At 46.1% G+C, this 138,792-nt stretch overlaps 1 protein-coding gene across 1 annotated transcript; it reads right to left on the bottom strand.

Moving 5' to 3' along the window:
* Positions 1–28,214: 28,214 nt before the first annotated feature.
* AMOTL1 (angiomotin like 1) lies at positions 28,215–97,028 on the bottom strand. Its single transcript, XM_054383584.1, has 14 exons — positions 96,944–97,028; positions 94,170–94,220; positions 73,999–74,145; positions 70,876–71,755; positions 58,962–59,250; positions 53,206–53,350; positions 52,070–52,159; positions 44,612–44,757; positions 36,754–36,903; positions 33,065–33,255; positions 32,480–32,605; positions 30,421–30,647; positions 29,461–29,730; positions 28,215–28,318 (listed from the first exon to the last, which is right to left on the bottom strand). Exons 1-14 carry the CDS (start codon positions 97,026–97,028, stop codon positions 28,215–28,217), a joined length of 2,901 nt encoding a protein of 966 aa, XP_054239559.1.
* Between the last annotated feature and the right edge of the window lie 41,764 nt (positions 97,029–138,792).

Here is a 138,792-nt window from a genome sequence, read left to right as displayed (position 1 = left end):
TCATTCTTACAGGCACTGTTTCACACTAATATTATTTTCAAGTCCTTTATTTGAAAATAGATCTGATTTTAACAGAGGGAATACAGAGCACAATGTTTCATATTTTTGTTAGGCAAGACTGGTATCCTGAGAGAGTTGGGACTGTCCAGTCTGGAGAAGAGAAGGCTCTGAGGAGATCTTATTGTGGCCTTCCAGTATCTGAAGAGGGCCTACAAGAAAACTGGTGAGGGACTTTGTAGGGTGTCAGGTAGTGATAGGACCTAGGGGGAATAGAAAAAAAATAGAAATGGGTAGATTCAGATTAGATGTTAGGAAGAAGTTCTTCACCGTGAGGGTGGTGAGACACTGGAATAGGTTGCCCAGGGAGGTGGTAGAAGCCCCATCCCTGGAAATTTTTAAGGCCAGGCTGGATGTGGCTCTGAGCAACCTGATCTAGTGTGAGGTGTCCCTGCCCATGGCAGAGGGGGCTGGAACTACATGGTCTTTGAGGTCCCTTCCAACCCTAACTGTATTTTCCACCCGCTTGCTAAGCTCTGCATAGTGTATTAATACCAGCAGCTAATGCCTGTATTTACTTGGAAGCAAGATTTTCTGCATGCTTATGGTCATGTGAACTACAGCTACTGGAGGAATATATATTTATGCTACTTCTGCCTCATGACAGTAATGATTCTTGGGAAGCAGACAAGGGAGTGTTGTTTTTAATTCTCTCTCTTTAGATTAAAGCTACTAAAATCTTGGTGTGTATAGGCAAAGTATGTAGACAGAAAAAAATGTTAAGAGCTGTACTTGTCAGAGTCTGGCAGTGGAGAAGCCAGCTGCTGCTTTAGGTCTGACCTAACAGCATAGTTGTCATGGCAACAGAAAAAAATACATTGGTATTACAAGATACAATCACTGTGCCAAAGGAGCAAGTGAGCCTACGGTTTTATTGGAGGGAGGCATAGCTGAAACGCCAGGTCAGTGCCTTCATGGAAATCAGAAGTGCATAATGCCATAATTTGTGTGCCTGAAGTAATTTAACTCTCTTCTGGCAGAAAATAATACTTCTAGGAAGTCAGGTGGCCTGGGTCAGATGGGTTGGATGAACTCTTCTTCAGTGCTGCAGGCAGCTGTTCTCCACACCTGCAGGGCCATCCCTTCCTTAAGCTTTTGCATAGCACATAGGTGTACTCAGTTTTTTTCCAGTTGCATTCTGCTTCCCTGGCTCTGGAGGAAGAGCTGGAGGGGCTGTGTAGCTCCAGGCTGCAGCTTTGTTTGTTGGCATTGTTCAGCTCTGCCACAGAATTTGCAGATCCTATCTCTAACCTCCCCCCCTCAGAGCTTTTGTATTTTAGCCTCCTGCAGTGTAAGCTGACCCACAGACTCAGCAATGCACAAACACAGTATGAGAAGGAATCTCAAGCCATATCTCTTGGTGGGTTTGACATCATTAACTACTGACTTTTCTTCATCAGTACTGGAAAACTGAAGCTGTACTTTTTCTTGGGGAAGAGCACTGTGCTTCCAGCATTGATGTATTGATGTTTACTGTTCTACAGTGCTGCTTGTACTCATCGAGGAAAAGACAAGCAGGTCATTTGTTTTTGTAAAACTGCAGCAGACTGTGATGTTCTACTCCTCTGCTCCCAGCATAGCTTTTTTCCAGGAACCTTTGTTCATCATGACAAATAATTTTCAACAGAGGCAGTGGAGCTGGCAAGGCAGCTGTTGCAGGAGGCGAAGTGGCAGAAAGCTAGCATCCGGCACTTCAAGGAATGCAATATTTTACAGTTCCTGGCAATCAGGATTGTTTAATCCTGTGCTTTTGTAAGCAACACCTGAACCCACTGTAACTTGGAACAAAGCCACTTGCTTTATTAGCAGTTTTCCCCATTTATGGTTATCTTTAATGTAGCATTGGAACTAAAAACTAGGATCTCTTTTCCTTGAGGGCTAACAGTTAAATCTGCAAAGGGATTTTTTTTTTAAAGCCTTGTCTTCCAAATTTTTGATAGGTTTATAATTCTAAAGGGATTAAAAGAACAACAGATAAAAATCATAATCCCACAACTGGAAACAATTGTGCTATGTGTAGACAAGGTTCTAAATGTTTGCCAGCTATTTGTCTGCCTTGAGTAGATGGCTGACTGCTAAAGGCTTCATACTGAAACCCACAAAATTACTGTCTGCATTTTTCAGGAGTTCAGGTAGTCATAGCTACCACGTAGGCATCCTATCAATGCCTGGAGGGAGAATTTTTGATTATTTTTTTAGTTACAAAAGAAAAGCCATTTTAGTGAGTTCCAGTTCCTCTCAACTTGGATTTTGTTTGAAACAAAACCCAAGGGCAGAGGTGATGTGGTACTTGCTCTGTTCACCTTTGAGTGCCTCATGGGTAGCCCGCCTGGCGTGGTGACAGCCTGGTGTCTTCTTTCTTTCAGCCATATACAGATCCATTCCTGAGCTGCTGACACTTCTCTCTGCTTTTTTTTTTTTCCCTTGGAACTCCAAATACCTTTAAGTCTCTTGCTGGAGACAAGATCTGAGCAGCAGGGTCAAACCATCGAATGGAGGGTGATGTTGCCTTGAAGTGCTTCACTTCAAAGGAAGATCTGTAGGATTCAAGCCTTGGAGGGATGTGCTGATGCTCAGAGATTTCTTCAGGCTTAAGTGTTTATTCATATCTGCAGTCATGGGTAGTTGGAGCCTGAAGCCTTAATTCTCTTCTAAGGAGAGTCAGAATCATATAGTGGCTTCTCTGATTTATTATTTCCTCAGTGCCTAGTGCTCTGCAGTACGGATTCAGGAGGAAGGAAAGAAAATACCCCTCTGTGGAATTTCCTCCTTCCATCTCCTGTAGACTTTCAGGATGAAATTTAGGTTACTTGGTGGTCAAGAATGAAACTTTCTGCCAAGTTTTTTTCTTTCTTACTTGGGAGAAAACTTTTGGAATGCTTTTTCCAAAGAAATAAATTCTGTATTTTGTTTAAGTTCAGCTGCTTTTTCCTTAGGCAGTCTGATAGATTGTCATGTTTAGTGATAAAAGCTAATAGAATCTCATTGCCATACTTCCTGTCCCCCAGGATATGGTTCAAGCAAAGCATAAACAGGCATGTTTGGAAAAGTCACATTGCCTAAGAAGAGCTCCTCTGAGCACTCCTTTTGAATTGGGGATAAGCAGAAAGTAGAATAGTGTTTTCAGAGGTGTCTAAATCCCTCATTTGAAATAAATTACCACTGAATTTTTATGTTGTTTAATCATGGCTACAGTTTAACATTGTGCTGCTTTCCTCCTTTGAGATCATACAGGTTGGCTTTTATGAGTCAGACTTGACTCTTGTCATAGGTGGGTATATTATGGGATATAAGTGAGGGAGAATGACCATGATACTGTGTCTGGCAGGGAAATAAGATTGAAAATGAAATAATGCCTATGTCTAGTTTTTAAATTGCTTTAGTTCAGAGAGTTGTAATATACCTAAGGGGTGAGAGATGAAAGTGTCTGTGTAGTGTGGGATTTCCCTGCTCTTTGTAGCATCTGAGCAGCAGTTCAGGAACCAGAAGCTTAATGCCACCCTGATCTTAGCAAAATGTGTTACTCCAAGGGGGAAACTGCTGCTTGGTGATCAAAAAAAACCCCAAACCAACCAAACAAAAAAACCCCACAACAACAACTAAAACCAACCAACCAAAAAAGAAACCAAAACAAAGAAACAAAACCCAACCAATCAAACTCCCCAAAATCCCCTACAACACAAAACTGGGATTCTGTTGTGCCTAGTGGAGCTCTAATGAGAAGGAAGGATCATCTAGCTCTAAACAAATTGTCTTCTAATCCTCATCCCAATTTGCCACCAAGGAGGTAGAAAAATTTAACAGAAAATTTGTAAGTTTGCTTCAGTTTTCAACAGAGAGCATCTGGATAGAAAAAGAGGATTTCTAAATTGTGCTATAATCAAACTTCACAGATTATCATGGGGATCTGTTAGGTAGGCTTTACGGAAAGAGGTTGTAAAGCAGGATGTCTTCCGAGGAGCCTGAAGTTTGGGTGAAGGGCCAGATGGAGACAGACTGTGTTGTGTTTGGGAGCTGAGTTGTGAGCCCTTCTCCCCTCCCTTCTGCCGTACCTACAGATCTGCTCCTCCTCCCAGCTCTTAGAAAGTCACGTTAAGAAGTTGGGCTGTTTCTTGATTTATTTTTTTTTTTTTTTTTTTAACCAAAATGTTTCCAGTGCATGGGATTTCAAGCATCTGGTCTTCCTTCAGTGGAGAAGGTTTATTTTTACTGGACTGTGAGAACAAGCTGGATGAGGGTGTAGGATAGATCTGCCAGTCGGTCTGCTTGCTTTCAAATGGGGTCCCCTAAGGCCGAGCTCTGTCCTCTGAGGTGGCATGGTTGGGCTCAGTGGCACACGAGTTGTTGGGATTGGTGGGGTGTGTGGATGGTGCACCTTGCTGAAGCATGACATCCTGAACCACCACCTGGGTGGATGATTGGAGTATAGGAGTGAACGTTCAGGTGTTGTCATTGCAGGATAAATGAACCCTCTGAAAGAAAAGTCTGTTCTGACTGAAATGCCTATGAATCCTTCCTCTGGTGTGCACGCATCCTAGATGTCCTCTGTGTGTGTGCCCCAGTCAGCAGTCCCAGATGTGCCATTGTGGTGCAGCCACCATGATTCAGAGTTCTGTGAGCGTTCTGGATGAATTTGTCATTCTGCCTCAGACTAACATCACAAAAATGTCATGATCCCTTTGAGGACAGGATGGCAATGGGCTTGAACAAAATCAGTCAAGTAGCCTAACTGATGACTGATGGAAAGGCAAAGGCTGATGCTCCTGTGTGCTGTTTACCAGCCCTCAGTATTGCTGTGTAAGTCTTGGTCTCCCTTGCTGTGAAGACTGCTCTGAAGCCAGTTAGCGACAGAGGTTGTCAATACCAGGCAGAGGAATGGAAGAAGTTGGGGTCCTGTTTCTCCTGATGAAGTGCACTGTCACTTGGCACTTAAGGAATCTATTGAACCAACTCTGCTCAGTACAACCTCCTCCTGCTGGCAATATCTGGATTCATCACATTTCTTACTGCAAGATTTATTTTGGGCAGTGCAACAGAGATGCTGAAAGTTGTGATTTATTTTAGATGATGATACTTCACTGGAGCATCTTTCCAGTTTAAAACTTTTAGGGCTAAATTCGTTTCAGTTGGAGGCACAGGTAAGTTGATGGTAACAGCAGTGAATCATCTAATGGAGGATGCCCCTGTTCACTGCAGAGAGGTTGCACTAGATGACCTTTGAAGGTCCCTTCCAACCTAAACCATTCTATGTTTTCTGAGACCTTTAAAAACTACTTCTAGATGTTGAAACCTACGGTCCAGGCTGGAAGGGAACTCCAATGGTCATCTAGTCTGACCTCCCTGCAGCCAGGAGGGATGCCCCCAGCTAGATCAGGTTGCCCAGGGCCTTGTTGAGCCTCACCTTGACTATCTCCAGGGAAGGGACCTCAACCACCTCCCTAGGCAACCTGTTCCAGCGTTCCACCACCCTCATAGTAAATAACTTGTTCCTAACATCCAATCCAAAACTGCTCTTCTCTAGTTTGAAGCCATTGCCCCTTGTCCTGTCACTACATGCCTTTGTAAACAGTCTCTCTCCAGCCTTCTTGTAGGCCCCCTTCAGGTCCTGGAAGGCTGCTATTAGGTCTTCCCAGAGCCTCCTCTTCTCCAGCTTGTCCTTGGAGCAGAGGTGCTCCAACCCCCTGATCATTTTTGTGGCCCTCCTCTGGACTCACTCCATGCGGTCCATGTCCTTCCTGTATTGAAGGCTCCAGACCTGTACCTAGTACTCCAGGTGAGGTCTCACCAGACCAGAGTAAAGTTCACCTCCTCTTTTGTGCTCTCTTTTCAAACAGCAGCATTTTTTTAAATCTCTGTGACCTCTTTCAATGCAGACAGTGAGAGAAGGAAAAATTCTGGAAAGTTCCATAGCTGAAGAATAAAAAAGACAAAGTCCTTCTTTATGTAATATCCCTTTCTGCTGATTGTTCCAATAAAGAACAGAAGCGAGGTGGTGTTACGGAGGCGTTAGAGCTGGGGATGGTAATCAGGACTCCAGAGGATTTCCAGCCACAACCTCAGGATGGTGGCCTGGTTTTCATTGCCCTTGATGGACTTACACTGCAGAACTTGTTGCATTTGTAGAGTGAAGCATGAAGCTATGGGGTGAAGCAATGATTTCAGCCCTGCGCTGAGTTGTGAGGAGAGCAGTGTTTGGGGTTTGGCTCTGCTTCAGTTCGTGTGAATTTGCAGGAGTGACTGATGTGTGTAAAATCCTGCAGTCCAAACCTTGGATCCAAGTGGAGAGCAGGGTCCTGGCATCCAAAGGGGATGTACCCTTACCCCTGCAGTGCTGAACAAGGCAAGGACCTGCCTTAATGCATCTAATAGCCTCCCACAGAGATGCAGGAGGTCTGAATTAATGTTGCTCAAAATAGATGATAGAGGGAGGAGTGTTCACCACTGGTCCCTTTGGTAAATTCATAGGTTATGCACCTGTGGGTACCTCAGGCTAGAGGCCATCCCTGGTCCTGAAGCAAGACCTGGGCAGTGATGTCTTCTGCCAGTCTGGGTGGAGCACTGAAGTGAGATGGCACAAATATAGTCCCTGGTGCAGAAAGGTGCATGTTGGCACTGACAGTGGCTGAACCACACTTCTGTGGTGGGCAGTGGTTGTGTTAGGGGGACACAGTTACCCACTAGGACATGTCTGGGGTAGCACTAGCCCATCAACTAGTGATTGGAGATGAGAAGCTTTATGGATAAAGCCTTTCCTTTTCATGCTACTGCAGCCTGCCTGCCTGGCTGCTCTTCAGCATGTATTGGTTTGGAGTGGGTTTGTTATTTAATTTAATCCATTTTTCTCAAAAAACCTCCTTACCAAGAATATCAAATCTGAGAACTGGGGTGAGCGCATAGCAAGAAAATGGACAGATGGCGTGAGGCACCTTGGTACAAGGGAATGCAAGGAGGGGCTTGACAGGAGACCTGGAGGCCATTTGGACCACTCAAGTGGAGACAGACACAGTGCAGAATTAGCAGATGCTGGAAGAGAAAGAAGAAAAAACAACAAAATTGTGAAGTGCAGTGAAGGGAAAAAACCAAGGGACAGGAAGGAGTGTGATGGATGAGCAGGAAAGATGAGCAGAGTAATGTAGGCAGAGAGAAGCTCTTCCCACTCCTGTGCCTTCACTGAAGAGGTGATAACTCACTAACTAGGACCAGATGGACTCATTTGTCTGCTCTCACAGCTCAGCAGAACTTGTTTCAGCTGCCACCAAGGATGAGTTTCAGACTCTCAACACAGATCATTGCTGTTTTGACAATCAGTTCAGGGACCTGTCAACAGGTTTTCCAAAGCACTCAACATCTGGGAGAAAATGCTGGGCAATGTCTGAAATTGCAGTCAGTTAAGAAGCATCTGAAAGGGAGCTGGAAGCTTTTGAAGATCTAATTTCTGTCCCAGGATGTTTGAAAACCAGTGCTCTGAGCCATTAATTCTGTGACTGGCATGGCTCTGGTTTTATCCCAGCATTACACTGGGATAAATGCCGTGGAGTCATTCTTGCTCTTTGCTGTTGTAAATGGGAGAGCAAGACCAATATGTTTCTGAATACTTGGAATTCTTTTTTTAGTGAAATGTGTTTTCTAAATGGAAATGAGAATAAACCAAAGACTATTTTGGAATATCCTGAACATCCTAAAAGTCGGCTGTGTCTTTTCCTGTGGAGTGCAGAGATGAGCTGTCCCTGCCAGCCACAGGGACAGTAAATTGCTGAGTGTCTGAGAGCACCAGCTGCAAATCAAAGGTGGCAAGCTGGGCTCTGGAGGGATGGGTTGATGCTGAATGGCATCCTTATAGGACTAATCTAGCAACTGCTCTGCCAGAGGAAAGAGATTTGTCAGCAAGTTGAAATCTTCCCTCAAGTTTTGCTTGCTGATGCCTTAAAGAGTGGACATGGGGACAGCAGGGTAGGGGTGTGAAAGGTGTGGTGGGACCAGTACTGGCTCTTCAGCTAAGCCCACTTTTGCAAACAGAGAAGTGAGTACAGGGCTTATTTCCTACTCCTGCCTTTTAATTCTCTTCTTTCCTCTGTAATGTCTAAGTTTTAAAGACAAAGCAGTGGAGAGGAAAGGGTTTGTTGACTGGTTGGCTGATTGGTTTGCTTGCCTTTTTTTTTTTTTTTTTCCCAACCCATGTGCAGTAGGAGAGAATATAGCTGGTAATTTTAAAGCAATATCCAGGGGGCTCAGAAAGTTTGAAGATGCTCCCAAGCTTTCTTTTCATTTTTATTGTGAACTGGGAAAGGCTTGGTGTCTCCAGGTGCTGCCTTGTGCAGGACAACATCAATTGGCATTGGACACTAAAGCTACAAAGAGAGTTGCTGTACCCATTGATGCCCACAAACCAAACGTGGCAGATGCAGCAGGAATGGTGCCTCCAGCTCATACCTGTCAGCTCCTATAGCTGTATCCCATAGATGTATCCTGGCAACTGGTGCTTTCATGCTGCTATCATAGGCTTAAGCCTTAGAGGGAGGAGTGTCTGTATGATATGGGCCTGGTCCTAGCAGAGTCTTTGAGAATTGCTGGGCTGCTTAGTGGCTTTGGTAGGGCAGCACCATTGGCTTCACATCTCCTTGATGGTTTATGCTAATGCAGCACTAAAAAGCAGTTCCAAGAGCTAGCTTTTCCTGAAGGGTAAATGGCCAGAGAAGCTACAACTGGCTCCTTCTGTCTCTGAGAAAGGGTTAAGGCTAATTATAAAACTTGGGGCAGGGTGGCTGGAAAGCTGCCCAGCAGCAGAAGATCTGGGGGTGCTGGTCAACAGCCACCTGAACAGGGGCCAGCAGTGTGCTCAAATGGCCAAGAAGGCCAGCAGCACCCTGGCCTGTGTTAGGAATAGGGTGGCCAGCAGGAGTAAGGAAGTGATCTGACATCTGTACTCAGCACAGATGAGGCTGCAGCTCAAATACTGTGTTCAGTTTGGGGCCCCTCACTACAGAAAGGACATTGAGTTGCTGGAGCAGAGAAGGGCAACTAAGCTGGTGAAGAGTCTGGAGAACAACTCTTATGAGGAGCATCTGAAGGAACTGGAGTTGCTCAGCCTCGAGAAGAGAAGACTGAGGGGAGACCTCATTGCTCTCTACAACTACCTGAAACAAGGTTGCAATGAGGTAGAGGTCAGTCTCCCTAGTATCAAGTGATAAGACAAGAGGAAGTGGCCTCGAGTTGCACCAGGGGACACTTAGATTGGATAATGGAAAATTTCTTTCCTGAAAGGGTGGTCAGGCATTGGAACAGGCTGCCCAGGGAGGTGGTAAAGTCACTGTTCCTGTAAGAGTTCAAAAAATGTGTAGACACCCCACTTTGGGACACAGTGTAATGATCATGGTGGTGGTGTTAGGTTGGACCTGATGATCTTAGAGGTCTTTTCCAACCAAAACAATTCTATGGTTCGCTGTTTCTTTTAAGAGAGCTAAGCAGCTCTCAGGACTGGAGAGTTGAAGGCAATATCCAAAAAGGGAGTTGTGGAAGGAGAAAACAAAGTGCAGTTGTGCTCCTCTGCCCCAAGACCTTTAGCTAACTTCAGCTTCAAAAGGAGAGGCCAGCCAGGCCACTTTCCAGGACACCCTGTATTACAGGGGACAGTATTCCTGGGGTGCATGTGTTTTAAGCCCTTTAGCATGGGTATGGTGGTGGTGAAACCCAGCACACTGTAAACAGCCTTGCAGACCCTGCCTCTACATCCATCGGGAAAGGTAATTTTCAAGAAGCTGCCTTGAAGCCTTCTCATTTATTTTTTCCTGGCTGCTTGTTTATGACATTTTAACAAGTTTCAAGCTGCAGTGTTTGAATTCCCCCAAAGCCATGTAGTCATCATTATGACAATACCTTGTTTCTTCTCCAAGCGTTTTCACCCAGGGTGAAAGCCCAGCTGAAAGCACAGGGTCACCCCTTCTCCTCAATGCCAGGCGTATGGAAGGAGCCCAATGGTCATGAAAACACAAATTTTTTTCCCCTTGCTTTGAAGCATTCAGATCCCAAATCCAAGCCTCAGGCTTGCTCAGTGCATCTTTCCAATCCTTTAATGCTACCCCTGCAGGACGCAGAGATCACAGAGAAGACAAAACAGCCTCACTTGCCCATCAGGGATCTCTCTTGCAATGGCCTCTTTGTTGTTTGAGCCCCGGGGGCTCTTCCACCTTAGAGGCTGTAAGACACAGCATGATGGGTCAAGGCAAGGCCAGAGATCCCAAGAGAAAGAAAAGAAAACAAGCTCCTTTCACACAAACTATATGTTTTCTTGTCCCCACTCCATTTACAAGCTGCATTTTTGACTCCTGTCTGATGAACAGTGTTTATCTGGCAAGGGACAGATCTGGTTAGCAATCAGGGGCAGCATCAGATTTTTCTGTGCCTTGTCTAAACACTGTCTTCTGCTTGTGTTTTCCTTTTAAAATGATTGAGCAAACGGCTCAAATGAGGCAAGGCTACAGCACCCTGCTTCCCTTTCCTTGTGCCTCCAACTATTTTGAAAGTTTGAGGGAAAATAAAATATTGAGTCAAGTAAAACATTTCAGCTCACTGATTCAGAAGAGTCAAAGCAAAACTATCTCCAGGAGACAAAAAATGAAGCAAGCTTTCAGATTCTATTGAGCCCCTGGGCTGGTTATTATGAAAAATGTTGGGTTCTGGAAATGCAGCCTACTATTTGAATAATATTTAGAATAATTTCTGTTTACACAGAAGTGGTGTTTAATGTGAAGGTCACTTTTATTAACTCAGTGTCTTTTCCAAGAATAGAACTCTCTTTGTCTGGAAAACCAGAAGAAAAGCTTATTTATATAAGGCTGAGCACTTGGGTTACTCTTCTCAGCTCTGGGGTGGCTGAGGGCTGGAGGGGCAGCCAGCAGGACAACCATTGCCCCGCTGCACTAGCCCACCCAGTGCTAAACCTTCCCATCATGTCCTCATGACAAAAAAATCCTCTTTTCCCAACTCCCGTTCGGTCATGCTCTGGAGACAAGCATCCCACCCTGGGCCAGCCAGGCTGTAGGGAAGATTTGCTTTGTTGGCTTTCAGAAGCAATGAGTTTGTTTGGGAGCTGAAGGGCCTCTTGGCAGCCCTGGCATCTCACTCAGGAATCACTACAGTTCTGCTAGAGGCAGATCTCTCCCTGCTCACACCCCATCCCATGCCAAAGTGCTTCCCTGCCCCTAGGCTATGTCTCTATGCCAGCTTATGTCTCTATGCCAGCTCTGAAGCTTCTGTCCCCCCATGCTGTGATGCTCTGGCTCAGTATCACCAGCAGGAAGGCACAGCCTTCCTCCCATGCAGCACTGGCCATACTGTCTGTCTGGGTCCAACCTTGAGGACCTTGACTCAGTCTTTACTGACTTCTGGGGCGTCTCCCACTCCTATTTTTGGCACTGCACTCCTAGAATCACTTTGTGCCTTCAGAGCATTGAAAAACTCATCAAAAGTCATGGTGGGCAGGAGCAGGAGACTGCTCTTGCACATACGTGGTGATAAACTAAGGGCTTATCTCCATTAAACCGAAGGCTCCACAGTGCTGCTCCTCCTGCATCTTTCTCTTCCTCATCCCTCAGTGCCCCTGTGTGGGCTATGGTCTTGACTCCTCCCAAACCCCCAGCCTCCTTCATCTCCTGCAGCTCCTGTGGTCAATGATTTTGCCCTGGCACCTCTGCCATTCCCACCTCCAGCTCCTCCAAAGGAGGATCAGGAGCCGTTTTCAAGCCAATTTCATAGCTTTGGCAGGCACCATCATGTGATGGTGCCCCTGGACCTGGGGACATGTCTTGGCAGTGCACCATCCAGGTAACATTCAGCACCTGCTTTCCACTGTATTTCCTGACCAAGATTAGAAGGCTGGACCAGTGCTAGGGGATGAATGGATCCTGCCAGGTCAGCTTAGCAGGGCACAACTCATCCCCAGTGTCTGGATGGATCCTGCCAGATCAGCTTAGCAGTGTCACAATCCATCCCACTGTGCTGAGTGCAGATGTGTGTCTGGGCCACAGAAGGATAGCCATGTGCCCCAGCAGAAGGGGGACAGGTGCTCTGAATGTCCCCCCCCCCCCCTGCCCCAGGCTGGTTCTCTTCCACACAGCCACATGTCTGCCACCTAGACCTTCAGCAAACTGTCCTCCACAGCACTCCTGGAACTCACAGGCATTGTTTTGACCACTGTGATTTTGTGGGTTTTGTTTGGTTGGGGGTTTTGTGGGGTTTTTAATTATTTTATTTTATTTTATTGAAGTTTCTATCATAAAGTGAGTGATGTGCCTTAACCTGCACTGGATGTCTGGGTGGTGGGCCACAAGCACATGTGGGTGTTTGAGAGCATGAAGTCTGCTGGGATAGCAAGGTAGATAGCCAGACAGATGGCCCTATGCCTTTTGTATGTGGCCTCTGCAATGTGCCCAGAGCTGGGCTGTGGTTTCACCCTGGGCAGAGCTTGCCAAGGTTGAAGCTTGCCACAGTGGAGAGGGCCAGCGGGCAAATAATATTGCACTGTGGGCAACGAGGGGTCCAAGGTTTGACCTTGGTTACCCCCCTGCCTGCGTTTTTTTGGGGTGTAACATCCCAGGTGGGGCTGTTCTAGTGTTTACACCCAGCTGGCAGTTAGGTACCTACCTGCCTGCTCCTTAGGTGCTCCTTCTACTTCCTACATCTGTCTCCACGGGACAAGGTTCCCCAGGCTGCACCTGACACGTGGGCACAGGAGACACACCAAGGAGTGACATCGCTGCGGGTGAAAAGGAGGATCTTACACTCAGGACCTCTCAGGAGCCCTCCAACTCCTCTTCAAGGGCTGCTTTTACAGGTCTGTGGATGAAAAATAAAAGGTTTGTAATTTATCCACAGTCTCAGGCAAGCTGAAGAGCTGATCCCCATGCAGCTCCCAGGTGAGCTGGGAAGGTTCTTTGGGCCAGTCTCCAGGACAGCAAGTAAATCCACTTGAGTGGATTGCTTCCAGCCTTGCTGGCTGCCCTGAGGTGTGTAGGTGTGCCAGCAGGAGCCAGGACCAATTTTGCACCTTCCAAAGTACAAAGGGCCTGGATCTCAGCATCTTTCTCTAGGGGATGACAAGCAGCTGCCTCTTTAGGGTGCCACGGATGTAGGTCCCTTTGCCCTGGGGAAGTGCTCAGTGATCCTGGGGTGGATTTTTGCTGTGGAAATGTTACATATCACAATGCATTTGCAACTCCCTTCTCAATTCTGCTCTGACAGACAGCAAATCACATTGCCACGTTGCCTATAGCAACATCTCCAGGTTGAAAGTAAGCGAGCTGTGACAAATGGATGGATTTGCTGGTGGGTATGTAAGGATGGTTGATATTATTACTGTTATTATTGCTGTAACTATTATTGCTACCACTGTTACTTACAGCTCTGGGGACCTCCCAGCAACTGATATTATTTAGGGATGCAGCAGTGTGCAATTTAAAGGCAGCATCACTCACATCACACCTCCACAAGCCTCAGGGTGTACCAGCCTGGGGCAAAGAGACCGAGGTCACAGCAGACTTGATTCTCTTCTCTTGCTTTACCAGCTGCTTTGCTTGGCAGGATGCTGGTGGAAGGAGGCCTATAGCATTAGCAGGAAATCTTTTTTTCCCTGGAGAAAATGTTTATGTGTCAGTGTATCCAGGGCAGCTGGACGCTGCAGCATGTCATGGATGCTCAGGCTGTGTGATGTGCTGCTGATCTCAAGGGATGGTGCTGCTGATCTCCAGGGATGGTGCTGCTCAGCAAGGTTCCCACTCATCAGCTCAGGACCATCACTGCACAGCATAACAAGTCAGAGGTTTTTGGCAGAAGGTATCTTTGGATAGGCTGAAGTGACTCATAGCTTAGGATGCCTTAGTGTCTGGGTGGCCTGTTTGGGATATTTCACTGTACTCTTGATTTTCATCACTAATTCATGTCTCAGGGAGCTCATCAAAGCCTGTGGCTCAGTGCTCCAAGAGGGAGAAGTACCTTCTTGTGGGCTCTGCAGCCAGGCCACAGTGAGCTGGCAAATAATTGTTTCACAAGAAGCTATTTTTTGAGGAAGAGTCCCCAGACATTGGGGGGTAGGAGGGGGTAGACTTTGACCTCATAAACTTTTATTTTTGATAATTTTCCTGCTGACTGTTGACCTTTAAGCAATTTGCTTTCCTCTTTGAGGCTGAGGTTACTCATGATTAAAAGAAGGATATGGCTCACATGTGGCTCTTGCTTTCTCCTCCCAAATGCTCAGCACACTCAAGCTTCCTAGGTGGGGGGGGTCAGAAGTCATTGCACCAATCTGCAGTTTTCCTGGGATATCTTCTTCGCAGCATGTTTTTCCCAAATGGCCACAAAGCCTTCTGGAAGGAGACTGGGAAAGCATCCAAATCCTCAGGTCACCATCTGCTCCACCACCCTTGGACATACTGACCTCTGCAGTGGTGTTCACATATGAAAGACAGAAACAAGCACCCTGATCCCTGAGGTGCAGCTGTCCAAAACATTCTCACTTCAAGGTAGGAAAGAAAAAACAATGGCATTTTAAAAGCTTTTTGTGTGTGTGTGTGTGTGTGGTTTCCATCCATTTGGGGCTGGTTTCCATCATGCTGGATCCCTGCTGTGAATTGGTGCTCAGCCTTTCACTGCCAGGTTCCCTCCTGAGCCCAAGGACATCCAAGCCAGGATGGTCCCAGGAAGGACCCAGAACATTCACAATCAGAAACACTGGAAGAAAATGTGCTCCCATAATGTTTTCTGTCAGAGCAGCAAAGAAAAGTGGTTCCTTCTGGCCCTTCCTCCTAGTGACAAGATGAAGAGACTCTCAGATGAAATCCCAGTTGCGATGACAAACAATGCTCTTGACAACTTCCCCAAGGGCCTCACACTGAGCAGCAATATCAGGGAGGCAGCTCTTGTTACCAGAATTCCCTGGGCTGAGCTGAGCACTGTATGGTCCCAGCATGGTGCAGCCCCTGGTTTTGGCAACTCAGCCACTGAAGAAACAGAAAAAACAGAAAAAAAATCGTGGGTTCTGGTGCAGTATGAGGTGGTAGCTGAGGGTGTGCCTCAAGCCCTTGTGATCTCAGACTTCATGGACAACTTGGAGGAAGTTAGGCAGCATCTCTGGGCTTTGGTTCCTGCTATGTAACATACAGATGGCAAAATAAACTGTGGGACAGGTAGATTCTCTGCTGATGGGGGCAGATCTGTCCTGGGAGGTGAATAGTTCTAAGCCTCCTGGAGCAGGCTGGAGTGCAAAATGAAATGCTGGTGAAAATGAAACCACAGCTGGAGGGCCCCATCCCAAGGGCAATCTGGTAATTCAACATCTCTATGTCCTTTCCATCATGGCTCAGCATTATCATCTCTTTCCAGCCTTTGAAACTAGTATGTATGTGTGTGTCTGTCTGTCTATCTATCTGCCTATCTATATGCTTGTCTGCTAGGGGCCATTATCCATGAATCCAGGCTTTTTGCCTTATTTAACTTAATCACATTTCTATTATTCCACTCTATGAGGTCATTTAGTTCCTCCAAAAGGATATGCATTTTCCATTTTCTTTTTTTTTTTTTTTTTTTAAGAGGAGGGGGTGGACTATGACATGTTTGTGTCACCATGTATTATTTCTTGTGCTGCTGGCATTGTTGGAACTGTTGAATGAGCCCCAGGACTGGAACTTGGGTAGCTCCTGGAGTTACATCCCTTGTAGCCTGAGAAAACCTTTGCTGAGACAGAGCACTGGGATCTCTTATTCCATTTGCATCTCAGTTTCCTCCCACCAGGTATTGCCTTCTCTATTTTAACTAACAATTTCATGCCATAAAAAGGAGTGCTGAAGTCTGGCAAGATATGATTGAATGCCTCTTTTTTTTACCTTGAAAATCAGTTATTCAGAAAAGCTTGCAGAATTCTCTGGCAATAATTTGTTTGGCAGCTGTACTGTAGACAAGTGAAGCTGTAGTAGCCCAAGGCATCTTTCTTGCCTCTCTTAAATTACTATTTTCCAACACTGCTTCTAAACCACCAGAGATTCATTTCAGATACTTGTTGCTGAAGATGTGATTTCATGGCCATTTCTTCTCTGACTCTGCAATGGAGCTGGCCCAGTCCCTCCAATTTTCATGCTCTTTGAGATCTCCTTCCCCTTTAGATGTAGTTGTTTCCATACCCTAGTGTCCACCATCCATCCTGAGTTTGGCTGGAGATTCAGCATCCACTTTCTTCCCAAAGCCTGACAACAAAGAGTTACATCATTTGAGGGATGTAATCTGCAATTGGTTCAACAAGGCCAAGTGCCAGGTCCTGCACTTGGGTCACAATAACCCCATGGTAAGCTCCAGACTTGAAGATGTGTGGTTGGAAGCTGGGGGTACCAGCTGACAGTCAACTGACCATGAGTCAGCAGTGTGCCCAGGTGGCCAGGAGAGCAAATGGCATCCTGGCTTGTTTTAGAAACACTGTGGCCACCAGGAACAGGAGGTGATCATCCCCCTGTACTCAGCACTGGGGAGGCCATACCTTGAGTACTGTGTTCAGTTCTGGGCCCCTCAGTACTGGAAGGACATTGAGGTGCTGAAGTGTGTCCAGAGAAGGGCACTGAGGCTGGTGAAGGGCCTGTGAGGAATGTTTGAGGGAGCTGGGGTTGTTCAGTCTGGAGAAGAGGAGGCTGAAGGGAGACCTCATCACTCTCTACAACTACCTGAAATGGAGTTGGAGTGAGGAGGGGGCCAGCCTCTTCTCCTGGATGACAAATGGCAGGACTAGAGGAAACGGTTTCAAGATGTGCCAGGGAAGGTTCAGGCTGGATGTTAGGAAACATTTCTTCACTTGAAAGGGTTATCAAACATTGGAATGGTCTGCCCAGGGCAGTGGTGGAGTCACCATCCCTGGAAGTGTTTAAATAGGATGCAGATAGAATCATAGAATCAGCCAGGGTTGGAAGGGACCACAAGGATCATCTAGTTCCAACCCCCCTGCCATGGGCAGGGACACCTCACACTACATCAGGCTGGCCAGAGCCTCATCCAGCCTGGCCTTAAACACCTCCAGGGATGGGGCCTCAACCACCTCCCTGGACAACCCATTCCAGGCTCTCACCACTCTCATGGGGAAGAACTTCTTCCTCACATCCAGTCTGATTCTCCCCACTTCCAGCTTTATTCCATTTCCCTTAGTCCTGTCACTACCTGATAGCCCAAAAAGTCCCTCCCCAGCTTTCTTGTAGGCCCCCTTCAGACACTGGAAGGCCACAAGAAGGTCATCTCAGAGCCTTCTTTCCTCCAGACTGAACAGCCCCAACTCTTTCAGCCTGTCCTCATAGGAGAGGTGCTCCAGCCCTCTGATCTGGCACTTAGGGACACGGGTTTGTGTCGACCCTGCTGTGCTGGGTCAAAGTTTGGACCGGATGATCTTGAAGGTCTCTTCCAACCAAATATATTCTGTGATTCTGTATCTGTAAACTCTGTCACAGAATCCACATTTCTTTCTTCTCCTCTCATTTATGTCTCATGAATATTTTGCTAGCTCTTATAGTTTCCTTTTTAAGTTCTAACAGAGCTTCATTTTTGGCAATTCTCACTTTACCCCTGCACTGCCTGACCTTTAGCATAAAACTCTCTTTGCTGATTAATCTCTTTTCCCATCCATTGCAGGCTTGTGGTTATTCCTAATATTCTTTTTGTGGTAATTCTTCATCCAGTTAAGGCTTTGGCCTTTCCCCTGAGAGGATTCCTCTTTTGCCTGGGATTGCATTCCGGATTGTTGCAAATTCAATTGATTTCCCTGATTAATTCACTTAATTTCTCAAAACTCCCTCTCTGAAAAAAATCAGCCACAAGCTAACTTATTTTAATTTAAATTGAAATAGCACAAGGGCATTCAATCCAAAATATTTTCTAAGACAGATTCCTTTAGGATGTCCTTACTTCTTTTCAAAGCCAAGCAAGAAACTCTTTCCACATATTGGATTCATGACACTTCAGTGAAGAAACCAGGCTGTTGCATCCAGGAGTAGCTGCATCTCATCATCACTAGGAGTGTGGTGGGAAGTTAAGGTCTTCACTAAAGACATTACTCCATACATGACAGTATCAGCCCTACGACAGTGGTACAGAAATCCCTACCCATATCCTCATCTGACCCTAATGATCTAGAGGAAAGTGCCAGCACTACCTTTGTATGGCCTTTTGATGCTCTTGACTCCTTCCAGTCACTGCTGACCCCTCCTAGGTACCTCCTAGCCAAAGCACCAAAGGAGGTGATTCCTCTCTCCCTAGCTAGTGTTCTCATTAGACCATGTTTCTGCAGAACACTATGAGATCTGCTTACTCCTCTCCAACCCTGCTGCTGAGTCTGGGTCTCAGTCATCCGTTCCCACATGCTTCACCAGCCTGACTCAACTAATTGCCTGATCTGCTGCAGACTCACCCTGGGAGCTGCCATGAGAAACAGCTGGTTTGCTTGATATGAAGTCACCCTCTTTGAAAACTGTTCTCCTGACTTTCCTTTTCCTTCACCCGGTCTCAGTCAAGTCTAAGATAATCAGATCCTCCTTTACTTTAGTAAGGTGTCACTTACAAGTGCCTGTAGATACCTGGTTAGAAAGTAGGCCTCAAGTTCAAGGCAAAGGGTGACTCCAATTTAGCCTCCGTCCACTCATCTTCTAGCCTTCTTTTCCTCTTCATTGCTGTTGTCTTGTGAAGCTGTGCAATCCTAATCCACGGGAATCCATGTCTGAGGAACTTTGAAGCTTATGGGTCTTGGAAGGCTGAATTCTTTGGGACCTAGGTACAAGTGGGATGTCGAACAGCTATTCCATTGCAGGCACAAGTTAGTATCTCCTTGTAATTTAGGAGGAATTCTGCATACTAACAGCCTTTCTCCAGTGGTTTACAGCACTGTGACTACAAAAATCAATAAATGGCAGAATTGTCCTAAACCATTTTGTCCTCTTATCCTTATGTTGCTTTATTACCTTCCAAGGACCTAGCTCTGTGCCTTTTCTTCTATTGCCTTTCTGGAGATAAGATCAAGACCTTAGACCATTTTTGCCCTGTCTCTTGAAGCCTGCAGGAATGTGCTCTGCCTCCCATGCACCAGGACTGACTCCTCTGACCTTTTTCCCCAAACACAAGAGCTAAGAGGCACATCACTCACTTGGAGCCCAAACAGTTACATGACTGAGATTGGTTTGCTTCATCAGTCTGGAAAGGTTTAGAAGAGAGTGGAGAGGTTGGACAGAGATGTTTCACCAGCACAAGGGGGAATAGCTGCAATGCTCACCCCAGTATTGCTCACTCCAGCAGTGCTCCATACTACCCAGCAAAAAACGTATGGTCCTATATACCCCTTTCAATTCACCCTCTTTCTGTGAAAATCTGTTAAAGGAATCTTTGATGCATGCTGCATCCAAGAGGATAGTCAACATGACTGCATCTGGTGATGGGTGGACACTCCGTGGTGCTTCCCTGATGGTTCCACTGGCTGGTATAGGGGACACATGGGGCTGGTGGGGTGAGGAGGAGATTGCTAAGTGTCATTCCGAGCTGCTGGTTAGTATCTAAGCAACCCTGGACGGCTGTTCCCTTCCATACCACCTCTCCTGGATCAGGAGGGACTAGCCAAGGGTCACAACTTTTGCACATGACGATAATGGCAGTGCCAAGAGGCTCTTAGGACTCCAGAGTGGGTCCCATCCATGGATGTTGAGTGAAAGGTGAAAATGGAGCTGCTCCCAGGGCAGGCCCTGAAATGGCATTCACCTCCCTAGTGAGCTGGGGGTGAGTCTGTGTGTCCAGAAACATCTCTTCTCCTACTTAGCATTTCAAGTGCATTTTTCACATGGGAAAAATCTTGCTGGTGAAGGATCCAAAGAGAAAGCCGATGTGTGTTGTTGGATGAAGGCTGCCAAGTGCTGGGAAATGTTTGCTATAAAGAGGTGTGTGAAATTCTTCTCTAAAACTGAAACGAACTTGGTCTGTTTTGCATCTGACCAGGTGGATGATGGGGCAATAAGACTGAACACACCCAGAGGCTATGTAATAAACCTAAACGTTTTTAAAAGCAGCCCAGTTCTATTGAGTGTGTCATCCTGCTTTCTCCAGGCACACTCAAACCTGTGCTCAGGTTGAGACTTACCTGAAAAGACCTAAGTCTGAGCTGGTCTGGCCACAGTCTGTGGTCACAGACACTTCTCTTGCATGGACGTGCAGCACACTCTGGAATCAAATTCTTCACCTTCAAATCCAGTTTTGCCACTTGTGGCAAACTGAATTTCATTCTTGATCTTACCCTTTCTTACTCATTTTCTTTTATTCTTATTCCTCAATCTCTTCCCCTTACTATTGCTATTACTATTATTACTAGCATTACCATATTACTACTACATCATCACCACCATTACAGAGTGGAGCCACCCTCTGCAGCAAAAATACACCCATGCTGTGTGCTGCACAAACATTAAATGCCCATAGCTCCCATCCCAGAGCCTTCCCAGTTTAAGTGCAGGCAGGTTGGGACAGAAGGGATAGGTGACTCCCATGCTGCTCTGGCACTCAGGCAGACCCCTTGCTGCTATCTGGCTTTGCTTAGGCATTGGCATGTGGCTGCTGGAAACTGGCACTGAGGACCTGTTAACAGTAGATGGGGAAAGAGACAAGGGATGCTGGTGGTGCAGCCCCAGCTGGGGTTGGGTACAAGCAGGAACAGAGCCAGCACATACACACAGAGCCATCTGGGTAACTCGATAAGGAGGTCACAGCATCTGAAAATAAAGGCTTCTCCATCTAAAAAAAGCCCTGTGCTGGGAGTGGGGTGGGGGGCATTACTGAACATCTCAGTGAAAGGGCTCTTACTTCTGTGCCAGATTTGGGCTCAGGGTACAACAATTCGATTTTAAAAGCAGAAATGCACTGAGCTGGTGCACAGATAACAACAACAGTTATTAAAGATACTATTCACAGCCTGAGATGGTGCCCTTGAGCCATCACATACGGCCTCACTCTGCATGGCACTGTACCAAAATGAGGACAACCCCTTCCTCCCAGTTGTTTAGTCATAAAACTAAATGGGGAAATGTAGAGGCACGGTGGCACATGGAGACCCTAACACCTGGGCTTTCCCTGCCTGTTTCTGGCAGAGTTGAGTCTGAAAAAGACAGATGAGAGGCAGCAGGGTGAGAGGGATGGAGCATGGAGATAGGGTGGGATGAGTGCTGCAAGGATGAGCCTGCCAGTCCACAGCAACAGTGCAGATGAGAGAGCTGCAGGATAAGGATGTGGATGAACAGGGAATGGATAGGGATACATCGCTGCAGGAAAACAGGACATGGGTGGGGATGTCTGTGAGCAGAAGAGCAATACATGGATGGAGAGGTGTCTGTGCAGAGGAGCATGGGATGGATGAAGATGTGTCCCTGTGAAGGAGCCCCCTCACAGGGGATAGATAGGGACAGCCCACCACAGCCCCCTCTGCCCACCCCATTCCCCAGCAAGTGAGCAGTCAGGTTACTGCTGCCCCTGCTGTCATGTCCACTCCAGACCTAAGTTTGTGCAGGTGGTATCTTCAGGTCTCGAACGCCCAAGCTTGACTGTGGCACACAACGCAGGCTCTCTGCAGGTGTGAGGTGAGTGTGTCCTGCCTGTAGGCTCTTCTCCAACCTCCGTGAGAGGTGGCTGGACCCACAGACCCTAGAGGTTTCCCACCCCTGCATCCTGCTTCTCTTAGCCACAAATAGGGGAGAGGCCTCCTGAGGCTAGAGTCTGCACCTGGATGATGCTGCTCCTTCAGCAGTCCCAGGGCAGCTGGTTTGGTTGCTCCACGTTCCCCAATAATAGGCTTGGAGCACAGAGCGTAAGAGCAAAACATGGTGGCTACCACTCCGCCAACAAGAGCAGGATAGCATTGGATTAGGTGCTTAGCCTGGTGGTTTCTGTGTGCTATGAATTCAGGTGGAGTTCATCCCCAGATTACCTTTTTTTTTTTTTTTTTTCCCCAATTTAGTGTGAATTTAAGAGTGAACCTACCGGAAAGGCTGAGAGGCTTGTCTTAAAAATACACTGAATAACCAGGTCAAGGGAAGAGACCTCCATCTCCTCCTGTCCTGTGACACTCCTTTTCCTACTGGTGCTTCCTCCCAGTGGGATTTCTTCTGCCTGTGCTGACAAAGTCCCAGTCCAGGAACTGGTGTGGCAATGTTGGCTGCTGCCACAGTCCCCCACCCTCATCCTGAGGCCAGTTGCTCTGTGGGAAGCTTTGCATGCCTGCAGGGTCACTGTCTGCCCACCCTGCTTCTGCAAGGGGGGAGACTGGGAATGAGGAGTCAGAGGCCACCAAGCACCCAGGGAGACCACCACAATGGCCAGCCATGGGTATGACCTTGCTTATAGTTCCCTTTCTGCCTCTCCCAGTAGTACCTGAGAAAACACAAATCTACCATCCAGCACTGAACTTTACTGTTGGTCTTCAGCTCCCCTCAAGCAGGGCCATTAGGACCTGGATCATATCTCTCATCACTGCCCTGCTTTGAGTCAAAGTGGAGGGTGCTGGCCAAGGGTCGAAGTCTGGACTGCGGCAGGGCCATGCACAGTGACTCTGGAAAATATGCGCTCTGATATTTTATTCATCAGAGCTGGAGTGGTTGGTATGAAAGAAAATATCTTGTGGTCTTTCATACCTTGAGTCAATGAATTCCTGGGCCTTTTATAGCTCAGGAATGCTGGGCACTCTGGGTTGGTTTTTACAAGGCTAAGAAGCTGCAGCTTAAGGCCTGGATGAACATTAATCACAGCAGGGACAAGGACAGCTGCTCGTGCTTTACCCGGCTTTCAGGCAGGGATTGCACTTCTGCACAGGGTGCCCTCTTCTCCTCATTTGCTTTGGTCTGCAGAGAGGGAGGGTTACTACCTTTAGGCTTGTGGGACCACTGGGTCCATCAGTTTTAGTACTGGGATTCAAGGGCTGAGTTCCATGCCTTGCACCTCGGTACAGCACCAGCACGGGAGGCAGCTCAGCACTGGCCTGTACATCCCTGCTTTCACCCCAAGGCTGCTGTTTGAACAGCACTCTTGCAATCATGGGGGTAGCGAGGCTGGATGTGGCTCTGGGCAACCCGATCCAGTGGAAAGGGTCCCTGCCCATGGCAGGGGGGTTGGAACTAGATGATCCTTAAGGTTCTTTCCAACCCTGACAATTCTGTGATTTTGTGTGACTGATCTTAAATTTCCATGGTCTCTGTAACAAAAGCTACAGTCATAGAAGATGGAGTTTAAGGTTCACATGCAGTTTGTCTCTCAAGCCCCATGTGCAGGCTATGTCCAGGAAGAGGGCAGCCTTAGCACAAACCCCAACGGGTACCAGAGAGCTGCTGGGTCTCTTTCCCACCCCCCTGCTGTACACTTTTTGGGTGAGCAGAAGACTTAGCAGACACTAAGGGTGGTCTGGGAACACAGTGGGATATTCAGACCCAGTTTGTTGGGTTGCATCCAAACCCAAGAAGGGGAAACCCAGCAGCAAGCAAACACCCATCAACATCCATCCCATGGGCATGTTTCACTGCAGGTGCCTTCTGTCCAGCCCTGAGAAACCTCTAGTGTGAGGTGTCCCTGCCCACAGCAGGGGGTTGGAACTAGATGACCTTTGAGGTCCCTTCCAACCCTAACAATTCTATGATTCTATGTGAGGAATCACAGCTTTTCCCTGAGAATGCACGTTTGCTCCCCTACTGCTTGAACGATTGCTCCCCTACAATGCAGGGAGAGAGCCCTGAAGATGGTAACAAAACAGAGCAGAAGAGATGTTGTAGCTGTACAGTGCACAGAATCCAAGTGAAAGCTGTCATTATTTTGGCTGGGACTTGACTCATGATTTTTCAATGCTTCTACATGGCAATTTTGTTAACATTTTTAGCTCTTCTGAGCTTTCTCATGCAGGTGACCAATAAGGAGACCACTGCCCAGTACTTTTGGGAACATGCAGTAATTGAGGATTTTATAACATAGACAAATTTGCTTTTTTGCATGTTTTGTTTGCCTCAGGCTGATGCACAAAATGTACTTAACCTGGAGACAGTGTTGGAGCAATATTCTCATTTTTTTGGCTGGGGCATCTACGGTGAAGAGAAAATCCAAAAATGGGATAAAACACCCCCTCGTTATACATGAACACAGCTTGCCACGAGGCTTTTCCCGCCCTACTCCATTGGCTTCTTTTCTCCCACGGCCTTGAAAAAGCTAGGTAAGCCCCAAATTTTACTGTCAGACCCTGACTTGAAGAAAATTGAGAAGCCACAATCTCAGCAACCACCAGATTTTTGTTCTCAGTGGTAAAGAGCCAGGACATGAAAAATACTGCTATATCTTGGAGTATTCAGATGGGTCAGGCTGACCTGTGCTCGCACGAGTTGCTGCGATGTGTGTAAAGCAAACTGCTGCTCAAGTTCCTGCAAACCCCCACGATCTTTGCTGACACACTCCTGTCCAGGGCAGATTGGCTTTTTGAATGTGTGCAAGGATTTGGGGAGAGGAGGTTGGAACAGGCAAAGGACAACATGTAGGAGAGAGATGCCCTTAGTGGCTTTCATGCCTTTCATGCTTGCAGCTCCCTGGGACCCAATTCAGGAATTTTCTAACAGACACTTTCAAGAGCATGTGAGAGACTGCTAAGCAAATGTCCTCTACTCAAAGACAGACACTTCTGTTCCACTCCCCCCATTTATTTCAGCTGCATGAGCACACATATGAGCAATATTTCCACTGGGCTGGAGCATTCCCCTTGCCCTTACAACAGCTTGAAATAGGATCTGATCCTTATTCCTCACGGAGGACATGACAGTAATTGAAGAATACCTACTTCTCCAAGGTATTTCGGCATCTCACTCACTGATTCAGTATCTGTAAGATAAAGAAGCCCCAGACCCTCAAGAACAACCACAAAATCAATGGGAGTGCTAAGCTTAGCAGGAACGTAGGGCTAAAGGATCTTCTGATCTTTGCCGAAGTGTCTCATTAAGTTTCCACCCTCATTTCCCTCAGGTGAAGATGATCTCACTAAAATACTGCTGCTCTTGCTTTGCAAAGCTCTCAGTTTGATCCTCTGCAGATTTTGTGTCCACATGTACCTACAGGTGGTACCCGCTGTGGGATCTTTCCATTAAGAGCTATGGAAAAGAGAGAAGATGCAACCTTGAAGGCCTTGAGGTGTGACTTGTTAGTCTCAGCACGTAGTGTACAAAGCTTAGAGAACTGTGTAAAAAGTCCTTTCTTCTTGGGAACTGAATATATTCACACTGGAGAAGTGGGAAAATAAACATGTTTATACATTTATTATATACAATATTAAGGCACAAGTTTAAACAGCAAAGAATAAGAAATCTTTGGCTGACCAACAATATCACTATTTGCTGTGGGTGACACATAACGTTCTCCATTCCCCCTATGTACAAATAACCCTCCAGCTGTACACTGCTGTACACCAACTTCTCTATACAACCAAGGACAACAACGAAGGACAATATTTTACAACTAGTTACCAACTTCACCTGGAATGGCTACAGCACAGTTTCCCAAAACACAACAAAGTTCCAAGAGCTGCAAAAATCAGCACAGATGGAGTTGCTCCGCTCTGTTGAGAGGGGCTGATATATGGCAGTAGTACTCCACAGAAGTCTTGCTAGCGCTTAGGCTGGAGGGTAACCCTTTGGTCCTCCAGACCTTTCCTCCCGGAAAACTAACATCCCTTGAGCTCAGCACAGTTGAGGAGAGTGAACCTTTGGGTTTATTCAAGTTGTTGCTTACAACAAGAGTTACCTACACCATAGTATCTAACGAAGTTTCCTCTATGTGACCATGAATCTGGGGCAGCATCAGTTGTAAACATACCTTTAGATACCAGAAACTGGATGGACCATGGTCTCCATGAGAAGGAGGAGTGCTATACTCTGGCTTGGAGAAGCTGAGCCGAACCACTACCAAACACAACTGACAGCCACAACACGCACACATATCCAACACTGTTTCTGCTGGATGCCCAGATGTCTGCCTGTACAGTTTCATCAAACAAAACAAGACAGCTGGTAATAAAATGCTTAGGGACTTCCAAGCACCTGGGTATCCTTATTTCTTGGATAAAAACGATGATATAAATATTCACCATAGTTTTACTTGTATTCCCTTGCTTTGTCTTCCTCCTGCCCCGTTCCCAGCACCAACACCTGAGGAAGGGCCATGGAGGTGGGGTGGCGCTGATGCCATGCACAGGCCCAGCTTTTATACGAACACCATATTTAAATTAGCTTTAGAGAAAAAAAAATTAAATTATTTTACAAGGCATATATTAAGCTGCTTAACATTTTCCAAGGATTTTACACATTTGGTTCCACAATGCAAAGCTGCTAATACTCGAAACACAGGGGTGCTTGCCTGCACGACCTACCTACCACTACTTTAACAAGTGCAAACATCAGAAAAGAGGACGACACTGACATAGGTCTAATTCTATGTACACACAAAAATAAGTGCATAGATTGAACACAGCCATTTTGTTTTTAAAAAGAAAACAAAAAAAATAGGTATCAGCCAGGCAGTACTGAGTGCCAGGCTCTGGCCTCTGAAGGCTTTGAGGTTGCAGGGACTTCAGTTTTCAGCGAAAGTGGAGTTTAAAGTGCCTGTTTTTTCACAATCAATGGCTCCAATTTGATACTTACAGGAAGAGGCAGCCCTGAGCAGACAATTACTTCCAGCACCCATTACTTTTCCACCCTAGGTAGCTTCACATAAAATCCCATCACCCTTTGTCCCAGAGCCAAGTTCTTAACATCATTATGTGCACCACAAGGTTCAGGAACTGCAAGTCAACACAAAAATACCTCACAGAGGAAAATTTCCCTATAAGCATGTGCAATGCACAAAGCAAATGGTATTGCCACACATTACACAGCTGGTGGGTTGGCTGTCTTACAGACAGTTGCCACCCCTTAAAGAACTCAGAACTAAGCTGAAAATGAGAAATGTCCCACCCTGGGTAGACCAAGGTGAAAAGGAACTTCAGCACAGAAAACAGATGATGCTCACGTACTGCTTTGCAACTAAAGCCTTCCCGGCCTGATCCTACACCCCTTAATGCCCAGTCCCACATCAACTTGAACAGCAGATTTGTATGCTCAAGGAAGGCAGGATTTGGCTGTAGGCATTGAAAATAAGGAAAAATCCTGCTCTCACCACAGACACACTGGTTCTTCCACTGCTACGAACCAGTGTATGGTAAGAGGCATCTTCTGACCTCAAATACAAACCCAGCTTAACTTCTCTGAAAAAGCACCTATGCAACCCCCACCTGAACGAGCTCAGTGGTGCACAGCTCTTGGAGGAGCCACTGGGATCCTTCCCCAACTTTTCCTCCTGAAACCTTCTCATCGTTACAAAAGGGTTTGCATCAACAGGGTCCTCCTCCCCCACTTCTACTTTCATTCTCCATGGGAATTCCAGCCCACAACTGCTCCTACCAAAAAAAGAAGTCTCAGCAAGCTCTGAGATTGCAAGATGAATATTTGCACTGTAAATCCAGCTCCAAGAGCAACACTTGTCCAGCCAGAAAAGAGGCACCTGACCTGCCTGCCCAGGAAAACCACACCACACCACTTCAAACAAATACTTGTATACAAATGCTGTGTATACATACAGACCAATTATTAAGCAGTGAATACTTCTGAGAAATGAACTGATATTGAGGAAGATGCAAGTTTCTCCTGGATTATTCAGAACTCCCTCTGGCCTCAGAAGAACTGGGATTTTGCTCCCTATCCCAGCTGCAGAGGCAGGAAAACAGAGAAGCAGTGTGCACTCAGTCTATAATTTCACTGCCTTCTCTTTACACCAGAAAATGCAGTTTCCTTTTCTGTCAAAGATCCCCTTCTCACACCACTTTCCATTTTAAAAGCCCCCTTCTGCTAAGAAAATCCCAGACGCTCATTTCTTCGCTCCTCTTCAGCATTCTTGATTTCTTGCCTGGTCCAAAGTCTCAACATATCAGACCCAAGCTCCATTTCAGGCACAAACTTTCTCTATCTTTCTTTGAACTCTCAGGGTTATTTTTTAAGGTTGGCACACCAAGGACCATGTTGGATCCCACTGTACACACAAAAAACCCCAGAGATGTTGTCCTCTACTCAGATGAGGACTTCCATCATGTCTGTATCTGGAAACTCAGGCTTGTGGAGCAAACTGCTCACTCTGCCTTTGCTGTCGGGCAGCTTCCCATGGCTGGAGTTCTCTGGAAAGGAAAGACGGGAAAGTTGATCTTCAGCTCAAATTCAACAGCAAATGGTTCAAAGCAAATATAAACCTATTCTTTGGGGCTGGGGGGGAGGTGATAGTGGGGCACACCTTAACTGCATGTCCTACATACTGAAAGACAACTTTGATCAGGAGATGGAGAACCTGTAATGCTGAATTCCCTGCACAATGGCAGCAAGTGTGTGTTGGTGTGCGCAGTAGCTCTCCACACATATCCTCCTGCTCTGCACCAGGTACAAAACTTAGGAGTTTAAAACATGACTAGAACAGTACACAAATATTGCTTTGCCAGTGGGATGATTTAAGAGACGTACATGGCCAATTATCACAACACCAGACAGATGTTGTTAGGTGTTTTACCTTTGCTACTATAATTCTTGACAGCAAAATTCAGGGAGAAAAAAGAGGAAAAGCTTGAAAGGCTGTTTTAAGCGTACCTGGAAATAAATTCCAATCTGGCTTGCCCAAAACACAGTAAGCTGGAGTTTCAAGGAATATTCAAGCTGTACTAATGACACTTGGCATCTTTTTAGAGGGAAGTCTTGCTTTTGAGATGAGATGAATGTGTAGGAAAAGGACTTTTTCAGAATAATGTGTGTAAAATAAATGTCTCACTTGCCAGGGGGCTGCAAACCAGCAGTTTCCACCTTTCAAAAAGAATTACAATTGTATTTCTTTATCCTACCCCCTAGAAAAATTGTAGTTTCTTCTCCCAGGTTGCCTTTAAAAATTAGGGTGAAAATGGTGCTTTCACTAACAATGGTTTAAGTAAAAAAAAAAAGAGAAGGGTCTGAGTAGGTAAGCAGGTGTGGAGTGTTTTCAAAGTGTGAAATTTTATCTTTGGCAGCATGAATAACGGCATTTGTGGAAACTCTGCCTGCCACAGTCAAACAGAGCTTTACAGAAGCTGCTGACCATGTAGCTCTGCAACGCCAGGCTAGACAGAGCCTTGAAAGTTCTCTCCCTAGAGTTCTAGAGTCTCTGACGAAACCTCCCCATCACCTCCCAAATTGTGAGGGCATCACCCTGCTCCATCAATACTGGGGTGTCCCTGGGGATGTGCTGACAGCTCTGGGGTGCCTGCATTTCACACCACAGCAGGGATTCGGTAGAGCTCACCCAGTTTCTCGCTGGCCGCTCGCGTGGCCGGGGGCCGTGGGGCCGGGCTGTGTGCCGGGGTGGTGCCCAGCCGTCCCCGGCCAGGGAAGGAGGCGGTAGCAGGCCAGAAGAGCTCAGTGCTTTTGTCCGTCTGCGTGCTGCTGTCTTTGCTGCCTGTCTTCGTGTGGGAGGCTGCCGGCACTGGGACAGGCACGCAGGACAAGGAGGGCAGCGGAGGAGGCAGTGAGTGGCCTGATGGGTGGTCTTGGTGCTCCTTCCCCAAAAGCAGCCCTGAAAACATATGGAGGTCAGCCACATCCTAGCCTGAACATAAGTGCTGTTCCCCCCAGAGCTACAAGATGCTGGCCTTTTGGCTTAGCTTTTCCCCTTGGCTTTCCTCAGATGGTATTCTGACATCCATATGGTGCTTTCCCACAACACAGCCTTTTGAAAGCAGCAGCCCCTTTCTGCATTTCCTTCTGCACACCCATTCCAGGAGTACTATCCTTGGCACAGCCTTGCATGCCTCCACATTCCTGTCCTGTGCAGCCCCAAACCACAGGCAGCCCTGCACTCATTTTCCCATTTAGCTGCTACATCACAATGTGCATCCCCCAAGTGAATGTTCACTTGATAAACTTCAATGAGGCTTTTTTTCGATCCCAAATTTGTTATTTACTCACACAAACTTGCAAACATCTTCTGCTTGTGCCTGGGAGGACTTCTCCCAGCTATAGCTTTCTATAATCAGTGCAGAATGATTTCATATGATTAAAAATATAATTAAGATAGAAGGCAAGGTTAAAAAATGACTAAATTTTTACTTCAGCACAAGGACACATGTCCTGTCCATGGAAAGCACTCTGGAAATGAGCTGTGATGGCAATATGTGCCATGGCTGAGGTACTTTTGCTAAGCTTAAGCAGAAAGATTAGTAGAAAGTAATGGATGAGGCAAAACTTAACCAAAACCTGAGCTCACCTATGCTTCCCTTCCAGATCTTCTCTTCCTTCTTCTCCTCAGCTATCTGGTTGCTGGTGAGCGAGGTCTGGCGCGAATGCACGCCTGTAGCAGCAGCAATGGAGGGAACAGACCGTGCTGGTCGCAGGCTGGTGCTGTCAGCTTTCCCAGGGTCCTTCCGTGACCGCTGCTGAAGGACCTTGATCATGGCATCCTTCTCAATTATTTTGGCATGCAGATTCTTTATTCTGCCAAAATATGAATGTTTTGCTTAATGGAATGGAAACAGTGTTTATATGGGAAGGTCTCCCCACGCTGGGGCAGCAGGATGGGTACCCCACTATGAGCCCTGCTGCTCTGTTCCTTTTGCTTTTGAGCAACTTGGACAAGGTGTCTCCCGCCAGTTCCTCTGAGAATAACAATGCATTTTGAACCAGGCAGTATTTCTGGCTGTTAAGCCAAAAGTGAGAACTCCAGATTAACTGAACCCATCTATTGCTTCAGGAGCAAAGAGGGCAGTTTCCTGACTGGGCCACAGATTGCTACCTTCATCAGAATGCAAACACACTGGCAGTTTCTAACCCTGTAACACACTGACACCAAACCTGGAAACCCTCCTTTGGCAGGCTGAATTAGCGCCACAGTTCAGGCCTGTTGTCAGCTGGAGCCATGACCTGCTGAAGTGAGTGGAAAGGTTCCCTTCAGTTTCTCTAACAGCTGGGCTGGGCTCTTGATTCTCTCTCACCACTGCAGAAATGATCAGCGCCCGGTGTGCAGAGCCAAGCAAAGCTCACTACTTCTCTCATACAGACCCCAAGGACTCTCAAATCACACAAAAAAATAGGATTATCTGAGACTTTTCTCCAGGAATGATTAACACCAAATCATACTGAAAAAAAAAAAAATAGTACATGTACAATATGACAGCCGGGTGACTACAGCTTGACTGTGATGTACAAGATATAGTCCAACGCAGCTGCATTTTGTGAAGCAGGGAAAGCTAAAATGCTGCGTCTGGCAAACCTATATGTACAAGGGAAATGGTAACTTCATGTTGCTGTTAGTTTTCATAATCAGATGCCTAACTTGCAATAAGAACACAAGATCTTAATCTATCCTTAATGAAGCTGATGGCAAGGCTCCATCACTTCACTGGAAGCAGGAGTACCTTGCAGCCGTAAGTGGAAAATGAGAACCAAACCCAGTAAAAACATTTTTTTTTATATTTTCCACAAGAAACAAATACACCTTTTTAAGTGTCTGCAGACCAGTGGTTTTGTGGTGAAGCAACACCAAAGAACAGATTTTTAAATAGTTTTTCATTAAAAACTCAGAGGAGGTTTCTCAAGGGATTTTTACTCATTGAAAGGCCACTTTTCACCAGGAAAAATAACTGAATTAAAAATATTGCTCGGTTCTAACACTCACTGAACCACACAGCCACATGTCCACTTGTGTGTGAAAAATGGAGAAGTATCTGCCACAACAGGCGTTACTCTTGCTGACTGCCTGTATCTATTTTGTTATTTTGTATCTTCTACTACTTGTAAATGCATCTTTTTTAGTGGTTTGCAGGTTTGTTCCTAAATGCCAGCATGATCATCACACAACTTGGATCTTGGAAACAGCAGTTATTAGACACTTAGTGTTTCTAATATGTTAGGAACTTAGTGTTCTTGATCTCAGAAAGAGCAATGAGCAGGCAAGGAGTGAAGAGCGAGTCACGGGCAAGACCTCCTGCGGCTGATTACGTAGCAGTGAGATAACAACTTCAGCTTTTGCAACCAGAGGCTCTTGTTTCCAGAGCAGGGTTTTCACCTAGACAAGCATTCAGCTTCCCTGTCTGCCAACCTAGTTCTAAGAGCTGAACAGCCTCTGATTTGTAAGAAGGCTGGTTTTGGCACAGAGAAGGTTTAACAGGAAGGTAGGGACAATGACTCCTTAATCCCTGTTTTAATGCTAAAGAGCAAAACTAAGTCCATCCTTTCCAGGCATGCATGAAGGACCAGAAGGGCATGCTGGTTTATCTGAATCCAGTCCAAACAGCAGGACAAGTAGGTTCGGCACGCCAGCCCCTTACGTGTACTCCATGTCCTGGCAGCGCCTGTTGGCTTGCACAATCTCCTCCTCCTCTTGCCAGCTCCGCACCTCCAGTGCGCTCTCACCGTAGCTGCCATTGCGCGAGTGGCTCGGGGCCGAGGTGTCCCTGGCAAAGCAGTTCAACACGTAAGTCAGGCACCTGAGACCACCAGGATGGCTTTTGTAAGTGAGATTGGCCCTTGCAAATAAAACCCCAAACCCATGTCAGAAGAGCAGGCTAGTAGTGACTGCCTGTCAAATGGAAGGTAGTGGGTGATTTTGCTATGGAGTGTTCCTTACTCTGCGTAGGAAGTTGCCTTACCTATGCTGTGTAATGGCTGTGGAGGTCATTGCTTGAGTGCCTAGGTTATCTGATCAACTTTTGAACTTGGTCAGAAGGGCAAATCCCATCTTAACCATCTATCGTATCGCACTGCCATGACACAGGGAGAGGTGCGTTAAACCTGGCAGTGCAACTCCGTGGGAAAAGGCAAGCACAAGCCAGCCTCTGGAAAATATCCGTTCCCTATTATTTCCCCACGTTTTACGCAGTGAAGAGCTGCCTGCTTGAGCAAGGCCACCTCACCTTTCTGTTGCAGCGCTGGCTGCGGCATTCATGGCGAAGTGCCTGATCGTACTCTCCTCCAGGTACTTCTGCTCCCACTTGGTCATGTCAGCTTCCAGAGCCAGGATCCTTTCTTCCTTCTCCCGCACCAGCTCCATCAGGGCTGGAGCATTATGCTCTGGGAGGCTGCTCACCTGGTAGCTGCCCTGCCTCTGACGGTGGAAGCAGAGACAGATATTCACCCTTTGCCAAGTACAGGAGCCGATGACCCTTTTTCCCCCTACTTCTCTGGAACATGCAAAGACATCTCCATGTCTTTTGACAGGGGCATGTGGAAACCCCAGGCTAAACCCTTTAGGCTGCGGGACGACAGACAAGCTGACCACGTGTGCAAATCCAGCACCTGTTTTTCTGGACCGTGCTGACAGAAGCAAGGATCAGGCTGCTTCCCAGTTGTGCAGGGATTTCATGGGATATCCCAAGCCAATGGAAAAGGTAGGAAAAGAAGGTGTTTGGAAAAAGAAGCAATGAAGCTTTAAAAGATACTCTTCTTGTTGGGACTTCAGCACACAGCTGGGCACTGATTGGTATGGACAGGCAGTTATTACCAGAGGGTTTACACAGAAGAGCAGAAAAAGAAGTGACACATAACCTACTACACGTAATCTGTCTAAAACAGCAGCTGAGAAAATACCCTGGACATGGGTTTATGGCTGTCTCTTCTGGTTCTCATGCACCCTCAGGAGATGCTTTCTGTGATGCAGCAGGTATCTTTCTGACTGGAGGGGCTGAAGATCCCCAGGCAGTGCAGCATTGGTTCTCATGGGATGATGACAAGCAGCAAAAGGTGCATAATCCTTTGCATCCTACATCAGCCAGGTAGGACTTATCTCACACAGTCACAGGCACTTAATTAAAGCACCTAAGCAGCACGGGTAGCTGTCCCAGGCTCCTTTCACTGCTGGTGGAAAGCAGAGGAGGATGGAGATCCAGTCCTCATCTCAGCAGAGCTTGGGTGGTGTGAGCACACACTAAGAGAGGCACAAAGCTCTGGGCAAGCTCAGTAAAAACAAATGTTGTTTTCAATAAAAATGCAGGAGATTTGTTACACTCTACGATGCACAATTTGCCTTAAAGGGGACACCATGCCTTAAAGGGGAGCATCAGCTGTGCTGCACCATGAACTTCTATCAGCCAAGCTGTAGCTCAAACAGCAGCAAGGGCTGCAGCAACTGCTTGCATTTTCCAAACCACATTTCCTTTTCCTAGACACTCATCTCCTGCTTATGGAGCACTAGAGATACCAGTGGAGGGCTGCAGCCTTTGCCTTTGGTACAGTAACAACATTTTTGGAAGCTGCTTTCTGGAAATGCAATATGGAGCAGCCCTTAGGAGCAACAGCTGTGGCTCTGCTCCTGCAAAAAACCAACACTCACACTTCAAATATTGGCAAATCTGTGGCAGGAATGCAGTATTTTAGAAGCATGGTCCTGATATGGAAATGGCATCTTAAATGGCATCTTGGGACATCATGGGTGCCTGTTGTCCTAAGAGTCAAAAGTTCTGCCAGCCCTGCATGCTCAGCCTGCAATGCTAAGCAAAAGTGACTATTTTTTTTATCCTAGCTCATGCATTGTTGATCAGGAGGATTTGCTGTTTGGACTCAGTTAGCAACAGCCAGGAACAGAAAGAGTTTGGCTCACTGTCTCCTTGTGTGCTGTGTCTCTTTTGCTGACTCTAGGTTAAAAGGATAAAAAAAGTTCTTTTTTTTTCCCTTGTGATGAGAAACTGTTTCAGTCGATTCAACTTTGCTAACTCAGAGAGGACATCTCTGAAGTAAAAAGTTGGGTCATTTTGATGTAACATCATTCACTGCAACATGGTAGCTCGTAAAACAAAAAGTATAAATGATAACAGTAAAAAATACCCTAAAGTCTCCTCTCAAAGCTGACAGACTAGACATGAAGTCTGAGTATCTTCTTAAAACTTAGTAGACAGAACTGGGGTGCAGGCATTTGAGAACTACAGCAACCCAAAATCCAATTGCTATTTACAGTGACAAAAAACCCTCTGTAAATTACAGAGAAATTTTCTGTCAAAATGAGCAGATGTAGTCTGAATTCCCAAGACAAGAACTTCAGTGACAGTCTATTTCAGTTACTTAATATATCCACTTGTCCCTACATTCCAGACTAAAAAGCCTTTCCTACTTCTATCTTCACTTGAATTTTAATTGTATTTTTCCTCAAATTAACATGTCATATCCCATGTAATTTCTTTGTTAAACTAGAGTAGTGCAAACTAAGGGGCAACTGGGAAGAACTACTAGAAGAAGACAACAACAGCAAGCCCAGGGTGGATAAAGCAAGAAAGGCTTAATGCCTTTTCACAGCAGCAAGGAGGTGCCAAGATGGATGGTAGGAGTTTCCAGGAAGCAGCAGTGAGAGGATGCCTTGTAGATGAGCTGGGGGACCTGCCCTGCTCTGAGGCTGCCAGTGAGAAGGGGATCCTCTCCAGTCTGGCCACCTCATGACTCTGCAAGCCACTGACATTGACTGTAGAGCTATTTCCCAACTGAATCTTGCCAGCAGGATCAGCTGCCCTGCCTTCTGGCAGTGCAAGCTCTAAGAGCTGCTTTGGCCTCCACTAAAGGCTCATAAATAAAGAAGGGTCATTGTACCAGATGCATGCATTGACAGAGAGATGAAAGAGCCCTTCAAGAATTACAAGAGCATCATCCTTTGCTAAAGGTGCTGGTTTTTCCCCAAGTAGAGGTTTGATACACTTAGTACATCTGCTCCCTCTCCTCTGGAGCCAGTGCCCTGCAACCTCCTCATGCCTTTTTTTTTAACAGATGACTGAACTTTGGGACTTGGGGATGGAGAAGGAATAACAAAGGACTAACTGTGCATAAAATACAAGCATAACACTAGCCCTCTAAGGACACAGGGCTGCCAAAAAACAAGAGAACATACACAGAAATGCAAACCTACACTTCTGGCCCATTCTGGACTGGATTGATATTTAAATGGTTTATTGTCTGAAGACTACACCATCTGTCTTTGGATCTGTCATGGTTTCTGTGAACCACATATGTCACCTTTGCCTCTATCACTCCACCTTACTTTTTCAATCAAGAACAGCCCAAATCTGCAGGCTGTGTCTCACACTCCCATGTACTGCACCTTTCTACTCCTCCTTCAGTGTGGAGCTGAACATGCACAACATATGATTGCTGGAGAGAAATCTGGAAGGAAGGATGTTTTCACCCAAGAGGTGTGGGGGCATGTGTGGAGGCAGAGTCCTGCCTACCCTTGGGCAGGAGCCAGGACCTCACAGCTCCAAAGCAGGCAGGGTTTGGCTGTGTCCATCTGCCCTGCTGCAAAGTTCCTCCAGCCTTCAATGAGGATCAGGACTTAGAAACTTGAGTGGTTTGGGTTGGAAGGGATCATCAAAGATCATCTAAGTCCAACCCCTTTGTCATGGGCAGGGACAAGTTTCACTAGATCAGGTGGCTCAAACTTGACCTCGAACGCCTCCAATGATGAGGCGTCCACAACTTCATCTACAGGAAAGGCTTAGGTGGACAGCCCAGTGACCTGAATCCAAAAGCAAAGTGGCACCTGGCAGGGCTGCAGACAACCACCCCTCTTTAAAAGCAAGGCTGAAGGCCCCATGCTGGGGTCCTGCACAGATCACCCCATCCTCACCTGCTGCATGCGCAGTGAGTCCAGCTCTCGCTCCAGGCGCGTGCGCAGCCGCCGCTCCATCTGCTCCCTCTTCTCGCAGGCTGCCTGCAGCTGTGTCAGGGCCTGCTGCAGCTTCTCCACCTTCTCCACATAGGCCTGCTTCCTGCGCAGCTGTGGGGGACAGGGATGGCAGCAGTGCTGGGTGGCTAACACAGTCCCTACCCTGGGCTGCCAGGACCCCTGCACACTTGCAGGCATGCACTGGTCGCCAGCATGACTTTGGACATTTGTTTCAGAGAGTTTCTCCAGGAGAACTATGGTGGCCCTCTGATGGGCAAGGAAAGGGCACAGCAGGCATTTCTTTCAAAGGGAATGCTGCCCAGATCTTCCATCTATTGGGGATCCACTAGCCATGAAATCTCTGGCCACTTCTAAGAGACCTCAAGTGGAGCACGCTCTTTGGGCAAGTAGACAGGCTGGCCTCAGTTAAGAGGAATCCTTGGGTTCGCCAGCTGGTGGCACTTGGCACATTGTCTGCACACAGAGTCATTTGTGGTTTTCAACCCTACAGATCTGTGCAATGCAGGTGGGACAAGCAGAGTGCCAGCAGCCAGAAACGCTCCACCTGCTCATGGACTTGCCCAGGCTGATGTATAGATGTGCTGGCAGCTAAAGCCTGTCCCTCCTTATGCATATAATGCATTTGCTGAAAGGCTAAACATGACACAAGGATTTTGCAATACAGCAAAAGGAATTTGCAATACAGCAAAAGGAATTTGCAAGCGGACTGTGGATATTCAGGGTGCTTACCAACTGTCCCCACTTCTTCTGGCCTCTTACTACGCCACCAAGCACTCAGTGACACCAGAGTGTCATGACAAGGCCTCACAGTGGGAGCTGGCATGCTTAAGAGCCCTTGGGGAGAAAAGGCTGCAGACACCAGACACACTGGGCAGCAAAGCCTGTGCTGAAACCTGACCCCCAGCCAAAATGTGGCACCAAGAAGGGGTGAGCTCACAGGGGTCAGGCACACCTTGGTGCCCATGAGGTGTCTTCATCCCCAGGGATTGTGGACAAGCACCTGAGAACTCATTAATGGGGCTGCATCAGTGGGGTCTGCCTCTTCTCCCCACGGGCTATAGTCCCATACTGTTTCCCTCTTCTCCCCCAACCTTTTGTCGTTGGCTTTGCCTCCATAAGCATGAATAAATTTACCTTTCTAAAGATATGTGCCTTGTAGTCAGCAGTAGCTGTAAAAATACCAGTCCTTGTAGTAGAGAAAGCAACAGTGCACACAAACCAAAGCTGCAAACCCCAAGAGACCTCGATGAACCCCAAAAGACCCCAAAACACTCTGCACTTAACCGCTTGACTTGGAAGGAAGAGTGAATTGGTTTGAACACTGGATCCCACAAACTATGCCAAGTCCCAGTTGTAGCCTGGGGGTTAATGGGGAATGCTTGATCTCCTTTAGGATTTGCCATCTCTCTCATTTATTTGTACCGTTGCTTGTGACAAAACTTTGCAGAAGCAAAACAGCAGAAAAATGCCATCAGCCCCAGTCAACACTAGGCAACAAGACAAACACAAGAGGCTGGAGAGATGATGTTAGTTGGTGAGACCAGGGCCAAAATTATACCTCTTTTTTTACTTAAATCACTAATAAAATTAACTGCAAAGCAGGTTAATTTATATAGGAGATATAGCCACAAAATATCTGTGTCTAAATATCTAGGCAATGCTACCTTCCTCTTGGGCATGTGGAACAAATAAATACCAGCTCTGGGTGCCCCCACCTCTCTGTGGGGCTGCCCTTCACCCAGAATCTTCTGCTTAGCCCAAGACTCTATGTGGCAAAGAAGGTTTCCACACATGTGATGCTGCATTCACCTAGGTCCTCTTCCACTGATAACTCTAATAATAAAACCCTTTTTCTTGAAACTCCTCTTCTGCCAGGCCACAGGTGAGGTGAAATACAGCAAAAGCAGAGCTTGGCCTAAACAAACCTCCCCAGGCAGAGCTAACAGCTGGCAGCATGACCTCCCTAGCCCTGCTGTAATTCAGGCTAACACTTGCAGCTCCTGAGGCTTTCCATGAAAATTAATGAGATTATAATCCCCACAAGTCTCTGGCAGCAGCATGAAGACTGCATTCCTTGGGAGCTCACCACCTGGCAAGAGACACAGCAGTGGCTTCCTTCTGAATGTGTTATTTTGGTGGTAGGAAGGCACCTTCCTACCGTGTGCCACCTTCCAGCTGTACCAGTGTGGATCAGAGAGCAGAAAAGGCGTCCCCTGGGGTCTCATCCTGCTGGATGCTGGAGGGCCATCTGTACCACAGCAGCCAGGTTTTGGCTTTGCAGCTGCCCTCTAAGCCCCAGGGTTCACACACTTGTGCTTGAGTGCACCTCTGCCTGTGTGGGTAAGGCAATGCAGACACATCCGTGACCTTGCAAAACAGCTTTGTTGGAGCAATGCAACAAGAGAGTTCCCACGTTCAGAAATTTCTAGAGAGGTTCTGGAGCCAATTCTGACTGTTCTATCCTGCCTGTAGATTCATATACACAAAAAATGCACCCATTCATTTAAAAAAACAAAGTTCAAAATGTTGCCATTTAAATCAGTGGCCTTGTCAGTGCAGTATGCATTCATAAGCAAGGAGAACCAAACACATAATACTAAGCTCTACTACCTCACGGGCACATAGACTCAATTAACTGGGTGCAGGCAAACCTCATGAACTGCAATAAGGACAAGTGCAAGGTCCTACATCTGGGGTGGAATAACAACAGGAACCAGTACAGGTTAGGGGCTGCCCTGCTGGGAAGCAGCTCCACAGAGAAAGACCTTGGAGTGCTGGTGGACAGCAAGTTCTCCATGGAACAGCAATGTGCTCTTGTGGCCAAGAGAGCCAATGGGATCCTGGGATGTATCAAGAAAGGTGTGTCCAGCAGGTCCAGGGAAGTTCTTCTACCTCTCTGCTCCGCCCTGGTGAGACCACACCTGGAATACTGTGTCCAGTTTTGGGCTCCCCAGGTCAAGACGGACAGAAAACTGCTGGAGAGAATCCAATGGAGAGCCACGAGGATGATTAGGGGACTTGAGCATCTCCCCTATGAAGAGAGACTGAGACCCCTGGGGCTGTTTAGTCTGGAGAAGAGAAGACTGAGAGGGGATCTCATAAATGTGTATAAATATCTGACGGGTGGGTGTCAAGTGGAGGGGACCAGGCTCTTTTTGGTGGTTCACAGTGATAAGACAAGGAACAATGGGTTCAAACTTGAACACAGAAGATTTCGCCTCAATATGAGGAGAAACTTCTTTACAGTGAGGGTGATGGAGCACTGGAACAGGCTGCCCAGGGAGGTTGTGGAGCCTCCTTCTCTGGAGACTTTCAAAACCCACCTGGATGCATTCCTGTGAGGACTACCCTAAGTGATCCTGCTCTGGCAGGGGGATTGGACCTGATGATCTCTTGAGGTCCCTTTCAACCTCTGATATACTCTGATACTGTGATACTGCGAAAAAAAGCTGGATGGCACCTTGAGAGGTACCAGATCACCCTCCCACTGGAAGGCAGTATCAACTCTACCAAAACCTGGCACACGTCTGTATAACCTGTTTACAATACCATCCAGAATTAGGGAATCCACAACCTCCCCCAGTAAGCTACTTCATGCCTTATTTTCCTTTACTGCTAGAAAACTTTTACCTTAATGCTTAATCCGTCTTTCTCTTATGCAATTTAAGCAAATTACTTCTTGTTCTGTTTCCAAATTGTGATCTACTACAGCAAGATTTATTTAATGAAATAATTCACAAAACTTCCCTGAACACTGCCCTTGTCCCAGGGATGAGGTAAAAAAAGAGATGAAGAAGAGCTAAAGCTCAAAGGGGATGACCCAAGCAAATAAATCTGAGTAAAGAAAAGTGAGTGTTGGAAAAATATCTGCACTAGGAACATAACTCCTTGTTTTGAGCTATGGAACATCTATTCAATAGATGTTCAATAGAATAGTTAAAGACTTAAGAGATGGAGAATCTGCTATCACCATAAGTAGGTTGTTTTAGTGTTAATTAGTCTAGCTCTTTCTGGCCTAATGTGCCCAGCTTCACCTCCCAAACATTCCATCTTATTATTTCTTCTTACATTAAAGCGCAACGTTTAATCTGGTTGACAGCAAGCCCTTCTTCACGCCCATGCATACAGGCTGGAGCTCAGCCACCTCTTCACCTAAATTGTTCACAGCAAAGAACAGCTTCTGGGCCCCGAACAAATTCTACAGCTGCTTCCTGAGCCCTCTCCAATGATTCAGTTTTCTCTCCGAAGTGTGGAGCAGACACAGGATTCCAGCAGCAGTCTCCTGAATGACATGTGGTGATAATACCACCTGCGTATTTTTGAATTAAATCCTTCTACCAGCAGGCACTCAGGATAATGTAGATTTACATAGTGCACTATCTTATGTTAATTCAACTTAGTAGCTACTGCTTATTTCTCAGACCTTGATTTAAAAAGCTTTTAAACTTAATTACATTCTGATGCTAGAAGAAATCTGGCTGGGTTTACAAAGCAGTGCACGAGGTAGAGCTCTCTTAATAATAACAACAACAATATTAATATTAGCAATTGTCATTTGAGTGATTTTGTGTTTCCTTTAATATATTCCAAATTACAGTAAAAATCCCTGGTTCAAAACTTCAACAATACCTGCTTCCTGTGTGTCAAATTGAGTTCCAGGAACACTGCAGACTGATGAAAAGTGCTCTGGTTTATTACAACAGGCAAGAAGCAAGGGAGAGGGAACACAGGAGCTTGGGCACACACCAGAAGCCACTCATAGCATCACAGAATTTTTTCAGTTGGAAAAGACCTTTAAGATCATCGAGTCCAACCACTGACCTAACACCACCATGGCCATTAAACCATGTCCCAAAGTGCCATGTCCACACATTTCTTGAACCCCTCCAGGGACAGTGACTCCACTACCTCCCTGGGCAGCCTGTTCTAATGCCTGATCACTCTTTCAGAAAGAAATTTTTCCTAATAACCAACCTAAATCTCCCCTAGCACAGTTTCAGGCCATTTGCTCTCATTCTGTCACCCAATACTAGAGAGAAGAGACTGACCCCCACCTGGTTGCAACCTGGCTTCCTTCAGGGAGCTGTAGAGAATGGGAAGCTGCATGACACTGCCTTGAACAATTACAACACAGCAAATGGAATAAAATTCATTTGAACTCCCCTAGAATGAAAAAATCAGTTAAACACTGCCAGGTCCATGTGGGCTTGCTCAAGATGGAGGCTCTGACAGACAAACTGGCAAAAATTGTTTTATCACCTTCATATGTGGTCACCCCAAGATCTACCATGCCCTGAGCAGGAGCTTAGTAGCTCTTAAGAGGAAAACATTCACCCTCTCCTCAGCTCCACCAGCCCACAATCCAGGATCCTAGCTCCAATCCCCAGCACAGAACCACAGAATGGCTTAGGTTGGAATAGACCTTAGAGATCATCTACTCCAACCTCCTCGCCATGGGCAGGGAAGCCTGAGGCACATTTCTGTTGGATGACAACTAAAAAGTGGAAACTGCAAAGCCACAGATCCCTAAGGCTGAAATGTATTTGCTGTAACCCAGCAAGCACGTGCACTACCTGCCTGAAAATCCGCATTTATGCTCCTGCTGCCTTCAGCCGTGTGTGCTCAGCAAGCCAGCACTACCTGCCAACACCATACCAACAGCCTGTGGAGCAGCCAGAAGCTAAACATGTTTCTTTCCATCCCGTGTGGTGCCACAACTGCAGGAGCCAGCATTACCTGCAAACAGCACACCAACAGCCTGTGGAGCAGCCAGAAGCTAAATGTATTTCTCTCCATCCCCTGTGTGGTGCCACAACTGCAGGAGCCAGCATTACCTGCAAACACCACACCAACAGCCTGTGGAGCAGCCAGAAGCTAAACATGTTTCTTTCCATCCCCTTTGTGGTGCCACAACTGCAGGAGCAGATGTTACCACCTGAAAATTGGTCTTCACTCAGCCCCTTTGTAATGAAATGCAAATAGAAAGCTTCTGGTTGCCTTTAAGACAAAGAGTGTCAAGTGAATTATGTACAGATTAAAGGCACACTAGCTCCTGTAGCTATCCCAAAGGGATTGCCCTAAATACACTGGGAAGGTGAGCAGACATTTTTCTAACTAATACAGGAGCAGTTAAACTTAATGTGGTCCTTTTCTTGCTGCTGAGTGCATCCACCACAGAGTTTTGGAAATGCTTCTGAACAGGAAGTCAGGGTGGTTTAGGTGAGAAACAGAACAGCAATGCCTTCAGCACTTACACAGAGTACCTTAATATCTTCCAGACTCTAAGTCATCCTAGCAGGGAGTCTGTCATTCTGGATACCATGATAAAAACCAGGTCAGGTTGCACAGGAGCACATCCAGGCAGGTTTTGAAAGCCTCCAGAGAAGGAGACTCCATAACCTCTCTGGGCAGCCTGGTCCAGTGCTCCATCACCCTCACCATAAATAATTTTTCCTTAAGTTCAAGTGAAACCTCCTGTGCTCTGGTTTGTATCCACTGCCCCTTGTCTTATTACTGGCCACCACTGAGAAGAGCCCAGCCCCATCCTCATGACCTCCACCTGTTAGATACTTATGTGCATTTGTAAGATCTCCTTTCAGTCTTCTCTTTTCCAGACTGAAGAGCCTCACATCTCTCAGCCTCTCCTCATAAGACAGATCTTTCACTTTCATTTGCAAAGCCAACAAACTGCACTTAAGTCACTTGCAGGTGTTTGCAAAAAGACTTCCCTGCTCCTCACAAGACTCCTTGCATCCATGCACCCTGCATACTCCTGTGGATTCACCCCCAAGCCAGCCCTAGAGAGGGTGGAAAACAAGGCATGGAAGGGGAACAGACCTGAACAAGATCATATCAGCAGTCTCTGCCAGAGCCTGAGCCTCTACCAAGCCTGCTAGGACAAATGTTCAACAATGGTTTTCCAGTCAAATTAAGTTTTCTTTTGTTCCCCATAAAACTTTGTCCCTCTTTGCTGGTCCGATGGACAGAGATTTTGGGGCCGAAAAGGCCTGTTTTGACAGTCTTGCCTGATCTGTCAGAATAGACAAACACAGTTTTTAAATCTACACTTCCCAGTTGAAGGTCTTTAAGGAACACAATAAATTGAGACCTAGAGACCTCCAACAATAGAGAACTGGCAGCATCTTTCTTAGTTATAGTTAAAACTGAGCATTACTTTCACTTTTGTCTAGTTTCAGCTTCTACCTACTGAATACTGTTCTGTATTTGTCAGTTTGAAGAGCCTTGTTCCTGGGATTTCTCTTCCTCTCTAAATACTTATTTCTATTATCAGGCTTATAAGATCATTGCTTAAAGACCTCTTGGGAATTTTGCACAGACGGCACTTCTTGGGTCTCATGGTACATGAGGTTTTTTTTCACCTCTCAAATAAAACCTGTGACTCTTTATACCTCTAAATCCTGGATGCTCTGCTTCCAGACAGATCTTCCAGACTACTCTTTAGATGTGAAGTTACTTGAAAAGTCACTTGACATTCCATGGGGAGAAAAGGCACACACCAACATCACAAGTCCTACCATTACATCAGCCATCAGCTACCTGAATTTGGTCTTGCTCCTGATTACATGTTGAAGGCTTTACTCTAAAAACATCAATGGTTGTGGTCTCCTTTGCTTCCTTGTTTGGCTCAGTATTGCATAAATACACATTTTCTCTGTAAGAGGGCCAGCACAAGGGGAGCAGGATGACCTGTGACTCAGGATTCAGGACTTGGATGGAGAAAGCCCTCACCAGGAGCCACTGCAATCATCAAAGCACAGAAGTGTTGCCCATGTCTCACCTCCTCTTCCAGTTTGATGACCTTGGCTTGTGCATTGTTCAGGGCCTGGTCGAGAATTTCGATGTGCCTCCGCTGGTCCTCATTAGCAGAGCGCACTGCTGCCAACTCCATCTCCAACTTCTCCTTCTCCTTCAAGTGCTCTTTGTCTGGAAGAAAGACAAGAATAAGAGCCACTCCAGGAGGACAACTCACAAGCCCTGGACCATGTACCAGAGGTAAGCTGACACCTCCCTAGAAAAGCCAAAGTAACCTGAAGCAGCAGCAAGTTAGACCATTATGATACAGTGCTGAGACAATAGTGGGCACGTTTTTACTGTCAAGGCTCAGCCCCCCAGTGTCCAACCTTATGTAGGCACCAGCAGCAGCATTGAGTGGCACCTTGGGCTGCAACTGCACTAGCAGAGCTTGTGGACCTGAGTACAGCCTCATAATTGTCCATTCTGCTGAATTACTAGCATGTTCCTCAGCAAACTTTTGGCTTGCACCAGCTACTCCTTTCCCATCAATGCCCAGGCCCTGCCTGAGAACAACCTACATAAAGGACATAGGTTCCAGCTTAGGTGCTGCTGCCCCTCTCTAATGATCAAGAAACCTCAGTCCCATGAATATGGGCTATGCTGTGCATGGATCATGTTATTTGCAAGGAGGGAGATCATGAGATGCAGAACATGTGAAGAAGTCAAATAATAAACACAGATCTGTGCTGAAAGGAGAGAAAGCAGTAAGGAAGAGCAAGATAGGAGGCATCTGAATGAGCTTTCTCTGGCTATGCAGAGATAAGACTTAAAATTAAATTTAAAAAAACCCAGGATGGCTAAATTCAGCCAGCTTTGCTCACATCTTTTTCTTCAGCAACAAACTGCAGGCCCATCATTGACTTCACTGGCAAGCTGTCTTGTAGGGAAAAGCTTGGCTCCATCTAACTCTGTCCTGACAGTGCTGAGAAGCAGTTTCAGAGGACACAAACACCGTGGGCCAATTGCTGGATCACCAATGTTGGACAGCAAACAGTTAATGACTGGAGGGAGCAGGGATGGAGGTTTCATTCAGTGAAATCTGAGATTTCAAAATCTGGCCTTCATTCTGAATGACAACAAAAATAGAGTACTTGGAATGCCTCCAGGAAGGAAAATTTCCTCCAAAAAATGAATTTGGCATCAATTAAACATTGTTTTGATTTTGCACTTTTAAAACAGCATTACAGAATTCATTGTATTATAACTGAAGTGAAAAGTTGCTTCAAAAACATTGAAATGTGGAAAATCCACCTCCCCCTTATATCCAGCTTATCTCACCCAACCATGACCACTCAAGTTAGAAGCCCCACCATTCACTTTCCCCCAGGGAGAGTCAGGAAACTTCACATGGTCAAAGCCAGCCAATTTCAGACCTGAACCACCTCCAGAAGGGCCTTATGCTTCCTTATTTACTGGTTTGATGAGAACAGGTTTAATTTACACACTATTGGTAGGTGCCTACAGCAAGGTGAGATGATGAGCTGAGCCATGTGGAACAAGGCACAAGTGGACGAAGTGAGCCCAAACCCAGACGTCTGTCTTTCTATTTATCTCTAGAGGAAGAACTCAGCGCCTCACAAAAAGAAACCCTAGCAGCAACACCAGCACATTGGCCTCTGCAAAGCTCAGTGATTGCTGTGCACAATACAGCTGCTACCACAAGCCATTTTGGTGTGAGGTGGCCTAAATCTAGCCATCTCGGCAACGAATTTTATATTGGACATGCAGACCTCTTCATTCAATGCAAATACATATGCTTCAGTCAGATTGACCACAAGAATATTAATATTTATTGCACAAAAGTGTAAAGCTGGGCAAATCACCAGGCAACTAATTCCACTAGAGGAACCTGGAAGATGAATGCTCTTTCAGCCCTATGGTGCTCCACCATCTCATGTTGGGACCATGCTTGCTCTGCTCCAGGTCTGAAACCCATGTTTCATGAGAACAGCACAAGATAAACAGGACTTGGGACCTTCACTTTGAACTTCCGTTCACGGAACTTAAAGCACTCACATTGTCCTTTTGCAGTACATTTTCCACTCCCCTCAAAAGAGGAAAATATTATGCTGTACACAAAAGAACCACTAAGCCCACTAGAAAGCTGGCAAGAAATATTTACTTAACAGCTCTCCAACACTTCTCCACATCAGCTTCTCCTTGAAAAATGCTGGAGGCACATTTTGTATGTACTTTCCTATATTGCATTAATTTTTAGTAAAGGACTTTGTTGAACATACCTTAAATTCTCTTCAAGTACATACAAGGTATCTTTGAAGTCTAAAAATACTGGTTTACTGTGCTGCCCTTGCATACACCTTCTGCCAAGGCATGTACTTCTTACCTAATAGACTCCAACTAGTAACTATTTCTATTTTCTGGTGGCTGACTGCCATATCCCATAACTGAACAACAGTTGATACAGTTTACAGTTGTAATCTCATAGTCATTTCCACTCACTGCCTCCAACTGTGGTACCTCAACACTGAGGACATTACCTCCACAGCTGGGTCAAAGAAAGAGAAGATAAAGCAAAGAGCCTGCTTCAGTACCTCACAAACAGGCTTTCTCAGTTGTCAAGATGGCTAGGTACACCAAGAGTAGACCAGCCTTGATCCTGCTTTGAAGCAGAAACATTACACAGAAAGATACTCAACCTGTGTCGCCTTTTCCCTGCACTCAGATGTGATGCCCAGTTTTTCACACATTATATCTAAGAATCAACCTATTTGGTCAATTTAATGACCATCTAAATACATTCCAAGCTGCTTTTCTCCCTGTGATATTGCAGAGAAGTAGCATGGGACACACTCCCATGTCTCCTTGTCTGTGCAGAATGATCACTTTCAGCAGAAGAAAATATACCAAATGATGGCAGCAAGAGCCTAATTTGGCTGCAAGAGATACACTGAAAACAAGACTGGCTCCCACACTGTCCCTTTTGGTGTTTCAAATAATTCTTCTTACACAGATTTGCATTTTCCAGTGGTGGCTCTTTGCTGACAGCTGCTAATTCAACAGATGCCCTCTGGTGACTGTCTCTCCTGAGTGAAACTTGCAGGACTTATTTGGCCTCTCCTCAGTCTTCATCTTCTGACATGGCAAGCCTGTGGAGGAGCTCTGCCATCCCTAGGACGGGGTGTATGTCATGGCTGCTGCTGCTGCTGGTCACCCTTGGACCAGCTGATTCACCAATATGGGGCATCTGAGTTAACCTCTTTTGTTCATCCAACTCAAGCTTGGACTTGGCCAGCTCCAGTCGCTAGACCTTCCCAAAAGTGTGCCAGGGCGCAGGGGTCTGAAGAGCAGGACAGGTCCCTTGTGCCCTGCCACTCTGCCTAGTGTTCGGCAGAAGGAGTCTGAAATGAGGACAGGACCTTGTTGCCTTTTCCAAAGACCTTTCAACAACTGGTTCCCACCCCATAATAATAAGCAGAATAAGTGAATAGTCAGAGCCAGTTCATTCCATGCAGCGAGCCAGGAGAGGTTTTCCACATCTTTACTAAATTCTTTGCACATTAACCGGGGCCAGGCTGCCAGAGCCAGACATCAATGTTTCCTTCCAGAGAAGCAAAGCCACTCTACATCCATCTGACCATCTAATCCCTTGCCCAAGCCTCTCTACAGCCCCCTGCAGCTGTTGTTTGTAGCTGACTAGGCCGGGCCAAGGCAGGATTGAAGCAGCAACACAGAACTGGAAAATCAAGCATTTATTTCCATCCCCAGTGGCAGGTCTCCAAGAGATTTATAAAAAAAACAAAACCCAAACACACCAAGAGAGCTCCTACAATTTCACACAAACCCAGCACACTCCTGATAGCTCTTTGAGCCAGACCAGTACCAAGAAAAGGCTGAGAAGCTGTAGAAGATTGAGCTTGAGTCCCTCAGTTCACTTTCTCACATGGTGATTAATGGGCATTCTGCACTGGAATAATTATGATCAATTGTAGTGTACTTAAATAGTTCAGGGTACGGAGTTACTTGCAGTCACTGACCTAAGCAGAGATGCAGAAAGGTTTGGTGCTCCATATCTTCACTGAAACTTGTGATGGTTTTCCTTAACCTATGAAGTATTGCAGGCAGCTTAAACATAGTTTGATTTTCATCTTGGGCATTTCTATTTTCATGTGGTGAAGCACAAGCCAGAAAAATGGAATTGGATTTCTCACTCTCTTTCCCTTTGGAGGGCAAGAGGAAGTCATGCAAAACTACATGTTTTTCTACATGACACTGTGTCTTCAGGATGCTGCTCCCTGCACAGCTGCCTTTGACATGGGGCCAGCAGCTTCCAGTTTCCCCACCTGCCCGGTGTACAGCTCATGGCTGTGAAACGAGAGGGCAAGGAGCCCTCTTTCACTCACCCTTGAAACTTCTGCCTCTGCCCTGATTATTTCCTGTCTTAATATCAAACGGCCCTTAGTCTGATCAAACCCCCACTCTCAAAAATACCTATTGTGTGCATTTTCTTTAGCTGGAGTATTTCTTTGCTTGAGATATTTGAGGTAGAGATATATCCACAAGTTGTATGCATCACATTGACTGAACACTCCCATGAAGCATGAGGCCCTAGCAATACACTGCCAAAAGTGTCTGTGCATCCACAAACAGGTTCAGAACCATAAGGATGGGTGCAGACATTGATTTGCCTCACACACCTGAAAAACAGCCCCTTGGAGGAACCCTTGCTCTGACAGAGTGTTTCTAAGTCCAGAAAACCCAGTAAACCACAAAGTTCTCAGACTCCACCAAAACAGCGTATCATGGGAAACATTAGCATCATAAGCTTTCTCTCTGCCCTTGAAACCATCCTTAGTCTTCGTGCTTCTCCCTTGCCATAGCATCTCTCAGCCTCTTCCTGCCTGGCTTTTCACCTGTCTGTATGGGCCCATATGCCTTCATCAGTAACTGCTTCATGTCTTTCCTTAAACGAACTTTTTTCACTGACAAAACATCATATAAGTATCATGAAACTAGTGGGCTGTGAGCTCTCTCCTATCCCAAATACAACAGAAGCATTTTTCTTAGCCACAAATGCCTAGCATTTAATACTTTGAGGCATGCAGCCTGGCTTTGCCTACTGTGATTACAAAGAATAAGAGTTTTTGTCACCTCTGGCCTCCAGCTCAGAGCACACAACTGCTCTGCACTGTCACACTGCTAACAGAGAGCTCTGTGAGGAAGTGAGAAATGATCCCTCTATATTCTGCCTTGCCATACATCTTTTTCAGGTAGTTTTTTCTATTACTGGTGTTTACTACAGCATTAATTCTGTGTTTGCAGTATTAACAAGAATAAGCATTAAAAAAAAGCAAGAGTTTTATCTTCCCATCTTCATTTCATCATGAGACAGGCTTAAAAATGTTAACTTTTAGGAACCTGCTGATGTTGGAAGTCTTTTTATATAACTTGGGATGTTAAGGGTCATGATTTCAAGCTGTTTTCCATAAATGTAGGAACTAGAAATCTGCTTTTTGTTTCCTAATGAAAAGTAAGATTTGCATTTACTAATCTGACTTAATAAGCTACTATCCTTCAGGAAAAAACAAACATGAGTTTCATGACAAAACTGCAACAGCTGATGGGAGCACATGTAGGCCCCATTTTTACTCTTCTTCTAAAACTATTTCAGTCTCAGTAGACAACTGTACACACAGCAGCTAAAACAAGCTGCATCCCTTCTTCTTTCAGTTTTCTGTCATTAAAAGATGTGAGGAGGTTACAGACCATGCTTGTAAAACTTCCCGGGTGGCTGTGGGGTGTAACTCTCAGTCATGCTCTCCCCCTGGGGAAGATTCACAAATGTCAGCATACAAATGCAGTTGACAACACAGGATTTTCAAGGAAAACCTTTTATGGGCTCTCAGAGGGGTGTTTTTGGCTGATACTCTGATATTGAGGTCATTAATGTGAGTGCCTCAGCGGCCCAAAGAACATGACTAAAGAGGACCTGCTTTACATGTGCCCATTTTTCTATTCTTGGAAGCACTCTGCATTGCATTAGTAACATTTAGCTCTCTAGTCCAGCCAGGAGACACTCCAAGCATCCAGCCTGTCTTATGTGATAGGATCTGAAAAGCTATATTTGTTCATAAGCTCTGAATTGATAGCAGTAATATGCTCCATGCACAGTGCAAAGTTTTATTGCTAGGTATTTATCAGTAGAAGCACAAAGCATGTTTATGTGCTGAAAAATGACTCAAATTGAGCCCATCCTGGGGATTTAACTCCCTCTTGTAGCTATCAGTACATGGGAACCCTGCCAGGCTGTCTCTATAGGAAGACAGCAGATTTATCTGCAGTTTGCACTCTGCAACTTACCCCATTTGAACTCTTCCCAAGGATGACAAGACTTACATTTCAATGCTATTTTTTTAACAGATCATCCCCCAGGACTTGCCACAGTATCTACACGCCCTTGTGGCATCTGCCAATATGGCAAAGATAATACAGTCTTGGAAAAGATCCTTAGATTCCCTTCTGGTTTGTGCACACATATACAATTATCAGTGAAGTTGCTGTGCTGGCATCACTGCTGCTGCTGGAATCTAGAAGAAGGCTCCCCTGCATTTGCAGCAACTGGTGGACATTGCAGGGCTAGCAGTGAGGCATGCCAAGTGGTTTCAATGCTGCACTGCTAATGGAGGGGGCTAGTCTTCCACCCCAGGGTTTGCAGCCACAGCTCATCCTCCAAGGAAACTCTTGGTGCAATAAATAAAATAGAAAGATCAGTTGTACACAGCATTTATCTTCAATGGGATTTAAGCCCACAAGGTACTACACAGCTCCCAGGTGGTCAAGTTGTTCTGGAAGCATGCTGAAGATGTCCCAGATACACAAAAAGCCACACACTGTCATCTAGCACCCAGCTGCTCGGGTTTGGTTTGGTTGGTCACATGAAACCATCAGCACATGGCAGGGAAATGCTGCAGCACAGTGCTCCGTCATTACAGGAGCCTCAACCTTGACAGGAATGGCTGTTTATCACAGCAGCGGAAGTTCTCATCTTTGTCTCTTCCATGCTTTGTGAAAAAGAGGGTCCAGCTCTGCTCTGCTTTCTGTTAAGTTAACCCTGGACACTGACAGCAAGTCTGCAGAGGTTTGTCCAGGCTTATCCCAGCCAAGAGAAGAACCTGGTTTCTCTAAAAAGCATGGATCTCCAGAGGTGGTCCCCACAAGCAACACTCCACAATATCAGATAAATATTAATCAAAAATAAGCCAAGCTTCACTGCCTGCTTCTGGTGCTCAGAGAGAAAAAAAACAACAGCCAAACCAATCCAGGTCACCGTTTAAATAAGAGTGTGTGACAAATTAGCTGAGTAAAACCAAGCCATAAGGACAGTAACAAGGAACAGGGAGGTACTCCCTTGCAGCACAGCACATACATGTTTGCATAGATACATATGCACCTTCATAACAGATTAGTTATGAACAGTACTCACTCTGAGTGACATAAAGGCCCTCTGTTGACTTCTCCTCATGCCCGTCGAAGTCTCTGCTGGCTAGCTGCCTATTGGCTGTCTCCAATCGTTCTGCAAAAAACAGGAAATACTTTCAGTATAAATATATGTATATAAAATTGTAGGCCAACCAAGAAAGTAAGATGCATGCCAGCAGAGCAGTATAAATAGACTCTCTGAAGGAGGACATTAAAATCTAGGCTGACACATACATAAAAGATGAGGCCTTTGACCTCTTCCGTGAAGCTGCGTTGTTCAGATTTACAGAAACTGGGGGAAAAGCCTCTGCCATTCATGGCTAATGTGCCCAGGCAGTTCATTTCTCACACTCTCCAAAATGCACCAGGCTTCTGCAATCTGCATTATTCAGTTTTGCAAGGGGATGGCTGTCTTCCCACAGCAGAGTGCTGTCCCTAGGGCAGCAAGGCATCCTCGGGGAAGGCAGCCCCCAGCCCGGTAACACCAGTCCTTGGGGATGCCCTGGGAAAGAAGCAAGCAGTTTTCTGCCGGCAGGGACAGCTTCCCCTGGTAAGGTCCTGCCTTCCCTCCTCTGAAAAGATGATGCAAACCTCCTTGCACCCTTGCAAAAAGTGCGAGCCTGCAGAAGGCATTTCACTGCATGAGGAGGTACCAAAGTACTGCCATCCAACCTGGACAGGCTATAGCTCCCTAATATATCCTCCCTTTGATTTCTCAGATGGGCACATCCTCAATTTTATATCTTTAAAATAAAAAATAATACTTGCTACTGGTTGCTGGAGGCACTGAACTTGGGGATTTATGGGTTGCACAGCATAGCTCTCTGTATTGCAACTTGCTCTTCAGCTTGTTAAGAGCTGGACAAGATTTTAGGACCAGTGGCCTTACTGTCAAATAAATATTTGCAAGTGCTAAATGCAAAGGCACCATGTGAAGCTGACGGGTATTTTGCTAGAAGTTTCCTTGCCACCAGGGAGGTGACAGCAGTTTAGTCTTATGCCAGTGAGACGGCCCTGATTTCTCAAGACAATCTAAAATATGTGGAAGCTACTCCTCTAAAGCCTGCTGCTCTGGGGCTTGTGAGAAGAGGAGCACCAACTGGGGTTAAAAACAACAACACATAAGCAAGTGTAACATACCACGAAGATCCCTGTTGAAGTCATGAAGTCTCCTAATTTCTCCTTCGAGTTTGTTTCTCATTGCCTTGTCCAGAGACTCCCTCTTAGTGGTGGTTTTGACCAATCCCTCATAAGCTTCTGAAATCCTCTGAATCTCGATTTCAAACTGAAAGGAGGAGAGAGCCCCTGTTAAAGCCCACCAAGAACGCATCCCATCCACGTTTCTTCAGCATGTTTTGATAGGGCACTAGGGTGATGCTCATGCTGAGTCACACCAGCCACCAGCTCTACAATGACCCACCTCCCCAGCACAGCATGGCACAAAGTTCCATGATGAAGGTTACTGCAGAGGGGGACCCCTCCAGATGCCATATGGGGCAGTTCACCATGCCACACCTCTTCATGACATCCCACTGTGGTACTTGTGTGGGCTTTACTCTTCCCCAGAAAGGATTATAGGAGGCAAGACTTATTATTCCGTCAGATCTCTGATCCAAAACTTAGCTCTGAGCTCCCTATGCCATGAGAAGTTCAGCCCAAACTGGATGTCAAACTACTGTGGTCCATGCCTTTCTGTCCTTCTCTGAAGAAGAAACTCTCTGTACAAGAAGAAACTCTCTATAAACAGCCCAAACCAACTGTTTTGAGTTTTCAACCTTCTTAACTTCACGTCCTAGAAATCTGGCAAATCTCAGGCAGAGCATGCAGAAGCAGCCCTCAGCAGTGAACTTGCATCTTAAGACCTGAGCCCAAAAGACTGACCAGAGGATAGTCCCAGGCACAGTTCTGCTGTTCAGGTCTATCCATCCAACTCTTTATTAATAAATTAATGTCCTGTTAAGTATTACAGCTTTGCCAAAATCATTGCTGCAGGAATGATCAACACCAACGTGGGAATCTGTTTGTGCATGCCTGGCCCTTGTGTTTGTGGAAAAAAGCTTGATAATATTCACAGGCTGGAAAACCCTGAGAGATAAATATAGCCTCCCACATGCCTTTCTAAATCGGGTGCTTTTTTAGCCTCTTGAATCATTGGTAGGATGGATTTGCCATTTGTGAAGCCAGGGTGCAAACCTAAGGTTCCTTTCCAGGGCTCGTTAAGTTTTAGGTACAATTTGCCAGCTGTCATACTTGCAGAGCAGAACCTCCAGGGGTGTTGGAGCTGTCACTTTACTGTCTAGGAACCTGCGGTCACGCTCCAGCAGCCTAGACTGGCACTTCCCATGACACCAGGGCCACTGTCTGGATACAGCCCATGGGCACACAGCACCTCTGAACCACACACTGAGGAAAGCTGACAAGAGCCATGATGTCTCAGTAGTGCCTCCAGAGGATCTGCTCCATGATCTTACCAGGCACGGAGGTGAGACTGACTGGCCTGTAGTACCCTGGGTCATCCTTCTTTCCCTTGTTGAAAATGGGAGTTATGTTTCCCCTTTTCCAGTCAGTGGGAACTGGACTGAACTGCCATGACTTTTGGAATACAATAGAGAGTGGTTTAGCAACCTCATCCACCAGTTCCCTCAGCACCCATGGGTGCATCTCATCAGGTCCCATGGACTTGGACACTTTCAGGTTCTTCAGATGGTCACAAACCTGATCTTCACTCACAATGGGCAGTTCCTTCTTCCAGTCCCTGCCATTATCTTCTGTAACTTTGGGTGTGTGAATGAAGCCCTTGCCAGTGAAGACTGAGGTAAAGAAGTCACTGAGAACCTCAGCCTTCTCCATGTCACTTGTCACCAGTTCACCTGTTTCCTCTCCGAGGGTGCCCACACCTTCCCTAGTCTTGCTTTTGCCATTAATGTACCTATAGAAATTTCTTCTATTCCCCTTGTTCTCCCTGGCTAGATTTAATTCCAACTGAGCTTTAGCTTTTCTAACCAGGTCTCTTGCTGCTCAGACAACTTCCTTATATGCCCCCCATTCTAGCTGTCCTTTCCTCCACTCCTTGTATAATTTCTTTTTGTGTGACAGCGTGCCTAGCTGCTCCTTGATCATCCAGGCAGGTCTCCTAATATTCTTTCCTGCCTTCCTCTTTGTTGGTATACTTTGCTTCTGGACACAGAGAAGGTGATCCTTGAACACTGACCAGCTTCTTGTAGGACCTCTACCTTCTAGGGCTTTGTCCCATGATACTTTGCCAGCAGTTCCCTGAAGTGATCGAAGTCTGTATGCCTAAAGTCCAGGGTCGTAAGCTTGGAGTACATCCTCCCTGAGGATCTTAAATTCTAGCACAGTGTGGTCACTGAAGCCAAGGCTGTCTCTGAGCTTCATACTGATCACCAGCCCTTCCCTGTTGGTGAGAAGAAGGTCCAGCATAGCACCCTCTCTTATTGGTTTCTCCACCATTTGGAGGAGCAAGTTGTCATCCATGCATTCCAGCAACATCCTGGATTGCTGCTGCCTTGCTGTGTTGTCCCTCCAGCCAGTGTCAGGGTGATTGAAATCCCCCATGGGGACCAGGGCCTGTCAATGCAAAGCCACTTCTATCTGCCTATGGAGGGTTTCATCTGCTTGGTTCTGCTGGCCAGGTGGCCTGTAACAGACCCCTACTGTAACACCACCTTCCCCTGTCTTCCCTTTAACCTTCACCCATATGCTCTCAACCAGCTCATCATCCTTCCTCAGGCTGAGCTCCACCGATTCCAGCTGGTCACTGATGTAGAGGGCAACACCTCCTTCCCTCCCTATCCTTCCTAAAGAGCTTGTACCCATCTATCCCTGCATTCCAGTCATGGGAATCATCCCACCAAGTTGCAGTAATAGCCACTATGTCATGACTTTTCAGCAGCACAGTGGCCCTTAATTCCTCCTGTTTATTGCCCAAGCTGCGTGCATTTGTATAGAGGCACTTCAGCTGGGCTGGCTGGGTCACCCTCTTGGGTGAATCCCCTTTGATTCCCTTGGGGTGTCTTGATGCACTGTCCCTGGCTTGCCTCAGGGCAACAAGTTGAGAGCCCTTACTAGTACTCCATCCCTCTGCCCCTGCTGTGCTGCCCCACTGTGTGTCACAGGCAGGCATGAGATTATTCACTCTTCCCCCTTCACATCTTCAACCTACCTCAAATTACTCTCAAATCAAATATTCAACCCACCTCACATTGCTCTCCTTGACCATTTAAGCAGACTGAGCTTCTCTCTCCTTGACAGGAATGTTTGGCTTAGAATGAGTAATTTTTAAAGCACTTTTCTGAATCCTTAACTACATGATCCCAATCAGACACCATCCTCAGTTGGATACCCAACACCAACCAGTTCCTGCACTTCCCCTCTCACAGGTGTACCTGCTATCTTCAGAAGATGCCTGCCCAGAGAGCTCCTATTACAGTGAAGCAGATTTGCCAGCACAGCCCAACAGCCCTGCCCAATGCTGCTGGTTACCACAAGAGCTCTGCTCTGCCTATTATCTGCTATGACCATGCAAGTCTCCTATTGCCCTGGAGGCAAAGACTTGCTGCAAAAAAAAGCAAGGGAACTCCACCAGCATTGAACAAAATTAAAGGAGAGAAGAACAGTCATAAATTGTGTTGGTGTTTCTCAGCAGCCCTGGGATTTCCTTTGTCTTCTTCAACGGAGGGGAAAAAGCAGTTCAGCCCTTTCTTGCCTGGTAGCTCTTAGAGCCAACCCACTCAAACAACCCACACACAACTGGATGGGGAAGAGCCAGACCAGCCAGACAATTACACTTCAGCAAGGTAACATCACTAAAAAAACCCAACAAAACAAAGATAAATTAATGCTTTGGTTTTCCTAAAACAGCTCAAAATTAAATGTGTGCAACCCCTCTTTCCCCCAACACTTTTTAGATAATAAAACCTGACAACTCATCAAACAGGACAGGGATTAATCACCACCTTGTACCACTCTGCAGAAGGTTTGTTCAGACATGACTGAGAATTTGACAACCCTCAGGGCTGATCTGTTCATATAAACACCCAGGAAGCGTTCCACTTTAAGCTAATTTTCTCTAATTTCTTCTATTCTAAAATCAATAAAAGTGACAGGAGGGTGGCCCTACATAGAATAAAATTGTTATGCACAGACAAACAATAAACTACTCCTTATGATCCTTCCACTTCCAACAGGAGTCGGAGTACGCAATTTAACTCACTGTCGTGTTTCCAGAGGTGACGTTCACCTGAAATTGTGGGAACAGAGGTAGGACCCACCCTATCCTTGTGTTCACACAGGAAAAAACAGCATGGGAGGGATACTGTGCATTAAGGACATTTTCCTGAAGCAAGAATGCACTTCAGCAAGTGTTTCGCTTTAATGCTCCGCTTACATTCCCCCAGAGTCAATGGGACTCGAGTCCATGCTCTGTTGACTGAAGCAAGACTTCAGACCGTGCTTGAATACCTTTCTGTTAGTGTCTGATGCAATCGACTCGTGGGGCATCCAAGATAAAGAGAGAGCCGTTTCCAAGAGTGTAGAAGGAAATTGGAATATTTTTAGGGCATTGCACTCAAATACCTTTTACTGAACAACGCAGCTTTTGTAAAATTAATAGCCGGAATATTTCTTTTTGCCTGTGAAGGCTACAGGGAAGTCAGCCTTAAAATCTTTGCAGATATCTTCACAAACAGTTAACACTGCTGCAAAAATTTCTCAACTAAGCTTAAGAAATTCTGTGAGTAAACTCGACACATCTGGTTACAGAAGAGGAGGCTGAAAAGGCAACAGCAACTACAAAACAACTGGTCTTTTTTCTAACCTGTTTGAACAAACTGTCAGCGATTTTTCCCAAAGCTGAGGCTGGGACATGGTCTCTCAGAGCTGCCTCTTCTCCTCTGAAGGGTGTCTCCAAGAACACCCTGATCCCATACAGCACAAGAAAAAACTGAGCGTCTGTTTAGACTCCTAAAACCAGCTAAAAAAACCTGCAACAAAAGCCCATTTATGTATACCTGGTGGGAAGACATAAATGAAATAGCAGTGCAGGAACTCATTTGGTTTGGGCCCTTGGAACCCAAAGATGGCAGATCTCTGCTTTGCCTTCAGTAAGCTCTCATTTTTAAGGAACTCCTTATTGATTTGACTTTTCATCTTGTCACCCCAGGCAGTACACAAGACATCATCCTTCTCCACTGAAAATATCAGCTTGCACACATAAGAGAGGGGGCAGGATCATTCTGCAAAAAGGGGTTTTGAGCAAAATCTATCAAATGGTTCCTTCAGATAAGGAGGCAGTGCTTTTTGAACCAACAGGTTCAAAGGTGGGCATCTAATAAGAGATTTTGGAAACCCACAGAGAGGTCACAAAAAGCCTCTGAGACAATGAACACATTTCCAAATAATGGGCAACCTCACTGACAGCTGCTACACTTCCAATGAGTGCAGAGCGCCATGTAAGTGTATTGTAGGAGGCAAGACCACTCAGGACAGATGTGGCCATGGCCATCCTCTTCAAAAGCTGCAGTTATACTGACTGTACAGATGGTGCAGAATCCAGCTGCACCAGGAGCGACTGCCCACAAGAGATTTTCAGGCAGGAGTCCAGTGAGGCCAGCAACAAAGGATGGAAGGGGAAAGTCCCCAACGGAGAGATGTGTGATGGGCTGCCCCATTTCATCCTAAAGGCTGGAGCCCACAGACTATTGGGCACAGGATTACACTTCCGGGAGACCACCACGAAAGGCAATGGCTAGACATGGCCATCTAATAATGCATCCCTATTGCGGTGACATGACTTACAAAAAAAGCTTGGAGGACCCAAATGCAGAAACAACAAGATGGTTGACCTGCCCAGGCCCCATCCCCAACTTTCCACTTACCTTCTGCAGTTTGTCTGCCTTCTCATAATACCCCTCCAGCTCCTGCCGCAGCATGTGGTTCTCCTCGGAGAGCATCTCCACCATCTGCTGTGCCCGCTCCACGATGGCGAAGGCGTCGGGGGTCAGCTGCTGGCCTGGCAAGGTTGGTGTCAATGGCTGGGCAGCAGCAGGGCCTGGCAGTGGGGACATGGTGCCAGGGAGAAGAGGGCCAGTGGCAGCGGTGGCCTGTGAGGACATTGGGCTGTGCTGCTGGACTGGTGGTGGTGGGAAGGGTGGCTGGCATTGTTGGCTGCAGGGAAGCACACACAGGGGAGGTGTTAGAGCCATGTGCCCTTGAAACGCACACAGGAGCTTTCACCTAATGACTGCACGGCTTATTAATAGGGTTATAACTGCACAGTGGTGATTCTGCTCCTTAGTCACTCCTAAAGACCAACAATCGTAACAAGGACTAGGGAAAGCATCTCCTTGCCCACTCTTGACAGTGATGTATATATCTGGCACGAACGGATAAAGGAAGCATTGACTCGAAAACGGCATTTTTGCCTAGGTGCACAGCTAATATTTCAGCAGCCAGCTAGCTTCTAATGGTCCCCCCTTGCCACAAACCCCACCGCTGGGAAGTGTAAGCCGGCAAGCTCAGGGGAAACACAAGGGATGCATTACTCACCCTTCAAACACCACTCCCTGCCTGGAGCGGGACTGGCTGAGCGGCAGAACGGGGAGGCAAAAGGAAGTGATGTGAGCGAAGCAGCGTCCCCGAGCGGCTGCAGTGAGCGGCAAGGGAAGGGCTGCTGCAGAGCTGCTGGAGGCACAGCCCTGGTCAGTCACGGCGACTCACAAAAGCCATCTTCCAGCGTGAGACCTCATTGTGTCACTCCCTGACTAACAGCATCCATCACCCACCAGCTCGTGTCGGGGAAGGGTAAGAAGTGAGCTGCCTGTGGGTTAGGCTTTCAGAGGGCGGGTGGCTCCTTAATCCACCTGAGTCACAATTTGCAATGGCTGAAGGATAACCTGGGGGGAGGATCTTTTAGCAGTGAGGGGAACCCTGCAGCTGGTGGCCAGATGGGACTGGAGTCCCTCACTTCGGTCCCGCATTTCAGCTCTGCAAACTGGAAAAGAGAGACTGCCCCTGTTTCAAAAGGGGAAAATTCAGGCAGGGAGCAGGTCAAAGCCTGTCTGCACCAGACCCTTCTTCATCCTTCCACCCACTGCACAGGCAGCCTTGGCCAGGGTGAGCAACCCCACGCAGAGCCTTGCTGTGCATAGGTTGAGTCACTCCTCAGCCCAGATGCCAAAGTTGTGAAATTTCTACACCACACTTGTCTAAGAGACTCAGCCCAGACCACGCGGGACCTCTGTGTCAGCGCCCAGTTTGGCTGGAAAATAAGCTGGCTGCAGGACTCCATCTGAAGTCTGCAATCAAGCACCTTCTGGAAGCTGTATTTTATTTTAACCACAAGCTATTGGGCTTGCTGTAGCTACCGTTGCCTTTATTTCTGTACCCTATGTGAGGCAGGAGACATAACAAGCAGAGGTATTTACCCCATTTGGCCTCAAAGATCCACAAATACTACCTTTTAGACATGATTTTGTGCTATATAAACACATCATAAATACGATTACTATTGTCTTCAGCACCTATACAGCTTCTTAAACCAGGGTTTTAAAAAGCTCTTAGCACTGGCCTAATTCTACTGACAACAACTCATCACTGCCTTCAACTGCAGCAGAATAAGATGAAAAGTGAAGGTAATTTTAAAGCCCTACCCCAAAAGTGAACAGTGCTGCCCTAACAAGCTTGTTACTACCAAGCCACACAACAGCATGGACAGTCAGCAATCCAGCCTTATCTTCTGTTCAAACTGGAGGGAAAGCAAGCAAGTCTCTGCAGCCCCCAAGATACAGCACACACAGCCCCCTGTTTCCATCCTGGCTCTTGTGCTTTGCCCAGTGCATCCACCCAGGGCACAGAAAAGTGCTGAAATGGAGCAAAGACCAGCAGTGAGCCCATTCCTGAACACAAGCACACTGCTAACCTCCCCAGCAGCACAGACCTTGGTCCTGACTCAGTGTCCTTGGGAGAAAGATCCCAGCCAAGCCTTGTGCACTCAGCATTGGGAAAACCTGTGCTGAGCTCACCCTGGCCTCAAGATGGCTTATACCTGCACAGTGTAGACATACCCTAAGGCTGTCTCTCCCCTGGATAATTAAATATCCATGGAGGCAGCTCAGGAGCACAGGAGAAGGGCCATGCCCACTGGGCAGCTCCCAGGGCCAGGAGGTTTTTTTCTCAGCTCCCTACTATGGGTAGAGACATATTTCAGTAGATTAGGTTGTTCAAAGCCCCATCCAACCTGACCTTGAACACTTCCAATGATGGGGCATTCACAGCTTCTCTGGGAAGCTTGTTACACTGTCTCATCACCCTCATCATAGAAGAATTTATTCCATATATCCAATCTAACTCTACCCTCTTCCACCTTGTCTTATCACCACAGACCCTGGTAAAAAGCCTGTCTGTCTTTCTTACAAATCCCTTTTAAGTACTGAAAGGCTGCAACAAGGTTTTCCTGTTGGGTCATGTCCAGATTCTTGTCCATCATTAAGTCCTTCTTTACCAGGTTGCTCTCAATCCATTTATCCCCCAGCCTGTACTGATAGTGAAGATTGCCCTCACCCAGGTGCAGGACCCTATAACTTGGCCTTGTTGAACTTCACAAGGTTTGCATGGACCCACATTTCTATCCCCCCCTCCCTCAAGTGTATCAAATGAGCTTGGTGTTGTCTGCAAACTTGCTGAGGGTGCACTTGATCCCACTGTCTGTCACTAATAAAGAATTAAATAGTATTGGTCCCAGCAAGGATCCTTGAGAGACATCATTCATTACTGCTTTTCACTTGGACATTGAGCCATTGACTGTTAACTCTTTGGACACAGCCATGCAGCAAAGTCCTTATCCATCTAACAGTCCCTTCATAAACCCTATATTTTTCCAATTTAGAGACAAGGATTTTGTGGGGGGACCATATCAAAAGTCCTTAAAGAAGTCTAGCCAGATGACATATGTAGCCATTTCCTTACCCACTGACACAGCCACTCCATCATGGAAAGCCACTAGGCTTGATTTCACAGAACCATAAAACTGTTTCAGTTAGAAAAGACTTCTAAGACCAAGTTCAACCATCAACCTAACACAACTATGATTATTAAACCATGCCCTGAAATGCCACATCTACACATTGTTCGAACACTCCAGGGACAGTGACTTCACCACTTCCCTGAGCAGCCTGTTCCAATGTCTGACCACTCTTTCAGTAAAGAAATCTTTCCTAATATCCAATCAAAACCTCCCCTGGTGCCACTGACCTTGTTGGAGCTATGCTGGTTGTCTCAAATGATGTCACTGTCTTCCATATGTTTTGACACAGCTCCCAAGGGGAACTTTGCAAAGTTTTATCTGTCATGGCTGGTGAAGGCTCTGCCCATGCTGGCCCTACTCGCCCGCCTCTGTGCCTGCACAGCTCACACCACAGCAGAAACAAGACAGCATAGAGAAACGGGAAAAAGAAAACCACAGCAGCTACACAAAATCACTCCTCACCCATTGCCACAACAGCTGCAGACAAACCCACCCCACTTCACAGCTCTTTCCCCCATGCTGACTGCATTGATTTTCTGTGGTGCTCAACACTGCCTTCACAGGATGCAGGGGCAGGAATTCCATTAGGGAGTGTAGCATTTTAACTCAGGATGTTAGGCTACCTTGCTTTCTTGCATGTGTGATTAGGAAGGAAAGAAGCCTGTACTCCCAACCCCAAGCTGACTTTCTGACTGCCATATTTGCTTTGTGGCCTTTAGAAGCCCAGGAATGAAAAAAAAAAACAGTCATAACTTCCCCTGAAATCCCCTTAAAGTGGTGATACCAAGGTAGCTCCTGGTGACTGCCACTGGATTAAAGATGCTGTTCCCTGCCCACCTACCTTTGGAGTTTACTGCCTCTCCAGCCTTGCCACTTCTGCTTGCTGCTGGGACATTATAGCAGCATGCCCTGAGTGGTCACATTGATCTGGGAGAATTATTTCACCTTCCTGAGACTAAAATCACATCTCCTAGCAGCACCTGGCAACCTGAGGCCATGTGAGCCAGTGAGTTCTGAGCCAAGTTGCACAGAACACACAAAGACAGCCTTCCATGGGCACAGGTCTCAACAAGGGACTCTATGTCCATCCTGAGACTGGAATTTTATTTTTCCCTCAAAAAAAGAACAATAAAAAAACGTCACGAGGGGCAAAGCAATGGCTGTCACACACAATGTAGAAGATGCTCCACAACTGTGTGTAAATGTGGCACCTCAGAGCAGCTGACAGCCAATCTACTTGTGCATTTTATCACAGCAATTAATTGAGCTAAGTGTTTTTCTTTAGATAAACAGAGTCCACAGCTGACTTTATGCAAGCTCAGCTCCCCGGACACAGCTATACCTACAAAGACACAGATTTGCTACAGGTACAGATTTTCTCACTTGCTCATGGGAATAGCTTAGAATGACATAAATTAAACTGATTTCTGAATGTAAACCAGTGGAGACATAGCAATTTACTTTTTCCATAATAAAGTGTAACATTCTTTGGTCATAGATACACCCTTCAAACACTCACAGGCATTCCTGACACTACTTTTAGGAAATCTCAGCTTCCCATCAACTTAAGCTTTTCATATGCACTTCAGTCCATCTACATTTACACTACAGAGGGAGAAGAGCTCCTCAGGATCTCCATTTTCTTGAACTACAAACCACTTGTGGAGCTACTAAAGATTTATGCCCTGTAGCAGCAGCCACACACCAGAGTCTCAATAGCTCAGGCCACAGGAGAGATTCTCTAAAGAGCTTTCCAGCTTGGAAACCCAACATTACATCTCTCAAAGCGCATCTGTTCAACATAATGAACACATTTCTGACTTTTCCTTTTACTTGCTTAATCTGTCCCAATTTAATTCTGATTAAGCCTACTGCAGTATCTCCAAGTGTGTATGCAATAAAATCATCAGGGCGATTCATAGTAACAAATCAGCGTTTGTCAAAATAGGAGAGCTACAACATCAGCTTAGCTCACATCCAACTGTTCACATAAAGCTCCACAGAAACAGAGCAATCAGGATTATCCTGAGCTCCTTCAGACTTAGTAGAGAATGACATTCTCAAAATGCTTCTAGTGTATTTTAAATGTATTTTAAATTTTAAATGTTGATCGTACTCTGCATTAAAGCAGGCTAAAAATCTTCCAGTCAAACACGTTTTCATCAAAAACCATCCTTCTTAAAAGCTTGCAGCTGTGGAACATTAAGAGTTTTGGACATCTCTGCAACCTTGCAGCTACATTTCTATTGATGATGTTATTTTTTTGCTGCCATTATTGTAGAAGTAGGGCTCCTATATACTACTGCAATGCACTTTGAAAAAAAAAGGCAGTGAGCCTTTCAAGACCTACCATGCTAGGGTCACCAGACTCCACTAAGTGATGTATAGCCTGTGATACATGTAATAATTTGCTATGGAAGAATTAGAGGGGGGGGAATCTGTAGCTGTATGTAGGAATAAGGAATTCTGAAAGGACAATTAATGACAAAGTTGACCATCAGGGAAATACTGAATACAGAAGAGCTATTGCTCAATAAAGCAGGGCAGTATTAGGAAGTAATGAAATGAAAATGTCTGTAAGTATTCTGGAAAGTTCACCACTGCCCTGATAGAGGTATGATGCATCTCTCCTCTACGTAGGAAAACAGAGTAGCCAGTGGAGGAAGGACTTTGCTTCCAAAATACCATGGTATTTACATTCATAATTAAAATGCCCTCCTCTAATCTATTTAGCTCATCCTTCCCTTGCCTCTAGGGCAGACTGGCCTAGTTCATCTCTTGAAGACTCTTCAGGGGGACTTCATCTCACAACTTCACAAATCTACTGTGGATACTCCAGCTGAGTCAGTAGAGAAAGAGGCATTTCTGGGGTGTGGATCTTTTAGGTCTTTACCTTACAATGAGAGTAAAGTGTATGTGAAAGGTGCTTATTCCTGCCTACTGACCAGGAGCCTTGAGTCTGGATACTAACCTCAAGACTTGGGCATCTGTCTGATTTCAGATATGATTTCTTGCAGTCATGAAGCAGATTTCACACTTTGTAGCTGCGAATAACATAGAGGAACCAGTGTTGTCACCATGTAGGAAAAAGACATAACTGGGAAAGTCAGTAATCCCAGCCTGATGGCCATGGTGCAAGGAAATACAGTTATAGACACATCACTAAATGATGACATGGCCACTGATGGGAGAAGACTTTTCAGAGTCAAGACATAGTCCTTATGACATCCTCTGGCTTACAGGATAAGCAACAGTTGCAGCATCTTGAAAACACAAAAGCTTATTTCAAAAGCCATTTTGCAGGCAGAATTCACCTGTTTTGCAGAATTCACTATTTTCTTAGTGATACTCAATAGTGCTGCCCAGTTTCTTTGGGGGTGATTACATCAAGATTTGCAGAGCAAAATTACCATCTGAAAAGACCCATACCATATTAAAGGGGTCCTCTGTAGTTAAGTAAGGGACAGGGTATTCTATCTCTTCACAGGGATATGCACTCAAAATAAGTACTCTCTCTAAAGCCCAGCTGGTTTTCAGCAAAGGAAAAGGTGCCTTCCTCAACCTCTGCACTTCTAGAGGAACCAGTTGGGATAACACCACGGAAGGGTAAGGAGAAATGACATGGGCTTCACTCAGACTGTGGGAGTGGCTTCATGTCTCTTTCATTGATTTTCATGAAAGGCAGACTAGACCAGAAGGAAAGGATCAAAGCTCTTCTGCAGAGCTGCCAGCATCCACATCAGCTGGAGGCACAGCCTGCAACCCATGCTCATGCTTGGGGCTATCATCCTCACAGAGAAATGCCAGAAGTCAGCTTGGGTGTGACATCCTTTGGCTTGGCTTGGCCACTGTTGCCAGTGTGCCTGCCTGATTGCCTGGGGCATCTCAGGGAGGAAAAGGAGCTCCTTGTAGTCCCCTCAGCAGCCACAGACATGCGGTCGAATGAGTAAATATCAACAGGTTCTCTCAAAACAGCAGTAGTGGTGGGGGCAGTTAATAAACAAATAACCAGAGAAGCCACAGACTATTCCAGCAGTTAAAAATAGGCTTCTACATCCACACAGGGTGGAATTTTATGAGGCACGTGAAAAAAATGGGATATAGAACCATAGATTCAATCAGGGTTGGAAGGGACCACAAGGATCATCCAGTTCCAACCCCCCTGCCATGGGCAGGGACACCTCACACTACATCAGGCTGGCCAGAGCCTCATCCAGCCTGGCCTTAAACACCTCCAGGGACGGGGCCCCAACCACCTCCCTGGGCAACCCATTCCAGGCTCTCACCACTCTCACGGTGAAGAACTTCTTCCTTACGTCCAGTCTGAATCTACCCACTTCCAGCTTTGTTCCATCTTTAAAAACAGTCCAGATTAATTCTTCATTTGCATGCCATCTTTCAAAATACATGGATTAAATGAGAATCAAAAGGTGCCTGCATGATTGACTGTAGCCATGAATTAATTCCCTTCAATGAGCAGTGCTGTTTCCAGTTCAAGGCTTCATTTGCATTATGTGTATTTTTTATTAATGTGCAGAGAAAGAAATCATTCTGGATAAAAGACACCAGGATCTGACAAGGGCTGTTGGGAGCAAAGAGGATTCATTACGGTGAGTGATCTGGATCACTGCTTAAGCAGGGCACAGAGAAACGATACGGACTTGAGCAGGTCCAAGTTCATCCACCCAGGAATAAATACAGTAAGCTACAGTAAAAGGGTGGGAAATCCTACCCTGGGCTGATGACTACCCTCACATGCCTGACTGGGTAATGAGCTGGGTGGTGAGCTCCTGGGGTGCCAATACCTGAAACACCAAGCGTTAATAAGCTACATAAACGAGGAATATTGAGTCGCATTGCAGAGGTGATATCTGATTATCCTGCGTTCAGCTGGTGTTCAGGTCAGCTTTCCACAGTGAAAAAGTGGAGGGTTCACAACAGTGAAATAATTACAGGGCTTCAGGCTCCATCTGTTAAATGCATTAAAGGACCAACAGCACAGGGCTCCTCACTGTATCTGACAGAAGTATTTTAAAATCCCAATTGGTAACTAGAAAATACCGGCTAAACTCGAGATGCCGATCTGTGCCAGAAAATGGCAATTAGCTAGTGGAACAAGTCTGTAAAGGCCATGATGGATTCTCCAGACAGAGAATGTTATAATCACCAGGACTGAATGTTTCACAAACTGGAATTAATACACAGCACTGTGTAAAAGACTAAATTAGATTATTTCCAAGCTGCTTTACCTGATGAGTTGCAATTTTGAGTATTTATCTAAGGAAAGTTAGCAAAGACAACATTCAGGAATAGCTGCACATCTAGGAAAGGAAAGATTTTCTAGAGGTTATTACACTTGGCCAACTTAAAGCACTCAGAAGTTGTGAGTCAGGACCCCAGGCATCAGGCAATTGACTTAAAACTACTGATATTTTAAAACAGGAACAAATATCGGTTCCTTTTCATTAGCCTTCTAGTTTTTTTGCCTTTCAAGCATCAGAGTTCAAGCTGTCCATAAAGCAGAGGTCATTAAGGCCAATTTACATCATATGACTCTAGGATATCTTCAGGACAGTATCAAATATCTTGGATTTACAGTGAAGTTGTGAGATTTCACCACAGCGACTGTAAAGGCAACACTCCCTTTAAAACCAGCCACATGCCAAAGAAAATTTGAACCAAAAAAGCAAGTTAAGCAGCAGCTGTAGCTATCCCACCTCTTTCAACAGCTCCCTGTCAGCATTTTTGGGTTTCCAGCCATATTACCCTCATCACAGAAGGACTAAGTGTAGGGACTGGTAATCCTACAGGTCTTTTCCATCCCTGGTATGTGTGGGTGTTTTCTCTGGACCAACGCAGCCTTGTGCTTCTCTCTTTTCTAGAAGGGAGAAGCCTTTGCATAGTCCCTGTCAAAAGCACACCAGAATGAAAGAGCTGAGGAACAAATACAGCCAAGACAGAGGGAAGGAGATGCTAGCATATACAAGATTCCCTTCTGACCATGGGCAAAGCTCTCTTTCCATTGGTTTCTTTTTCAAACCAAACCCTCAAAAAGAGATGAAAGATGGAATTTCCACCTCACTTGCTCCTCTAACAGAAAAAAAAGACTCTCCAAATCCTACTCTTCCATTAACATTACGAAACTAGGTAATCCTCTACCTCAACCTCTTTTATCAAGTTCCTCCATGCCAGACAGATGGCTGGCTGTGAGCTCCCACCGAGGGAGAGGAAAAGCAGAGAACAAGAGCAAATGCACAGGAAGGATTGTGCTTGAGAGAAACCCACCAGAGTAAGTGAGCAGTGCCCAGGGGCTGCTGCCCAGTCAAGTCCTCTAGCAGAGATCAAGCTGGTGTCCCCAGACAGGCAACCTGCCTTAACCCCTTCCACAGAGAGCAATGTTTGGGGCAGAAGCCATGTATTTTGTGGCATTTTAACCGTGTTCATTCCAAATCTGGGTGAGCCCATCTTGAGACGCAGTCCAAGATGTGCACAGAGATGTACCATAGTACGGCTACTGCAGACAGAAATAGCAAATGATGAGCAAAGTGGGATTACTTCCACTTCCTACAGTTTTTGTCACCCAGATCTTCCCAGGCAACAGGGCTGTGAAGGTATCTTGCAGCCCATGGGATCAGCTACAAGCTGGGGTATGTCACAAGAGAAGACACCAAACAGTTCATACCAATTTAGACCAAGTCTTGGTAATGCCAGCAGTGAATATTTCACTGCACCCAAGCAAAGTGAGTAGCTGACATTCCTGTACAGAAAACTACCACAGAAAAAAGCCTGAGATGAGGATGAAGACCACTGCTTGCTGACATCTCCTGTGCAGCCCCTCATGCTGTGCAAAGCAAGGTCACAAAGCACTCTCTGCAAGTGGACAACTATCCTGGTAGTGCTAATTACCACCTGAAACAAAGCCAGCAGGAAACACCTTCAAAAATTTGTGCACTGTGTGAAAGGAGTAAGAAGGAGCTGAAAATCCCCGTCTGCTCACCAGGACTCAAAGCTGCTGCTTTAGAGAAAGGACAAGAGAGACCATATGCCTTAGACCAAACCTAGTTTTGGTGAAACACCCCCCCAGCTATGCCAACCTCCTAACCTACCCCTGGTAACACATGCTGGAGCAGCCATCAGGAATATATGCAGACTCAGGCCCTTGCTCCACCCAAGACACCACCCAAGATTTTTCAGTAAGTCTGCAAACCACAATGACTCTGCTTTGCCATGCTGCCAGAACTCTGCTGCACAGCACATCCTCTTGGGTGTCTCTGAACCTGCCAGGAGAGACATTTCTCCATTATCATGCAAAGAAAACAGCACACAGGGGTTGCAGGCATGCCCTCTGCAGTGCGGTTTCCAGGGTTAAACCACTTTACCAGGAACCAGCAGTAACCACCATTACAAGCTGGGGTGTTTCTCCCCATGGCTTTGGAATAAGATTGGGTTTGGCCCATGCTGCCAGTGTGCAAAGCTGCACTAAAATCAGACAGTTTCTCAGCATTAACCTTGCTGACCAGGCACCTGGACTAGGTTTTAAAATTGGTCCCAAAGGGCTTCCCACTCAACATCAGCGCCATTCCTCATTAGCTGAAGCAGTGCCGCAGTGCCCAGGTCCACTCACTTAGGTAGACTCAGCAGAACAGAATCTGTGGGTATTGAATCAGCATTTTCCAAGAGTAATACAAAACCCTACAACCAGCTCCTTTTCTGTGGGGGTGAATCTGCTTGGTGCCAGAGATGTTTGTCAGCATCACAAATGGCTGTGGTAGAGCACGGACCCTGCTCGATCCCACTGCCCTTGAGTTCCCACATCTGTTTCTTAGCATAAACAGATTCTTGCTGAGCTCTTAAAAATATCATCTTGCTCTGAAAAAATTGCACAAACTCCACACAGTGGTAGACTGGCAATCAAAACACGCATGTAGTTGGAGGAAGGCCAGCAGCATTCAGAGCAGGTCCCTCTGCCTGTCACAACTGTCTTGCAAATTCGTCAGAGCCATGCTTGGAGTTGTCCCTGTCTTGGCATGAAACCTATCACTTTCACAAAAACAGAAAGGCAAAGCATTCACCCCCTGATTTCATGCCTTACAAATTTCAGAAAGGAAGAGCCAGGTGAGCTGCACCATCTTTTTTCTATGCAAGTGCTGTGGCAAAGTAAGTGCATGCAACTTAAGACAACATTTTGGGATCAGGAAAGACCTGATGAGGCAGCCTGCAGCATGAAAACAACCCACAATCACAACAGACAACACTAGCCTTCCAAATCCAGCAAAACACTGTGCAGGCAGTCAAAGAGACAGGGATAAGACTGAGAAACACTTGTATTTAGGTACAGCAAGGAAAAGGGAGCACTCAACACATGGGCTCACCTCCGAAGGGAGCAAACCTGCCCACTCTCGGGGATCAGCTCTCATGAGTAAACGCTCTGGATTACTGATAATGCGCTTGGAATAAGCCTGTGCTCGCAGAGAGGCCCAGCATGAGGGGCCCGGTGCTGTGAAAACCCCATGTGAGCTCTGCTGGGAAGATTTAAGTAGAGCATAAGGGGCATATATGCTTCACACAGCCCTCCTGGAGACAAGTGTCTCCATCAGCTGGCCCATGTGAGCCCAGCCACGGGGGCCTGATGTCCCCACCACACACCTGAGGCTGAAGCTCACAGGGGCCACATCTACATGAGGCCCAAGGCCTGCAGAAGCCAACTCCTCCAGTGAGGGCAGGATCAGGACCCTGTGGCAGACCCACTCCCTCCTGACAGCCATTACCTGCTGACCCCATACTCGGGGGGTGGCTGGTAGCGGACCAGGGCTGCCTCTGCCCGGGCAGGCTGCGGGGTGGCATAGGAGGCCTTGAGGACATCCTGCACTGGCTGCTCGCCATAGAAGAGCCCATGGTCCTGTGCCTTGCTGCCAGGTGCTGCCGTCTTGCCTTTGTAGGGGTACTCAGGTGGTGGGCCCCGTGGGTCTGCGGCCTTGCTGGGTGCTGGGGTTGCCTTGAAGACCTTCCCGACCCCTGGGGCTGGGGGGTGCTGCTTGGCCCCATTCCTCTCTAGTGAGAGCTGCATGATCCTCTCGCTTAGCGAGCGGACATGGCCCTGCTTCAGCTCCTTCAGTGCCTCGTCCTTATGCGCCTGCCCACTGTTGACCCGGTTCACTGTCGGCCTCCCCTCCGTCCTGGACTTCTGGCCGGACGTGCCATAGAAACCTGGTGCAGCAGCAGCAGCTGGCGGCTGGCCTCGGAAAAACTGAGACTGGGCCTTGGCCTCCTCATAGGTGGGGAGCTCCTCGGAGCCATGTGGGGCCTGTGGGGCCCGGGGCTGCTTCTCCATCGCAGCACCGTCCCCCTGGTGCTCCTGCCCCTGTGGTTCCTGCCGCCCGGATGGCTGGACCATTGGAGGGTCTTCGGGCACAAGGTTTTCTGCGGAAGAGAGAGTGCTGGCAGTGCTGTTGGAGGGGCCGGCGCTGCCCGTCGCCTGGTGCTGTATGGCCAGTAGGTTCATGTTCTCGCTGGGGTTGCCATACCTCAGCCGTTCCTGGATCAGGCGCTGCAGGACGGTGCCGGCTGCCACCTCCTCTGCACCTCGCATCTCCGCCTCTGGGACCCTGCGGAAGCTGGGTGGGTGCAAGGTGCAGAGGGTCTCCTCAGCTGGGCAGGGAGAGAGAGAGGTGGTCATTAGCTCTGCTGCCCCGGGAGGTCTGATTCCTTCGTCCCCCAATATCACACAGCTGTGACATTGTGCCCATGATGTACGTCAAGGGCAGTGTCCTGCCAGGGTCCCCCTGGGAGCAGAAGGCATATGGCTGGAAGTCACCAAAGGCAACAGGGCACTGCTCCCTGCTCATCCACCCCACCCTAGATAACCCCTAATTCTGTTTGCAGTGACTCCTAAAAGCATAGTACCACTATGAACCCTCTCCAAGTTCATGGAGTGACAGGAGATGTCATAGGGAATTTTGGTCTTTTCTAAGATTAGGATAGAATATTTCATTTCAAAGGGACCTAAACCAATCATCTAGTCCAACTGCTGAACTACTTCAGGGCTGACCAAGTTCAAGCAGTAATTAAGGGTATTGTTCAAATGCCTCTTAAACACAGACAGTCTTGGGGCATCAAGCACCTCTCTAGGAAGCACGTTCCAGTGTTTGACCTCCCCCCAGAGATGTCTTGCATGGCTTACAGAGCTTGTATGGCAATACTAAATGAGATGTTGCATTTTTGATGGCCAAAGTCAGATGTGTCACATCCCCTCCTAAGTGCACTGTCTGCCACAACAAAATAAAATGCAGAATGTATCGTAGAAAAACTGGGAACTGATACTGAAAATAAAAGGGTCCTAAAAGCACAATTAAAGAATAATCTGTGCTCTGGCATCTTCCTGTACAACTGCAATTTCTTTTCTGGTCAATAACGCTACTCCTAAGGGAGTCAATAATAACTGTAATTTTGCTGGGTGAGTGCAAGGAAGGTGTTAATGCTCACAGATGGATTAGCTACACAGCCCTAACACAGGCTACTGAAGTCAGTCAGAGGCAGTGGCACCATTTTTGCACTGTACATGCAGTGGAGCTTGCCTGGAGCTAAGCAAATAACCATGTCTGGGAGGCTGGAATCCCTCCCTCCTGGAGAGCTCCTCCAGTGGCATAATATGTCTATCTGAACCATGTCCGAGCCCAGAGGGTTGCTCCTGAAAGACCCCAGTGTGGATAAAAACGAGAATAGGGCCACAGCTCTGGACAGAATCCTCCCATGTCCCTAGGCAAGGAGGAGGTGCTGTCTTCAGTCCAGGTTTTTTTGGGTCATTCTTGGCAACTTTCTCTCCTTCTGCTTCAAATTCTCAGAGGAGTTCATCAGATGGACTTATGTTTGGTTTTTTGGCATTTGAAAGTAGTTAAAAAGAAAACTTTCTCTTGAGGTCTGGTGTTTCCCTGAGGTTTCATCAGTTACTGCACATGCTGTGGGATAAACTTATACACAACCCAGATGCCAGAGGGGAAGAAAAGCCTTTGACTCTTAAAAATGAGGATATGTCATTTCCACTAACATTTCTGCAGCACAGCCTTAAAGAAGATTGTGGGGCTCGAGGGAGAGAGAACATTCCCAGGCTGTTTCATGCCACACCTGCCCTACAAGATTCACCTGTCCTGCTTTCCCTGAGATAATGTTATCTGCTTGCCAGCCTGATTCACTGGGGTTGCAGCCTCACCACCAGGTTTCAGAGGGTCTGCCAGCTCTCCTGGCTGCTGTTTGAGCCAGCAGGATACACAGACACACACCCCTCAACCTACCTGGTTACACAACATCCAAGTATCCAACTACTATGTCCCTGCAATCAGAGCAAACCTAGTGCTTTATTCATGTTATCACTGCAAACAGAAGACTCACCACACCTGACACTTTTGCAGATATGCAATAAAATTCTTCCCAATATACCAGAAAGCTCACAGTGTAAGCTGCTAGACTACGTACACCTCAGTCAGGCTTGAGGAAAATGGACAAAGCACAAGGCAGATTTCCACCCTCTGCTACTCATATTTGGGAGATGTACATTAGCTGCCTATTACTGAGGTCCAAAAGGACTGACCACAACGAGCCTTCCACAAAATGCCTGCAGTCCAACTCCATCAGCAAAAAGCTATGGACCTCAGTTCAGCTGTGCAGGGACAACAGCCACGTCCCAAAGGACAAGCAGAAATAGTGCATTCTCCACAAACACAGGGCATAACACTCATGTCAAAGGTAACTCACTTTGACTCTACTGAAGATGAAAATTTGGCCTTCAGCTCCATAAATATGACTTGTAAATAGCCTATACTGTTCAATTTATGCTTTGAGAAAAGAATAAAGTAAATATATGGTGAGGTTGTATAGAAGATTAGCCACACACTTACCAGTTTTTTCTTTGGCACTGATCACTTCTGCTGTTAAGGGAGAAACTTCATGCCTGCCAGCAAACAACTGGTGATCCTGGTAGAGAAAGCCAGTGTCTTCCAGTACTTGCACTGGGCTGGTAGGCTTGTAACAAACAGATGTGGAGCCTGTAAGAAAGAAGAATGGGGTGTCAGTAAAGAGAAAATTCTTGAATGACAAAATATAAATTTAAGACTTACGACAAAAGTCCAAACCAAGTTTTTTGAGTATAGCTAAGTGCCTGAGAAGCCTTACTGAGGCCACTAAGAAAAACAGCTCTCCCACCCTCACCATTCAAATAACATACTAGATCTGATGAACAAGAGGCGGTCACCGAGTCATTAGTGTTGTTTCATGCACTGACCCAGCCTGGCCTTCAAGGTCCCCAGTACAGTACAGTACAGTACAAAGCAAGACTTATAAGAACTAACAGTGACATGCTCACAAATCAGTGAACAGCCTCAGGACATGAAGCCAACAGAACCAGCACAAAACTGAGAGAGTGGGTATAAAGAAGGGAAGGAAGACAGGTGAAGAGCCAGTCACGCATTCACTAGAGCTGAAGTCTGGGAAAGGCTTTACAACAAAAATCTGCTCATGAGTAACAGCTCAGCAATACAGAAAATTGCCGAGACGTCAAATACAGCCTATCTAGGGAAAGAGTTTATAAATCACTTTGTCCAGATGTTCTTAATATGCTAAGGAGAGGATGTAGCTGGAGGGCCATGGGAATGCGTCTGGCAGACCGACTGCACAGGAACCACACGCCCCAGCTACAGCACCCCACAGACATCAACAGCTGGACCAGTCCCCCAATCCCTTTCACAATCAGTAAGCTAGAACAAGCTCCCCTGGCAAGCAACAAGGCTCATCCTAAATCTGCTCTCAGGGGTGGCTTTCTCAGGCACTGCTTCATTTAACAAGCTCATACAAAATGCACCACAGCAGTGTTAAACCAGGAGTAGCATTGGCTTGACCCCACAGTTCAAGAAAGACATAGACAGACTTGAGAGGGTCCAAACAAGGACCACGAAGATTGGACTCTGGGAAGAAGTTCTTTACTATGAGGGTGGTAGAACACTGGAACAGGTTGCCCAGAGAAGTGACGAAGCCCCCATTCTTGGAGACATTCAGGTTCAGACTTGATCTAGTTCTGAGGAGACATCCCTTGCTAGGGATGTCTTACTGCAGAGGTGGTGAATTAGATGACCTTTAGATAGTCCTTCGAACCCAGTGCATTCCATGATTTTGTGAAGACTATCAAATGTCTGTCCAACCTGTCCTTTGAGGAAAGGCTGAAGGAGTTAGGTCTTTTTACCCTGAGGAGGCTGGGGGTGGACCTCATCACAGTGTTCAGTAGTTAAAGGGCAGCTACAAAAAGGACAGAAGCTCTCTCTGCAGAGGGAAGACAAATGGCAATAGGTACAAGTTGCCAAAAGAGAACTTCTGTTTTGGCATAAGAAAAAATTTTTTACAGCAAAAACAATCATTCATGGGAACAATCTCCTCCAGGACGAGGCAGAGTCCCTATCAACCAAGGTTTTCCAGATGAAATTGGACAGGGTGTTAGATAATCTCATCTATGCTCCCCTTCCCATACAATGTCATACCACGTATCTTCTGAAGTCACTTCCAACCTCGGCTGATTCTCCACTTATTTTTCTGAGCACCTCATTTTTGTGACAAGAAGGTTCTTTCAGGTCCAAACCCTGGAAGTGAGCCAGCTCCTAGCCCCAAGCACCTTGGTGCAGCAGGGACACAGCAGAATCACTCTTCCCTTACACCACCAGTTGCCACAGGTTTTAGACTGAGGGAACGGCCATCAACTTCCAGAACTGGCTACTTCCAAGAGACTTGCTTAAGCAGCAAGGCGGACAGCTTGAAGTGACACCAGTGGGACATCCATTCATCCCAGGGCAGGATCTGTCCCTCCCGGTGAGGCAGGAAGCCCACGAATGCAAGGAACTGTAGCACTCTGCTCCATGGGACAAACCATCAGGCACGGATGACCTGAACTTATCAATCCTGACTGCTTGGTTTGCACTTGGCTGTGTGCTCAGTGGCACATGTAACACATGGGAAGCTGCTTTGCTCTCCTCCTTACGTAGAGGTCATCACTAACCCCGCACCCCTGCTTGGATCAGGGCAGCAAGGGGGTAGCGAGGGGCAAGATCCAGCCTGTTGTGGTAGTTTCAGGCTGTGCTCTACAGCCATGAAGATACTATTTTCTTCTGCACCCAGAGAAAGGAAATTGGCATTTCTGCAAAATGTTAATGAATTCATCGCTTTACCATTCATATTATGCATGAATGTCTATGACAGTGATCTATAATTAGAAAGCAAGAGGGAAAGATTGCTCACTTGAGTAGATTAAAGCCAAATATGTTTGTGAAAATGAGCATGGTAGACTGGGCTGGAATTTTTGCTGATGCTGATACAGACTTAAGAAAAATCTCAAGAACCTTTATTCTGGTACAGGAGAGCATTAAAGGCATCCTTCACTGCTCCTCCATACACACAGTCCTGCCTTGGAATCAGGAATCCTCTATGAAACAAGAAGTTTTGAGCCTGGGCTTGCTTTATGAAGAAAAAGTGAACTGAGGTGAAACAATTAAAATCTGCAGACTGAGGAACATGAGGGGCTCCAAGCACTACAGGCAACGTGAACAGCCAGCAACTACCAGCTTGACCTCACCACTCAGAGTCAAAACCAAGTAGCACCAACTCAGGCAGAAAACACTGCACTTTGCTGTACCCATGGTGATGTTTTATCACAAAAATGATGGTTTATGATGTTCAAAATGATGCAATGATATTTTACATTCATTCACAGTAGGTTTTAGTAAAATGTCAGCGGTATCTGGCACAGAAAGCCAGTTCATGTGTACAAGAGAGAACAGTTGCCAAAAGATCAGTGCTTGGCTTGTAGCCATGATCCAGAACATGGGCAGTAACACACCACTTGAAAAGCTTAGTGAAGCCTCATGAGTCTTATGGTGCAAGGCATGAGCCTCTTTTCTTTCCCCTCATGCTGTCATTGGAGCCTCCCAAAATCCCCTGTCTGGAGGGAAAGGGTTTGCTACACCCAGCTCTGCTGAGGTGCAAGGTGCCGACCCAATGTTCAGGCACGTGTTCCTTCCCCAAACCACCCTATTCTTCTATGAGACTCAGTAAAACCCCAATTTTCGTCCTTATAACTGAATCCTCGTGCCAGAGCAGCAGTGCCCAGGGAGGGACCACAGGTAAACAATCAGTTGAAGATAACCTAGGATGGGATCATCATGCCTCCAAGGACATGTATCCAGGAAAGGGTTTTCTCCCCACATCTAGCCCAAACATCCTAAGCCACAAACTGTGGCTGCTCCCCCATGTTTTGTCACTAATGCTGGCAAGAAGAGCCAACTCTATCACCTCTGTAGGTGCCCACAGGCATCTGCCAGCGGTGCTGTGCCCTCTCTTCCTCCCCTCCCAAAAGCCAGCTCAGCCCCTTTAACCCAGCATGCCAGGATACAGCCCAGTTCTCTTCCACTGCCATATATACAGTGTCTCTCACAGTCAACCCTGTAAGAAATTATCATATTTCTGTCCCAGTTCTGTCCTTGTTGAATTGGGCAGCTGCTCCAGCCTTCACTTCTGCATCTCTACCCACTCTCCCAACTGAAGTGACTGTCTGACACCAATTCATTTGTTTTCCTCTTTTTTTTTTTACTTTTTCTTTTTTTAGATAAACATGCATTATGTCTTACAGAAGTAGATGTATTCTCTTGGAGGGTTGTTACTACACAGCAGTGTGATGCATTTGAAGATTCAGAGCTATTTCAATGAATCATAGAATCAACCAGGTTGGAAGAGACCTCCAAGATAATCCAGTCCAACCCATCACCCAGCCCTAAGCAATCAACTAGACCATGGCACTAAGTGCCTCATCCAGTCTCCTCTTGAACATCTCCAGTGATGGTGACTCTACCACCTCCCTGGGCAGCCCATTCCAATGGGCAATCACCCTCTCTGTGAAGAACTTCCTCCTAATATCCAGCCTATACCTCCCCTGGCACAACTTGAGACTGTCCCCCCCTGTGGACACATCATCTGTGGAGATTAACATCAGACCGTCAGCAAGGATCCAGAGACAGAAGAAGCAATGCTTAAATCCTTCTTGTTTATGATGTGGTTTTATTCTGGTTTTGAACAGGATCTAAAGCAAAATCTCCTAGGAAGCTCACTGCTGTGACATTACAGGAAAGCCATGTTTTTAGAGCATTAACAGCATCCTCAAGAAGCAAATTTCCTCCAAGTATTTTTATGAGAGGATGGTTTTCTTACAGCCAAACTGCACTACTACTCTCATCTTCAGTAAAACAAAAAATGCCTATTATACAGAGACACTTACTGCTATTTAGAGGCAACACCTGGGTGATGAGTTTCTGCATCCACCCACTGCCCACCCAGGTAATGCTCTGCAGCTGCTTGCAGCACTGCCAGTACATACAGCTCCTCCTCTGCCATACAAAAGCCACCCAGCCAAACAAAAACACAGCACTGTCCTCCAAAAAAATCCTCTTCCAATTTGTACCCTACTGACTGAGAGGCTCCAAAGAGACGGAGGCATTTCAAAAACCATCCAAAGCAATCATCTGAAATTAAAAAGTAAGTAAGGCGGCTTTACACTTTCCTATGAACTCTACCGTGGTTTGTAAGGTCCAAAAATGACAGGATAAAAATGACATTGTTTCCAAGCACACATCTGTCCTTCTACCTCACAGCCAAGCCAGAAATAAGTATAAATAGCTTACTCCACATTTAAAACACTTTTCCTGTCCTGTCACTGCATAAATAAAACTCATGTCAACATGTAAGCAAAATAATTAAGGGAAAAAAACAAAAGGGCAGTTAAAGCACTCCAGGGCCTCAGGGGCTGCCTAAAGTCTGCACCATAAATTCCCCAGGGTGGACTAATCAGTCCCTCTATAACAGGTTGCAGGGATCCTCCTTCATGTGCACCCAAGCCTGTGAACCTCACTTCCTCTCCTAAGCATCAGTCTAATTTTGAAAGGGGGAATCACTGTACCAAAAGTTGGGAGGCAAATCAGAGTTTCCTTCAACTTAGAAAAAAATTAACTCACATGTTCTGTTTCTTGGTTAACCTACAAAAAGGAGACACCCCTTCCAACAGCATTGCAAGGGATGCTCTTGGTATCACTGACATCTCTTCTCCAGTAGCACTGGGACTCCTGTGCAGCCCCAAGTCCAAAGAGCAGGGGCTCAGACATGGACTGATGATTGTTTCCCATTAGCAGCTCCCATGTTGATACGCAGGTTTTCTAGATCACTTCTAGGGTGGCTGACTAACTCCCACACCCTGGAATTCTGCTTGGGAACCTCACATCTGCTGCCACAGCTCCTGAGCCCCTTGATGACTGAATGAGCACCACCAATATTTTTTTCATGGGAGAAGAGCAACATCTTGCAGGACAAAAATCCAACCCACTTAATGCACACCAGATGTGAGCAAGTAACACCTCTTGTTTCCCACATGAAAGTCGAGGATCTACCACATCTGAGCCAGGAGAAGCCTCACCCCACTGCCTGGCAGCATTCACCAGGCTGAGCCCCACCTCCGCAGCTCCCTGCTCTGAGGAAAGAAATCCTCATCCCAGTATTCACTCCAGGATCCACGCTGTGTTATTCTCTTGCTTGAGAAGAGTTCCTGCAGTCTCCCAACTCAGGCACCGTCCTGTCACTCTCCAAAAAGTGCCTCATCCAAGGAAGCACTAGCAAGACTGAAGAGAAAAGGCAATGGAGGCTGCCAAATCACATATCTCCCAAGGAATCATGCTAACACATCCAAATTTAACTGCCTACAAGGACAAACACTTTCTGTGAAACTTCTGCCTCATGCTTATTTTCATACTTGCTTCCCCTCAGCAAAAAACAAAGCGGATGAGCAAAAAAGCTACGAGCAAAGCAAAGTCATCTTGAAAGCGGCTCTTGAACTTGGCATGAGATCAGATGGATACTGGAAAGAGCAGTGCCAAGTCTGCCTGCCTGGGAGATCCCCCACGGATGCCCGTGCCTCCCTGCCTTCCTGATGGAAATCAGGTGCGCGGGCGTGTGGGGGCAAATGGTGCCCATCACAGCTCTTTCATCTCAGATGGTTACAAGTTTTATAACATTAGAATAATCCACTGGGTTTTTTCCCCTGTCCCAGGCTCACCCCCAGAGGAAAGGCAAGATGCAGGCAGAGCATTTTCATTGCAGCTCCAGCTGCCGAGCAGTTACCTGGACATCAGCCTGATGGAGGAAAGGATGCATGTTCCTTAGGCAGCTGTGCTCAGCTTTGCACAAATACGTGCACTTCGAAGGTATTACAAGCTCTGAATTTGCCTCTGCTGCTGTAAAATTGAGTCTACGATATGCAGCCAGCCTAAATTTATTCAAAGAAGTGAATCAATAATTGAAATTTCTATTTTGATCAAAGTGCCAGTGGCACAATGACGACTCATGTCAGCATTGCTGCTCTGAGATAAAAGGGTAAGTATTATTCAGAGCTGAAAGTAAAGGAAGAAAGTCTAGGTAAAAGAGTGAAATACAAAGGCTGACTTTGAGCTCCTGAGACAACGCTTCTGCTACAGCCATGCCGCTCGTCAGTACAGCAAAGAGTCTTCAGACATTTTCACTATACAATAAATTCTGATTTCCAAGCCGTAAAAAAACTTCCAAGATAAATATTCATCATGAAAATTCTTAGGGAAGGAACTTTTTTTTTTTCCAGTGGGGAAAAAAAGATAATCATAATCAGCCAGCTACAACATACAGACAAGATACTTGCAAAGCAGGAGTTTAAGCTATGATTAACTGTACTTACTGCCTTTAAAAATTATTATGTTACAGGAAAGCACTGGCATCATCTGTGTCACTTGGATATTTAAGCCCTCCATTAATTAACCAGAAGTGAAATAGGACCTAGGACTGTGGATCATTCAGTCTAGTTCCTCGTTACTTTGAGCAACCATATTATAAAACTCCCTTCTTGAACCAAATAAACAGCATCTGAAGAAGAGGAATTTTTTTCTCATCCCATTTGGAGGAGGTTTCAGGATCCTCTTCCCCAGATACACATAAATATTCTCCTCGGTTCCCACTCGCAGCCACTGACATCACTCTTTATCATTCTATGTTTTTTTGCCAGTGGTGTCCTTTAGGTTAAATAGCTTTCTCTCTGAGTCATTCCCACAAACTTGCAGCATACAAAGGAGCCTGGGATAAGGACAGAACAAAAATAGTACAAAGACTGTACAGTACTCTCTAACTGAAAATGCAGGCATTGAACTCTATCATATGGATCTCCAGATTTCTAGAGCTTTTCCATTTTTAACCCAGGAAACAAACTGTAGGCTAAGGATCTGCAGTTCTTTGTTTGATCCATGTGAAGAACTGCTTGCGATAACCCTACACTGAGAGGAGCCTTTGTATTATTAAGTCTAAAGGAAAAAGAAATGAAACCTTCCCACCAGAATATATATTAAAATTACGTGCTTTCCGTTATTAAATCATTATACGCAATTTATATTCAGCCACTTTTAAAATGCAGAAATGTAAAAAAAGGTATTACACACGGAAGTGCTAACAAGATAATTGTTTTTAGCTCCTGCTCCCAGACGGCTGAGCACAGATGTAGAACAGGGAAAATCATGGTAACGGCTGTGAAGCCATCACCTCAAAAACAATGCACATCACAGGCAGGGGGACCTGTCCCAGGGGATGGGACATGTTACCACCCTGCCCAACCCAGGTAGCCATCCCAGGTAGCCATCCCAGGCAGAATTCCCCTGAGAAGTGCATCCCCATCTCTGCATGATGCAAAAGCCTAGGCTAGATCCCTGGGGTGACCTGGGTGCCTCATACCCTCCAGGTACCTCGAGGGGACCTGTGTGTTGTTCCCTGACCTGATCTGCTCACAATACACACATTGAGAAGGAAGGACTAAGGAATAAGTTTTTTGTCAGTTGGTTTAGGTCTTAAATATACACTGAATTTCACTTAAAGAATTTTAATTGTTATTCATTAAATTAATAAAATAATGTCACTATTTTTCAGCCTGAGCCTTGATCACTGGAGTTACTGTTGTCTAAAGCACATTTATAGTTGTGCTAACAAACATGGTCACCAAGGAGAAGTTCAGTTATTTAACCCTACGTTGTTTTCCTGAGATGTGGCACCCCACTATAGATCATCCTACTTCTTGAGAGGTGATGCCTCGACACGTGCTAGCCATCATAGCCTGGCTTGTGCAAGAAGGACCCGATGCAGTTTCAAAATGTGGTAAAGACATATGGGAAAAGGCATGGCCAAGCACTGCAGTGGGACACACTGGGGCTAGGCAAGGCCACTGAGAGCCAGAAAATGCTGCAGGACCTGCTGCCACACATGGGATACACCTTACTGTGAGACTCTCACATGCTCTGGTCCTAATTGGGAGCAATTTCACCAGCTTTTACAGATCTCCCCCAGATTTACACCCATAGCAGTACCCCACCTACTGAAAAAGCCACTTAAATGATCAAAACCAAAAAAGAACAGATACACTTCCTAAATGCAACATTTCAATACAAAAGTTGCCATAACATTTTTTTTTATATATAGAGGTGATGTTATTCTTCGTGTTATAATTACTATTCCTTATCTCCTTCCATCTATTTCTACTTCTGCCATGGGTCAAAAGCAGGCTGTTCCATGTAAAAATTCAGAACATAAATGGGAACCAGATTACATCTATCCCAAAGCTGCCAAAAAGCAATTGCTACATGAAACCAAAAATCCTCCTGGGATTTTTCCCAAATCCGCAAAATATTCCTGTGCACTAAAGTTTCCACTGGGACTATTACATTAGCAGATAGTCTCTGTGTGAAAACCAGAGTATGCAGCCATCCTCCTAATGGTTTCCAGGACTAGGAGGCTGCACAAGTCACGTACTCCCACCTTAGTACCAAACAACATTTGTACCAGATCTGACCTTTAACGCAAGTTATAAACCCAGCAGTGTTAAAAAAGAATGGCACTGGGGGGCATCAAGCTTTCATTTCCCCAAAAGGAAAGCTGCAGTGGTCAGTAATAACATCTCCACATTGTCCTGAAACCTCCACGTGCATCCCCAAAGCACAGCTGAGCCTGACCCCCCTGGGCAGCCTCAAGTGTATCCCTCCTTTGGCTTCTGTTGGGATCCCTACAAACCCCACTTTGGTATCTCTTCACTGGAGAAATGCAATGCCGTTAGCTCTGGGCAGCATTTCCTCACGCAGGAGCCCCTCCAAGGAGCACCAGAGCTGTCTCCATTCAGGATGCTGATGTGTGGAGAGTTTGGCTCAGATCACTAGGCAGGACCAGGACTCTGGGAACTGCCACTGCTCTTGTGGCCAGTGTCACAGGCACATGGAATGAAAAGTCAGAGCTGCCACTGATTCTGAGAGTGGCAACCAATCCTGCAGGCAGTGAGGCTTTGGAGCAGCAGTATGTGCTTGTTTGGGTCGAAGCTGCCCTCTTCCAGCAGCTGACTGCTTTTCAAAAGCAAAGGAAAGCAAAATTCTCTCTGCCAAATGCTGATAGAGAGCAAAGGGAAGCGATGGTCACCTGGATAGAGGAAGATGGACATGCAGGTGATGGGCAGGCTCCATACAGCCTGGGGAAACTGAGGGGCACAGGTCCAGCAACAGTAGGGGGGATTACCCCTTCCATTTAACTAGCCCCTGCATTCACTCAGCACTGCTCCAGTTGAGGCTGGGGATGAGTAAGACATGGCAGGATACAGCCCCTCCACTCAGGGCCACAGCAAGCATCCAGTGCATCCTCAGAGATGGTTTTATTATGAGCTCTCACCCACCCAATATTCCCTGCCCTGACCACTCAGGTATTTCTTGAGAAGGTATTTACAGGACCCTTTTACGAGGTTTTCTGGCCATTAGCAATGCCTACGTATACACATATACATACATATTATATATCTATACAAATATAAATGTATGTGTCTGATATTTTTATTTACATATTTGTAGCAACATATGACTATATATAAAAATATACAAATGTATTACACCTCTACATATATGTAAATACATACACCCTAAATATATATCTGCATGCACACCTGGGGGCAGAAATGGCCCTGCCAGCTACCTGTATGCAGGAAAAATCAAGTGACTCCTCATCCTCATGGCTGCAGCTCTTTCAGAAAGCTTTTTTGGCTTATTTTTATAGCAAAAGCCCAAAGCCTGGGCTCAGCAGATGTTTGGCAAGGGCCTTGCAGATGCTTCAGCAGGCAGATCTGGGTCTGTGGCAGGTGTGCGGCAGCCAGTTGCTCTGCTGCTCGGGACACTTGCACAGCACCAGGAATGAAGAAAAAAAAAAACCACAACTCTTTCAATCGAAAGAGGAAAAAGAGCAAGGAGCAACTTTCCTGTATTGAAAATTATGAATCACAAAACCTGGCAGGAGGATTCGAGTCATATTCACTTTTTTTTTAGCTCCTCTTCCAGTGCTCCGTTTTTTCTCCAAACAGGAGTTTATCTTTGTTCTCGCTGCAGGGGTAGGAAGGTTAAACATAAAAGTTCCCTCTCACCATCCCCCTACAACAACAACGACAGAAAACGCTCTCCCGGCGTGGGAGGCCCTTCCTGCCTTTCGCCCAGATGCCGGCCCTGCCCGCCCTACGCACCCCGCGGCGGGACCGGACGGGATGGGATGGGAGACGCCGTCAGTCATCCCGATGAGTGCTCTGAGGGGCCTCTCCGAGGCCGCCCCCAGGTCGCCGGGCTGGACCGAGAGATGACCGCCTGGCGCTGAGGGACCCACGGGGCCGCCGCGATCGCTACTGTGGAAACACGAGCGGCCGCTCTGGGTCTAGCTGGAGACACTGCCCCTGCCGCTCGCCTCGCTGTTCCCGTGAGTGCCGGAGGCAGCTCCCCCTCCACGACTGACACATTCCTCCGCCAAATGAACGGCAAACATCCCCACCGGACTGCTAGCTGCTCCGGCGCTCACGCCGGGCTCGCACACCAGGCTGCTTTTGCTTTTCCCAAGCAGAGAAAATTCGCCGAAGTGCTTGAGGAGGGTTCAGGGCGCGGAGAAACATGGAGTAGCCCGCGGCTGGCCGGGCTGGGCTGGACTGGACTGCTCGACCCTAACGGTGCAGCGGCGCCGGGGAAGAATAAACTCGCTCCCCGTTCCCACACCGGCAGGGCTTTCCAAGCAACCCAGGGGGGCAGATGAGTGCGCTGGCTACAGGAGTCTACCCCAAGCTTCCCCGGGGGACTGTAGGACAGGTCCTGGGAAAGAAGCGGGACACGGCCCCGGGGGAGCTGCGGATCGGGCTCCCGGGAGAGCGGCGGATCGGGCTCCCGGGAGAGCGGCGGATCGGGCTCCCGGGAGAGCGGCGGGGCACCTCCGCGGGGAGCAGCAAGCTCGGTCTGCCTCCCCACGCAGCGGCCGCTCCATGCATGGGGAGGTATGAGAAGAGACAGCCCACAGTGCTGCTCCCGTACAGCCCGATACACCCCCCCCCGTGGTGCGCTTCCCGGTACTCTAGTGGACAAAGGCACACGCGTTCCCACAGGCGCACGCACAGACACGCACTCACACACGCCGCCGTTACCTCCGGCTCCGCGCACCGCCGCCGCCGGCAGCACCTTGGCCATCCGCACCGCTCCCTCCGCCGCCGGGCGCGCACCCGCCGCCCGCCGCGGGCCGGGACGGGGCGGGGCCGGCGCTACGGTGGGGGCGGGGCCGAGGGCTGGGCGGGACCAGCAGCGGAGGCGGAGCGGGGCCGGGGAGGGGCCGGGGCGGGCTCCGCCCGCCCAGAGGAGCACGGGAGGGTGAGTGCGGGGCAGCGCTCGGGGGTGGCAGCGTGTTCGTGCATTCTGTCAGTGTGGCGGGGCCAGCAGGTCCAGAAGGAGGCCGAGACTCCCAGGCTGTGCCACAGGTTGCGCTGAAGCTTCGCAGCCCCGATCGGACCCACCGCAGCCAGCCGGAGGCTGCCGGGGTGAGTCTCTGTAGCAGCACGGCTTCCCCGCCTCCTGCTTGGGGTGCCCGGAACTTAAATCCCATCCTAGGTACCAATGCAGGCGCCCTGAATCCCAGCCCAAGCCTAGCAGGGCAGCTGATAGGAGCAACCCTGTGTCCCAAGCTCATGCATTGGCCGCAGGCATCCTCCTCGAATTCCAGGCCTTGAGCTGCTTTCCCTGCACCCGGAGAAGCGAGTCGCTGCTAGGGGAGCAATTGGGCTGTATCTAGCAGATGCGGATCGGGGGAAGGCCCTTGTTCTTAAACACAGTTCCCCATTCCTAAATGCAACCACTTTGCTGCCCACCTGCTCCAACGCACGTTTTCAGAAGAGCAGCAGACACACGCATCCCTTGACATCAGGGGATTTACAGCCGGTGCTGGACACGAGCACCACAGTAACAGGAACACAGGACGTTTGTTAGCTCGGGGTTTCTTCTGCAGTCCAGCACACGAGCTCCATGGGATGCATTTTCACTCGGGCTGGGGGGAAACAGTGCTTCATGTCCCCAGCCCACCTCAGCCTTGCTGCTGAAGATCTGGCACAGGGCTTCTGGTATTTGCACCAAACTTCATTCCCCTCCTCGGGGCCATACGGGCACACACTGGGTTCAGTAGTCCCTCTGCATCCTTTTCTCAGCACTTCCCCCCTCCCTGCTTTTCAGATGAGTGGTGCTGCTAGCATGCTGCCTCAGTTCCCTCATCCCGTTGCTTCAACCTCCTTCGGTTCAGCAAAATGCCTAGTGATGCTAGGATTATCCATGTGACATATGGACAAGGTTTTGAGCCCCTAATGGGACTGACAGTGGCTTTTGCTTCCTAAATACTGTGCCAAAGAGACAAGGCAAGCAGAAATGCAGCAACAGGCTGAAAAGGAATGTGCCACCACAGCCATGTGAAGGTGTCCCTTTAAGTCCCTTGTCTTAGGGCAAGACATCAGCTGGCCTGGGGTCATTGCTGCAGGGCTGGATGGATATAGCAGGGACTGTCAGCAGCTCCAGGCACCAGGACCATGCTGTGAATCACAGCAGTCTGAGACATTGCTTTTCTGAATCACGAACGTGAGCTTTGCTCATAGTTTAAGTGTTGCTTAGGTGCAAAACACAAGGAAACTACAGGATAGGGGAAACTAGCAAAGGAGGAGGAAGTATCAATGTTGAAAGTGGGTTCCTCATTTCCTACATCCACACATCTCCCATGGCATCAGTTACCCCAGAACTGTATTTCCCATGGGAGCTGAGGGCCCTCAGGGGTGTCCTTCCCTTCACACCAGCATGCAAAGTGAGCTAACAGTTGAGTGCTGTCTCTATGAGTATCTCTCCAAAGCTTTGAAACTGAGGCAGCTATTAGTTGTCTCCTTGAGGTCAGCTAACACAGACTGTGGTTACCCTCAAAGAGGAGAGCAGAGAATTGCAATCACTCTGCTGTTCCAGGGGCAAGCAAGGTAACCATTGCATCCTTGGCACACAGTTCAGCCTCCTCAGGGGAGAAAACACAGGCTAGTGGTTTGGGTACCAGGCTTGGACAAGAGAAGGATGTTCAGTTCACTTGCCTCCTGAAGATGCACTAGGCTTGGATACAAGAAGGATGTTCAGTTCACTTGCCTCCTGAAGATGCCCTGAGTATCTTAGAGGAAATCAGGCCCAAATTAAGGGTTTTAAATGCTAAAACCATCTTCAAAATCATGGGGAACCTTGACAATAGAGTTGAGACACCTCAGTCCCCTGGAGGAAGTGGCCTTTGGTTTTACAGATTGTAGCTGCCCTCTCCAGAGATAAATGTTGGCTTTGCTTACAGAGGCAGGTGTTTTCATCACACTACAACTTGATCATTTGGTTGGGGAAAATGAGGCACATTATTCTGGTTATTCTACTGTCACAATCTATGTCATGGGGGACTGGGAAATTTCAGTGTCATCTGGCTGTATTATCTGCAGCCAAGCAGACCCAGACTGTGCAAGGGTGGGTTTTCTCATTCTACCCCCACAGTTTATGCTCCTTTTACCTATAGCTGTGTGATGATCACTGATGATTTTGGTGCTAGAAGAACAAATATGTCAAGAAAAAGTATTATCTGCTGCCTTGTCTTTCAGTAGCATCACAAGGACCTTGTGAACTCTGCTGCTATGTTTACAAGGAAAACAGCCTTTCTGTCTGCCTAAATTAAAGTGTAATTTCTCTTTCCCCCCACATTATTCGTTTCCTGGTTCAAGTTTCCAAGTGATTTTAAAAATATTTTTCCTCAACTCTATTTTGATTTGAGAAAGTAAGGTTGGCAGATTGGAGAGGGAGTTCTCTCATCCCACTGTGGGTTAATCTCTGAGGAGCTGTGTCTGCCCTAGAAGGTAAGGCAAGCACCACTCAAACTTCTTCACTTTGCATCCTCAGTAATTACGTATCTATATTTTATACACACATATATATATACATATAAAATATTAAACATGTTGTTCCTCTAATTTTTAATAGTACCACTTTTATATATATATATATATATATATGTATATACACACACATATTTATATTGTTAATGTTATTCTTTCACTGAATTTGGAGAGGGAAAGAAGTTTATCCTTCCACCCTTGTGGTCCTAACTTGCTCAGCTGGGATCAAGTGCCACCACAACTCCAGTTGTCAGGCTAACAGTGCCACCTCACTTCATTTTTCTCTTTTAACTACAGATTCAGGAGACACACATGACCCGCAGGCTGGCAGCATATGCCCTGCTATAGAAAATAAATTCCTATTGTGGATTTTCCAAGCATTTCAGAGAGCTGCACAGGAAGGGAGAAGCATTTCCAGGTGCTTTCCTGACTCAGCCATTAGCGGCCCCTGGATCGCTCAGCACACATCATCCCAAGTTTCCTATGCCTGGGGTGCTCTGAGCAGTTGCTACCACCAGACCCTGGGCTGGACCACCAAGGCCTTGTGGAAGGGACATGGCCATCCCAAGCCACAAGCACACCCTGCTATTGATGCTTGATACATTTGCACCCAGCCATGCATGTAATCCCAGAGATTCCTAATGCTGCAAGCAAACAAATAATTGTCCTGCTCTGCCTGACGCTGCGGCAACCCCAAATGCCTGCGTGCAGTTTCAGTTCTTGCTGTCACTGCTGCTTTTAAGGGCAGCCAACAGGCTGCCAGAGAGTCACAGCCCCATTAACACCACCACTGAGGACAGCACGAATAGCCATCCTGTGGTTTAGATGCCACAGCAAGACCTGAATCAAGAAATCAGAAAAGCTTCACCTAGGTAAATAAACCCCACAAAGCTGCCCTATGGAGACTCAGCATCTCGAACTACTGAGCAGCAGCGAATGCTCTTGCAGCGCTGGAGCAGCACTTTCTGAACCACATCTGCAGAAGGTTTTTAAGTAATTTTGCTACCAGGCAGCCAGTGAGCTCAGCAGCTCAGGGAGCCCCAAAGAAACTTATCCTGATAAATTAATAGTCACTGCTAAGATTTTCACAGTGACAACTGAGCGTATTTATCAAGTCCCCCCTGCACTGTAATTGGAGGCAGCAGAAATACCTCCGCACATCTGTTTTTCCAGTTCTGCCAAAGAGCTTTCATTTTTCTTTAATAACTTGACCTGTTTGGTTTCTGGCAGAAGACTGCTAAGCAGAGCACTTGCTCTCTGGATTTGTTTCAGTGTGGTATGAGGTCAGGACAACAAAGAAAAAGAAACAGCTGGATGGCTACGAAGCAGTAGGAACAAACAGGGCAGGGACCAGAGCTCTCTTCCCTTCCCTTTTTATTTATCCAATGGGATTTCATTCCTGGGTGTATTTATTCCCTGGGCAGACAGTATCACAAAGCAGTGTTTCCTGCAAGCTGCAGGAACATCAGGCTGACTATACCCAGGCTGCAGGTATAAATAGCACAGCCAGCTAATCCCTCTTCTGGTCGGCTGTTGGGAAATATGAGGCACAGGCCCTAGGGGTTTCCACTAAGATATTGTGTCTCCTACACAAGCATTTTCATCCTGGTTTCAGCAGGTTCGTACCCCTTACTCCCAGTTTACTTCTGCATTTAGTCGCATTCTTATTACTCCACCAAGGCTTTCGAGACTGGAGACTTTCACCTTGCATTTTTCAGTCTTCTTTCTTTTTTTCTGACATTCCACTAAATCATCTTAAAGCAGAGAGGAGAGAAGTTGACAGTGGGGCACAAAGGCTGTGGAAAAGAGGGGAGGGATGAGGGAATGGAAGACAGAGAGAAAACATGGAAGAGAGACAGAAACAGTCTGCACATGTTCCCCAGTTGGGAGAATTTCTCTCTCCCTGACTTCACTTTCTCCACAGCCAGACATTCCACCTCAGGACTTGCCAAGGAGACAATGCAGCATTCCTTTCCTGGGCCACAAAGCAAGTGTGAAACGTTCTGTTTTAATCATTTACAGAACAAAAGGAACACAGCAGTCACCATCTGATTCATATCTGCTGAAATCCAGCAGCCAAGGCTCTGGGAGAGGAAAGGCAGATGAAGAAAAGAAAGGAAAAGGAGATGTGAGTTTGTGGTGTGGTCTCGGGGTTTTTGTGTGTGTGTGTGGTTTTTGTTGTTGTTGTCTTGTTTGTTGGTTTTGTTTTTTTTTCTGGTTAGTCACTGTGGGCCTGAGGGAAGACAAGAAGGACGATGCTGGATTATACCAAAGTTTAAGAGACCCTGGTGTCTTCTGATGTGGCCTCTGGTAGATGACTACAGAGAAAATATGAGGAACGATGCAAGTACAAATTCTGCTTCCCCCACTATGTGACCCTGTTTCCATTCTTGAGCCTTGTAGGTGCATCATCAGTTTTGAGAGCCTTTCTCAAGCCTTTCTTCCATGTTGTTTTTTAATCACTTTTTTAGCCCATTCATACTTTTGGCCCTCTGGATAGTCTGTGGCAGTGAGTTGCATGATGTAATTGTACACTGTGTGAAGACATGCTTTCTTTGGGTTGTTTCAAGCATGCTTCACAGATGTCAGACTAGTTGAGGTCAGAAGGGACCTCTGAAGGTCATCTGATCCAACCCACCTGCTGAAGCAGGGCCACATAGAACCAGTTGCCCAGGACCATGTTCAGACAGCTTTTGAGTATCTCCAAGGATGGAGAGCCTACCAACTTCCCTGGGCAACTTTTCTTGGACTTTAGTTACTCATGAAGCAATGCAAAAACCTCTTTTAAATTTGGTGCTGATCATCATTTCCATGAAAGACTCAGAATTCAAGAACAGTTTTTTATCTTTGCAGTTGACAGCAGGCTAGGACAAGCTACCAGAGAGATGGACACAGGAATAGAAGTCAAAGCAGACTTGATAAGCAGGAAAAAAAGGTGCAAAAGGTGCAATTCAGTGATCCACCCTTGGAATCCTCTTTTGGAACCCACACAGAAGTCAAGAAACTCTTAGTCTGACCCATAGAAGGCTTTTTCCCTGCTTATGCCTGCCTTAGGCACCACAATGTGTAACTGGCTGGAATTACAGAAATGTAATTAGACACTAAGAAAACCCTTCCAGTGTCATGAAGCTTTGGGGTGGATTGCCTGGGAAGGCTGCTAGGACAGGTTGGTCCTCCGTGTGGGATGATGGGTGAGCAGGAGGCACTAGTCCTGACATCAGACAGGAGGGAGGTGGATCTGACCTCTTGAAGTCCTGCTCTGACCTGCCTTTGTGTGATTTTTATGGTGACGATGCTTTGTTACGATATTAACGTTTTGTCTCGGGATGTTGTTGTTATTGCAATGCCTCTTTATTCTCTGCTGTTCAGGTGGCTGGTTTAACCAGGGCTGACTATTTTTGTCCTGGTATTCTCAGGGCCTGGTTACAGCCACTTCAACACAGCAAAAATCCAAGCTGCTACAGGGACGGTCTCATCCTTTTTCCCTCCGACATGTGCTTGCTCTTACACCTTAATTTGCCTGGCACCACAGACCATGCAGCTGTGCATGACTCAGGTCAGGAGACTGATCCAGCTAAAAATTCACCAGCCAGGAGGGAAGTGAGAAGAGAGATCAGTTTTCCTTTACTTGTTCTTCTATCTTGCATCCTTTGTCTGTCTCGTCTACCTTGGATAAAGCAATTACATCTTGTGCTATGTTTGGAAAGCAGAGTGGAACTGTAAGGTGATACAAGCACTGGTTTGAATAATCTTTTCCAGACAGAGGGATGTCTAATGCTGCTGTGCAGAGGAAAGTGGTGTTCGAGGAATTATTGCTGTCCCTTGGCTGAGAGTAGGGCAGTGCATAAGCCATAAGAGATGCCAACCACCAGTGCAGGAGGCAGTGGATCACAGATTATTCTCTCATTAACATGAGGGTGCCAGGAAGCCACTTGTCCCATGTTACAGCCCCAATTCCTGCCCCTCTTGGGTCCTTCCACTTTACCAGGGGTCACCACAAGCCTCATTTTGCACATCTTAAACATGCATCTAGCTGCTAATGCATTTCTTTGCTACTTAGTTAAAAGCAAACCAATCTTGTTGTTTGGGAGAGGGAGATTGTCACTAAGACTTGGGGAGTTTGCCAAGGATAGCAGAAATGGGCATGTGTTGCTGAGGGAAGGCACAGGTCAAGCGATAAGATGAGGAATATCTAGAAGAAAAGGAGATGGTAGAAGCTGTCTCACTGAAAAATGCATTTTAAAGTTACTTGACTTATTTTAATAGCAATTAGATAGTGAATGAGGCAGCCAAGGGAAGGCTCTTGGCTTTATTCCCATTCCCTCTTAGACACTCCTCTGGGTGTACACACATCAGAGCAGTCTCTATCCTGACACCAAGTGGAGAGAGCTCACAAGGACTTCTTTAAAACACCATCAAATGCACTTGGATAGACTGCCATTGAGGACAGCTGCCAGCCCTGCTGCCCCTCCTAGCAGCAGCAAGGCATCATGGAGTTTATCAGAATTTTTGTATTCATACAATTCCTGGCTCTTAGCAGCAGAGGCTTACAGCAGAGGTAGTTCCATGTTACAAAAATCACTGTTGTGAGCTTCTGAAATTGCACTTTTCTACCCCAGGTTTCCACCAGTGAGCAGCTCAGTGGGTGCATGTGGACCATCCTTTCTGGGAACAAGGTAGGGTTCAAGAGTGGCGGAGAAGTCATGGAATCACAGATTGTTTGAGGTCAGCAGGAACCTCTAGAGGTCATCTGGTCCAACCCTCCTGCTCAAGCAGGGACACCTAGAGCTCGTTACTCAGAACTGTGTCCAGACAGCTTTTGAATATGTCCGAAGAGGGAGAATTCGTGGCTCTGAAAGTGAAGAGGAGGCTGCCTTCCCATGGGAGAAGGGGACAGTGCTTGGTCACATTAAGGTGACAGGCATTGCAGTGTGCCAGGGCAGCTCCAGTAAGCTGCCAAAGAGCAACGTAAGATGCACAGACCTGAGCCCAGCACCTCTCCCAACACATCTAATTAGCACTTTCCTTCATGCTCCATTTCCATCTTTTCTCCATTTCCTCAGATGTGGTTGGAGGCCTGATTTCCCCCTTCTCTGCACGTTAGACCTGCAGAAGCTTCCCAGTTCACAGCTCAGGTCCTCACTCCTACCTTACTATGAGCACCTCTAATTCACCCTGAGCAACACATCTTTTTTGACCTTGGCACTGGGATTAGGGAAGGATCACTGCCAGACAGGGCCCCCTAATGGATTCAGCCTCTGAAGCCTCCAGTTTTCAGTGTCCGTTTGAGGTCGTTTTCACCCTGAGTCTTACTCTCCATTCTTGCTTTTCACACATCTACTTCTGCTTCACAAGGGGAAAAAAAACCTTCCCATCATGTTGCAAGGTATCAGAAAGTCACAAAAGCTCCACTAAGCCTCAAATCTCCATCCAAGAAGCAGCTCCACATCAGACACTGCTCTCCACAAGAAAGGTGACACCTCTTCTCCCAGGAGAAAAAAAATCTGCTCCAATTAAACACAGAAAGGTACTAAACACCTCTAGCATTGAGCTGCCCCATCTCTCTGAGGGATGATATTCTAAACCAATACAGAAAGGAGGCATCAGTGGTGAGAAATTTATGCAGAAGAAAACGTTCAGAGGCTACCCTGTGTTTTAAGTCATCTCCTAATTATGTAGGAATAAAAGAAGAGGAAAACATTTCACACATGGACTTACCCAGCTGATCCAGAGCAAAGAGGGCTGGGGCACCTTCGGAGAGCTCATTGTCTGAGGGAAGAAGAGCAAATGCTTGGAAAGGTCATCTGGAGGGGGAGGTGTAGAAAGCTGGGGTGACAATGCTCTTTTAATTACTCTGCAGGTAAGCCCCTCCTCAGCTGGCTTCCAGTTCACTCCTGACAGCTTTTATATGTGTGTGTCTTTTAATCCAGCTGTTGTTGAAAATCTCAGAGACTTGGCAGGATGAATCCTTATCTCTGTCCAGCAGTGGCAAAGAGCAAGAGCTCTGCTGTCCCATCTGCACCCATGCTGGGGTCTTCAGCTGTATTCCATTTTTTTTCTGCCATGACATAGCTCTCCACTCTCTTTCCCTGGATCATCCAGATCTCAGGACATGGCTAGGAGCATCCTGCCTGCAGGAAAGCTTTCCTGATTGCTGTGGTCTTCTCCAACAGCAGCAGCTGTCATAGGTTTAACCAGTGGGAGCAGGAAAATGCTCTGACTGGGATTTTGCAGATGCTGAGCAAACTCTTCAGTCATCTAATAATAATTCTGCAAGTCAGTGCCTGTGGCAGGTTAGACCATGAGCTCTGGAAACCTCTGAGCCAATGGCATCTCTCACCAGAAGGGAGGTTATTTTGGATCCCAATCCAAATCCCACCACGAGCCCAGCCATCTTTGCCTGCTCCCAGCTGCAGACACAGGGATTCCTCACAGCCAGATGAACTTGCAGCCACATAGGAGCATGTGGCCAAGTGTTCAATGTAATTTTTGCCCTGGAATTTGTGTTTCTTTATTTTCAAACATTTGTTTCAATGTCAAAATGCTGCTGAATTGCAGAAACTAAATGCAATTAAAAACCAAAACCAAAATCAAATCCAAACAACAGAAACAACAAAACCCAAACCCCAAGCACAAAAGCCCAAATAAACAAACCAACCCAAAAAGGCCAAACCAATGAACAAAGAGCCAAAAAAGCCCAAACAAACAAACAAACAAAACCCAAGCCAAAAACCATAGTTGATGAATGGGTTTTTTTTCATGTCAGTTTTGTGGTTTTTACTTCCAGGTTCATAGCATTTGTTCCATGCATAGGTTAGACTAAAAAGCCTTTTGATCTGGAATCTGCTCCTAGAGGACTCAGGGAGGATGTTTAAGAGGAGTGTGTGTATGACACTATATAGTGGGTGACATCCATAGCTGTGACATTTCTAAGAGATAAGAGATCTTGTCCCCACTATGAAATGTGGTTAGGCCCTTCAGTTAGAAAAAGGTGTGAGCCATTAATTTAGGATAGCAATGGGCTGTATGCAAAACCAAAGGTCAGTGTAGGTCCACATTTAACTGATTTGGATTTTTATCAACTCCTGATGGCAGCAACTCAGCAACTCCTCTGCATTACAGACCCAAGCACAGCAGGATCCCAAGACCAACAGTGTAACCCTGCCTATAAAGAGTCACACAGCCCACACACCTTGAAGATTTTAGAAAAATAACAGAAGCAGAGATTGTCCTAATGGGCCAAAAGGATGGCCTGCAGCAACCTCTCTGTGCTGCTGCCTTGGAGCCACCTCAGACTAGGGACCTGCAGAAGCAGCAGATGTGCTGTCATGAGAATGTCACTCAGTGGTGCTTGGCTGGGGAGACTTAACCCTGGACTGCTGGGTTCAAAAGTGTAAACCACATTATCTAGTTCAGCTCTTATGGAAAAGGAGTCTGTGCCACCTCTCAGACTGTCCCCTTCCCAAGGCATCTGCTCTATCAGCAGGAAGCTGAGGGAAACAGATGGAGATAAGTGAAGCATTTCACCAGAGCAAAATGTTTCCGTTCCCAAGGTGCTGTGATCTGGCAGGCTGGGGGTTTGTTTTGGTTTTAGTCTGGGGCACAGTGTGTCCCAGACAAACAAGGAGCTTTGCCCAAGGAGGCACAGCTTGTGCTGGCCCAGGGGATGGGTGCCTCCAGTGACAAGGATCAGCTGGGACTGGGCAGTGAGCACATGTGGCTGCTTCTGCCAAGCGTTCGAACAGGGATTAAAAAGCAAATTACAGCAGATGTCTGGAAATTAGGCAGAGATGACTTGATAGAGGAAATAGTTCTGCTGGCTATTTCCCATGTATCTGCCCTGAGTGCTCTCTGCAGTGACAATTTCTGCAGAGCATGGACACCAGCGTTGAGTTGGGAGATCTTGTGTTGTGCTATGGTGGCCTGAAACCTTCAATGGTTCTGCACATGGAGCCACAGCCACAGCAGCCCTCCTGTTGGTGCTAGCACAGCATGTCTCCTTGGAACCATCCTAAATTGTCCCATACAGAGCTGAAGAGAGAGTGGGGTATTTTACTGGCTCTCCTCCTCACTCCTCCCCAACCACTATCATCTGCAGAGTCCTGCTTGTGAAATATGAGCATGGTCACATCTAGCACTTAACTTGCCAAAAGGTGAGTGCTGCAGAGGTGTTTTGGGTTTTGTTGTTAGGTTTGGGCTTGTTTTGGTGGTGGAGTTTTGTTTGTTTTGGTTTGGTTTGGTTTTGGTAAAAGGCTACTCCAGAGAAGGAAGACAGGCCACAGATCAATTCCCTGTGTCAGTGTGCTAGCTCCTGACAAGACACTGCAGCTTGGATCAAACCTTTTTCACCTTCATACTGAATACTGCCTTGCTCTGGACATGGCCCAGCCAAACCCCTGGGACCACTGCAAGCACAGTGAAGGGCAGCAGCACGTTGGGAAGGCTTCCAGCACATACACTGGGTAGATTAAAAAGTATCAATTGTGTCCTACCTCCTTTCACACTGGCAAAGGAATGGATTCCACCATGAGACAACCAGTTGGTTTCATCCAGCTTCCAGTTTTCACCAGGGTCCATCTCTGATCTGCAGCATCAAAGATCTACTTGCAATGCCTCCTTCTGCTCTTGCTGGGGAATAACCAGAAGATACTCTGAGCACCTATTGTTCTTCACACCATGGCCAGCTGCTGAGAACTTTCCCTCAGCAGAAGAAAATATCTTGTCAATATTTCAGGAAAAAATAGAGAAGAAAAAAAAATCTTGTGGCTCATAGGGGACTGTTGGACCAAGGAGTAGCTGGCTCTGCCAAGACTTATCACATCAGCAAGTCTCCCTGCTGTGTCAAAAGGCCACTGATGCTTGGACCTCGTCCATTTTCTGTTGTCAGTCTAACTTACACTGAAAAATTCCTAATGCCTTACAATATTTGCAGGGATGGGATTTTACTTCTGAGCAGGGTGACGTGCCACAAGGGTGTTCATTGGGGGTGGGTGTCTCAGCTCTACATGCCCAGCCTGGTTGCACCCTGGGGGCCCAGCTGGTGAGAGGAGTGGGGAAGAGTTACTGGCTGGGAGTTACCAGTTACACATTACAAGGTGATGCCACCACCAGCTGCTTGGCTCTTGCAACAGCTTCACTCCTGGCCCCCAGGCACCAGGGAAGGATGGAGATTATTGAGCAGTTAAAGCTGGAGCTCTTAACACAAAAATCTCCCTTTCTGGTGTATGCATTGAATTATTTTCCTGGCTACCCACCATTCAGTGTGACCTACAGCTTTGCTGCAGCTGAGAGCCTGTGGGAATATACAGAGACATTTCTCATCCCTGCCCCCTTGTGCATCTCTGGTAGGGCAAGCACAGAGGGGCATTTCATCCATCCCTAAATTTCCAGGATTACATGGATTTGAAAGGGAATAGAGTTCTTGCAACATCAACAACCTCTAATTTATTAAGGATGCACACACCGATGTTGACATGCACAAAAGGTTACTGCAGAGGTTTTTTGCTCCTGTGAGAAGATGCTGAAGGTGACAAGGACTTTCTATAACCATACCCAGACCCAAAATGGCATTGACAGAGTTTGTTTCATGGTGAAGTGAGTACTTGAGACCTGCTACACTGAAAGCTGTGCATCTCTACCCAGCTCCTGATTTTCATCCTCACTATTTGTAGGAATCTGTTGTAATTTAATTCTGTCAGGGCCCTGAACTCAGAGCATTCCTAAGAGAAATGGGCAGGTAGTGATGGAAGGATTCCACCACAGCCATCACTGCTACCTTAGGAACCCAAGCAAAGAAAGACAAATAAGCCCTGTCCCCATGGGGAAGCAAAGCATGGCCAAACTACATCAATGGACTTTCCAAGCACTGGTGCATCAAAGCCACCATCCTGTCAGGAGGAGATGCTGGAGCTGGGGGTTCTGCAGAAAGGGGCAGCAGCCCCAGCTCAATGTGTCATCCCTGTGGCTCCTGGGATGCTGCTGGGCCTTACCAGGGTAAATCATAGCTGTGTCGGTGCTTCCCTGGCTGGGCAGACCTGTGAGTGGTCATTTCATATGGTTTCTTGCTCAACATCTTAATTAAGAAGAATTAAATACTTGTTTGCATGTGTTTGCTGAGCAGCAAACAGGAGCAGTAACTGCTGTATGCAGGTGGAGCTTGACTGGGGTTTTTTGATCGTGCATATTCACCTGAAGGGCAGTTAATAGGTACTGAAACTCTGGGTGAATTTGGGTTGAATATGTAATGAGTTTTAGCTGAAAGAGAAGACAAAAGTTCTGAGAAAAGATGCAAGGCTGAATTTTGACATTTTAAAAAATGAAACAGGTTTTGTTGTTCTTTCAAACTATGTTTTTAGTTTGAAGTGACCTAGTTTGCTTTTTCTTTTATTTTTTCTTTTTTTTTTAAGTTACAAAAAGCACTAAATAATCTCAAACCAGAATGTCTTGTGCAATGCTTATGAAAAGAAATCCAAAAAGAAAAGAAACATTCTCCTATAGGGGGTGACCCAAAACAAAAAGTATTTTCAATTTTTCCATTCAGCCATTGAAATGAAAAAGCTATTATTTGTACAGCTCTGCTGTACAAAGGCATCTTGACAATGTGTACTGCTGGCAATTTATTCTTTCCACCTGCCAAGGGAGAGGTTTGTCTGCAAGTTCACTAAAAGTATAAGAGAAAGAATGAAAGGGCAATTTATCAACATAGCACAGAAGATAAAATGGCTTTTCCATATTCACTCATTTATCTGAAAGAAGGAAAAAGCAAGCATTCAGACCTCAGCTCTTTGCCTTCTGTTCCCCTCTGTTCAGAATGATATAGACATGAAATAGAGACGTTGAGTTCTAAGTTCCTGTTACAAAGCAGGTGTATTGCAAATGTAAAACTTCTGCCTTTACCAAAGCATTAAGTTCCAACCAGTATTAGAGAAAGCAAAGGCCAAACTTAATTTGAGACAATATCACTAACATGGAGAAACACCTAAAAGGTCATAAACCTCAGTCATTGTTGTAGCTTTGGGGGGCATCCATGCCTTCCCTTCACAGCAGAGCTTGGTGCTAGCAGTGGCTGCTGGTGTCAGGTCTTCATGGCCATTGACGCTACCCTAGGTGATCCTGCTCTGGCAAGGGGGTTGGACCTGATGATCTCTTGAGGTCCCATCCAACCTCTGATATACTGTGATACCGTGATACTGTGATACTGTGACACAGAGCATCCATTATGCCCACTCAGCAGGGTGTGCTGGAAAGGAAAGGGATGGGTATGAACATGAATCAGGGCTGATTATTTGCATTGACGTTTGTGCAATAAACTTCTCACTAAAACTGCAAAGCCAAAAGAGCGAGCTATTGCTGCTTGGCCTGGTGTCTCACAAGAGCTAGGATTCATGTTCCATCTGCAAGAATCACAGTCTGATCAACACTTACTACTTCCATCTCCTAAGAGGAAGACAAATTGGATGTCAGTTTCCAAAGTGCCTGCACTCAGAGCTTGTGTTCAGTCTTCACTTTGAACAGGGGGAGCTCATTTTGCACACCAGTCCTCTAAGACTCATGTTCCTGCTATAGATCATATCCTGATACAATATATTAAAAAGAAAACAACAGGGGCTGAATTAATTAAGACCCTTTCACAGTATCAGGGTATCAGTATATCAGAGGTTGGAAGGAACCTCAAGAGATCATCAGGTCCAACCCCCTTGCCAGAGCAGGATCGCTTAGGGCAGTATCAGTGGCCATGAAGACCTGACACCAGCAGCCACTGCTAGCACCAAGCTCTGCTGTGAAGGGAAGGCTTTCACTTTACCTGAATAACACCCACAAGGATCACAAGCCACTGTCCATTTTTGGCCCAACCTTCAAGTATCTTCCAAACTGCAGAATAAAATAGCATAACACTGGAAATACCATTTCAGCAATATTTTACAACCACTCTAATCTGTAAGAAGTGGTTGTTGGAGGACAAGCCCCAGTTAAGCTCCTTTTCTGGAACATTCCCAGTTTAAGACAATCTGCCATGCAACCTCTCTAGACATTCAGCAGTTGCATGGGATTTTTTTTTTATTTTTTTTTTATAAAGTACCATAAACAGCAGAATTCATAGAGCCAGAACAGCAGGAAAATAAAAGTTAATGACCTGAGACTAACCCAGACAGACAAGAGATTAAAGAGTCCAATCTTAAATACTCCAGCATACAGGGGCTTGATCTGGAAGACAAGAACAAACTGGCAGCGTTTGCCCAAATGCTGCCCTCAAAGCTGGCTCCATCCACACGGCTCACGTAAACCAGACGCTGCTGAGCAAAGATACAGGCACTGCACGAAGGATTTTTGTTTCTCTGAGCCATCTTATCTCCTTGCATATGTTCAGCCTCAGAGCTCTAGCTGCATCCACCTACTTGACTGAGGGTAAAAATCAGTGGGATCTTCCAGAAGACACTGACTCAGCTACTTCTTCTCTCCTCCACGATGAATGAAGGAGGATACAGTTGCATGAGATACTTGACTGAATCAGACCTGGGCATTCCTTGGGTTGGTGACCACCTACACCTGGTAACCACCTAGAGCTGGTAATAACCATGGACCACCTTGCTGGTCTGAGACCCCAAAGTAGCACACAGGAGCTCTTTGTGTTTAATGATTTTTTTGTTTAGATGACCAACCCTTATAGAACCTAAGAAGAGCTCACAAAGGAACCCTTCTGAGCAGGATCTGACCTGGGGCCAACGTGATGTGGACACAACTGGTTTCTGGGCAGCAGAGCTGTCCTAAGCCATACCTTCACAGGTCTTGGTGACTAGGCCAGAGCAGGTGACTTCAGAGCCACCACCAGTATATTGCAACCCCATGTTGATAGAGGGAATGAGCATCAGCAGGTCCAGAGCAAGAAAAAGGTCTACAAAACAGCTGATGTGGCCACCAGCCACAGGAGTTCTGGTAGATGGAGCAGCAGGAAGGACACAAAGGAGTGTGGGGTTGGCTATCACTTTGGTGAGGGAGGGTGGGACAGTGGAGAAATATCTCTCATTCTGGTCACATTGCAAGCCCTTCAGTGAGGGTTTGCCACTGCTAGTATGTTATCCAGCAGGAGAGGGCACTGATCCTAACATGTGCATCCAAGCAATTTGTAGGGTCTGGGATGTCAAAGGGTGGATATCCAAGGTGGGACAGTGCCTGAGGCAGGAAGAAGGAACTGAAGGGGACCTTGGCTCAGCTGGAAAAGAGCAAGATAACTCAGGCAGTTTGTGGGTAAAGGTCTTGGGCAGCAGTCTTGTCGCAGTCACACATGGGATTAAATGCTACAAAACAGATTCCTTTCCCTGGGATGTTTCCCAGTGCCCTGCAAAAATACTGGGATAGCAATACAGCCTTTCTGTCATCAGGCATGGGCTGATGCCCCACACTCACCAAAATGGCATATACACCCTCATGGTGCCTGTTGTAGATCAGTGCTCTCCAAAAAGGGATATACAACCTCATGGCACCTACACAGTAACCCAGATTCTGCCCACTGCCAAAGAGCCCATAGGAGTTACAGCACCCCCTCACCCTCCATTCATTTAGCTCAGAGCAGAAGTGTCAAAAGGGCCACGTATGCCAAATGTGGGAGCAGGGCCAAGGTGAAGTCACATTGCTTGGGCAAGCAGCAGCTGCTCCTGGGCAGGTACCACTGCCCTGCAAAGGCGTCGCCTTTCTGCACCCTCCTCTCCACACCTATTCATCTGCCCAAGGGCAACAGGAGCGGGAATGAGAGGGTTTGACCGAGCCTTACAGAGCTGAGCAGGGCAGGATCAGGCCTTGGAGAACGACAACACAAACCCACGTACCTGGGAGCAGGATGGCCACAGCAAAGGGGATAGGTGATAAATTCCTTCCCCCCATGCAGCAGAGCTCAGCTTGACAGCTGCCCTTAATCATCCACTGCTGTTCTTTACTGTCTTGGATGTACTTTCCCTTAATTAGTCCAAAAGGTGACTAATGAGCTATTTGTTAATGGCATCATTCAAAAAGCTCTAATTGTAGCTAGTCTAAAAGAGGTGTTTTTTTTTTTTTTAAAGCAGCGAGTTTCAGCCAACTGGCACAGAACGTGATCACAAGTTAATTACATGATCTCATGGCAGTTATCTCAAACTAATACATCATTAATCTGATCTTACGGACGCTAAAGGAGAAGCCCAGAGCCAAGAAGCACTTGAAGGCTCCACAGTCCCCGAGACAGAAGCCTTTTTTATAAAAGCTGGAGGTTTACACACAGCAGGTACGTGTCAGGACAAGCTGCAAATTGCATTGCTCCCCTTGCCCTGATGAACAAAAATCTTCAGGAGCCACATGGTCTCCTCTGAAAGGAGCCTTCCCAAGAACACAGCTGTTGTCCCCCTGCCTTCAGTTCTAGGGGACAGCAAGAGCAGGAAGGGGCTCAGTGACAGGCTCCCAGCATTGCTCTGGGACCTCAAAGCATTTCTGATGAGCCCTGAGTATGACAAAGCCCTTTTGGAGCATCTGTCCCAGTCTGGTCTCAAGGGAGATATTGGCAGGTGGGTAGATTAAGGCTGCTTGCCCTCATGAGGACAGGCACTATAAGCTTCTCCCTAATCTCTGCATCCCTTTAGATATAAAAGTAGGTGACAAATGAATAAATACATCTCTATTTACATGCCATGATTTCATTTGAATAGCTCATCCCTAGCTAAGGACACACATCTACACAGATACAGATACTCAAGAATCAGAACACAAGCTGGAAAAGCTTTGAAAACTCTTGCTTAAATTCAGCCAAGCTCTTGCTTTCACTTCTGAGCAAGAGTAACCCCCTAGAAGGTCCCAAAGGAGTTCACAAAACTGTCCCTGCCATCCTGCAGGCACAACAGGGTACCCGGAGCCACCTCACAGCAGTCCAGGACCACCACTCTGAAGACAAGGTACAGGAGATGCTGAGATCATGTCAGTCTAGATTTGGGCTGGTTTCAAGATACCTAAGGTCCTCCATGTTATCACATGAAGTAAAATCTCCCTTACTCCTCTGGTTTTCTTCCAACATCAGCAAATTAATTGCAACTCAATGACTCAAATGTTAAAGCACTTGAAGCAAAGCCTGTGTCTCCCTTTGTGTCTTTTACAGAGCTGTCTGTGCTAAACCAGTGATACCAAACACCACCACACCTCATTTCTGCTGGTTATCTTCACAGGCAATTAATTCCCAGGTTATTTTAGCCACAACAATCACTTTTCTATTTAAGAGAGAATAATCCTTTGTGCTGTTCCTGTGACCTCTCGGAAAGCACACGACTGCTTTATTTTTGCATTCATAGTAGAAAATGTTGCAATTCCAGCCTCAGTTTGGACAAGGTATTTCAAAAACTGGAAAAATAGAGTCAGTAAAACTTACCTGACAAAATGGACGTGATTTCCCTGGTGACAAAAAGCCTCTGTGCCTTGGTGCTGCAATAGCAAAGCTTTCTCAGGCAGATGTTTGTCCTCTACTGGGTAAAGGCTCCACGAAAACTATGCAGCCATTGCCTGGACTTGCTTTGGTTTAGGTAGGTAAGTCACGGGAATTCAAAGAGCTTCAAAATGCACTACACTACCTATTGGTGTTATGGTTCCCACAGGAATGTGAGGTATGCATTTGTCTTCCTGAGTCATATAATTATCTTTGGGAAAGTAACCCATGGAAGTACAGCAGAGGGTAAAAAAAAAAAAAACCAGCTGGCCATGCAAATACCTTGACAGTCAGCAGTAGCCCTGCAAGGACATCATCTCAAACAGAGGTTTTGCTAATTTGTATGTTCCAAGTGTCAAGGCCGGTGGAGATACTGGGCTGTCCACTTTCATTCCTGCCTCCCTCAACAGTTTGCAGCAGCATGTGCAAGAAGTGCTGAGAAGAAGAGGCAGAGCCTTGAAAGCAATCACTGCACTGTAAAAGCTGATCTGAAGCTCAGAGCATTGCACAGGTTATGAGGTGGCCTCTGGCCAGGAGGAAAGGTAGAGTGAAATAGTCCCTGATGACTGCTGTTAATAGAAGCTGAGTCATCAGGGATATGGGCTGAAAAAAATGAGGTGATGTGGTGATGTCTGGGCTAGCTACATCTTGATAAGGATGGTGGGTGTCTTCCTGGGTTTTCCATTGAGTCAGAAGCACCTGGGGTGAGACCAGGAAAGGGATTTCAGCCATAATCAAATGCCACCTCAGGCAGTCTCAAAAGAGGAATTGATACCACAAACCAATGGGATACAGATGTGAGTGGCCAGAGAAGCACTTTGTGCCAAACAAAAGAGGAGAGAAGGCTGAGAATGGAGAGCAGACAGTGAAGGGGATTACTCCATCTTCTCTCAAGGAAGAATATGAGCTTGCCACGGAACAAATGGCTCCAACAGATGTTCACGCCCTGCTATGTTTTTTCAGAGCTGCCAGTTCCCCTGGATGACTTAGAACAAGGACATCTCAGAAGTGAAGCTCCAGTTCGTGCGTGGCAGCAGCAAAGTCACTTAAGCGTAGGCAGATGTGAACAGATCTTGGTTTGTGCTTCATCTCCCAAAAGACCATCCATCATCTCCATTGACAGCTTCTTATACTCAAAATTTCAAAATTTTGAGCTTAGCCGTGAAGGACTTCCAACCACCAGTTTAGACAGAAAACCTCATTTTCTTGGAGGCAGGAAACTCTGATTTCCAGAGCCAGGAGGGCTTCAGACACCCACATGGACTGAAGGACGAAGACAAATATGCTGTGCAGTCTTTGAGCCAACTCTGACTGGTGGCCTTTACAACTGGAGCTCAGTTTTATCACCCCATCTTGGCTTTGGCCAGCATTGTCTTGTGCCTTCGACAGTGTCTGGCTGTGTTTGACATCCTTGCATGGCACACCAAGCTTGAGGTGGGTTGCAGGCCTATGTGTTCAGGAAGTCAGAGGGTCCAGGAGCAGCAGATATCAGCTGGGGAGCAAAGTTTGAAAGACCTGGTGTTCCCACACCTCCTCCAGAGGCGTGTCTCAGCTCTGACCACAAAGGAAAAGGCATCTGAGCTCTTACCAAGAGGTATTTTGGGGACTGCTAGCACAACTTCAACCGGTGCCAGCTGCAGCAGCAACCAGCATGTGGGGTGAATGACTGAGGATGTGCCACTGCTTGTGTGCAAGTGAGGAGCTGATAGGAATGATGGCTAGGATGTCCCATGGCTGTCCTTACATCCAGGTTCACCCACCACAGCTACAAACCAGCAGGAGTAGCCCTGGTAGTGTTGAAACTCTCCCACCAAGCCTCTGAAATACTGGTGCCCCAGGACACACTGGTAGATGTATATGAAGTGGAGGTTTTGAATTAATCTTGCTTTTTTGCACTTTGCTTTTTTTTATTTTTTATTTTTTATTCCTACTTAGCAGGTTTGTAATGACAGTGACACTGAGTCCTGATGGCTCTTCCAGGCCTGCTGACACAGAGCACACTCCTTCCCTCCTCTCAGCTCTGGTCACCCCACCATAGCACAGGCTCATTCTCCTCTCCATGGACAACCCAGGGAGCCAAAACCACCCTCAGAAAGGTGAGCAGCCAGCACCACTTAATTCACAGCTCTTACATTGTGAGTCATGAGCAGTCCATCAGATCTCCAGCCAGCAGCACACATCTGCCTCAGAGACAAATGGAATGGATGGTTTCAGGCCAAGACAAACTCCAAATGAGATGGGGTGAGGTGGGGATGAGCAGTCATTACGCAGGGTTGCATGTGCTGCAGAAAGGTTTACCCACAAAGTGGGTGTCTCTCATCTCTTCCCACATTGTGCAGGGGACAGAGGGTAGTGCTGGATGTCAGCAGCCTCCTGTCCTTTCTCTGGCCACATTGCTCAAGCCTTGTACCTGGGTGCCCATGTCAAAACTCCAGTCCCTCACAGCTCATCCTGCTCACAAGTTCTTCTGAATTGGTGGGGTAAAGGTCTTCACACCGGTGCCTATCTTCTGCTAAACATTTGCCCAGCTGCAAGCACTACATTCTCCCAAAAGAGTGGGGCAGATGGAGAGAGAGGATCACACAGGTAACACAATGAGAAAGGCCATCCCACTGTGGTTGGAAAATTCTGTCTGAAAACACATACTTTTTCCTGGGAAAGGCTTTCTGGGCACCACCTCACAGAGAAGCTGTAGGATGAGGTTGGGTGGGAGCTTGTCCATACCCCAAACACTGGTGAGGTGCTGCACTGCTGCCTCTCAGTCAGTAGCAGGGCTTCATGACTGAGGTCCGGTTTGTCACTCTTCATGCCCTGGGCACTGACCAACACACATCACACTCACCCATGCACATCATACTCAGTACACTGCTGGGCTACCTGCACCAAGAAGAAAGAAAGGTGGCTGATGAGAGGAAATAGGTATGTCCCAGGCCAGCTGCAGGCAGCAGTGAGTCTCAGGTTACTCATGGGGCAGACAGAGACAGGCAGCTGCTCTTGGCTTACTCAGTGATGGAGAATCAGACCAGTGAGACCCCAAGAGACACCAGAGCAATAATCATCATAATTTTCCTCCTGGTGAAGGATGACAGCAGGCTGAAGAAGCTTCTTTGATCAAAACCCCAAGTACATAATTCAATGCAATTGAGGCAGGATCTCTGCTGGTAGATGGGAAACACTTCAGCTTTTTGTGTAAGCCACAATATTTTTCAGAGGACCGAGTTAGAGATAAAATATTTACATCTCTGTCTTCAGAGAAAGCAGCTTTTGGGGATGTCATTCTGTGATAAACAAAACCAGAGCTCTGCAGGGAAAAATAAAGAAGGAAAACAACTGATATCAAATAGCTTCTCTAGGATCATACAAGAGCAGAAAAGACACTGGTAAGGTGGTGATGGTGGTACCTGTGAAAGGAGCTACATGGCAAAACCAGACCTTGGTGGCCTATGTAAAGTATGTTTTGTCCTTCAGTCCTGCTGCATATAGGGAATATATCATCCTGCACCAATCTGGCTGCTAATGTGTTCTTCTTCAGTTCAGGATTTACCCAGCACCTTTTCTCCCTGCAGCTCACCCATGCATGGCTCTGGACTCCCTCAGTCCCATGTTTCTTCATCCAAGGCCAAGCCCATGCTTGCTCCTGACTCAGCTGGCACCCAGTGTGCTTCTCCTTGAGACTGCAGGAGCAGGGATGCCAGGCACCCCAGGTCCAGCTTCTTGGTGAGGAGCTCAGGAGGTACAGGAGTAGGGACCCCGGGTCTTGGGGAACCACCTAGCAGGCATTCTGCCATGCATGTTGGACAGACACACAGACAGGTGCTGATGATTTGACAGGGGTGGAAGAGAGAAGACTCAAGCCTTGCTTGGGTAGGCTGGGATATTTAAAAAGCAATGCAAGCAAGACCTTGTGATAACAGTAAGCCACAAGTTTGCTCATGTCTACCACACAAAATGGAGTGTGAAAGACCTGCTGTGTTGGTGGGGAAAAGAGAAACAAATCTCCTTCCTCCTTTCTCCCAAAGGAGTAAGTGTCCTTACCCCCAAGATGCCGATTTATGAGGGTGTGATCTGTCTCTCCAGGGACAGTCATGGTACAGACACCTCGTGTCTTGCTACTGGGATCAAAGAAATGCATCTATCAGCTGCTTTCTCCTGATTTTCTCCTGGCTGCTATGGTCACCTCTGGCCTCACATTCTCTACAGGTCCCTCCTCTAGTGGCAGAAAGACCTGGATGCAACCAGAGCTCAGCCCCACCTGATGCAGGGTCCCCTCTGGCTGCTGGCATGGGGTAAGCCCGGGCTGCTCACTGGACATAAGGATGGCAGAGTTCTAAGCTCCCACTTCTAACTGTGCTGAGCGAGGTTTTAGCCACCAGTCTCAGGCATGACATGACTGACACGAGTTGTTACCAAGTCCCTGCCTTACCTTCTTCAGTTCTTGTGAAAAACTAGAGAAGACTTGATGATCCACATCAGAGCAAACCTAAAAGCTGAAACTTCTAAATATCTCATAAAAGAGAAATGGGATTTTCCAGTCAGGCCCACTTGCTGCTTAAGAAAGCAAAACTGTCTCTACCATAACAATATCAGCATTGCAGTGGCTTTTGTTCCAGCTGGAATGTGAAGCACACCAGCTCCTCTTCCCCTAGCAGATTACTGGCTGAGCACTCGTAGGCTTGGATTTTGCAGCACTAAGGGACTCTTGATTTATGTGTGTTATTTCAACTCTCAGCAAGTAACCAAAGTAACCATCATCCAGCCCATGGTCTGGTGATTCACAGGAGACTCTGATGAACACAGCAATGCTGTGTAACTGGTATGAGCCATTGGTGAGAAACAAGGATAAAGAAGGTCTGCTCGAGTCAGTTATGGAAGAGCAGTGTCTAACAGGATCCATACAGCTGCATCCTGGAGACTGAGAACACTGAGTGGCTTAATCATCCCTTGAGGTAAACCACAGCTGATTATTACTTTCACATGCACATTACTAAAATACTCATCAGCAATCTGATATTAGTGGGTAGCACTTCTCAAAGGGAAACAGCTCCAGGTGTGAGGCAAAGAGAGACCTCCTCAGGTTGATGATGTTTTCCCTGTTGACTTCAGGTGATGATAGATCAGACCTGCCCCAGCTTCCACAAATCAGTGTATGGGGATAGCTCTATCTTTTTACTGTGATACACAGCAATTGACCTACACTTCCTAACCTCTAAGAAGACTCCTCCTTCAACACTGACTTGTTTGTGATGCTGCCAATAAACTAAAAATCTTTCCTGTGGCTTTAGCAGGGCAGTTTGCTATAGAAGCCAATGCTACCCATGTTGATCACTATGATTTACTAATCAGATATCATAGATATAAATGTTCTTCAGAGGGATGTTTTGGGTTTGGGGCTAAAAAAAAAATTAAGAATAAGCTTTAAATTCTATTAAATACATCAAATTTTCCCTAACTCTGTCTCCTCTAAAGAAAGCAACTACTCTCAAGCCCTTTCTGTTCTCACTGAGACCCACACACTGGAAGCACGCCCAGTGGGCCTGGAGAAATTGGAGGCACCTTCTTCTAGGAAGAAGGAATCCCAAAATGTGGTGTAACAGAGACTGCACTTTTCCTTTTCCCTTCTTCCAGTAATCACTTATCCCAAGCTCCTCTCAAGAAAACTGATAGTGCTCCTTGATTCTCTCTGTATCTCAGTTCCTTCTCTCCTCACCGAGCAGGTAGGGTTCCCTGCAAAGCCACTTTCTGTTCTCCTCTTGGGAGAGTGATCCACACTGGATGTACAGCTTGGATTGCATAAAAAGCCAAAAATTAGGCTTTTTCTCCAAGTGTTTTTCATGAAGGATGAAAACTGGATGGGAACTGAAAGGCCCCAAATCTACCTCTTTTTCCCCATTAACAAGCTATAACAGCTTGTCCTTGGCTGTCTGTGGCTGGTGGGGTTTTCACTGCAGGTTTTTTTCTCAGGCATTGGAGCTTGCACACCAGCCTCCATAGTTTCTGAAGGGCTCTCATTTGTATCAGCAGAGGCCAGGACACATGGAGGTCCCAAGGCTGCTCCCTGCCCATGGAAGAGCCTTGACCATCCAACGTTTTCACATAAGGGGTCAACAGTGGCTCCCTGTGCTCACCCTACTACTTCCCCGTTGCCAGGGAATTGATGCTGTCTTGGAAAATATCTGCTAATTCTTTCTTTCTTTCTTTCTTTCTTTCTTTCTTTCTTTCTTCTTTCTTTCTTTCTTTCTTCTTTCTTCTTCTTTCTTTCTTTCTTTCTTTCTTCTTTCTTTCTTTCTTTCTTCTTTCTTTCTTTCTTTCTTTCTTTCTTTCTTTCTTTCTTCTTTCTTTCTTTCTTCTTTCTTTCTTTCTTTCTTTCTTTCTTTCTTTCTTTCTTTCTTTTCTTTCTTTCTTTCTTTCTTTCTTTCTTTCTTTCTTTCTTTCTTTTCTTTCTTTCTTTCTTCTTTCTTTCTTTCTTTCTTTCTTTCTTTCTTCTTTCTTTCTTTCTTCTTTCTTTCTTTCTTTCTTTCTTTCTTTCTTTCTTTCTTTCTTTCTTTCTTTCTTTCTTTCTTTCTTTCTTTCTTTCTTTTTTCATTTTGGGAATGAGAAAAACTTTCACCCAATCTTCTGCTAGGAAAAAATTCATAGGCTAGAATTTTCCGTCCATGTGTAAAAAAGCAACCTGAGAGGGGAGGCATCAACATCTAGTGGTTAGGGCAGGGCAATGGTGGGACTTCTGATGGCCTGTTTCAAATGTGAATCTCAAACTTGAGCTTCCCACATCTTTAACCCTTTTGTTATAATCTTGGTCTCTAAATCTTACACACAACCCCCCCCCCCCCCCAAAAAAAAAAAAATCAATAAATCAAAAAATAGAAAGATGATGTTTAGTTCTCCTGCAAAGATGGGGGAAAAGGATAAAACAGAAAAGTGTTTCTTCACAGTTATAACTCAGGATGTTTTACTCCCAAGGAATGTTCTCCATAAATGCATATCTGAGCGTCCTGAGCCAAGATTGCACTGTCCATGCTGCAGCTGCTCACTGCCACTTGGCTTTGGGAGATGAGAAGTACTACAGGCTACAGTGAGTGTTTAACAACCTGAAGCCAGACTGGAGTGTGGAGGTGATGGTTGTCCTATGCTAACTCAGCTTAAGCCTTCCGCCCACCCTAGTCCTGCCCAGGCAGCAAAACATCACACGTGGCTGTTACTGCTTTTCCCTAACAGCACCAAACAAGTCCATCCTCACAAACAGCAATGCCCCACTGAAACAGCTTCAGCTCGAAACACTAATTCCTCTCCACTTGTCACAGCTTCTTTTGAACTGCTGGGGGAAGGTCTTCACATTAGGGCCTGTCTTTGCTAACCACCTGCCCAGCTACAAGCACTGCCCTCCTCCAAAGGAGAGTGGCAATTAGAGACAGAGCGTGACACTAGGCAATGGGATGAGAAAGGCCATTCCATTGTGGTTGGCAAATTCTGTCTGAAAGCAGCCTATTTTTCCTAGGAGTGCCTTTCTGGGCAACACTTGGCAGGGCAGCTCAGAGAAGAGCTAAGTGGGAGTTGTCTGGGTCCCAAACACTGGTGGGGTGCTGCATCACTGCCTCTTGAGGGTGGGAAGGGAAGGAGGGGGTGGACAGGAAGCTGACTGGGGTGGCTGCCACCCTTACAGCATTTTGTGAATTGAGCTCTTTGTTTCCCTTGTTTTCTTTACTGACACCCAAAGAGTAAACAGCCATCTCCGGCCCCATCCGACAGCTTGTTTTGAGCAGAACTGTCTCTTCTTTCCTTTGCAGTTTTAATGACAAAAACAACAACAAAAGTAACACCCATTTAAATCCACACTGGAGTGGGTTTTCTTTCTTCCTCCAGTTCGTCAGCTCAGCAGCCAAACCACACACAGCCATCTCTATGCCTGTTCTCCTGTCACCACTAAATCAATAAGTCGCACTGATCTGATTCCAGCTTACCTTGAGAGGTCTCTCCTTACGCTGTCAGCTGTGTCCTGCCCAGCCTCAGCATCTCCTTCCCCCAGCTGCTCCACCTGCACAACCATGTCTCAGGGGTCTGCATTATGGAAACAGGCATTGGGTTCTATGCAATCTACGTGGTGGTGGAGTTATTCCTGGCTTATGTTGGTGTGTGTGGGTGCAGGATTCAGTGCAGGGAGCTAACATGAGCCTTTGACATCACTGGTTAAATTTAGGGGATTAGCACAGTCCTAAAATGGTCTGGAGAAAAGTTACTGCCAGGCTGACAGGAGAGAGGCAGAACCCTGCAACCACCTCTCACCCAAGCACAGGGCAGGGGATGGAGCCAGTCCCACTGCTGTGCCAGGACATCCCTTCAAAAAGTGCACCATGCTTTACTGCAGCACAAAAGCAGATGGTCACCCATGGAGGGGCTGAGGGGACCCTTCCTGAAATAGCACTGGTCCCGCTCTGCTACTTGGTGTGGAAGGTTGTGGGGTGACAGAGGTGCCCCCATGTGGCGGTGATGAAGGAGGGGAAGTGGTGCTGAGCAAGTCCCAGCCCACAGGCTTCCCCAACACCCTCCTGCAGCTGACACATCCCCTTCCCACGGGCTGCTGGCTCCTGCAGCTCTCACCTACGAGCCCAGCCCTTAGAGGAGCCTACCTCAAAAGAAATGGAATGAAAAAGTGACAAAAGAGGCATCTCCTCACAAAAGATGAAGAGGAAACTCTAAAATCCAAGATGAGTCTCTGAATCCCAGTTCTGTCTGCTGTTTGTAGAGGTGGATGGAAGTGGTAGCTGTGTATCGCAATTCAGGTTGGATTTGGTAACCTCAGTGATTACAGAAGATGGCTTCTACAGTTTATGGTGTCTTTCCTGGACAATTTATATTTTCTTCTTGATTCTCTGTTAATTTTTGCAAAGATCTCTCTAGTCTTTGTGTGAAGAACATCCTGCAATAATACCTTTGAATTTTCATTTACCTTCAGTATGGAAATTACCCATGTTCAACGTGACCAGAACCAGCAGCTCTTTGTTTTTGGGCATACCGTCTTGCATGAGCAACTGTCATATTCTGCTGCAGTCATGTGGCATCTGAATAATGGAAGCTGGAGCATTCTGAGTGTGAGGAAAGAGCCATCTGTTTGCTTTCTTGAAGGAATAGCTCTGTAGCCACCAAACAGCCCTGAAATAGCAGCCATGGGCAGCACTACTTCAAAGCCAGAAGATGAGAAACAAGATAACCCTTAATTGCTTTCTCAGTACTTGTTTCTAGCCCATGCTAATACCAAAATGCAGTGGAGACAAGCAGGCTCACAGCTCTCAAGTCCAGCCTCTTGTTTCTGACATTAACAATGCTTAAGAGTACATTGATGTGATCTGGCCCACAAGTTGTAGAGTTTATTATTAGTATAATGAAGCTTTCTTCAGATCTTAATTACAGTTACTGGATATATGAAAGGGCTGCTAACAGCCTTTCCAAATTTCTCTGTCTTGAGGAAAAAAATCATCATCATAGCTTCAGCCTGTAAATCTCCTCTATGCCCATGGGAGGGTCAAGTTCAGGGTATTCCTTCCACCACTGAGCCCAGACAGGCCCTTATCAGCACTATGCAGGAGAATAATATGCTCACTGCCTCAGGGGGGGATGTGTTTCTCAAACGAAAATCTGGAATTGTCATTGCAAAATTCAAATGCTTTCCACAGAAAAGCCCTTGTTTCACTCTTTGGGTACAAACACCTGACATCCTCAAGGATCAGATACTATCACTCTCATTTTCTTTCCAATGCTGCTACTTGTGCATCTAGACATTAAATTACCTATTTCACAATCACCTTTCACTGTGCATCACCCCCCAGGTTTTCACAGTGTGTGTCCACTGAAGACATTTGCTGCAATTTGACTCTCCAGCTAATGAGTAAGATGAGATGTTGTTCTCAGATCAGTTGTTCTTCATCCCTCTTTTGTTCCTCCTTTGATTAATGTGCTCTCTTTGATGCTGCTCACACTCAGGGACATGTTGCAAACACCTTCATCTTCCCACCTCCTGCTGCAGTCACTGAAGGTCATCAGCCATTTCCATTGGCGCAATTACCTCTGCACAAGAAGACACAATTCTGCCTCTCAACTTTCATCTTGATGTGGCTGAATATAATGAGCTCTGTGATAATTATTGTGGATCCAAGCACTCATTGTGAAGAACCATGGAGGTTATTTACATAAAAAGTGCTCATTACATTATACTAGAAGGAGAAGACAGCAGGAGCAGAGATCCTGAGTCATCATACTCCATTGCTGTCTGCCACAAGGAATCAGATCATGAGATTGTGCTAAACCAGCTAAGATGTATCTCACAGCTAGTTTAATCCTCTATATTCTTTTCTTTTTAAATTAAAAGGATATTCTCCTCTTCTGGTGGTAAAGATAATCTTCTAACTTCCAATCTAAATACATTCATGGGCAGTTTGTATCCTTTAGTTCTTAAGCCTATGTTCTGTCTTAGTTTAAGTAGTTCAGTCACATACCATTTTCTAACTCAGGAATCTGTTTTTAAAAGAGCAGTTTTAACTCATATACACAGCACTGAGATGTATTATACATTTTGGCTGGTATATACTGGCCCCCTAAGGCTGAGACATGCAAATATTCACCTGCTTAATTTTATTCTAGCATGTAGGCCTATTAAAAGGACTACTCAGAAATAAATGAAGCATAACTCTGCAGAAAAACTGGTTCTGTAGTTAACTGCATCTATGTGTATTCTGCGTCTAAAACATCTGTGCTGCTTCTCAGAGGGATTCTAATATGTATATTCTGTCAATAGAAACAAATATTCTTTAATTTCTGTCCTTCATGAAATTATAGAGCTTTATGACAAATTAATATGATTACTTAAGTTTAAAAGATGTTACAAGCATATCTAAAACTGTCACACTGTCTCACTAACCTTGTGTTAAGGGTAATATAAATGCAACCCAGAAGACCCTTCATCCAGAAAACCCTTCATCCTGCAAGGTATAGAAGAGGGCAAAGGGTATGTAGTTTTAATGATGACAGAATCATAGAATGGTTTGGGTTGGAAGGCATTTCCAAAGGTCATCTAGTCCAATCCCCCTGCAGTGAGTAGGCACATCATCTGCTAGATCAGGCTGCTCAGAGCCTTGTCAAGCCTGACGTTGGATATGTCCAGGCATGGGGCCTCAACTACCTCACTGGACAACCTGTTCCAGTGTTCCACCACCCTCAGGGTAAAGAACTTGCTCCTAACATCCAATCTAAATCTACTATCTCTGATTTAAAACCATTGTCCCTTGTCTTATCACTACAGGCCTTTGTAAACAGTCCCTCTCCAAACTTCTTCTAGGCCTCCTTAGTTTCTTATTGCTCAGTGTGCAGTGTAATTTCTGATCACTATGTATGGACTTTGCATGCAATCTAATAAGAAGAGCAGAAAATTTTGTCCAAGTAAACACCACATGTCATGCACCAAAGTGGAGTATGGACCATTTTTCCCTACACAAGGGTTAGCATGTAGCCAACAAAAATGCATTTATTGAGTGACAGGGCTACAAACACCTCCCACCAGCTTCACCTACATAGTACCTGGACACAAAACTAATTGTTATGCCACAGGACAAAGAACTTTTGATATAGAAACCTTTATTTCAGATAAAATGGCTTTGCTGGTTTTGCCAGCATAAATTCCTAACTAAGCACACAAGCACAGACTCAGCCTGGATAATTGACAATATGAATTACACTTGGTGCAGCACAGCAGCTTCTCCTCCCATCAACCAGTCCAGCACTTTCAATGGAGAAAATTACTCTGTATTGTGCACCCATCCTGAGCTCTTTGCTCTTTTAATCCGTACACTGGAGCAAAAAGTGATCTTCAGCAGTTCCTTCCGTGTCAGCCTACTGGAATTCTCTCTCTGTGTGTGAATGTACATACATAGATATATGTGCACAGGGCTAGACAGCCAGCTCCCAGGTAGACACCTTGGCTAAGGCATCAGCCCTGCATCCAACACTGTGCGAACTGCTTGATCAAACAGTGTTTGAAGTCCCATCCTCAGAGGCTACTCTTGTCCAAGATCAGAGAACCTATGGGGTTTTATTTCTTTGGCACGTTATAAGTCACAGAATCACAGAATGTTAGAGGTTGAAAGGGACCTCCAGAGATCAAGTCCAACCCCCCTGCCAAAAGCCAGCTTTGAGCTGATCTCCTGTGCACTTCTTCACAGTGCTTTCAGCAGTGCACCCGCAACCACCAAATCAGTCACAGGTTCACTTGCTAACAAACTTCACAGTATCACAGTATATCAGAGGTTGGAAGGGACCTCAAGAGATCATCAGGTCCAACCCCCCTGCCAGAGCAGGATCACTTAGGGTAGTCTGCACAGGAATGTATCCAGGTGGGTTTTGAAAGTCTCCAGAGAAGAAGTCTCCACAACCCCCCTGGGGAGCCTGTTCCAGTGCTCCGTCACCCTCACCGTAGTTTCTCTTCATGTTGAGCTGAAGTCTTCTATGTTCTAGTTTGAACTCATTGTTCCTTGTCTTATCACTGTGAACCACGAAACTTCTGTATTACTAGCTCATAAAAGATTTCTGTATTCCCCAAAGGCCTTTTCCCCCCTCATTTTTAAGCACTTTTTGCTAACAGTGATGTAACAGTGTGAGAGCTGAAATCCCCCCATGCTGACAACAACCAGGCTAGCTCAGTGTGGAAGCAAATGAAAGCTGTATTTACAAGCAAATCTACAGTCTATGATGAAATGCAATGAATATGTACAAATATACACTATTCACAACATTTACAAACATGTACAATCAACAGAAAAGCACAACCAAGCTCCTTTTGCTTCCCCCAAGGGGCCTCCCCCCCCCAATCAGAAGGAATCCCCCAAAACCCCCCTGGCAGAAAGCAGAGAGGCTGTTAGCTTGTCAAGGTCAGTGTGTTATCTTCAGCCAGAAAAGAAGAAGCAGACAGACAGAAGCCCAGCAAGCAAGTCCCTGACTCAGACTGCCCCAACTTTGTTTTGAGTAGCAGTTCTTAAACATTTCTATCTCTCCAAAGGAAGTGTTTAGAATAATCATTGTTTTGCTTTCTTACACCCAGTGGTGACTTATTTACATTCCTTAGCTTTCTCTGATTGAACTTTGTGAAGAAAAAAATTAAAAAGACAGGTTTAAACCATCACAAGTGACCAGCCTTAACAGAAGGCAGTGAGCATTTCCAGAGGATGATTCAGCCAACCACCTCTACTAAAACAGATGAATCTCCAGTGATGCTCGTTCTTATCCACTGATGACATAAAAAGCCTAAACCAACTAAAGCAACTACTTGAGACTTGGATATCTGATTTCTGAATGTCCTAAAGAATGGATTTGATTCCCATGCAAAATGGTTCCACAACTACAGGCTACTTTCAAAGCTTTCTAATCTGGACAGGATGAGGTGGGATTATTTTTGCCTGATTTAAGAGGTAAAATGAATCCCACAAGAACAGAGGTGCCTACTTTCAGGATGAGATGAATCACATCAAATTTCTGACTTGAGATGGGCTGATTCACCCTTAAAATCTGCATCACTCTCTCACTTCACTGACACCAGGACTCAAATGACCAGTTTAGATGAGCCATAGATGGTAGAAGGCAATCTAAAGATCTTGTGCTCCAGTAAGGCTGGAGTTGTGGCACCTGCAGTTTCTATTTCTTGCATTTATAGGTCAGGATCTTCTGAATTATTCCAGTTTTGTAAACCTTAGGTGGATTTCCATCCTGTGCCCACTGACATATTTGCAAAGCTAAATTAGGCATGCATACAACCCTCCTGAGCCTGCTAGGTGAAGCATGATGATGAGCTGTGAAGGTTTTCTGTGGAAGAGATGGCATTCTGCAAAGTTTGTTTTCTCCTGGTGTTTTACATGCTCTGTGTTTTCCCTTGTGTATTTCCTCAGTCTGTTTTTACTGATGGTGTGTTCAGGCAGGCTGATGTATTGGTGAGCATCACAGTGGGATGCTCTGTGCAGTAGCTGCATCTGCTCAAGGCAGCAGCTAATTCTAGAGAAAAAGACTTCCCTGTAGACTGGTGTGATAAAAAAATGATGTTCCTTTGCCAGCCATTAAACCAAAACATCACATTCTGGTTGAGTCATCCACAAACCTCTAAAGAAGTAAGCAGGAGAGTGTGACTTTGATGTCTCTGGACTGCAATTAGTTGGTAATTTTAATAAACCTGAAGTCATCTGCTGCTGATTATTAGGTGAAAAGCTGCATTTTGTTCTATAGTGTAGCTGTGTCAGTCTCTTTCTTGCACACACACACATTTTGTTCTCTCTCCGTTCTCCAATTATTTTCCTTGCACTTTCCAGTGATTTTACTTTCAGTTCAAAGACACTTAACACTTTCTCAGCTTCAGAGTTGACTTTTTCTCTACAGCTCCATGACTGCAGGAACCATACCAGTTTTTCCTGCCACTTTACTTTGGAACTTCATTAAGGGCTACTTCAAACAGTCTTCAAAAGCTTCAGCTTTGTAGCTTGGTTGCAATCAGATGACCTCCTCCAAGAGATCAGGCAGATCTGCTTTGAGCAGACACTGCTTTGAGCACAGTGTCCTGCATCTGCCCACAGGGGCCTGCATGCAGATGTCCTCATCTACTTGAACCAAAACAGGTTGGATTGCAAAGTTCTGTTATCTGGCCCATTTAAATATGAATAAAGTAAAAATTGTGTGGACCCCCAAAATTACATTACAGTGACTCTAGTCAGAGGTTTGCACACTCAGGGTTATGCCAGTTTCATCAAACCAGTGCAAATCTGCATGTTTAAGCAGGTGCCTCTTTCAGTTCAGTACTGAACCTTTGACATGGGTCCATGCTCAGTTTAGCAGAGTCAAAACCAGACCACTCTTGTAAAATTTAGAGTAAATATGGGCTTCATTCTCTTTTGGTTTGCTCTAGTAGTTATAACACAGACATAACTCCTTTCATTTCAGTCATACTTCTTCTGAACCTGATGGGGAAGGGAGAAGGATTCACACGTGCTTTGGTTCTTGTCTGGTTGAAGTTCCAATTGTTAAAACAAAATTGGTTTGTCTTCTGATTTCCCAGAACTCATAAAAACAGAGTGGGCAGATGGGATCAGCATGATGAGTTAGAAAGGCAAATAATTCAGGAACGAGCTGAATATGAAGAATAATTTTGTATTATTATGATATTCATTGCTCTCTGGAGAATCTGAGACAGAAACCTGAATTCCTCTATGCTGCTGCTTGACAGAGAGGAAAAATTCCTGCTGACTAGAAATGAAGAATTTTTTTTTTTATTAAGTGTCTGCACATTTGCTGCTTTTGGAAATAGAAAAGATTTTACCTTAAGCACTTATACGTGTGAAAAAAACCCCAAACATGAGCAGAAAGCCAACACGGCGTGTTCTAATACAAAATGAAATATGACCTTTTAAGGAACCTTGAGCTTCTGAAAAGTAAATGCTAAATCTATATTTAATTCAGAGTATATTGGCTAAATTAGATGCTGGATTCAAACCTGTCCTGAATAAAACCACCCTCACATTCAGTTTTTTGCTTTATTTATTCTTTGTGGTTAAAAGAAGGGCTTTTGCCCTGTTATTAGCCAATTTACTGCATGGGGAAACATGCTGTTGGAAGCAGGGTGGCTGCTGTGCCCGTGCATGCTTGCAGCTCCAACAGCCAAAGTTGGCTTGATCCAGGCAGGAGTGAGAGTCCTGGAAGTCAGATGCTGCTGGACCCAGCTCTTGTCCTGGCACTAGCAGGGCATATTCCAGAGCCATGCGTGGGCTTTCAGGCCATGGAAAAAATGCAAGGTGAGATACTGCAAGGTTATATGAATCTCCTGATCTTCACCATCTCTGTGAGCTGGCTGTTTGCTGTAAAAGTAGGTTCTTTAGATAAAAATATAAAGTATTGGATACTGATGCTTGAAGATCCCATAGCTTTCCTTGATCCATGAATTATTATGCTACATTGAGTCAAACCCTGTTTTATCCTGTCAAAATTCCCACTCACACTTATTTTGAAATTGATTTATTTATTTAGAAAGGAATTATTTTGAAAAGAATTTGAAAAGAAAGCACAGAAGTGCAAGTACCACTCTTGCATGAAGTGTAAGCATTTAACATCCCCATCACACTTATTTAAAGAACTTCTGATCCAGCTGGGTATGGCAACATATTAGGAACTGAAATAAATTTGTGTATCGAGAGATCTCTTACTGATATATTAATGAAGACAAATATTCCTTGGCCTTGATAATTATCTCTGGTCTCAAATAAATAAATTCATGTGATCTCAGGCACTGATATAGGCTGGGCAGTGACTGGCTTGAGAGCAGCCCTGAAGAAAGGGACTTGGGGGTGCTGGTGGATGAGAAGCTCAACATGAGCCAGCAGTGTGCACTTAACAGCTCAGAAAGCAAATCACATCCTGGGCTGCATCAAGAGAAGCACAGCCAGCAGGTCAAGGGAGATGATTCTCCTCTTCTACACTGCTCTCATGACACCCCACCTTGAGTACAGTGTCCATTTCTGGTGCCTCTATTACAAGAAAGATATGATAGTGCTGAAAGCTGTCCAGAGAAGGGGCAGAAGGATGTTCAGAGGGCTGGAGCACCTCTTCTATGAGGACAGACTGAGAGAGTTGGGGATGTTCAGTTTGGAGAAGAGAAGGCTCCGAGGAGACCTTATTGTGGCTTTCCAGTATCTGAAGGGGGCCTACAAGAAAGCTGGGGAGGGACTTTTTAAGATGTCAGGTAGTGATAGGACTAGGGGGAATGGATCCAAGCTAGAGGAGGGCAGATTTAGATTAGATGTCAGGAAGAAGTTCTTCACCATGAGCGTGGTGAGACACTGGAACAGGTTGCCCTGGGAGGTGATAGAAGCCCCATCCCTGGAAGTTTTTAAGGCCAGGTTGGATGTGGGTCTGGGAAACGATCTAGTGTGAGGTGTCCCTGCCCATGGTAGGGGGGTTGGAACTAGATGATCCTTGAGGTCCCTTCCAACCCTGACAATCCTGTGATTCTGTGATCTTTTTCCCTTCACTCCTTCTTGAAAATAATTTCTAGCAAGTTTCCTTCCCCCTTACTGTTTATAAGAGCATGTCAAGTGTTTATGTGCCAGTATTTAAACTCACACATGGCTCAGTTCTCCTATAACCACATTGTGGATCAGAGCTGGGGAAAGAGCTTGGCCCAGCATGTGGGTAAAACACAGAGATATTGTCAAGTACAGGAAATGGCTACTGCAAAAAGAACAGAGGTGGACAGATACTGGGTGCCAGCATCACCCAAGCAGTCTGTAAAGGAAGTGACCAACTTGTTAACCTCCTAATATTTGAAATATAAACATGGAATCCACAAAATGCTGCCACTTGAAATGCACTACATGACCTTTTTAGCTGCTTGGACTGATAACCTGAATAGCAATGTTTATGGAACATAAAATTTCCCACCACAGCAGGACAGAAGGAGCATTATTTGGAGATTTGCTTAGTCAAATGTTGTGCTTTCAATGTGGGAACAGTTTGGAGAGAGAGTCACTGGTGTCCAGCAAGGTTGGACTGAAAATACATAAACTCTCTGGAAAAAAAAAAATGCTTAGTCCCAGTTCATCATTACAAATGGGTTTGGGGAGCCAAATCTGCACTGTAGCCACTGCCTGATCACAGCACTCATTCAAGTAACCATGGTGGGGAAAGAGCAAGAATATAATGACTCTCTTGAGATGTAATAACTGAGCCCAAAGCAAGGCCTGGAGCATTTCCTCCATTTCCAGCCTATGTGTCAGTGTGTTTTAATGCATCCATCTGTTCCTACACTGCACTGCATAGACCCTAGGGTTCATTTTCCAAGCCATCTGTGCCAGTGCCTGTTTCCTTACCAAGGCTGCTTCAGTTTCAAGATTAACAACAGAATGAGCTCTGAAAAAGGTTCAACATAATGTATTTTTAGCAATCCAACATTCATATTATGTATCAAAAATATTTCTATGATGCAATGAAACTTTATTTTTTAAAGAACCATTTGAAAGTTCTTGTAAACAGATAGCCAAAAAAAAAAAAAGATCCTGTAAATGGAGAAGTGATCCTGAAAAGCAACCCAGGAGTTAAATGTGTGTGGTTGCAAAGTAAGACATGGTCTATTTATGTCCCATGTCTTAGGGCATGAGTAAGAGGTTTGCTCCTGGACACCAGAATATGAATTTAAATATTATCATTCCTGATGCTGTGCTACACTGGGCACACAAAGTCCTCAGATGTCCTAATCAATTTTAAATAAGAAAACAAATGTTTTACCCTCTCTAATCCAACAGAGAGCTGGAGCAACACTGGATTAGCAGCCTTGAGATTCCAGCAAGATTTCTGAAAATCCTTTTTTTTGATGTAAGGTTATTCTCTTCATTAAACAGAGGTTGGGCTGCTCCAGGCTTGGGTCCCTGTGACTGCTCTATCCCTGTGATCAAGGGAAAGGGGCAAGCCAACCAGACCCTGTGAGAAGCATTTGTGAAGAATAAATGATTCTTATCTGCACCACTGCTTCTTTTTTTCCTCTTGGTTGTTTGTGGGTTTGTTTGAGTTTGTTTGGGTTTGTTTTGAGTTTTTTTTTGGTGGTGGTGATGGGTTATTTTTGTTGTTGTTGGGTTTTTGTGGGGGTGGTTTGGGGTTTTTTGTTATTTGTGGGTTTGGGGGGGTTTTGTTGGTTGTTTTTGTTGCTTGTTTTGTTGGTTGTTCTGCTTTTTTCTTCCTTTTTTTTTTCCCCTGAGAGATACAAGCACCAAGGAAATGGCATTTCTATACACACTGCTGTTGTGGGATCGCTCTCCCTATCTCTGACAGGCATGGGCCATCCAAGGTCACATTCCATATGTTCAGCCAGATGCTCAATTTCACTATGAAAACTGTGGGTTTGGGGATATGATATACATATTTGGTGGAAGGACAAAACATGCATAAAGCTCCTTAAAAGTTATCTGAGGAGCAGATGAGACACCTCTTCTTTCCAACAACACAATTGGATGCACTCAGTGTCTGCTGCTTCTCTGCTTCTTCCTTCCTGAGTCTTTCCTTGCTCCATTCAGGCAGACCTGGTGGGTGATCAGTCACTTGTGCTGCCTGCTTCTGCCCACACAGCATCCCTGCCTTCCTCATCCATCTGCTCACAGGAGGCTCAAAGCAGAGCTGGCAGCAAAGCATCAGTCTGTCGTGGTTCCTGCTGTGATGTCCTGGTGAGATGATGTGGAGTGATGTCTGCCGAGGTGCCTGCTCTCATGCCTGCTGAGATGCAGTGTAGCAGGATGCTTGGAGTGATGCCTACTGCTGTGATACACATTGAGATACTGTGGTGGGATGCCTGCTGTGATGCCTTCTGCACTTAGTTATCTTTCAAGACAAATGAGACCAAGCAATTAAATCCTTATAACTTTTTTTTTCATTCACCAGAATGCATGTGTGTTCTGTGCAGATATGCAAATATATTTAAATATTTGGGTTTACAGGCTCTGTCTTGTTCCAGCAGGAATGGTCTCGAATAGCCCAGGCCCCAATGCCATGCTTCTAGCCAGCTCTAACCAAGGCTTTCTGTCTGCCCTGAATGCTAGCAGAGAAAGAGCAGCTATTAGCTGTTCAGCTCTCTCCCACAGCTACCAGCGATGCTCTTTACAGCCAGCAGCCCTGACACAGGCACATTAACAAAAGGTTCAGACCACAAGCACACAGAGTAGGTTTTCAGCAGTGACAAGCTGTGATGGTTTGAAACTGTCTTTTTAATCTTTCTTTGCAAAGTTCAAGCAGAGAAAGTGAAAGAGTGCAAATAAATCACTATTGGGTGTAAGAAAGCAAAATAATGATTGTTCTAAACACTTCCATTGGATAGATAGAAATGTTTAAGAACTACTACTCAAAACAAAGTCTGCAGTCTGCAGTTGGGGCAACTTGCTGGGCTGTCTGGCTGCTGTTTCTTCTTCTCTTCTGGCTGAAGATAACACAATGACCTTGGTGAGCTAAGTTAACAACTTTCTGCTTTAGCTAACTTTCCTTTCTGCCAGGGGGGTCTGGGGGGGAGGCTGCTGGGAGAGAGGCCCCTTGGGAAAGGTTCCCTTTGTGGGGGGAAGCAAAGGGAGCTTGGTTGTGCTTTTCTGTTGATTGTATATATTTGTAAATGTTGTGAATTGTTTATATTTGTACATAGTCATTGCATTTCATCATAGATTGTAGACTCTGCTTGTAAATACAGCTTTCATTCGCTTCCAGACTGAGCTAGCCTGGTTATTGTGGGTGGGAATTTCACCTCACACTGACACACAAGCTTTCTGGAAAGATTCTGCAGTGCCTGACAATGCCCCCCATGCCCCTGTGAAGCTTCAGCCAGTTCTGGCAAAGGAAAGCCTTCCCTGTACTCAATGTCGGTCTAGGCAGAGCATTCCACCACATACTTCCAATGAGCCCTCCTGTTCACTAGGAGCCATAAAGAGAAAGCTGCATCTTGCTCAGCTCCCCCAAGGCTCCTCTGAACCCCCTGGGCATCAGAAATGAGCTTCTGCACAGGCAGCATTGCTCATGCCCACTGAATCCATGCTGCAACAGGAAGAGCATTTTGTGCATGTGAAGACAAAACTGCTTTGGAGCAAAGGCTGCAGATGCAGTAAATGGTCATGGGGTCACACACATCAAGTGCCTGTGTCTCTGCTGTTAGCTCCACGTTCAACTCCCCTGTCTCCTGACTCGTAGCTCAGATACCTACATGAGATGTGTGGCAATTGTCTTGTTTATATTCTAGGAAAGTCTTCTCCAGGAGGACTTCAATTATGATTTTGAATGTTATGGAATATCCAAATGCAGACTTCTTCTGTGTATGATTTCAGAATATATTACCTGTTGCAATACCTATTTGATACAGTTTCTTGGCCATTAAAGTTGTTACTACCTTTCATTCTAAAACTGTGTTGGCAGCAATGCAGAACTGCTAAGAGAAACTGTGGAGTCAGATCTATGTGAATTACTTTCAGAAAAATTCTTCAGTTTTATTTTTCTCTTCCAGGAGGGAAATGTGTTGGGCATTACCTTTAAAATCTAATGGGTGAAATTGTTCTATATGCAATGTCTTCTCTTTTTAATGATCTGTGATCATCCTAAAGCAATAAAAAATTAACATGGATTGTTCTGTACCCTTTGCATTGCAACTAATGACTCTGTCAGCAGGGTCCATATTGGAACTTTAATACATATTTGCAATTTAAAAACATGATCATTTCTCAAAAAAAGTAGTTTGGGCAAAGCAAGTGTTATAAAGCTGAAATGTTGAGAATGGTTATGCACTGCTTCATTTGGTCCAGATGTCTGGCACAGTTTTAAGTTGAGTATTTTCTCAAAAAGCTGAGTGACAAACAGGTACCCCCTGAATGCACTCCCTTGTCTCCTCTCTTCACTGGGCTATGTACAGATGCCAAACCTTTGCTTAGCATGATGTAAATCTCTCCTTGCCATTCAGAGGACATGGGAGGAAACAAGGGATGCATTTCTCCCAGACCATAGCTGTGACACTTTGGGTCTTGAAGCAACAAAGACAAAACCAGACATATCCAGGTACTTATGTATGTTCTATTTCCTAAATAAAAATTATTTAAGCTCAGATTTGTCTCACCTGAGAATACACTTAGAATCATAGAATCAACAAGTTTGGAAAAGACCTCATAGTTCACCAAGTCCAACCTATCACCCAGCACCTCATGACTATCTAAACCATGGCTCCAAGTGCCACATCCAATCCTTTTTTGTACACCTCCAGGGACGGTGACTCCACCACCTCCCTGGGCAGCACATTCCACTGGCCAATTACTCTTTCTGTGAAGAACTTTCTCCTCACCTCCAGCCTAAACTTCCCCTGGTACAGCTTGAGACTGTATCCTCTTGTTCTGTTGCTGGTTCACAGAATCATAGAATCACAGAATCAACAAGGTTGGAAAAGACCTCAGAGATCATAAAGTCCAACCTATCACCCACTTGAAGCAGCAAAGTCCATGTATCCTGTCCTGCCCTAGAATCCCTGTGCTGTTACTGCTCGAGCTGATCACCGCTGAAGATGGGCTCAGTCCTTACAAGATTAGGTTTCTCTCTTGGAGCTATATGATCTTCCTCACTAAGGGTGGAGCCTACAGCAACCACACATCTCATACAGGTGTCTCAGCTGTGTGTCAAGAGATGGAGTGGTGAACATGGAGCTAACAGCAGAGACAGATGTACTCAATGTGTGTGACACCAAGACGCTTGACTGCAAATTCAGCTTCTGCATCCAAGCAATTTGTGGAGCACAGGAAGAGAAAAACATCCATTGATACAAACTTAGGCAGTGTCTCTCTGCATACTATTTCCTTGTAGAAATAACAAACATTAAAACTTTGAAGTTTTTGTACAAATTTTCCAAGGAAACAAAACAAGCTCACAGAGCAGATAAATGCTGAACCTACTAAGGCTTCTAAAGTGTGAAAAGGAGAAGAAATCTCATGTATCTGTCCCTGTACTAAATCCTGCAGTCACATTCAGCAGCTGGAAAACCTCAACACCTGTGGCAATCTCTGGTTCATTAAATAATAAAATGGGTGTGTAAAGTATGTGAGATTAATCCACTTTTACATAAGGATTGTAAGATATTCTCATCATTGAAGGTGATACTGTACTCTCATTTAATTACAAATCACTCTCTGGATCTCAGCAGCAGTGATGGGAGTTGTTTGTGGACTAAAAGAACAAAATCTTCATATTTCTCCATCAGCATGGAAGGCAGCAACAAGTAAATACAGAATGCAAGTGGTCTAGGAGGTCTGATTCCCAGTCAGGGCTTTGTTCCTGGCTCCTACAACTTCCAGCTGAGTCATTTCTCATGATTTTGCTTATCCATCTGTGCTTCTCAATATGCATTCACATCCTTGGCTGGCAGCACCCTGGCTACTGTTAGCTGACAATTACTGTGACAATAGCCAGCACAAAGTTGATTAAAATATAAACAGGCTATTCTAAGTTTGAGTTGCTGGACTGTGGCCAGTGAAGGGCAATTAAGCTGTTGAAGAGCCTGGAGAACAAGTTTTAGGAGGAGCAGCTGAGGGAACTGGAGTTGTTTAGTCTGGAGAAAAGGAGGCTGAGGGGAGACCTCATTGCTCTCTACAATTACCTGAAAGAAGGTTGTAGTAAAGTGGAGGTTGGACTCTTCTCCCTAGTATCAAGTGATAGAATGAGACAAAATGGCCTCAAATTGCATTGGAGAGGATTATGTTGGATATTAGGAAAAAAACATTTTACTGAAAGGGTGGTCAGGCACTGGAATAGGGCTGTCCAAGGAAGTTGTGGAGTCACTATGCCTGGAAGTGTACAAAAAATGTTAGACATGGTACTCTGGGACATGGCTTAATGGCCATGGTGGTTGTATGTTGACAGCTGGACTTGATTTTTGAGGTCTTTTCCAACCATAGTTATTTTATGATAGACTCTGTGGATTCTAAATAAAAAAAAAATCTTGAAAAGATGGTGCTCAGGGCTGCAGAGACCAGTGTTAGCATGAGGAAGTATGCTCAGTGTACTTCCGGTCCTCAGCTCATGCCCTTAAAATCAAACCACTACCTTACTATTGCTCATCCTTCTCATAAAAACACCAGGCAGTCAGTTAGTTCACATTTAAAGGTATTTAAACCTCTGGATGAAAACTGCTCTATAAAGCTGAGAGCATCATGAGTGCTGGTTAAATATGCAAGGACAAAGCATGCACATTTTCTACTGCTGTGAGCTCACCTTGAGTTTGTGTTATTTGAAGTAGAGGTTAGAGCCTGTGGCTGTCAGTTCCAACACAGCCATGTTCACGTGTGGCTTTCATCAGAATTGCTTCACATTTTGTGAATGACAGAGAGTTTAATATCTTTATCAAGGACCTGAATGAGGGCATTGAGAGTACCCTCAGCAAGTTCCCTGATGATACAAAACTGGGGGGGTTGGCTGACACCCCCTCAGGCTGTGCAGCCATCCAACGTGACCTGGACAGGCTGAGAGCTGGGGGAAGGCAAACCTCATGAAGTGCAATAAGGACAAGTGCAGGGTCCTGCATCTGGAGAGAAATAACAACAGGCACCAGGACAGGTTAGGGGCTGCCCTGCTGGAAAGCAGCTCCACAGAGAAACTCCACAGAGAAGCTCCACACCTTTGAGCACTGGTGGACAGAAAGTTCTGCATGGAACAACAATGTGCTCTTGTGGCCAAGAGAGCCAATGGGATCCTGGCATGCATCAGGGAGAGTGTGTCCAGCAGGTCTAGGGAAGTTCTTCTACCTCTCTGCTCCGCCCTGGTGAGACCACACCTGGAATACTGTGTCCAGTTTTGGGCTCCCCAGTTCAAGAGAGACAGAGACCTGCTGGAGGGAATCCAATGGAGAACCATGAGGATGATTAAAGGACTTGATCATCTCCCCTATGAAGAGAGACTGAGATCCCTGGGGCTGTTTAGTCTGGAGAAGAGAAGACTGAGAGGGGATCTGATCAATGTGTATAAATAACTGAGGGGTGGGTGTCAAGTGGAGGGGGCCAGGCTCTTTTTGGTGGTTCCCAGTGATAAGACAAGGAACAATGGGTTCAAACTAGAACATAGAAGAGTTCACCTCAACATGAGGAGAAACTTCTTCACAGTGAGGGTGACAGAGCACTGGAACAGGCTGCCCAGGGGAGTTGTGGAGTCTCCTTCTCTGGAGACTTTCAAAACCCACCTGGATGCATTCCTGTGTGGACTATCCTAAATGATCCTGCTCTGGCAGGGGGGTTGGACCTGATGATCTCTTGAGGTCCCTTCCAACATCTGATATAATCTGATACTGTGACACTATGAATAGTAAAATGCTGCATTTTAGTGAGTCATTATCTGTATCTGACAGCTGGAGGAAGTGAAGCACAGAAAGCTAGACCATCCATGTGACCAAGTCATGAGAATGAAGTGTAATTTAAGCTGTTACTCAGTGATGGAAGTGTTTACACTCTTACAGCAAGACTGAGCCTTTTGCTGCATCTGTCCAAGCGACTAAACCTCTGTTTAGTCAGAAACCAAGCTGTGGTTTTGTGTCAGTCTCCTGAGTGCAGCTTTGTGTGCCTTCCCTGGGTCACACAGGGTCCAGGGCACAAGGCCAGCAGTATCTGCTCAGGTTCATCCATTCAGCTACCTCAGCTTGCATCACATGCAGCTAAGGAATCATCTGAATGTATCCTTTAAGGTAGATCACATCTGTCAAATACATATATTTGACTTAAAGGTGGCTCATTGTGGAGTACTGATCAGAACCTAGGGCTATTAAAAAAAAAATCTGATATCTTACTAAATGATTTATTAATGATTAATAGTGACCGCTTCTGAATCCATCAGAGTTTTACTTCAGTCACTGGAATTTCCTGTGACTTTATCTGATACACTGGAAAATCTGTAAACAAATTTGTTCCTCAAATACACAGCTACGGAGACCAAAGCTGCCTCTCTAGCTTAACTTTGTTAAGCTAAGTAGATGAGCTCATTAAGAGTCTCACTACAAAGACACTTTCCGTATTGGTTCACTAAATCTGTGATTCACCTCTAAATTGTCCCAGTGTAAAATGGTTACTGAAAAGATCATGGCTCAAGAACTATCACAACACTGCCAAATGAGGAGGTACAATAAGTCATCCACTCCTATCTGATGTTTTCCTGTCTGTCTGCATTTCTGCTGGTAGCAGTTGGATTTTGACATGGTAAGAGGAAAATTCAGGCTGGAAGAGACCTCAGGAGGATGACTCAAAGATCAGCCCTAGCTGTTCAGAGCTTCATTCAGCTAAGCCTTGAAAGCCTCCAATGAGGGAGGCTGAAGACCCTCTCTGGGTCTCTGCGTAGGTGTTGCCATGCAGAAAAAAGCTTCTCCTTACACCCATCCAACCCCCTCATATTTTAGCTTGTGCCCATTGCCTCTCATCCTCCTGCCCTGCACTGCCATGTAGAGCCTGACTCTGGCTCATCTATGCTTTCCCACAGGCACTGGGGCTGCCCTTGAGTCCTCCTAAAGCCATGGTTTTGGCCAGAGGCAAAGTCCCATTCTTTATAACCAGACTCGTCAAACGAATCACTACAACCTCCTGCTCTTCAGTGAGAATTCTGCCATGGCTGGAGGTACTCTGGGCCATTCAGCATCTGCAGGCTGTCCTCCCTCCTCATTTATCCATTTCCTGAAATTTTGGCAAGCTGTGTTACCAGTAAGGATTTTGCCATCTTCCAGTTGAGTAATGATCTGATTTGTCTGAGGAGGTCCAAGAAGAAATGAGACATCAGACTGCCCTAATAAGGAAGGCAGACACAGCAATAACAGCAATAGTGTTAGCAAAGCCTTACCTCATGATGCTGGAATTAGGGTGGGCCACCAATCCTATTACCCAACCTACTGTGCTGATGGGGTCTTTGCTGGCATCAGTCACCAGGAGTGATGTGATCTGTGAACTAACATATTTAAATTTGGAGTGATTTAATGAGAAAGTGATTTGATGAGCTGCTAACCATTATTACATTTTATACACTATGATTTTTATAATGCCTGATGTCACTTCCTGCACCTTGCACAATCCCTGAGTGCTGCTAGAGGTTCTGATGAAAATATTCAGTTTTATGGCTGTAACCAAGGTGGGAATATGGCCTGTACTGGAGTTAGTTCCTGACATCCCCATGCACAGAACTCAAACCAGATTTCAATAATGAGGCCAGTAATGAGTGATGGGTCACTTTAAATCAAATGGTGTGGCAAAATGATACTGGTGTTTGGACTTCTACAATGCTGGTAAACCCTTTTTTTTATAATTGAGATAGAAAGAAAAATAGCTAAAAAAATCCATTTTTACTGTTGATATCTCAATATCACAGGGGCAAACATTTCCTATTACTAATACACTGAAAAAATGTACAATATAATCTAAATATTTGTATCACAGTATCACAGTATATCAGAGGTTGGAAGGGACCTCAAAAGATCATCAGGTCCAACCCCCCTGCAGGATCACTTAGGGTAGTCTGCACAGGAATGCATCCAGGTGGGTTTTGAAACTCTCCAGAGACAGAGACTAATTGTCTAACTAAGGACCTGCTTATTTCTGAAGACCAAGAAATATTTTAATATGTCAATAATTCACCTTCAAATGACCAATTACAGTAGGAGATAGAATTCACTTTTTGATCTGTTGTTGAATGGGAAAAGCTAATTAGTTTTAGAGCATTCTCTCATGTCAGCTACTTCACAATGACTCAGTTGAAACACCCCACACACAGCCCCTACTGCCTAGAAGCTCTGCAGTGCCAAAGTACTGGCAGGACACATTCTGACTCTGCATCCCAGTGTTCAGAAGGAACTGGCTGATGTAGTGTCAAAGCCACTCTCCATGCTATTTGAAAAGTCCTGGCAGTTGGGTGAAGTTCCTGGAGGCTGGAAGAAGAAAACCATTGCACACATTTTTTAAAAAAGATAAAAAAGAGGACCCTGGAAATTACAGTCTCACCTCTGTGCCAGGAAAGATCGTGGAATGCATCCTCCTAGAGTCATAGAATGGTCTGAGTTGGAAGGGACCTCCAAAGTTCATCCAGTCCAACCCCCTCTGCAGTAAGCAGGGACGTCCTCAACTAGATCATGGTCAATTCATGGCTCTGGGACTGATGTCATCAACAGGGGTTTGGATTTTATGATCACAGCACAGTTTACAGGGCACCAGAACTGCAAGTAGCCAATGGGATGCACCTGTCCCAGAGAGGGAAAAGGATTCTAGGGCAGGAGTGGAAGAAAGGACAGCTAGGATGAGGGGCATATAAGGAAGCTGCCTGAGCAGCAAGCGACCTGGTTAGAAAAGCTAAAGCTCAGTTAGAATTAAATCTAGCCAGGGAGATCAAGGGGAACAGTAAAAATTTCTATAGGTATATTAATGGTAAAAAGAAGACTAGGGAAGGTGTGGGCCCTCTCAGAAGGCAAACAGGGGAGCTGGTGACAAGTGACATGGAGAAGGCTGAGGTTCTCAATGACTTCTTTACCTCAGTCTTCACTGGCAAGGGCTCCATCCACGCTCCCGGAATCACAGAAGATAATGGCAGGGACTGGAAGAAGGAACTGCCCATTGTGAGTGAAGATCAGGTTTGTGACCATCTGAAGAACCTGAAAGTGTCCAAGTCCATGGGACCTGATGAGATGCACCCATGGGTGCTGAGGGAACTGGTGGATGAGGTTGCTAAACCACTCTCTATTGTATTCCAAAAGTCATGGCAGTCTGGGGAGGTCCACACTGACTGGAAAAGGGGAAACATAACTCCCATTTTCAACAAGGGAAAGAAGGATGACCCAGGGAACTACAGGACAGTCAGTCTCACCTCTGTACCCGGTAAGATCATAGAGCAGATCCTCTGGAGGCACTACTGAGACAGAAGAGCTGATTGGGTACAATCAACATGACTTCACCAAGGGCAAATTTTGCCTGACAAACCTGGTGGCCTTCTATGACAAGGTCACAACATCAATTGACAAGGGGAGAGCAGCCAGTGTCATTTATCGGGACCTGAGCAAAGCCTTTGACACTGTCCCACATGACATCCTGATCCCAAGATGGTGCAGTCTGGGTTTGATGGATGAACCATTCTGTCTTGGTGGCCACACCCAAAGAGTGGCTGTCAATGGGTCCATGTCCAAGTGGAGGCCAGTGACAAGTGGAGTCCCCCAGGGTCAGTACTGAGACCAGTATTGTTTAACATCCTCTGGAAAAGAGAAGACTTAGAGAGGATTTAATAAATGTTTATAAATATCTGAGGGCTGGGTGTCAGGAGGGAGGGGACAGGCTCCCTTACAGGACTTACAGGAAGGCTGGGGAAGGACTGTTTGGATGGGCTTGTAGCAATAGGACAAGGGGCAATGGCTTTAAACTGGAGCAGGGTAGATTAAAGTTGCACATAAGGAGGAAGTTCGTTACAATGAGAGTGGTAAAATACCGGAACAGGTTGCCCTGGAATGTGGTTGAGGCTCTGTCCCTGGAGACATTCAAGATCAGACTTGATGTGGCCCTGAGCAGCCTGATCTAGTTGGAAGTGTCCCTATTCACTGCAGATGGGTTGGACAAGGTGACCTTTGAGGCTCCTTCCCAATCCAATGCAATCTGTCAATCTGCGACCCCAGGGACAGACACCTTACACTGGTTCTGGTACTGCACCAGAGTCAAATACCTGTTAAAACCTCCTATATCACCATGCCTCTGGAACCTATGTGAGATAAGGCTAAAATATTTCCAGCATTCAGTTTGCAGAGGAAGTGGTTGTCTCTGATTTGGTCTTCCTACTTGCAGCTTGCACAGGAGGACAGTGTCCCTGGCCAGGTAGTCCTGGGGGCAATAATCCCTGTTTTTTTAATCTGGCTTCTGGCACATGCCCCTTCCTCCCCTTTACATTGATAGTCTCAGATGCCTTCAGTTTTATTATTCAAGCAGTATTTTAAATAGATCCACACTGCATTTCATAGCACCCACATCCCTCCTCAGGAGACATGGTGATGGTGGTTCAGTGTTCCACAATCTCCTCATGCCTGAGGTTTTTCCACTTCTTTCAACACATAGAGTTTTTCCCATGAAACTGGAAGAATTTATGAAGTATGACTGACCTGGTTGTCCTGCAAACTTCTTTTTCATGCAAAGTGACAGCTGGAAAGTGAGATCTGTATAACCGGTCGGAAAATACCTGCCTAAGTGAACTGTGCTGAATAAACTGGTGACTCAGCTCCAGGCCAAATCCTGCCAGGATCAAACAAGCCAAAGCACTAGAGGGTGAGACCCCTGTGACAGAGAATTTCCAGGCTGAGAAACATAAGCAGCATGCTCACTTTAGCCCTGTTTGATGTGGGGGAAGGGGATAAAGCAAATGTACTTCATTAGAAGAAATGTGGCAGGATGTGGTGTTCTCACAGCAGCCATCCCTGCACTTACTGCACTTACACCAAGCTCCCTCCACAGCCTCTGTGTCTACCCTAAAAAAATAAAGAAGTGACTGCTGCTTGCACAAGCATGGCTTTCAACCAGCTGCTCCAAACACCAGTCACAGTCCAGCCCAGCCATGGTTACAAAGCCTCCAGTGCGGGCTGGAGGGCAGAATGCAGCCCCCACCTTCCCTTGCAATCATACTGGTACCAGTAGCCAAACTAACTCTTTAAAATTTCCAATCTCTAAGCACTCAACACTCCCTTTCTTCTGCATCTTCCCTCCCTAAGGGCCATAAGTCAGGCTGCATCTTCTTCAACTGCAGTACAAACGGGTGCCTGAGTAAACAAAAAGCAGCAACCCCAGCTGTGCACCAAAACTCTCATGCCGCTGCCTTGCCCACGGGAATGCCACCCAGCACTCAGGCACTTCTCATCTGAACAAAAACACTTGCACTGAACACATCCAGCCGTGCACTGACTTTGCAAATGTCAGCTTGCTGCTTATCTTCCATGACAAGATAAGCACCAGTCGCCAGTGTGATACCACATTGTCCTACTTTGAGTGGGAACAAATTCTGTTTAGCTGTTTTAATGTACACCTCAGTCTCTTCTAAGTCACTGCACTTTCTGCAGTTAATGGCATGTTTTCAGACAGTCTCTGCTTCCAGCAGTGATAACATTCAGTGTTTCTAGTTAGTATTAAGGATGGTGTGCAGACCAAGGTCATTGCTAAATCTTGTGTATTACACAGGCGTGCAGAGTAAAAGGCTGCATCTGCACAGAGGAATGGATGGTTCGGGTGACCTGAAATCGACCAACAAGGGATTTCATCAGATTCCATCCCATATACCTCATATCTGGTATAGAGCTGAGGGATTATGGATCCAAATCCATGAGTTCTTGAACCCAGTTCCAGAGTCCAGCTCCTGAATCTGCTTCCCATCTGCTGCTGAGTCCAGTACGGGACTTCCCCAGTGCCTGCTCACAGCACCAGTGGTGACAGTGACAAAATTGTCCTCAGTGGTGTTGCATTCAATATTGTTTTTTAATATATTTGTATACATTTCATTTTATTATTATTATTTTCATTAAAGCTGGCTTAGTTTCCTTTCCAATCCCAAAGTGTCTCTATCATATTCCCTTTCTCTTCCCCTTTGGGAAAAGAGAATAGTTAATAACAAGCACCTGTCACTAACTTAGTGGCCAATCCAGCCCTAATCTTTCACATACAGAGAACAGAATCACAAAATGTTAGGGTTTGGAAGATCATCTAACCCAACCCCTGTGCTAAAGAAGGTTCATCAAGAGCAGATTGCACAAGAACATGTCCAGGCAGGTTTTGAAAGTCTCCAGAGAAGATTCCACAGCCTCTCTAGGCAGCATTTTCCAGTGCTCCTATCACCCTCAAAGTCCTTATGAAAGAAACTTGGCCCTTGACACATGTCTATCAAACATTATATTCAGAATCCTCCCAGGTTTGGAGATTTTTGTAAAATTTAACTTTGGGGGGCAACTAATTCTTAAAAGAAGTGAATTGCTTCCAGAACGAGTCTCCTACTTCCAGATACTGCAGTAATAGCTACATGCTGCAGTGTGCCCAGCAGCAGTTTCTTTGAGATGGCAGCAGTCACTTCAACTGCTCTGACCCTGGAAGCTGAGGATCTGCAGACATACACACCTTCTTCAAACATGAACTTGTTGGAGGGGGTCCAGAGAAGGGATACAAAGAATATCAGGGGGCTTAAGCACCTCCCATGTGAGGACAGGATGTGAGAGATGGGGAAATGAAGGCTCCTGAGAGACCTTATAGCAGACTTCCAATACTCAAAGGGGGACTGTGGGAAAGATGGGGAAGGACTCTATCGGGATTTGTAGTGCAAGGACAAGGGGCAACAGCTTTAAATTAAAAGAGGGTAGGTTTAGATTAGATACTAAGAAGAAATTCTCAGCTATGAGGGGGTGACACACAGGAACAGGTTGCACAGAGAAGTTGTGGATGTTGACTCTCCGAAAGTATTCAAGACCAAGAAGAGTTTCAGGATAACTCCAGTTATCTTCTTGTTGGTGTATGTCTGCAGATGGCCAGTGCAGTGATCCCCAGGGACAGGGGACAAATATCTGAAACAAAACAAGCTCTCAACCTGCATGCTCCTATCCTATCCTGATGGAGGTATGAAGGAGATCCCAGCAGATGGCAGAGGCTGGATGGGACATGCAGTCAGGTCCACCACACTCCAGCAACTCTCTGCAACTGAGTACTTTGTTGGAGACCATCAGCAGTTCACAGAGGAGGCTTAAACTGGATATTAGGAAAGAAAAAAAAAAAAAAAGGATGGAGTCACTGTCCCTGGAGGTGTTCAAGAAATGTGTGGACATCGCACTCCAGGGAGCAGTTTAACAGCCATGGTGATATTAGGTTGATGGTTGGACTTCATGATCTTAGAGGTCTTTTCCAATCAAAACAATTCTATGATCCTATGATTTTATGAACCCCAGGTGGGGAGCTCAGAAGCAGAGTGTCAGATCTTGTTTTCCTTTCTTGTTTATTTGATTTTCCCCTTTTATTTGTTTTCCTCTCTCCAAACATGTGGCAGAAGCTCAGGCTGCCTGAAAAAGCTAAGATAATCAGGGCCAGTCAAGTCTCACTCCTGCACAAGGCAGCTCCAGCCGAGCTCTGAGCACCAGGGAATTGAAGCATGAAGATGTTGTCACCTGCAGATGCTGTTACCCATGCTATGCTACTCAAAACATACACATGGGCCAGGGACCTCCTCAGCAGGTAGGAGAGCTCAGATCACCATTTCGGGAAAGCATTTATCTACTGTGCTGGGGATCTGTGCTGTGCAGAACACCCTCAGAGGCAGAGGGAATGCTGGCCATTTTTGTCTATTAGCCCTGATGCAGCCCAGCTGGTGCCCTGGGAGCTTCAGAGAAGAGACTGAGACCCAACATAACCACAGAAATTAGCATTGCCTATTTCATTATTGGATGACAAGACAGACTGAAGATGTTGTCACTGCCTTAGTAATTACTGATGCCTCTCATTTGCCTCCCCGTGCTTCTAAAATTAGCAGAGAGTCTCTTCAGACCTCAGGGTAACTGCACAGCCAAGTCACCACAATGCAGAGTGCACGATGGACCATACCTAGTGGTGACCATTTCCTTGTTTACTCACAGGTGGGATGATCTGCACCTTAAAATTTGTATTTAGCTCTGTCTCAACATTTGTAATTCACTGTTATTGCACAGGGAGTTCGAGCACAGCACACAGTGCAGGATTGGGCTGTGTCAGTTACTGCAGGTCACCATCACTGAACCTGCTGCTGCCCATCCATTTAACAACACTGCCTGCCCACACATGCATCATCCATGACATCTGGAGCTGGGGAACACTGTGAGTGATGGTGTTTCACAGTCCACAGCTAAGGCTGGCAAAAGGCAGAGACAGACAGTTGCACTGCCTCGGCAGGCAGGCAGTTCCTAAGCTGCAGCGCCTGCCCCTGACTTGATGGCATCTCTAGCCCATCAGTAACTGCCCCAAACACAGCTCTGGGCTCATGAAGTCAAACTTCTCAGCTGTCCTGGGGAAGAAGCCACACAGAGAGGAAGGAGTGCCCCATACTAACTACCTGAGGCTGCTACCCATCCATCACAAAAGTGCAGTTTAATAGCTGTGGTAGGGAGGAAATATCTCCAGAGATATCTAAATGAAGACTGGTCCCTTTTTATACCAATGTGGTCTGCTGCTTAGTCAATGAGGAGCATGTCAAAAGCAAACACAGAACTGGAGAGATAAGCAGGCTGAAAGAAGAAGCTGACTCCTTTTGCCATTCATAAACTTTGTGGTCTTTTTTTAAATTTTTATTTCAAAAGCACGTGAAAGTTCTTTACGTGCTGCTGGGTGAAACAAGCACAGGACTGCAAGTACTTAATGTTACTCTTGGCTGTGATAAAGCACTGAGACCAGCAAAACCCTGCTAAGCAAATTAAGGAACCTCTGAGAAACCTCACATGCTGGGATATTTCATATGATACCCCACTGCTTTCTTGGCTCCTTTCAGGATGTTTTAGATAGGTCTGCAAGATTGCTCTTCTACAAGCATGCAACACCAGCTGTCTGCCCAAAAGATGTGTCCTTTACAGATTACCAGCACTGACTTAGCAAAGGTTAAGAGAAATCATGGGAAAGGAAGGGAAGGGAAGGGAAGGGAAGGGAAGGGAAGGGAAGGGAAGGGAAGGGAAGGGAAGGGACGGGAAGGGAAGGGAAGGGAAGGGAAGGGAAGGGAAGGGAAGGGAAGGGAAGGGAAGGGAAGGGAAGGGAAGGGAAGGGAAGGGAAGGGAAGGGAAGGGAAGGGAAGGGAAGGGAAGGGAAGGGAAGGGAAGGGAAGGGAAGGGAAGGGAAGGGAAGGGAAGGGAAGGGACAGAAAACATGGACTGTAATTTCTGATAGCTGCTGCACCTTGATGAAGTGGAAGCTTGGTGTCATCCTCTGACAACCAGCAGCTCTAGCAGTTAAGAGATGGAAATAATTTTTTTTCAGCTTTTGATCTTACTGCATGAGTAAACAGTAGTATGGGGGTACAGGGGAGTGTGGGAGTGACCCATATCTGAACAGGGGTATGCAGAGCAACTGTGTCTCACAGTGCATCAGTAAATGCCAAGTAGGAAAGCCTTGTCCTGCTTCCCCCAGGAGCTGGATACATCCTCCCTCAGTAAGGCTTTCTCAGCATTGCCCTATTGCCTGTCTTTGAAAAGCATCGCTTGCACTCTTCAATGATGAGTGGTGTCCCTCAGGGGTCCATAATGGGACCAGTACTATTTAATGTCTTCATCAATGACATAGTAGGACTGAGTGTATCCTTGGAAGGTTGCACATGACACCAAGATGTATGATGCAGTTGACATGATGCCATCCAGAGGGACCTGGACAAGCTCCA

The sequence above is a fragment of the Indicator indicator genome, chromosome 1 (assembly GCF_027791375.1).
Source record: "Indicator indicator isolate 239-I01 chromosome 1, UM_Iind_1.1, whole genome shotgun sequence".
In the NCBI taxonomy this organism is placed as follows: domain Eukaryota; kingdom Metazoa; phylum Chordata; class Aves; order Piciformes; family Indicatoridae; genus Indicator; species Indicator indicator.
Note: the sequence above shows the minus strand (reverse complement) of the source record. Positions and strands in the feature narration are given on the sequence as shown.

Bases quoted from the DNA above. Each gene is read 5' to 3' on its own strand.
- AMOTL1 (XM_054383584.1), bottom strand. From the start codon at position 97,028: ATGGACCCTGGTGAAAACTGGAAGCTGGATGAAACCAACTGGTTGTCT. The intron at 94,221-96,943 runs GTAGGACACAAT...TTCTTCCCTCAG, and splicing joins CTTTGCCAGTGTGAAAGGAG to ACAATGAGCTCTCCGAAGGT. The intron at 29,731-30,420 runs GTGAGCTCAGGT...ATATGTTTTCAG, and splicing joins GATCTGGAAGGGAAGCATAG to GGCTGCTTTTGGGGAAGGAG.